At 43.4% G+C, this 144,179-nt stretch overlaps 3 protein-coding genes and 3 pseudogenes across 3 annotated transcripts; all 6 read left to right on the forward strand.

Annotated features, from left to right (window-relative positions):
- The first annotated feature begins 5,739 nt into the window (after positions 1-5,739).
- Positions 5,740-22,399, forward strand: LOC121540654 (annotated as a pseudogene).
- A 9,910-nt stretch (positions 22,400-32,309) lies between these two features.
- LOC123483233 (tripartite motif-containing protein 16-like) lies at positions 32,310-61,476 on the forward strand. Its single transcript, XM_045212758.1, has 7 exons — positions 32,310-32,939; positions 33,344-33,439; positions 50,062-50,295; positions 50,400-50,559; positions 50,886-50,945; positions 51,182-51,681; positions 61,450-61,476. The coding sequence occupies exons 1-7, from the start codon at positions 32,358-32,360 to the stop codon at positions 61,474-61,476; spliced, it is 1,659 nt and encodes a 552-aa protein (XP_045068693.1). The 5' UTR covers positions 32,310-32,357.
- A 1,362-nt stretch (positions 61,477-62,838) lies between these two features.
- Positions 62,839-78,771, forward strand: LOC123483222 (annotated as a pseudogene).
- A 14,441-nt stretch (positions 78,772-93,212) lies between these two features.
- LOC123483223 (E3 ubiquitin-protein ligase TRIM47-like) lies at positions 93,213-95,713 on the forward strand. The gene is made up of 2 exons (XM_045212747.1): positions 93,213-93,809; positions 95,531-95,713. Exons 1-2 carry the CDS (start codon positions 93,213-93,215, stop codon positions 95,711-95,713), a joined length of 780 nt encoding a protein of 259 aa, XP_045068682.1.
- A 22,948-nt stretch (positions 95,714-118,661) lies between these two features.
- LOC123483234 (tripartite motif-containing protein 16-like) lies at positions 118,662-137,702 on the forward strand. Its single transcript, XM_045212759.1, has 7 exons — positions 118,662-119,331; positions 119,753-119,848; positions 129,230-129,463; positions 129,579-129,738; positions 129,864-129,923; positions 130,160-130,561; positions 137,692-137,702. The coding sequence occupies exons 1-7, from the start codon at positions 118,735-118,737 to the stop codon at positions 137,700-137,702; spliced, it is 1,560 nt and encodes a 519-aa protein (XP_045068694.1). The 5' UTR covers positions 118,662-118,734.
- Positions 137,703-141,638: 3,936 nt separating this feature from the next.
- Positions 141,639-144,179, forward strand: part of LOC121540629 — a 17,034-nt pseudogene continuing 14,493 nt past the window's right edge.

Genomic DNA, 144,179 nt, shown 5'->3' on the forward strand with positions numbered 1-144,179 from the left:
AGGGCTTCAGCACTCCAAGTTGGTGATCTGGAACAAAACTGAGCACCTAGAAATCGAAGTACCCTACGACCAAGGCTTTGTCCAGGGGCATATCATAAGGCTGCGCACATTCTACTTTGCCCACATGCTCCCGAAAATTGTTGATGATTTTGTTGAGGGGAAGGTTACAGTTCTGCAGTGAATATCTCAGCATTTTAAAACCAAAATAAACTGCCTTATTTAGGTCATGCCCACAGGAGCCAACAGATGTCCATTGTTTACATGATCTCTTTATGCTGTGCAATATATCAGTGTGCCTACTGTTTGAGTGAAAATAAAGTTTGATGTAATTTCAATCCTTAGAGTGCTACAATTTATTTTAACACAGTTCATAATTCATAGTAAGCTCATACTGTACATAAATAACACTGGATTAATTAATTGTTTTGAGGAAACTAAACAAATGGCTTCAACAAGAAAGATTACGTGTTTAATCTTAACAGGTATTAAAAAGTAAAATACAAAAGCAGCCCACACAATTACATCACTATGAAAATATTCATATATAATATAAAAAATACAATGCACACAGTATTTGTTGTGTTTATCTGTATTTAATGAACAACATGGCTGGGGTGTTGGTAGACAGGGACACAGGGCAAGATTCTAAACCTCACTGATCAGTGGACTCTTCAGGTTAACTAGGCCAGCACAGATGGTTAAGATGTTGTCCAGTTTCGGTGCCATGCTGATGGGAACATTCTGGGATAAAATCTTAAACACCTTCAGTCTCTGGATTGCTCTTTCCACATGTATCAGACATTGGCTACTCGCCTGGTGCGTGTCGTCTCCTCATTGGTCAACTGATTGCGCCTGTAGGTGAAAGCAGGGATGTTCAAACTGACCTTCTCTCATCAAGCAAGTCTCGAATGGTGAACCCACGGTCCGCCATGACCTCATCACCAGCCCTCAGATAGTCTAGGAACCCACTGTCCGTGGTGATAAACTTATCGCTGCTTCTGCCAGCATAGCCATCAGATATAAACATGATTAGCCCATTAGGGGCCACAGCGACGAGATATTTCACAGTGTTGCGTGATTCATACTGGCTGAAAGTGTCACTCCTTGAGTCGTGGTTTGTGGCTCTCTGCATGGCACTTTCGGCACAGTCAATGATGCAGGTGGTTCGAGGGTGGTTCCTCTGAAACGATAAGGGCATGGTGGCACGAATGGTATCTCTTGGAAGCCAGGGGATCAGGACTTTGAACTGTTCACCCATCACGTCAATCCAGTGTCTAATCACAATGCTTGCCATGGATGTAGACACATTGAAGCGGTGAGCAATATCTCCTAATATTAGGTTTAGTTTTAGTTTCATCATCGTCATAAGTATTTGGTCAACAACAGGAAGGGTAATTGATGGCTTACTGAAAGGCAACAACACCGTCACCAGGGTGAAGAATTGAACCATAAGCACTCCTGTATACAGCCGGGACCTAGCATCATCAATGACCGTGGTGCTGGTCACAGTAGGACCCATTTCTGCCTCGCACTGTGTGGCCTTGTCTACTTTAACAGACTGTGTTGTTGAACAGTAAATGTGATCAATATGTGACGGATCCTCCCATTGGGTCTGGGCATCTCGAAATTTTGGTGTAGCAGGCTCGGCCTCACAGACAGGCTGACAGGTTTCTGGAGCATCTAAAAAGGGGAAGAGAAAACATGGATGGAGCAAAATTAATGCAGGCATACAGTCCTCTCACTACAAACATCACAATGGAAAAATGTGTACTACAACATTGCACTCACACGCACACACACAATCATCATCACAACAGCCTGCCACCTTGCATTGTATTTATGATGTAGACTAAGGCACACGCAGGCAGGCACACACACACACACACACACACACACACACACAATTAATGATGTAGCTATCGTGGGCATTGTTTGTCCCATCTCCAAAACAATCAACTGCCTTAGCAAAATACCGGTAGCAATGTTAATGATGACAACTTCTTCATAATTAACAGTATTGTCAGCTTCATAGCTAAAGTTGCTGAACTTACCCTCAGATTCAAGTTGCGTTTCTTTATCTGGGGGAGGCAGTGGTCCGCTGGTGAGTTGACGCCTTTGGCTGGGGAGGGCGATTGTATCCCAACCACAACTCTGGGAAAGGATTATCCTTGGTAGGTTTTTTGGTCAACAAAGTGATAGGAACAAACAAAAATGTTGAGGGGTGGTTTCTTTAGATTCAATGCCTTCAGCCAGGTCCTTGATTCCGAGTCGGTATCAGGCTTGCGAAAAAAATGTAAACAATGGAGCGCATGGACATTGCCTCTTCGTAGCTGGTTTGTGGTCGTAGCACTCTCTATCTAACCACTCGTTCAGGTGCTTTCTCTAGTTTTTGCAACCAACTACGCGCACACGCCGTTCCCAAACCACTTTTCTTCATGTTGTAATTGTAATTTTTATATCCTCTTTGTCACTGCGATATCAGTGCTTTGTCGGCTACAACGGAGCTAGCTAGCAAAAACAAACCCAGCCCGGCAGAACGGAAGTGGATTGCATCGACGGGAGGAGTTCAGGAAGTAGAGCGAAACGGCTCAAAAACTTGTCTATAAGTTTCTCGTTTTGTTAGTCATGTGTTGTGTGTTATTGTTCCGCCTGTCACTGGTGCGGTCGTCATTCGTGCTTTTTGTATTTCCAGTCATCGCACTGTATTTTTTTCGTGCGCTTTGATGATTGTGTTTTGCGCATTGTTGCGCATCGTCCGCCCTCCTGCTTTGTCGAGGCAGAGTCTGTTTATTTGTTTGTATTCAGTAAAGTCGGTTGGACTTAGCTTCTGTGTCCTGCGTGTGACTCCTCCACCACATCCACATCAGCCGGTCTCCTGACAACATGGGTCTAGAGGTCTCTAGTGGTTGAGTCTTGGTCTGGGTCTCACTGGTTCTGTTCCAATCAGTCTTGTCTCCATCTATGGTATATTCAGTACCAATACACCAACGTCATACACTCCAGACCTGGGTTCCAGTGCTTAATTTGAGCCGGATCTGGCACATCTCAGATTTGACCTCATTTGTTCCAGCACCTATTTGCCCGGCTCCGGTACCTCACGCATTATTTATACAATTTGTTTACTGTTTGCACTGTAAACATTTAAAAAAGCAATCAGAGTTAAATCAAGTTGCCTCCTGGTTATTTCTCCAGCCTCCCAGAAAAACCATCATGTAAAAGCGCGGTGATCCTTCTGTGCAATCATCCTAATCCTTCCCCACTGATTACAGACCTGCTCTATTATTTCTACATATGTCCATCCACCGACGAAGTGCACGGGGGGGCAGTGCCCGGAGCAGGTGCAATTTGGACGGAGGCTCAGTTCAAGACCAAACAAACGTATAACCCCTGGCTTGTCAAGCAACATTCAAAGCTTATAATTGTAATAGCCAGTTATAATTGTAATGGCTTAGCAGATAATAACAAAAGAAGAACAATATTTACATGGCTCAAAGAGAAGGAATATAATATCCATTGTTTACAGGAAACCCATTCAACAATTCTAGATGAAGTTGGGTGGAAAAAAGGACTGGGGGGGCGAAAATGTACTTCTCCCATGGGCTAAGAAACTCAAAAGGGGTGATGATATTAATTAACAGTAATTTCGATCTGAATGTGCAAATTGTCCAAACAGATACGCAAGGTAGATAGATTATTTTAAATATGTTATTGGACCATAAACAAATATGTCTCATTAACCTTTACGGACAAAATAATGATGATCTGAGGATGCCTCCCGCGACGGCGTGACCCGTCAGAGCTATAGTGGCCTTGCCATGCGGATATCCTCGCATGCGTTTGTTAACAATCTAGGTCTTAGTTGTTGAAGTGCATCACACATATCTGAATTGTCACTCGAGCTCCAAAAGAGAGACACACAGGGCAGTCACCAGGGAAGTGATGGTGTTATTACTGCACACAGGGCAGTCACCAGGGAAGTGATGGTGTTATTACTGCACACAGGGCAGTCACCAGGGAAGTGATGGTGTTATTACTGCACACAGGGCAGTCACCAGGGACGTGAGGGTGTTATTACTGCACACAGGGCAGTCACCAGGGAAGTGAGGGTGTTCAGTGCCATGGCAGAGCAGCCAGGCCGACACACAACTCAGCCAGAGAGGGATTCAGGAGAGCTCTTTCCAAGGAGTCAAACTGAATGGTGGAAGACCCAGCGACAGAGTTCTAGCCCAGCTTGTGACAGAAAAACCAAGTCTTCTGTCACAAGCTGGGCTAGAACTCCTGTCTCAGATGTGGAGAGCTAGGGGGTTCTACCCCTTAGCCACAGAGGAGGTATAGTTGGACCCAAATGAAACACCCAAGGCAATACTCCAGGCAAGTAGATTTAATGTAAAACAAAGGTTCTTCGCACTTCAAAAATAGTCAAACAAAAGTTCTTCTCCGAAGGAGGTATATTAACAGAGGTAGAGTAACAAAACAGGAGGCAAAACAAAATAACTCCACGAGGGGAGAAAAACAACCTAAAGATAACTTAGAAAAGCTTACTTGGAATGACACGGTGGGACAAAGCAGGAGACACATAGCCAGGACTCAAAAACCAAGTGAGAAACAAGGGGAAAACACACAGCTAAAATACTCAAGGGGAAACAAGGCACAGGTGACCTGGATCAAGCTAATAAGGACACACGAGGAAGAACTAAGGCAGAGGGGAACACGGATGACCTCTAGAGGCCCGGAGACAAACAGGAGGCAGGAAGCTGACACTTCCAAATATTGTTTTACAAAAGAGAGAGAGAGAGAGTTAGGCTTTTGGCACGAGTGCATCGGCCATCACCAGTGAGGGAGCTGTGCATCATTGGGTGAGTCAGTGAAACTGGAAAGCATTTTTAGGACTATAATTTCCTCCTCATATTGTAGCCTACAATATGTGTCTCCACACACCTAGGCCTCGGCTATTGATGGATTCAAGACAAGGTCGTTTTTATTGATCTCGGATTCTCAGTTTGTCAGTGTCAAAGTAGCATTTCGATCCCAGGGTTAGAGTTAGTTAGGGTTAGAGTTAGGGTTAGGGTTACTGCTGCTAGTACAGTGTAAGAATGAGGCATCACAGTACTTTTACACCACTGTACTAACATGAATAATTACACACCAATAAATACACTGTAATGTAAAGTGTTACATCATTCTCAATGATCAGTCAATATATACAGTATTAATTTCACCTACAGTACATTGTATCCCCCATTGTAGATAATTATCTATAACACATTGTAGAGTTTTACAACCACATATTAGTTATTTTGGATGGTTATAGTTAGTGTAATAGCACATAAGTTTAAGGCATTACAAAATTCATTAAAAGCATTATACATATGTACTTCATAGAAACTGTTACCCCTTATATATTCTAACCACTCTATTTAATGTATTCCATATTGAGGGCCCTAACCTAGGAACACAAATCTTTGTCTCTATTAACATTGCGTACAGTTCTCTCTCTCTCTCTCTCTCTCTCTCTCTGTCTCTCTCTCTCTCTCTCTCCCTCTCTCTCTCTCTCTCTCTCTCTCTCTCTCTCTCTCTCTCTCTCTCTCTCTCTCTCTCTCTCTCTCTCACTCTCTCCTCCCTACCTCTAACCCCACCCCTCTGGCAGAACCAGGAAGTCCCACAAACTTTCGTCTGAGGAAACGAAACTGATCTGAGTCTCTGTGTCGTCTGTCTGTGTGAGAGTGAACAACCGTCCAAATGGCTCAGCAGGGAGTTCTGCTGGACCAGTTCTGTTGTTCTGTCTGTCTGGATCTACTGAAGGAGCCGGTCACTACTGCCTGTGGACACAGTTACTGTAGGAGCTGTATTGAGGGCTGCTGGGATCAGGATGTTCTGAAAGGGGTCTATAGCTGTCCTCAATGCAGAGAGACTTTCACTCCAAGGCCTAATCTGAGGAAAAATAACATGTTGGCTGAAATGGTGGAGAAACTGAAGAAGACAGGACTCCAGGCTGCTCCCCCTCCTGCTCTGTGCTATGCTGGACCTGGAGATGTGGCGTGTGATGTCTGCACTGGGACCAGAAAGCAGAAAGCCCTCATGTCCTGTCTGGTGTGTCTGGCCTCTTACTGCGAGATTCACCTCAATCTCACTATGAATCTCCTGCTTTGAAGAAGCACAAGCTGGTCAAAGCCACCGCACAACTACAGGAGAAGATCTGCTCTCATCATGACAAACTGCTGGAGGTTTTCTGTCGTACCGATCAGCAGTGTATCTGTTATCTGTGTACAATGGATGAACATAAAGGCCATGATACAGTGTCAGCTGCAGCAGAGAGGACTGAGAAACAGGTAAGACCAGAACAACTTGTTGGTGACTGTCTGATAAACAAATAATAATTACAGTAGGAACTAAGGCTGTTTGAATATGAGATCATTCAAGTGATATCGATCCACGGCAGAACAAATATGAACACAAACCTTGATTATATAGATGTGTTAACCCAGAGTCTCCAAATGTATCACCATTTTCTAAAGTCAAACACCATTGTAATTTGTTATCAAACACCCAATCAGCTCCCCTGTTTTGTGCACTGTTAAAACTATAATCATTCACATAACAACATAATAATATAATTTCACACAGACTCTTCCTCAACATTTTAATCCCTATCTTCTATGGGCCCTATGTCCCATTACTATACTATTGATCTACTGGACAAATAAACCTTGATAGCTCATTGAAGAGTGATTCTCCACAGAGGCAGCTGGGGATGAGTCAGCAGAAGGTCCAGCAGAGATTCCAGGAGAGAGAGAAGGACCTGAAGGAGCTCCAACAGGCTGTGGAATCTCTCAAGGTGAGTATTGTTGACCAGAGGAGACACACCATTTCACATCTCTCCTCCAGTCAGAGAGAGAGAGAGATGCCCCTATCCAATCACACTGACCCCACTGTTGGGAACAGGCTGTCTGGTCCCCTTTCAGAGAATAGACTGCTTAATGTAACCGGTGGGATATGAACCCGGGTCTACTGAGGGAGAAAACAACATCTTGACCGTTTCACCAAGAGGACATTCCCTATTGGGCTGAGGGCCGACACTGATTTTGAAGTCGAATGCGGGGCTACCTCATCACATAACCATGAGTAACCATGACCGACTCATGTCCCCTATACATTAACATGGAGCTCTCTCTCTCTCTCTCAATTCATTTGAATTCAAAGGGCTTTATTGGCATGGGAAACATATGTTTACATTGCCACAGCAAGTGAAATAGATACTAAACAAAAGTGAAATAAACCACCAGAAATTAACAGTAAACATTACACTCACAAAAGTTTCAAAGGAATAGAGACTTTCAAATGTTATAACTCAAGTGCAAACAGAGTGAGCCGTGCGCCAGACCGAGTTCTGGAGGTGAAATGGAAATGAATGAGGGAGAGTTAAGTGAGGTAGAAGGTGTGGTGAAGAGCTCAGAACCAGAGCCTGGTATCAATGGACATGATAAAGAAGAATTTGGTGCAGTAGGAATTACATTTTTTGAGAAAGTGGATCCATACCTTTTGGCAGATCCATTTGTGGTTTCATGTTGGGTGGGAAAAGAGTTGGGTGCAGTTGAATCAGTGAAGGTAACCTGTAGTGGACTTGTGATATTTGTTTGTGTTTCTTCTGACCAGAGGGAGTGGGCGCTCCGTGTCACGCAACTTGGGTCAAGATCTGTTTCTTGCTTTGCTCTTAGGAACAGGGCACCATTGAAAGGAGTGATTTCTGGGGTAGCGTTAAGTGTGGAGGTGGAGAAATTGAAGATGAAGATTCCTGGTGTTTGTGATTCCCGCCGTTTGGTGGGACGCAGACCCGGTGGTGAGTGTGGTGAAACATAGGAGTCAGTCCTTTTGAGTTTTGAGTCTTTACCAGAGAAAGTCATTTTATGATATATCAGTTATCTTGATTCAAGCTTTTGTGGCAAATCCATAAATTCAGGTGCAACGTTTATGGTCATTTCGCAGCAGTTTGTGGGAGGGAAATTCCAAGATGTTTTATGTGTGCGGAAGAGAATGGGATAAAGGATTGTTCTGGTGAATAAAGTGTGTGTCAACTGTTGGGATACCCATGTTGCTGGGGATCGGAAGTGTCCGGTGCGAGAGAGGCAGGTTGAGGTGGCTAGAGTCAGAGTAGTGCAGAAGGTGTCGGATGCTGAGACAGTGAAGAAAGTAGAGGAGAATGGGTCAAGGGTGAGAGATCCTGAGAGGATCCCTGTGAGTAGTAGATCTGTGCCAGCACAGAGAGATAGGCCAACGAGTGATATATGCTTCGGTAAAGATAGCTTCTTAGCGTTCATAGCAATGGTTATCAACTGTACCGCACAAATGGAACGTAAATCAAATAAAAAAGATGTTGTGGTGGCAGCTGCAGAGAAGTATTTGGGCATACAAGATTAGACTTCAGAAGAGTTACAGGGTGTGTTGAGTGGTGGTGTCCCGTCCTCCCAGGCCGTTGGCATGGTGCAGGAGCAGATAGGGTCAAAGTAGTGGAATGGGGTAGTGGGTATTTAATGAGTGTAGGGTTAGTTGGAAGGTTTTTAATTAAACGTTCCTTTCCCCTTTTCCCATTTTGTATCACAAAGTATAATAGATTTATATTATAGTCCAGTTGGGGGCGTTAATGCAACATATTGGATGCCAACCGCCGTTAAACTCCAAAGAAGAAGAAACTTTATATTATGGCAATGTACAGTGTTGTAACGATGTCTCTGCCTCTCTCATTCCATCACTTTTGCAGTAGTTGGTTGTGTGGGTCTCTGTCTGTCAGCACCCCATTCATAACCAATCGTTGATGGATATTTATAGAGCTCTGATCAGGACGACAATTGATTACTGGTGTACAGTTTATGGAACAGAGGTAAAGACTTGGCTTCAGAAGCTGGACAGAATCCAGTATATAGCTTTAAAGATATGTATTGGTGCATTTAAATCAACATCTGTATGTGCCTTACTGGTGGAGGCAGGAGAGATGCCTTTGGATATACAGCGTAAAAAATGGTCATTATCTTATTGGGTTGAAAGTCTGTGAGGTTGAGCATCCCACTGCTACTGTTCTAGATGACTGTTGGGAATATACTAGTAGACAAGGCAGTGGTTTTGGTTGGACAGTTGGAAAGCTTGCTGATGAGAGTGGTTTGAGGGAGTTGGAGGTTGGCCCTTCTGTGGTGATAGGGGATGTTCCTCCATGGTTACTCCCAGACCCTGTTGTTGATCTAACCTTGGTAGAGAAAAGGAAAGATTGGTTTGAAGTCAGTGATATAGTGAAACTGGTTGACAATTACATTTTAAAAGTTTTTATGCTTTTTTAATGCTTTTCACAGACTGATCCAAGGACCCAGATAGTGGGCTCACAGGAGCACGCGTTTACGTTCATGAATTTGATGTGCAGATATGTAAAAGACTAACAGATGAACTGTCAGTATACTCAGTTGAACTGTTGGTGATAATAGTTGCCCTCCAGTGGGTGGAGGACGTACAACCTGTTAGAATTATAGTATACTCAGATTCTTTGTCTGTATTGAATAGTTTATCATCTGGTAAATCTAATAGGAGTGACCTACTATTGGAGTTATTAATGTTATTATGGAAAATTGAGAGAATGGGGGTAGTAGTGACATTCTGCTCGGTCCCAGCACATTCTGGTGTGGAAGGGAATGAAATTGTAGACCAGTTAGCTAAAAGAGCTTTGAAACGAGATATAATTTATATTAATGTTCCACTGGGTAGAGGTGAGGCCAAATGTAAGATCAGAGCCATTTTGATAGATGTGTGGCAGAAGAGATGGTACTCTGAGCACAAGGGCCGGCATTTATATGAATAGGTTACAGTTTTACAGAAAGGTCGATGGACCAAGATTCAAAAGTCAGATTAGGAAGGAAGAGGTGGTGTTTACTCGATTGCGCTTAGTACATTGAACTCGTCATTACATCTGGTTGGCAAGCATGGAAATGGTTTGTGTCTGGGGGGTATGGTCGATGAAACGGTGGAGCATGTGTTGTTATATTGTTGTAAGTATGTTGAAGAGAGGGAAAGATTGAAGTGTATGGTCATTGAGGTTGGGGGGGTTTGGAAGGGATTTTGGGGATGGGGGAGGGTCTATTAGAAGTTAGTAGGGCTCTTCTTTATTTTCTCAGAAGTACTGAGTTAGGTAGGAGGATTTAGAAATGTTGGAAACCGTGATTGACCACACACTCCAGCACAGTAGGTGGCGGCATGCACCTTTAACGTTGGTTTGTGGACCGCCATTAAATCATAGAAGAAGAAGTTGGTTGTATGAGAGATTTGTGGTTCGTGAGGAGGGCTACTCTTCTTTTTTCTTTTGGTTCTTGCGTATTTTCTGAATTTATTTTCTGATGGTGGAGGGTTTGTTTATTGGTTTCCACTGTTTATTGTTTAGAGTTGAGGGGGAGGAGGGGTAGTTTGTTAGGGCCGCGTGATGGCCTCAACCGAGTGGAGAAGAAACGCTGTCGCTTCCGGGTGCGTTCCGGAGAAAGGTGTGGAGGAAGTTTTGCTCATGGTCGACGAACAGGTTGGAGCGGAACATCTGCACTCTGCATCCAGAATGAACAAGGCGGTGGTTGTGTTAATGAAAAAGGTTTGTCTTGTTGCGAGTGGGATTTTTGTAAGGGGTGTGTTGGAGCAGATTTCGCCTCTTTCGACAAGAGTTGTGGTGGCTAATCTGCCTCCGTTTATTACTTACGAACAGACCGGAAGTAGTTGGTTCGTTTTGGTAAATTTGAAAGTGGTTTTCGTGTGCTCTCGGCTGGGTGCCAAGCGGAAGCCGTTAAACATGTCTCTTTTCGTAGACAAGTGTTTGTTTCTTAACAAACTTCAAGGTTATGCAGGGGAGGGGTGGAACGCAGGGTTTGCTAGCACAGATAGTTTTGGGTGTTTCTACTGTGGGGATGTAGGGCATAATGCTTGTGCAGACAAGCGCGACCAACCGGCAGCGGGGGCTAGGACTAGGCTGGACACAATACATTTTTAACGCATTTTTCTGATAAACTACTTAATTACATCCGCCATGGAGCCCAGTTTCATAATATTACCATATGTCCCAGATGCTTGCAGTAGTTTAGAAATAATAGGGCATGTTTCACCCTGCCAGCTCCTATTACTTGTATTGAGCTCTGTGGCACCAACTCGCCTAATGAAAGTTCTATTCCCAGCCCATTGTTCTGCGTCACAATGCCAGCTTCACTATTGTTGGTAATGAGACCAGCCCGTATTAACATTGTAGCTTTACCTCAGGTAACTTTTTATTAACAAGGTTATGACTACTAGGTGAGCAAACTCACTGTTCACCTGGTTACACCTTGTAGTGACCCACAGTGCTACGTATGGTTGGCGCATAGCAATCAAACATTAAACATTTTCTGGTCACAGTTAATCATATTTTCTTTCAGAAAAAGGTGTATAACCTAAACAAAACGCATATCCGTCAACTTTTTCAAGATGTGGCCAATTTTAAACAGCCAGAATAAATGTTTTCAATTAAGAAATAACCTTTTAAAAAATGTTTTTACATTTATTGTTTCTATATTACTGCTGGGTAATTTGATATGCGTCGAAATCTGTAAGTTCGTAGGCATTGAATTGAGCGAATGCTGCGCAGGTTCACTGAGTTGTAAACTAAATGGATAGGTGTAGCTCATTGATTTATAGATCTGACACAGTTGCTACCTCAGATAATGAGCCTAGCAGGTGTCGTGAATGAGGTATGTAGTACCCACAGAAGGCCACAGGGAGGAGCAAGAGAGCTATAAACCTATTCATTTTTTGTTGTTGCTTTAAATACCCTAAATCAAATCAAATCAAATTTATTGTGCTACATGCGCGAGATACAACAGGTGCAGACATTACAGTGAAATGCTTACTTACAGCCCTTAACCAACAGTGCATTTATTTTTAACAAAAAAGTAAAAATAAAACAACAACAAAAAAAGTGTTGAGAAAAATAGAGCAGAAATAAAATAAAATAACAGTAGGGAGGCTATATATACAGGGGGTACCGGTGCAGAGTCAATGTGGGGGGCACCGGCTAGTTGAGGTAGTTGAAGTAATATGTACATGTGGGTAGAGTTAAAGTGACTATGCATAAATAATTAACAGAGTAGCAGCAGCGTAAAAAGGATGGGGTGGGGGGCAGTGCAAATAGTCCGGGTAGCCATGATTAGCTGTTCAGGAGTCTTATGGCTTGGGGGTAGAAGCTGTTGAGAAGTCTTTTGGACATAGACTTGGCACTCCGGTACCGCTTGCGTGCGGTAGCAGAGAGAACAGTCTATGACTAGGGTGGCTGGAGTCTTTGACAATTTTGAGGGCCTTCCTCTGACACCGCCTGGTATAGAGGTCCTGGATGGCAGGAAGCTTGGCCCCAGTGATGTACTGGGCCGTACGCACTACCCTCTGTAGTGCCTTGCGGTCGGTGGCCAAGCAGTTGCCATACCAGGCGGTGATGCAACCAGTCAGGATGCACTCGATGGTGCAGCTGTAGAATTTTTTGAGGATCTGAGGACCCATGCCAAATCTTTTCAGTCTCCTGAGGGGGAACCTAACAATCAATCAATCAAATGTGTTTATAAACTCCTTTTTACATCAGCAGATGTCACAAAGTGCTATACAGAAACTCTAACCCTACTGTTAGAAATTGCGTAATTCAAATCTGGTATTGGAATAAGAATCAAGAGATCTTCAATCCAAGCTAAATTTATTATATGCAAAATGTATGTATGATAAGTATGTTGGTTCGTATACGGGCTCACTGAAAAACCTCGCAGGGCAGACAGAGAACTAAATCCATTGTTTACATGTTCTTCCTCAAATACTCTGACAGAGAGTTTCCCACCTCTCTGCTGGCCAATTAGAGTAGAGACTTGAGCGTGGTTTAGACTTACTCAGCCAATCCGTTGATGCACCCCTGTTGCCAGGCATAAGTCCATATCATAACAACCTGTCATAGTGAGAAGAGCCAGCTCCCTTAGACACCATTCCTACGTCCAAGGAAGGTTCACAGATCACAAAGAACCAGTATATTCCAGTATCTGGAGACACAAATCCCTATCTCACTTTACCCCCTAAAACAGCTCTTCACATTAATCACAGCTTGCCAGGTGTCACAACCTACATTAGCACAGTCCAGAATGTATTCTTTCTAAATTAGTCATCCCATCAATTTAGGAGAATAATAAATCCCCAATACTACTTATAACCTATTTTAGCCTTAACTCTAACCCCTAACCCTAATTCTAGGGTAGGGTAGCCTAGAACACGTTTAGAAACTATTTTAGTAATAATTTTATGTTAGTAAATACCATTATAGTACTAAATAGCATTTATTGTTATTTTTTAAATAAAACCTATGTAACCTTTATTAGTCATTTTATTATATGTAGTATTGCAAGGCAGAACACTTGATAAACAACACATTTGTTTTATTTTTTAAATGTGGTTTGAACTGGGTGTGACCTAGTAACCTCTATGTCAGTGGTCACCAAACTACGGCCCGCGGGCCGGATACGGCCCGTCAGCACATTTGGCCCGGCCCTCTGAACAATACCAGAGACGCTATCGGATTTTTTTCCTATTTGGCCTCCAGAAAAAAAATCCTAGGCCCGGCCCTGTCAAAGAGAGAACGGAATAATGGCGAAAAGGTTAGGTAAGAGAAAAATTGATTCAGAATGCAGGGTATTTAACCTGCAGTGGACAAACAATTATTTTTTTGTTCAATGCAAAGAAAAGGCTGTTTGTCTCATCTGTCAAGAGACGGTGGCGGTATTCAAAGAATACAATCTTCGCCGACACTATGAATCCCGTCGAAAAAGACAAGTACGATAGCTTGCAAGGCCAAATACGAGCAGACAAACTCTCAAAGCTAAAAAGTGGACTACTATCTCAGCAGAATACATTTGTACGCCAAGCTCAGCTGAACCAGGCATCCGTTCGGGCCAGCTTTCGGGTTGCTAAACTGATAGCAAGCAGCGGTAAGCCTTTCACTGACGGAGAGTTTGTTAAGAAATGTTGGATGCTGTCGCGGAGGAGGTGTGTCCCGAGAAGAAAGATGCATTTAATGCCGTAAGTCTGTCGGCGAGTACAATCACCAGACGCGTTGAAGAAATCAGGAGTAATGTATATGCCCAGCTGCAGCAGAAGACGAAAGAATTTGACTTTTTTCATTAGCACTGGATGAGAGCACGGACGTGCAAGACACAGCGCAACTGCTCATTTTTATTCGTGGAGTTAGCGCAAACTTTGAGATATGCGAGGAGCTGGCAGCCCTCCAAAGTCTCAAAGGGACTCAACGGGAGAGGATATTTTTGACAAAGTGTGCCAAACCATGGAGAAGTTGGACCTGGACTGGTCAAAGCTAGCTAGCATCACGACCGACGGGGCTCCTAGCATGGTGGGCGAAACTCGGCGGTCTAATAGGACGCATGAACCGGGGAGTTGGAAAAAAGGGGTCTCACCGCCCCGCTACGAGTCCACTGCCTAATTCACCAGCAAGCACTGTGCTGCAAAAGTGTTGACGTGGGATTCTGTAATGAAGGTTGTGGTGTCGTGCATAAACTTCATCAGAGCAAAGGGACTTAAACACAGGCAGTTCCAAGAATTCCTGTCTGAACTGGAGTCTACGCACGGAGATGTGCTGTACTACACAGAGGTCCGATGGCTGAGCCGGGGCAGAGTTTTGAGGCGTTTTTTACGAGCTGCTACCCGAAATTAACGCATTTCTTCATTTAAAAGACAAAACGGTCCCAGAGCTGATCGACCCAGAATGGAAATGGCACCTCGCATTTTTAACAGACGTGACAGAAATACTTAACAGCCTTAACTTGCAGCTACAAGGCGGGAAACTCATTTGCGACATGTATTCACACATAAAAGCATTTGAGGTGAAATTAGCGCTGCTTTTGGAACAAGTGAAAAAGCGCAACTTCGTCCATCTTCCTGCTACCCAAAACCTGTCGACAGAGAACCCAGCGGTCCCGTTCCCAGCTGAAAAGTGCGTGGAAGCACTGGAAATGCTGAAGGCGGAGTTCGGTGTGCGATTCAGTGAACTACATGTTCATGCAAAAGAAATCTGTCTTTTTCAGAACCCCTTTGTTGCCGACATTGATGAAGCCCAGCCTTCATATCAGTTTGAGTTGGCTGAGTTACAGAACTGTGATGTTCTGAAAGACGCATTCAAGCCCAACAGTCTCATTGACTTCTATGCCGCCCTCCCAAACGACACATATCCAAACATCAAAAAAACACGCAATGAAAATGTCCACAGTTTTTGGCAGCACGTATATCTGCGGAAAACCTTTTCTCGCATGAAACTGCTGAAAACTCAGATGAGATCAAGATTGACAGATGAACATTTGCATCAGTGCTTGAGACTGGCTGTAACTAGAATGGAACCTGATATTCAACTTCTCACCAGCCAGATGCAGGCCCACAGTTCACACTGATGAACATACATAGGTAAGCTCACTTTTCTGACTTGAATGAGTCATTCTGAGCATAAACAAATATAATCATAATAAAATCTACTGGGATAAAATCCATCTTTACAACCATACTGGTAGTGAAATGTATTGTGCTGTGTAGGTGCTGTATCACTTAGTTCAGTTTCTCAACCTGCTTCCTTTGTGGTTTTCACAGGGAAGTTGATGAGAGAGAGCTGCAAACAGCGGTGTCTACAAGCCTACTGGAACCTACAAAAGGATTATAAGGAAGGAACACAAGAACTTTAAGAGACTGCTCATATGTGTCAGAGAGATTCTGCTCTGACAACTGAGCTGAACTTTTATCTGTTAAGATTGTGCATGGCACAACAGAAAGTTAATGTTCCATGGCTTTTTTTCTATGAAGAACCCAGAGAGAGTTATTTAGTTATTATTTATTTCATAAATAGTGTTATTTATTTCCTGTTTTTTCTGTGAAGAACTCAGAGAGGGTTATTTAGTTATTATTTATTTCATTAATAGTGTTATTATTTGTTTCCTGACTTTTTTTCTGTAAATAACCTGGAAAGGGTTATTTGGTTATGTGTGGCTTTCTGGAAAACAATAAATTTTTTAAGCTCCCCTACGATCGTCACACTTTTTCTGTTACAAACTGACACCGGCCCCCCATCAGAGAAGGGAAAAGTTATGTGGCCCTCACAGGAAAAAGTTTGGGGACCCCTGCTCTATGTGAAAGTCCAGCAATTGGCATGTCATAGGTGGGGCAGGTTTGAGACTGATCTCCAGAATTAATAAGAAAAATACACTTTATTTCTCAGCTGCCTCACCAATGTCTTTACGTGAATTAATAACTTTTAATTGCTAAATGTTTCCAATAGATGGCTGCATAAAACCACAAAGCATCAGTTATAGGCTACAAGCATAAAATAGCATGCAACCAAAGACTATGTCCTATGATTTTCTAAAAAGGTCACTCATTACTTTACAGTTAGCTATATACCTCGTATTAGGCCTGTGTTGCTTTTGGGAGAGCAACAAAATATTAACTCTAGCAGGTATTGAACACCGGCCAAATAATCACTAGTCAGATGCGCTAACCTCAACCCTAGTAAACATGCATTATGACATCATCTTAATATCTCATATATTCCAGCCCACCAATAAATCATGCAACCATCGCGGTTAGAACATTTACCTCAACATGCCCCTTGCTTGTGCTAGACGGCAGAGTGCTCGCTGCCGCTGACGGCACAAGCTTTTTGCGGGGCTTGTTGAGTTGGCTACTTGTTCGAGAAGGCAGAGTGGCTCTGTGCTGGTTGATGAATTTGACAATGAATGTACTAGAAAAATGCATTTTTGTCGACCAGAGGTGACTGAATTAATTTTCACGCTTTTTGATAATCGTTATAGTAATGAGGTATAATTTTAAAACATGAGCATAAAAACAGGTAATAATAAACATGAATCATCATTATATTACTTCACAGTAATGTGTTTTCAGTCCTTCCTCTTGCGTTAGCAGTGTGGAAAGGGACAGTAAAAAGCTCAGGCAGGAGGAGTTTTCCTGTGAGGTGGAGTGGTGGTGTATCCAGGGAGAGAACTAAACTAATCTTCTGAAATGTCATTCGTGGTCTTATGCTGCCATCTATTGGAATTATTTAGCAAGCAGTAGTAATAAAGTGTATATCCTTACTAAGTGTATATCCTTACTAAAGTAGTAATTACTTAGAGTTGCAGAATATATGGAGGGGGTACCAGGAGGGAGGAGAGTAGAGCAGGGTCAAGTGGTGGTGGTACCAGGAAGGAGGAGAGTAGAGCAGGGTCAAGTGGTGGTGGTACCAGGAAGGAGGAGAGTAGAGCAGGGTCAAGTGGTGGTGGTACCAGGAAGGAGGAGAGTAGAGCAGGGTCAAGTGGTGGTGGTACCAGGAAGGAGGAGAGTAGAGCAGGGTCAAGTGGTGGTGGTACCAGGAAGGAGGAGAGTAGAGCAGGGTCAAGTGGTGGTGGTACCAGGAGGGAGGAGAGTAGAGCAGGGTCAAGTGGTGGTGGTACCAGGAGGGAGGAGAGTAGAGCAGGGTCAAGTGGTGGTGGTACCAGGAAGGAGGAGAGTAGAGCAGGGTCAAGTGGTGTTGGTACCAGGAGGGAAGAGAGTAGAGCAGGGTCAAGTGGTGGTGGTACCAGGAAGGAGGAGAGTAGAGCAGGGTCAAGTGGTGGTGGTACCAGGAGGGAGCAGAGTAGAGCAGGGTCAAGTGGTGGTGGTACCAGGAAGGAGGAGAGTAGAGCAGGGTCAAGTAGTGGTGGTACCAGGAGGGTGGAGAGTAGAGCAGGGTCAAGTGGTGGTGGTACCAGGAGGGAGGAGAGTAGAGCAGGGTCAAGTGGTGGTGGTACCAGGAAGGAGGAGAGTAGAGCAGGGTCAAGTGGTGGTGGTACCAGGAGGGAGGAGAGTAGAGCAGGGTCAAGTGGTTGTGGTAACAGGAAGGAGGACTGTAGAGCAGGGTCAAGTGGTGGTGGTACCAGGAAGGAGGAGAGTAGAGCAGGGTCAAGTGGTGGTGCGCAGGCCGTGGAGAAAGCGGTGGTGGGGAGGGTTGCAGCTGGGCTACATGAGCTGAGGCAGGTTTCTGTAGTAACGGAGACTCCGTTGGGCGAAGGCTTGGTGGGCTCATCCCAGGAAATATTGCCTGTCATTGGGGAAGAGGCACTGATCATGGGGGAAGTGCAGGGGTGCAGAGACTGGGGAGGAGGAGGACGGTACCGTGCCAATGGTGGAGGAGGAGGAAGAGGGGGGAGGTGAGTCTGCGGGAGCGGAGGACAAGGCGGTCTCGTTTTCAGACGGCTCATTGGATCCATAGCTGACAGCCAGTCAGGCTGAGGGCCCAGTATATACGGTGAGAGAACTTTCTAGGTTCCTGATGGAGACTAAAGGGGAAAAAGAAGGTTCTGCTGGAGTCTTATTTGATTGATCCTGGAAGGTTTGTAAGGTCAGTACAACACGTGATGAAGAATGAGGGGGTTTAGTGTCCTCTCACCCAGGAAGCGGTATAGGCTGAGAAAATGGGTCATGGGTTCTTGGGCATGTCTTCAGAATCTGCTTAAATGGATGATTTTTTCTGGCATGGCGGCTTTATGGGCTTCTCTACTGGTTTCTGATTGTGGTGATTTTCGGCCAAAAACATTTAAAAGTGATTTTTTTGCAAGAGACACACAGTGATGTGATTAATGAAGTGTATTGGGGGTCTGGTGGAAAGGGGGCGCAGGTGCTGAGCCATGGCACAAATCTTAGTGCAGGGGTAGCAAAAGAGGTGTGTAAGGGTAGGTTGTTAGTGGTTAGAGCCAAAATCAATGACCTTGTCTTTGCTTTCCAAAATGTGTCTGCGCCTAGTACAGGGCTCAGTTCTCTGTTTAACCAGGGCCCAGGCAGGTGTCCTATTGGAAATTCAATGTAAAGCTCTTACAAGATGTCACTTTTTGCTCAAGCTTCCAAGGCTTTTGGGAGAGATGGGGACAGCAGAAGGGGGAGTAACTTCTGTTGTGGGGGAGAGGAGGGAGCCTGATAGGTGGGTAACTTCTGTTGTGGGGAGATGAGGGAGCCTGATGGGTGGTTAACTTCTGTTGTGGGGAGATGAGGGAGCCTGATGGGTGGGTAACTTCTGTTGTGGGGAGATGAGGGAGCCTGACGGGTGGGTAACTTCTGTTGTGGGGGAGAGGAGGGAGCCTGATGGGTGGTTAACTTCTGTTGTGGGGAGATGAGGGAGCCTGATGGGTGGGTAACTTCTGTTGTGGGGAGATGAGGGAGCCTGATGGGTGGGTAACTTCTGTTGTGGGGAGATGAGGGAGCCTGATGGGTGGGTAACTTCTGTTGTGGGGGAGAGGAGGGAGCCTGATGGGTGGGTAACTTCTGTTGTGGGGAGATGAGGGAGCCTGATGGGTGGATAACTTATGTTGTGGGGGAGAGGAGGGAGCCTGATGGGTGGGTAACTTCTGTTGTGGGGAGATGAGGGAGCCTGATGGTTGTTTAACTTCTGTTGTGGGGAGATGAGGGAGCCTGATGGGTGGGTAACTTCTGTTGTGGGGAGATGAGGGAGCCTGATGGGTGGGTAACTTCTGTTGTGGGGAGATGAGGGAGCCTGATGGGTGGGTAACTTCTGTTGTGGGGAGATGAGGGAGCCTGATGGGTGGGTAACTTCTGTTGTGGGGGAGATGAGGGATCATGATGGGTTGGTAACTTCTGTTGTGGGGAGATGAGGGAGCCTGATGGGTGGGTAACTTCTGTTGTGGAGTAGATAAGGGAGCCTGATGGGTGGGTAACTTCTGTTGTGGGGAGATGAGGGAACCTGCTGGGTGGGTAAGGAGGGACAGGGCACCTCTGCAGCTTCCAGGGGGGTTGTAGTGGGGCTGTGAGTGGCTCAAGATGCTTGGGGTGTATCTGGGCTCGGAGGGTTGGGATAGGAAGAACTGGGAAGGAGTGTCACAAGCGGTGGTGTCGAGGCTGACGAAGTGGAGGTGGCTCATCTCCCTAGTGTCATACAGAGGGACGGTGCTGATCAGCAACAACTTGGTGGCATCCTCTCTATGGCTTAAATTGGCCATTCTCAACGCCCCCCCCCCCCTGCGTTCTGCTTGTAGACCTGCAGCGCAAGTTAGTAAACATTTTCTGGTCAGGGTGGCAGCGTTCTGACTCAGCAGCACAGAGGCTACTGTACCGTACGGAGGTGGGCTGGAGGGAACCAGCATGTGCTCTGTTGAGGAGGGCTGGTGGTTTGGGGCTGGATCAGCAGCTCTTCATCATGCGGCAGGAGAGACTCAATACAGCAGGGGTCTCTGATTTCTATGCTGCAGTACTGAGGGCTGGAGCAGCCTGAGGAGGGGCCACCAACGTTTCCACCACTGCAAGTGACAGCAGAGACTGGGGACTGGCAGGAGAGTACGGAGGACTTACTGACTTTTAACACTCTGAGCTTAGTGGGAGTGAAGGGGCATCAGTGGCAGGGGGTTGTGGGGGCTGAGAGCATGGCAGGGTATAGGTGGAGGGGCTCTATAAGCTCCCAGTGCTGGAAAGGTCAGGGGTCATCCAGTGGAGGGTATTACATGGAGCCCTGGACACCAATAGCTGGTTGGCTCGGGTTGACCTGGGAGTTGGGGAGGGGTGTCCGTTTTCTGCAATGACAGACTGTTCATCATGTTTTTTTCTGTGTTGCCAGGGTAATGCCATTACTGTTGACGCCTTAGGGTTGAGTTTGAGTTGTACAAAATGATCAACAGTGTGGAGATGTTTCAGGAGGTATGGGGGCTCAGGGGGGCTGTCTGTACGGCTGGAGAGGAGGGGTTGGATGGACGGTTGGAATGTGGTGCTGGATGGTGTATTGTACTGTGGTGTTGGGTACTGGATAATGTGATTGTGTGGAGGTTGTGGTGTCACGCAATGTGCTTTTAGGAGGGGGGGGTGTTAGTGTAATGAGGATGGCTCATTAAAGTAAGACAAGTCAGTCTCTCTCTCTCTCTCTCTCTTAACAGCGCTCTGCACAGGCAGCAGTGGAGGACAGTGATAAGATCTTTACTGAGCTGATCCGCTCCATTGAGAGAAGGCGCTCTGAGGTGAAGGAGCTGATCAGAGCCCAAGAGAAGGCTCAAGTGAGTCAAGCTGAAGGACTCCTGGAGCAACTGGAGCAGGAGATAGCTGAGCTGAGGAAGAGAAGCACTGAGCTGGAGCAGCTCTCACACACAGAGGATCACATCCATTTCCTCCAGGTAACTCAACTGCCTTGATACATGTGATATGAAATTAAAACTCAATGTGAAACTCTCAATCATTTGGTTCTGTTCTCTCTCTTTCTCTCTGTCCCCAGAGTTATCAGTCTCTCTCCGGTACCAGTGTATCTTCAGACTTACCCAGCATCGTTGTCCGTCCTCTTCAGTACTTTGGAGATGTGAGTAAGACTGTGTCTGAACTGAGAGAGAAACTAGAAGACGTCCTTAAAGGAGAAGGGACCAAGATCTCCACTACAGGTGTGTTGAAAATAATAAGAACATCAACTTTAGACCATTGAAAGTTCCCTACTAATCATATACATGTGGAATATGGTATGATGATAACATTCCCTCTCTCTGTGAATGTGTTTGTGTGTCTGTAGTGAATATAGTGGATGTTGTACTGCCTCCAGAGCCCAAGACCAGATAACAGTTCTTACAATGTGAGTCTCTTTATTCTGAAGTAACTAACAGTCTCTTTTTACTGACACTCCTAACAATCCCTGTAGAAATATATATCAATAGTAGATCTAATCAAAGACTGGGTATCTATCTGACTCCTCATATTTCTCTGATTTGATCTCTGCTGTGCTCTAATCAAAGACAGGGTAGATACAGTATCTGACTTAACTTATTGTTCTAACTCCTCTCATTGGTCTCTGCTCTGCTCTTCTCCCAGATTCCTGTCAGCTCACACTGGACCCAAACACAGCACACACACACCTCTCTCTGTCTAAAGGGAACAGAAAGGTGACACGTACAGGCCAAGTCCAACCATATCCTGTTCATCCAGACAGATTCACAAACTACTTGATGGTTCTGTGTAGAGAGGGTCTGTCTGGACGCTGTTACTGGGAGGTGGAGTGGAGTGGAGTGGTGTGTGTGTTACAGCAGTCTCATATAAAGACATCAGCAGAACAGAGAAAGATGGTGCATTTGGATACAATAACAAGTCCTGGAGTTTAGAGTGCTCTAGTGGTGGTTATTGGTTCAGACACAATAATGTTGGGACTAAAGTATCAGGCCCTCAATCCTCCAGAGTAGGAGTGTACCTGGATCACAAGGCAGGTTCTCTGTCCTTCTACAGTGTCTCTGACACAATGACCCTCCTCCACAGAGTCCAGACCACATTCACTCAGCCCCTCTATTCTGGGTTTTATCTCTATGGTACTGCTGAGCTGGTTAAACTGTAGTAGGGTCCACATAGATACTAGTCATGCTGGTGTAGTCTATAGCTGAGCTGGTTAAACTGTAGTAGGGTCTACATAGATACTAGTCATGCTGGTGTAGTCTATAGCTGAGCTGGTTAAACTGTAGTAGGGTCCACATAGATACTAGTCATGCTGGTGTAGTCTATAGCTGAGCTGGTTAAACTGTAGTAGGGTCCACATAGATACTAGTCATGCTGGTGTAGTCTATAGCTGAGCTGGTTAAACTGTAGTATGGTCCACATAGATACTAGTCATGCTGGTGTAGTCTATAGCTGAGCTGGTTAAACTGTAGTAGGGTCCACATAGATACTAGTCATGCTGGTGTAGTCTTTAGCTGAGCTGGTTAAACTGTAGTAGGGTCCACATAGATACTAGTCATGCTGGTGTAGTCTATAGCTGAGCTGGTTAAACTGTAGTAGGGTCCACATAGATACTAGTCATGCTGGTGTAGTCTATAGCTGAGCTGGTTAAACTGTAGTAGGGTCCACATAGATACTAGTCATGCTGGTGGTGATGGTCCCCAGATGTGATGATTCATTCTGCTCTGTTTTCATGTACAATGATTTGATTGATTTGATCTTCAGAAGATGTTGTGAATTACAATTCAATGCATTCATATTTTTTTAAGTGCAATGTTTTAATCTTATATATTCACATTAATCATGATGTATGCTGTTAATGTATTTTGGTTGTCATTCAGAACCATTGAAATGTTTTCTCAATTGGTTCTCTGTCTCAATGTAATTTTCCTCAGTATCATGGAACAGGTAGTGTTACTTACTTGCTAATTGAACTATATGGGCCGGTTTCCCGGACACAGATGAAGCCTAGTCCTAGACTAAAAAGCATGTTCAATGGAGATGTCCGGGAAACCGGCCCTAAATTTGGCATCTTTTATTCTCCCGTACTGCTCAGTCAAGCAACATTAAAGCTGTCCAGCAGGTGGTGCTATTAACCAAACAATAAAACCAGCAGATATCTTGACTTGTCACTCAGTATATCAGTAATGTTCAGAATTGTACTTTAATATCATTGGAGATTGATGGTCTTTTTAATCCACTACCAAGAGTCAGGAACAGATGAAGTTAGGTCTGCTGCTGTTCAGTTATTAAATATGATTCATGGTGATGGGAAATAAAAAATCCATCTAGTTGTAGTTTTCCTTTGCTATTTATTCCAAGGTGTGTCTTTAACTTGTAAATGGATTGTGTTGAAGCTGGCATGTGGTGTGGATGATAGAATAGAGTGAATAGAGGGGAGAAGAGAGGAGGAGAGGAGAACATCATATAGAAGACAGATAAGATAGAGAGACAATTCATACCCAGGGGAGTTACTGACTCTGGCCCAAATGACACCCTGTTCCCTACGTAGTGCACTAGGCTACTCCTGACCAGATCAAAAGTAGTGCACTACATAGGGAATAGGGTGGAGATTGGAGATTGGAGATTTGCTCACTGCCATTAGAATATTAGAATATCATACTGGAATGTTAGTGGTTGCCTCGTTAGAATATCATTGTAATGTTAGTGGTTGCCTCGTTAAAATATTAGAATATCATACTGGAGTATTATTGGTTGCCTCAGTAGAATATCATACTGTAATGTTATTGGTTGCCTCGTTAGAATATCATACTGTAATGTTAGTGGTTGCCTCATTAGAATATCATACTGTAATGTTAGTGGTTGCCTCATTAGAATATCATACTGTAATGTTAGTGGATGCCTCGTTAGAATATCATACTGTAATGTTAGTGGTTGCCTCATTAGAATATCATACTGTAATGTTAGTGGTTGCCTCATTAGAATATCATACTGTAATGTTAGTGGTTGCCTCATTAGAATATCATACTGTAATGTTAGTGGATGCCTCGTTAGAATATTATACTGTAATGTTAGTGGTTGCCTCATTAGAATATCATACTGTAATGTTATTGGTTGCCTCGTTAGAATATTATACTGTAATGTTAGTGGTTGCCTCATTAGAATATCATACTGTAATGTTAGTGGTTGCCTCATTAGAATATCATACTGTAATGTTAGTGGTTGCCTCATTAGAATATCATACTGTAATGTTAGTGGTTGCCTCATTAGAATATCATACTGTTATGTTAGTGGTTGCCTCATTAGAACATCATACTGTAAAGTTAGTGGTTGCCTCATTAGAATATCATACTGTAATGTTAGTGGTTGCCTCATTAGAATATCATACTGTAACATTAGTGGTTGCCTCATTAGAATATCATACTGTAATGTTACAGTGAGGGGAAAAATATTTGATCCCCTGCTGATTTTGTACGTTTGCAAACTGACAAAGAAATGATCAGTCTATAATTTTTATGGTAGGTTTATTTGAACAGTGAGAGACAGAATAACAACAAAAAAATCCAGAAAAACGCATTTCAAAAATGTTATAAATTGATTTGCATTTTAATGAGGGAAATAAGTATTTGACCCCTCTGCAAAACATGACTTAGTACTTGGTGGCAAAACCCTTGTTGGCAATCACAGAGGTCAGACGTTTCTTGTAGTTGGCCACCAGGTTTGTACACATCTCAGGAGGGATTTTGTCCCACTCCTTTTTGCAGATCTTCTCCAAGTCATTAAGGTTTCGAGGCTGACGTTTGGCAACTCGAACCTTCAGCTCCCTCCACAGATTTTCTATGGGATTAAGGTCTGGAGACTGGGTAGGCCACTCCAGGACCTTAATGTGCTTCTTCTTGAGCCACTCCTTTGTTGCCCGGGCGGTGTGTTTGGGATCATTGTCATGCAGAAAGACCCAGCCACGTTTCATCTTCAATGCCCTTGATGATGGAAGGAGGTTGTCACTCAAAATCTCACGATACATGGCCCCATTCATTCTTTCCTTTACACGGATCAGTCGTCCTGGTCCCTTTGCAGAAAAACGGCCCCAAAGCATGATGTTTCCACCCCCATGCTTCACAGTAGGTATGGTGTTCTTTGGATGCAACTCAGCATTCTTTGTCCTCCAAGCACGACGAGTTGAGTTTTTACCAAAAAGTTATATTTTGGTTTCATCTGACCATATGACATTCTCCCAATCCTCTTCTGGATCATCCAAATGCACTCTAGCAAACTTCAGACGGGCCTGGACATGTACTGGCTTAAGCAGGGGGACACGTCTGGCACTGCAGGATTTGAGTCCCTGGCAGCGTAGTGTGTTACTGATGGTAGGCTTTGTTACTTTGGTCCCAGCTCTCTGCAGGTCATTCACTAGGTCCCCCGTGTGGTTCTGGGATTTTTGCTCACCGTTCTTGTGATCATTTTGACCCCACGGGGTGAGATCTTGCGTGGAGCCCCAGATCGAGGGAGATTATCAGTGGTCTTGTATGTCTTCCATTTCCTAATAATTGCTCCCACAGTTGATTTCTTCAAACCAAGCTGCTTACCTATTGCAGATTCAGTCTTCCCAGCCTGGTGCAGGTCTACAATTTTTTTTCTGGTGTCCTTTGACAGCTCTTTGGTCTTGGCCATAGTGGAGTTTGGAGTGTGACTGTTTGAGGTTGTGGACAGGTGTCTTTTATACTGATAACAAGTTCAAACAGGTGCCATTAATACAGGTAACGAGTGGAGGACAGAGGAGCCTCTTAAAGAAGAAGTTACAGGTCTGTGAGAGCTAGAAATCTTGCTTGTTTGTAGGTGACCAAATACTTATTTTCCACCATAATTTGCAAATAAATTCATAAAAAATCCTACAATGTGATTTTCTGGATTTTTTTATTCTCAATTTGTCTGTCATAGTTGACGTGTAACTATGATGAAAATTACAGGCCTCTCATCTTTTTAAGTGGGAGAACTTGCACAATTGGTGGCTGACTAAATACTTTTTTTCCCCACTGTATATGTGGATTCTTGAGCAGGGGGACCTTGCAGGCGCTGCAGAATTTCAATACTTCACGGCGTAGTGTGTTACCAATAGTTTTCTTGGTGATTATGGTCCCAGCTGCCTTGAGATCATTGACAAGATCCTCCCGTGTAGTTCAGGGCTGATTCCTCACCGTTCTCATGATCATTGCAACTCCACGAGGTGAGATCTTGCATGGAGCCCCAGGCCGAGGGAGACTGACAGTTCTTTTGTGTTTCTTCCATTTGCGAATAATCACACCAACTGTTGTCACCTTCTCACCAAGCTGCTTGGCGATGGTCTTGTAGCCCATTCCAGCCTCGTGTAGGTCTACAATCTTGTCCCTGACATCCTTGGAGAGCTCTTTGGTCTTGGCCATGGTGGAGAGTTTGGAATCTGATTGATTGTTTGCTTCTGTGGACAGGTGTCTTTTATACAGGTAACAAACTGAGATTAGGAGAACTCCCTTTAAGAGTGTGCTCCTAATCTCAGCTCGTTACCTGTATAAAAGACACCTGGGAGCCAGAAATCCTTCTGATTTGAGAGGGGATCAAATACTTTTTTTCCCTCACTGTAGTGGTTGCGTCCCCCCTTTTTCTTCTGTTGTTTTCCCTCAGTGTTCCTTATTGAAAATCAATTAACAATTCACCCCCCAAAAAAAAAATCTTATTACGGTTTTGTTTTAATCACTTTGGTACTATTTTCACAAGCAGGTGGTACATTTTCACAACTCTTAGTATAAAATTCCTAGCTGGTCACGCTTGTTACGCAGCCAGTCTTTCATTCAAAACCTGTCATTGTGCATTCATTTGGATTGGAAACATCTCTCACCACACAACCATTGATTCAAAATATAAATGTAATGAGAGCATTGGTTTAATCACCAAAACAACTTAATACTACTCAATTGAAAATATATCATTAACTACCAGTTAATCCAGTAGCAATCACTGCAAGATAATTGTTTCAAATAACCCTTAGAAGTGCTGAAATTAATATGCTACAGTACTGTACATTACAGTTTACATTAGGTAATACACTTACATTACCCAACAACATTGACAAACTATCATTTCCATGATTTCTATCCAATGTGTAATCAAAGGTGTGATCAATGATGACATCCTCTACAATCATTCATGGGGATTTTTATTTTATTTTTCTGATATAATTGCAACATACAGTACTGTCTGTAATTAGATGTAAGACATTTAAATGAAACATTACATGAATGAAAATAAAATAATGTTTAGCACGCATTAATTTGCATCAAGCCTATCTAGAGCATTTGGCCATAAATTCTCATCCACATCAGTAAATGTCCTCATTGTTCAGGCACCGCTGGAGAAACCTTTCGGCATGTTAAATCAAAGCTTGACATTGGTCTGCATTGATGTCATCACATGCCTCTTCTATGGCCAGAAGGAGGGTGGCACGCTCATGGGGATGGCGATCGTACACCTTCCACCTCCATGATGAAAAAAATAATTTAATAAGGTTGAGGAAGGAGAGTACCGGGGCTGGTATAGGGTCACGAATCAGGGAGGGACCTGAAACCATGCCTGAACCACCTCTGAATGGTGGAACCTGACATTGTCCCACACAATGACATAGGTGACCCCTTCACCTTGACAGGCCTGCTCAATTTCATTGAGAAACACAATGAGGTGTGCAGCGTGGTAGGATCCAAGTAATGGTCTACGTCCTACCACACCATCTTCAGAGATAGCTGCTGCACTTGGAAATGTTTCCCTCGCGTTGTCCAGGCACTTGGACGGACGCCCGTTGGCAGATGAGGTTCCGCCCACGGCGCCAAGTTTTGGCCAGGTTGAAGCCCGCTTCATCAACAAAGATATACTAGTGATGGTTCACAGCAGCATCACGCACCATCACCCTCTAAAAATATATTTTGGTTAGTTCTTTTTACAGTATAGTTCCATTATGATATTGTGAAGTAGCATGTTCATTAATAGCAACAGTAATACAGTATATAGTGCTGTACCTGAACATACTCGACCCACAGTTGTTTCTCTCAGAAGGCTCCAGGTAAATGTGTTTCATAGATACCTGGTGCCTCTTCCAAAAGGCTGGTGATTGTTGGTAGGCTGATGGATGCCACATTGGCAAAGGTGTCATCATTCTCCTCAATGGCCTGCTTTATTTCAGACAGACGTATGTCATTCCTGGCCCTCACCATTTCCACCACTGCCCACTCCTGCTGGTCGGTCAGCACACGACCACCACCATGGGGTCTTCTGTCAATTCTGAGGGTAGAACAGAGTATACTGTAAATAGATCATACTGGAAGAATACTGGAACAAGTTATGTGAATTTACATGCATTACAACATGTAATTTATTGTAAATGTAATGGTAAAGCATAGTGCATATCCTTCAGACTTACCGGTTTTCTTGGAGAAAATGTTCTCATGATCTTATTGACAGTTGATCTTTTCAGATTGGGGTGAACTAATCTGGCAGCCTCTGCCATGGTAAGGCCTCTGTTTACCACATGGTCAACGACGATGGCCCTGACTTCATTAGACACAACAGTTCCCTGCCGTCTGTCTCCCTCTCTCTGATGTCCACATCTTTGACCTCTTTAATGGGGCCCATGCCCTCCTCTCTGATTGGCCCCTTGTCCACGAGCTCTTTGATTTCTTCCTCTCCCTTGCTGTCTATCCTGCTCCATGTTGAAAGAAATGTTCATAAACATCCTTTTATATGGTGACCAATTGTGGTTCCCACTATGTGGAATCAATTAGCAATAATGAGCAGTCATTATGTATGGTTATCATGTATCATACATGTAATCTAGATGTTTATACTTTACAAACACATTTTATTTCTGTAGTTCTCAAAATACTTATATAGTAGACAAACCAGTTTAAAATCTATAGTTTTACCAAACGGTTACGTGATTAACCATTAAGCGCAGTTAGATTAAGTGATGGTCAAATGTATTTAAACAAATGAGAAGAGAATCATATGAAAAGTATTGTGAGCATTGCATTGTGAAAGGCATTTACTTTATATGAAAGGTATTTCTAGATGAAACATTGATTAGGTTTGGTGAAAATGTTTCTGTGTGGTTTTGTGTTTTGTACTTAGTCAATTGAAAATGTGCTTCAAGTTTTGAAGAAAAAAGTAACATCCTTTTTAACGATCTGTGATGAGTTTTGTTCTAAGAGTTGTGAAATTTTACCACACACTTGTGAAAATAGTACCAAGACAACACTGGGGAACAGGTTGTCTGGAATCCAGTAACAGTGGAAATTGACCCCCTCCTCTCTCTCTGTGAGTTATCAGTGCTCTGTACAGGCAGAAGTTAGTAAATATGAGACAATCTTTACTGAACTGATCGGGTACATTGAGAGAATACTCACTGAGGTGAAAAGGTTGATTAGAGGCCAGGAGAAGACTGCAGTGAGACAGGTTAAAGGACTCCTGGAGCAACTGGAGCAGGAGATAGCTGAGCTGAGGAAGAGAAGCACTGAGCTGGAGCAGCTCTCACACACAGAGGATCACATCCATTTCCTCCAGGTAACTAAACTGCCTTGTTACATGTGATATGAAGTTGCATTTTTAATAATGACAGAATTCCTAATGTCTCCTTAGCTGAAGACCAAAGAATAGTTGTCCCTCTGTAAGTGATATTCAAACACCCTCTCAAAGACAACATACATGTTCTTTCTTTTACTTATTGGGTTTTGTTGTTCATCAGTCAGACATCCTCCAGCTGACATTGGATCTGAATACAGCTTATCCAGAACTCAGCCTGTCTGAGGGAAACAGGAAGGTGACAGCCACTGATAAAGCTCAGCCCTATCCTGACTACTGGAGACAGGTGCTGTGTAGAGAGGGCCTGTCTGGAGTCTGCTACTGGGAGGTAGAGTGGAGCGGTGGATGGGTTGAAATAGTAGTGTCATATAAAGGGATCATCAGGAAAGGAAAGGTCCCAGAGTCTACATTTCTAGGTAACAGTCAGTCCTGGACTTTGGAGTGCTATCCCCCCATTGTAGGTTTTGGCACAATTCTAATAAAACAGAAATATCTGTCCCCTGCTCCTCCAGAGTAGGAGTGTACCTGGATCACAAGGCAGGTACTCTGTCCTTCTACAGTGTCTCTGATACAATGACCCTCCTCCACAGAGTTCAGACCACATTCACTCAGCCCCTCTATCCTGGGTTTTGGATTGGTACAAAATCATATCTCAATAATTACCAGTAGACACAAATGATTTCAACCATTTCAGACATATTGATGGAGAGCTTCTGGGTTATTAACAGTCTTCCAGTAGGCCTATGATCTGGTTCAATTCCCCTTTTTTAACATTATTGTAAGAAAATACATCTTTAGACATAGCACATTGTTTGTAGCCTGGTCCCAGATCTGTTAGTGGTCTTGCTAAACAGATGGCATGATAGCACATACAGACTGACACTCAGGCTTCAGACTTTTACTGTCTACCTGATCACCTCTTGGCTGTTGCAATCCTCTGTAAATGTGTCTCTTTTTCTCTTGATGTAAACTGTAGTAGTGGCAAACCAGTCAAATCATAAACTGGGATCATTGTTGATCCATTTATGATCAGATGAGAATATTTAAATCACCCATGTCCATGTATGAATCCAAACAATTCTGTATTCTGAATCAATTACTGAATCAATGTGATCTTTCAATATAAAAGTCAAAATCATGACATTGGAATTGCTCTGTTATTGAATTGATTGACACAATGAATCAGCTATTTCCAGTCATCTATGTAGCAGTATATCCACAGGGGGAGGAAGTGCAGGGAGATGCCTCTGATATGACTGGGTGTCAGGTGGAAGGAGATCACAGAGCCTGGAACAGAGAAGAGAGGAAGACTGGGAAGAGAAAGAAGCATTCATTTGGTTCAAACGTCTCTTGTCTGTCACTAATACACCAGTAGGGGGCAGGTACACCAGAAGGGTGTGTGTGTGTGTGTGTGTGTGTGTGTGTGTCTTTCTCTGTGTGTGTTTGTGTGTGTATCTGTGCTGTGTGTGTGTGTGTGTGTGCTTACTGATGACTCTGGCGGAGGAGAAGGGTGTTTTCTCCATGGACAGGTAGCAGGAGGTGACACACTCCATGAGAGGGGCCAGCAGCAGCAGAGGTAGGATGCTGATGACGTTCATGGCACCGATGGGCAGGAGGAAGCTGTTCAGGTGCAGGTTAGAGTTCATGGTCTGAATGTAGTAACCTGATGGAATCTGTGGGAGAGGTCAGGGTAACAACAGATTCTAGGACAACTTTATTGAGCATAAATAAACATGATAGATTTGCCAGTTTTACCCCCAACATCTGAAAAATAATGTATTTGGACTTTCCACTGAAAACAAACAATGACCTGAAAATGTTCTAAAAATCAATGAATGAATGGAACCATTTATTTGTCTCTACAGTTTGAAGGAAGTTTCTAACTAGCATTAGCGCTATGAAGTCTATAGTACCTGCTAGCATGCCATAGACTTCCAGTCATTGCGCTAACGCTAGTTGGCATTGGCTCCCAAAACGACCTCTAACTTCCTTCATACAGGATGCAGAGACATTAAAATGGTGTCCATGAGTTCATCTGACTCTGGGGAAATAGATAAAGGGCTTCATTGACTAAATCCCGAAGAATCCCTTTCAATTGAGTTTTTCAGTGATTGCAATTATTAATTGTTGCATTTACATTTACATTGTAATCATTTAGCAGACACTCTTATCCAGAGCGACTTTCAATTATTGCAAAATGTGAATCACAATAAAAAAAATGGTATAGAAAAGTATTTAGTATTTTGAAAAGTTTAGTTCAGCCCAGTGTGATTCAAATGACTAAATACTCAGAAGTCATTAAAATACGTATTTCAAATAGATGTAAGAGAAATACTGAACATCTCTGGCTACTACCCAACACTCTGTTACACTTCCTTATCAAAGAAAACACACCCCCTCTACATACAGAGTACACAGTCAAGTAGGAAGCCCCTCCCTGTCCTCTGGTGTAGAGTTCCATGAAACACAAAGTCATCTTTGACACTGCCATTGCTTAACCTACGGGAGAGAGCACCAAAATGGCAGAGAATCAGGAACTGTTCTGTTGCTCCATCTGTCTGGATCTACTGAAGGATCCAGTGACTACTGCCTGTGGACACAGCTACTGTATGGGCTGTATTAAAGAAAGCTGGGATCAGGATGATCTGAAAGGTGTCTACAGCTGTCCACAGTGCAGACAGACCTTTACCCCAAGGCCTGTTCTGAACAGAAGCACTGTGTTGGCTGAAGTGGTGGAGAAACTGAAGAAGACAAGACTCCAGGCTGCTCCCCCTCCTGCTCTGTGCTATGCTGGACCTGGAGATGTGGCGTGTGATTTCTGCACTGGGACCAGAAAGCAGAAAGCTCTCATGTCCTGTCTGGTGTGTCTTGCCTCTTACTGTGAGACTCACCTCCAACCTCACTATGAATTTCCTGCTTTCAAGAAGCACAAGCTGGTCAAAGCCACCGCACAACTACAGGAGAAGATCTGCTCTCATCATGACAAACTGCTGGAGATTTACTGTCGTACCGATCAGCAGTGTATCTGTTATCTGTGTACAATGGATGAACATAAAGGCCATGATACAGTGTCAGCTGCAGCAGAGAGGACTGAGAAACAGGTAAGACCAGAACTTCTTGTTGGTGACTGTCTGATAAACAAATAATTAAAGATACAGTAGGAACTAAGTCTGTTTGAATATGAGATCATTCAAATGAAATCGATCCTACAAACCTGGAGTATATTGAGTTTGCTCCAAATGTTTCACCATTTTCTAAAGTCAAACAACATTATCATTCTGAATGACCTTTTATGAGTCCAAAGTTCAGCCTCAACCCCTTGATACATGCACGCCTACCATAAAAACTATAATCATTCACATAACAACATAATAATATAATGTCACACAGACAGTTCCTCAACATTTTAATCCCTATCTTCTATGGGCCCTATGTCACATTACTATACTATTGATCTACTGGACAAATAAAGCTTGATAGCTCATTGAAGAGTGATTCTCCACAGAGGCAGCTGGGGATGAGTCAGCAGAAGGTCCAGCAGAGATTCCAGGAGAGAGAGAAGGAGCTGAAGGAGCTCCAACAGGCTGTGGAGTCTCTCAAGGTGAGTATTGTTGACCAGAGGAGACACACAATTTCACTTCTCTCTTCCAGTCAGAGAGAGAGAGATGCCCCTATCCAATCCCACTGGCACCACTGTTGGGAACAGGCTGTCTTAAAGTCACAAGTGGGGCTACCTCATCACATAACCATGAGTAACCATGAGTGACTCATGTCCGCTATATATTAACAGAGCTCTCTCTCTCTCACTCTCTCTCAATTCAATTAAATGGGCTTTATTGACATGGGAAATATGTTACATTACCAAAGCAGGTTAAATAAATAATAAACAAAAGTGAAATCAATGATCAGAAATTAACAGTAAACGTTACACTCACAAACGTTTCAAAGGAATAAAAACTTTCAAATGTTATAACTCAAGTGCAAACAGAGTGAGCCATTCGCCAGACTGAGTTCTGGAGGTGAAATGGAAATGAATGAGGGAGAGTTAAGTGAGGTAGAAGGTGTGGTGAAGAGCTCAGAACCAGAGCCTGGCATCAATTGACATGATAAAGAAGAATCTGGTGCAGTAGGAGTTACATTTTTGGAGAAAGTGGATCCATACCTTTTGGCAGATTCATTTGTGGTTTCAGGGTGGGTGGGAAAGGAGTTGGGTGCAGTTGAATCAGTGAAGGTAACCTGTAGTGGACTTGTGATATTTGTTTGTGTTTCTTCTGACCAGAGGGAGTGGGCGCTCTGTGTCACGCAACTTGGGTCAAGATCTGTTTCTTGCTTTGCTCTTAGGAACAGGACACCATTGAAAGGAGTGATTTCTGGGGTAGCGTTAAGTGTAGAAGTGGAGCAATTAAGGTTGAAGACTGCTGGTGTTTGTGATTCCCGCCGTTTGGTGCAACACAGACCCGGTGTTGAGCGTGGTGAAACAGAGGAGTCACTGTCAGTCCTTTTGAGTTTTGAGTCTTTACCCGACAAAGTCATGGTAGGATATATCAGTTATTCTGTTAGAGCTTTTGTGTGCTGATTCAGGTGCAACGTTTATGGTCATGTTGCAGCAGTTTGTAGGAAGGAGATTCCAAGATGTGGGAAGTGTGCAGGAGGGCATGGGTTAGAGGATTGTGTAGTTTCGGTGGATACAAATGTATGTCAACTTTTGGGATGCCCATGTTGCTGGGGATTTGAAGTGTCCGGTGCGAGAGAGGCAGGTTGAGGTGGCTAGAGTCAGAGTAGTGCAGAAGGTGTCGTATGCTGAGACAGTGAAGAAAGTAGAGGAGGATGGGTCAAGGGTGAGAGATCCTGAGAGGATCCCTGTGAGTAGTAGATCTGTGCCAGCACAGAGGGATAGGCCAATGAGTGATATATGCTTCAGTAAAGTTAGCTTCTTAGAGTTCATAGCAATGGTTATCAACTGTACCGCAGAAATGGAACGTAAAAAAAAGAAAAAATATGTTGTGGTGGCAGCTGCAGATAAGTATTTGGGCATACAAGATTAGACTTCAGAAGAGTTACAGGGTGTGTTGAGTGGTGGTGTCCCGTCTTCCCAGGCCGTTGGCATGGTGCAGGAGCAGATAGGGTCAAAGTAGTGGAATGGGGTAGTGGGTATTTAATGAGTAGGGTTAGTTGAAAGGGTGTTTTTCTGTATTATTATAATTTCCCCTTTTCCCATTTTGTGTCACAAAGTATAATGGATTTATATTATAGTCCATCCTCCGTTTATTACTTACGAACAGACCGCAAGTAGTTGGTTAGTTTTGGTAAATATAAAAATAAAGTGGTTTTCGTGTGCTCTCGGCTGGGTGCCAAGCGGAATCCATTAAAAATTTAACTTTTCGTAGACAAGTGTTTGTTTCTTAACAAACTTCAAGGTTAAGCAGGGTTTGCTAGGGGTGGAACGCAGGGTTTGCTAGCACAGATAGTTTTGGGTGTTTCTAGTGTAGGGATGTAGGACATAATGCTAATGCAGACAAGCGCGACCAGCCGGCAGCGGGGGCTAGGACTAGGCTGGACACAATACATTTTGAACGCCTTTTTCTGATAAAACTACTTCATTGCATCCGCCATGGAGCCCAGTTTCATAATATTACCATATGTCCCAGATGCTTGCCGTAGTTTAGAAATGATAGGGCATGTTTCACCCTCCCAGCTCCTATTAGTTGTATTGAGCTCTGTGGCACCAACTCGCCTAATGAAAGTTCTATTCCCAGCCCATTGTTCTGCGTCACAATGCCAGCTTCACTATTATGGGCTGGTAATGAGACTAGCCCGTATTAACATTGTAGCTTTACCTCAGGTAACTTATTAGGTAGGTTATGACTACTTGGTGAGCAAACTCACTGTTCACCTGGGTACACCTTGTGGTGACCCACAGTGCTAGCGATGGTTAACCATATTATTTTCATAAAAAGGTGTAAAACCTAAACAGAACGCATGTCCCTGTCCTCCTTTTTTCAAGATGTGGCCGATTTAAACAGCCAGACATTTTTTAAATAAATAAATAAATAAATACATTTTTACAAAATAATTGTACGATTTATTGTTTCTAAATTGTTGCTGGGTAATTTGTTTGTTAGTAGGCATCAAATTGAGCGAATGCTGCGCAGGTTCACTGAGTTGTAAACTAAATGGATAGGTGTAGCTTATTCATTTATAGATCTGACACAGTTGCTACCTCAGATTATGAGCCTAGCAAGTGTTGTGAATGAGGTATGTAGTACCCACAGAAGGCCACAGGGAGGAGCAAGAGAGCTATAACCCATACAGTTTTTTGCTTTAAACACCCTAAACCTAACAATCAATCAAATGTGTTTATAAAGTCCTTTTTACATCAGCAGATGTCACAAAGTGCTAAACAGAAACTCTAACCCTACTTATAATCTATTTTAGCCTTAACTCTAACCCCTAACCCTAATTCTAGGGTAGGGTAGCCTAGAACACGTTTAGAAACTATTTTAGTAATAATTTTATGTTATTAAATACCATTATAGTACTAAATAGCATTTATTGTTATTTTTTAAATAAAACCTATGTAACCTTTATTAGTCATTTTATTATATGTATTATTGCAAGGCAGAACACTTGTTAAACAACATATTTGTTTTATTTTTTAAATGTGGTTTGAACTGGGTGTGACCTAGTAACCTCTATGTGAAAGTCCAGCAATTGGCATGTCATAGGTGGGGCAGGTTTGAGACTGATCTCCAGAATTAATACGAAAAATACACTTTATTTCTCAGCTGCCTCACCAATGTCTTTACGTGAATTAATAACTTTTAATTGCTAAATATTTCCAATAGATGGCTGCATAAAACCACAAAGCATCAGTTATAGGCTACAAGCATAAAATAGCATGCAACCAAAGACTATGTCCTATGATTTTCTAAAAAGGTCACTCATTACTTTACAGTTAGCTATATATCTCGTATTAGGCCTGTGTTGCTTTTGGGAGAGCAACAAAATATTAACTCTAGCAGGTATTGAACACCGGCCAAATAATCACTAGTCAAATGCGCTAACCTCAACCCTAGTAAACATGCATTATATAAAAACGTTCTTAATATCTGATATTGGGAGTAAACAGTCTCGGAATAGAAAAGACAAAACACTGCATCTTCCAGCCCGCCAATCAATTACGTCATGCAACCCTCGTGGTTAGCAAATCTACCTCAACATACCCCTCGCTTGTGCGAGAAGGCTTATTGATAATCGTTATAGTACAGAGTGCTCGCTGTCTGTCATGTGAATTTCTATCTCTAATTCAACCTAAGCTTGAATCATTACCAGAGGTTGTAAAGCTCTGGTTTTAATCATCAATGATTCAAGGTCCACAATCCACAAGTAATTATCGGTATATTTATTCATGGAGAGCGCTCTGCCGCCAAAAACACAAACATACTGGTTTTATACTTCTTGACAAACAAAGGCACTATGCTCCTCCCACCTTTAGGTGGCTTTCTTAAACAGTTCCGGCCTTCTCCTTTACCCTTGAATGTTTAGTACCCCATCTGTTAGTGGGTTGACACTACATGATAATTCTAACATTTATACTGTATTTGGGGTGAAATCCTTTAGTCATTATTCTTAAAATACAAATTAATCTAACAATCCACCCCTTTGACTAAATATTCCCGCATTCAGGATAAATGTATTTTACAAGCATGATTAATCTCAGAGATCACATCAGAACTAATAAACATTTCATCCAATTGTGGTCTTTCAGGGTCCAAATCCTCGTCATCCACCAAGCCTGGAGGATCGTTTTTCACATTCCCCTGGTCAGAGTCAGTCCATCTCTCATCATTGTTTAGATACTGCATTTCACCAACGCCTGACTCACCAATCCTCGGACACAGGGAACAAGACAACAACCACATAATACAAGAATACCCATACAAACACTGATCGCTCCTAAGATGGTGGCTGCTAGGGTTTTCCATTTACCAAATATTTCATCAAACCACCCTATCCACAATGTACTAACTTCTGAGTTCAGTTCATCCTTTACTTAGTGCAGTTAATTCTGTAAGAGCTCTGGTGACTGTCCCATCCAGTGTGGTGTTGTTAGGGATAAATATGCAACAATGGCTTATCTTTCTATAGACACCGGCCCTTTCTGCCTGATCTAGAACCAACCTCTACTAAGTTATGAGCGGGATGGCGGATAATCGCTCAGAGATCCCCTTTACTGCATCTCTAGTCTGGTCAATAAATCGTTGTTGGTTGTAATAGATATAATTAATCCAATCCACGTTTTTGTTTATTGTCACCCACCAGAAAAATGTTGTAGTAAAACTCTCCCATATTTGATTCATAGCTTTGTATTCGTCTGGAACACCCCTGGGGATGCCTATACCATCTATCCAAATTGGGCTATTTCCTTCCTGACTTATTTCTTTTTCTCCTAATTATTCTTCCTGTCACTGGTCTTTGATGACTAATTCTTACAGGCTGGACCAACAATACTGGTGCACAAGTACCCACCCATCCCTCTGGTAATGTCTGTTGAATGCTCCCTTTGTTAGTGCATGCCCACCACACATCAGTCAGAGGGATGGTTAGGTTCTTAATTTTTTTTATTTCCTTCCTTATCTAAATCAGTCACATTAATTATCTCCTTACAGCCATCAAAATCACCCAAGTTACGGGTGCCATTTCTATGTCTGTAACACTGGTATTCGCCAGGAGTTAAAGTGAATCTAGGTGGGCTGGCCGAGTATGTCAATTTTGCCAGCCCAATCCCTGTGCAATTTGGCTCTTTTTGATTGGACCCCAGGTCTAATACACAGGGAAACATTGCCTTTGGCATTGGGGCGGTCAACATTGTTGGTCGCCCAATGGAGCATGCATAACAATTGGTCTCCCCCAAGGCCCTAGCGGTGTATTTCATCCACTTTAACCAGAGATTCTCATCAGGGACCCCCTCCACTTCCCCATTGTTCCATTCTTGGAGGAGAAAATCTTTCATAGTGGATGGGTTAGTTGAATTGACTCCGTCATCCCTTGACTGATTTACTCGGTCTATTGCTGTTAGTGGATTAATGACAGTACCTGCTCCCTCTATATCTTTTGACTCCATCAAATATAATCTTAGACAAGTATCCCGTCCGTATACGTCTGCGCAAGCCCAGTAAGTTCTTTTCATGTCCTCTTTAGTGACTTTTACTATTGTTACTACCATTTCCGTGGGGATGTCGTTATACCTTCTTATCCTCCATCTGGACGTCCAGCCCCCCCCGTCTCATATCTCCGTCCCCCAGTATGTCTAAATACCTGAGCCCAGGAACAATCTGCCGAGGGAGCTGAACATAAATACAACGTGATCTTATAATCCCATGTTGCTTGCTTATCCGCTCTGATAAGATCCCTAATCCTAATTTTGAATCTTACTCCCCACCCCTCTCTGACTCCTATTTTGTAGATCACTCGCCCTTGACGGTCAGTATGTCGGGTCGCTTCCCTTTTATTTCTTAATAATGGTAAGGCCATAGCGTAATTGGTGCGAGGTGGTGGTGGATCTTGACATACCACGACTATTGCCGAGACTATGATGCAGCTCAGGGTCACCCATATTCCCAAAAACCGCCAACCCTCTCCTGTCTTGAGTCCTTCTGCTCGGTACCACCCCATACTCACACCCTAGGAACACACTACAGTGATGATAGGTCTGGGTAGGAGATCTTCGTTGACAGAGGTGACCCCCGGACCCTGTGGCCCAGTTCTGCTCGTCAACTCTGCGTGTGCTAAGCGGTGCTTGTATGTGGTCTTACCTTCTTGCAGTGGGTAACATGGACCCAGGTTCCTCTCTCTGCTATTCTAATGGCCAAGGTGGTGACCAACATAACCTGATAGGGCCCTTCCCAACAGGCCTGCTTCCAGTTTTCCTTCTAGTGACTGGATGCTCACCAGTCACCTGGTTAGATAGTGGGTCACCTTCTCCTTTAGTTCACCTGTGGGGCACAAAACCTCTGACATACGGGTGTGGTTAATAAACTATCTTCACACATGTTCAGATTAATCTAACAATTTCTGACTGCATTCTCTTTTTAGACTGTATCTAAAAAAATGTTATTTTTTTTAAAAAGTATTTTGTCCTCTCCTTCGTATATTATTTAATACAATTAGCCTCTTCCCCACTCTTGACACATAGTTCTGCTTATGTGTCAATTTTTTCCACCTTCCTAAACATTCCCTTAGGTTATTTATCAACCAAATTGCCATGCCTTTCATTTTTGAGATTGTCTTTTGCTTCTTTATTGCTCCTCCCACTTCCTTTGTCTTTATGGCGGCTAAATTCGACTTTCATTCAGTTCAGAATCAATTAGTAATCCAATCAAACAATCTCTTATCTTGTAAAAACACGTATGTTTAGTTCAACCTCTGTTCTATCCCGGCTCTCCCGGGCTTGACCTGAAGACTGATTGTTGGACATGACAATCCATATTTAGGTCACCTAAGTGTTCTGCCTAGCAACAAAGAATAAAAACCTCTATGTTCGTGATTAACCCAGTTATCTCTAATAGCCCACCAAAAAAAAAACTCATCTTTAAATCACGACCAATGTCATATCCCTCCATCTACCATTTTGGGTAACATCCCTGATATATGTATGAAAAGCTAAGACTGTTTGGGAAGAGAGCAACAACATAAACTGTTCTTCCTCCTCAGAGTTCCAAATGATTTTATCATGGGCTGCCATTGCCTTCCCATAGATAAGATCACTTAACTTCCCAGTATGTAGTGCATAATACGGTACCCAAGCTCTACAGTAGTTTATCATCTCCAAAAAGCTCATAATTTGTTTTTTTTTCAATGGTTTTTGCGCTTCAAGTATAGCAGTTTTCCTGGATGAGTTTATCATTCGCCCTTCCTGAGTTATAGCGTGTCCTAGGTAAATCACCTCGCTCTGCCAAAGTTGAAGTTTCTTTTTGCTCACTTTGTGTCCCTGTTCTGCCAGGAAGGTTAACAATTGGATTGTATCCCTCTTACATCCCTCCTGAGTGGGATTAGCCAATAGAATATCATCTACATAAACTAACATTTGGCTTCCCTCCTGAGGTTCAAACTTTCCCAAATTCCTAGTTATAGCCTGGGCAAAGATTGTAGGACTTTCCGAGTAGCCTTGAGGCATCCTAGCGTATGTCCATTTCCTTCCCTGAAAAGTAAAGCCAAACCACCCCTCACTATCCGGATGAACTGGGATACTAAAGACAGCATTAGCTACATCTATCACTGTAAAATCTGAGTTTTCTGGTTTCAATTGGTTCAGCAATGTATGTGGATCTGGTACACATGGAGCTCTGGGAATTATATTTCTATTAACCCCCTGCAAGTCCATTACCATCCTCCAGTCGGGCGCTAGGTGCCGCTTTTTAACAGGAAATACTGGAGAGTTGCATTGTGCCTCATCTCCAGGAATTATCACCCCTCCCTTAAGTAAATGCTCAAATGTAGGTGTTATCCCTTTATTGCTTCTGGTTTCATAGGGTATTGCTTTTGGTATGGTCTATGATCGGATCGAGGAATCACTTGTACTGGAGCTACCCCCTTAATTAGTCGCACATCGGCTGGTCCCTGTGACCATAATTTGAACGGAATTGCTGCCAACTCATCCTCCTGTTCCTGAGTTAAGAAAATCTCTTCCTGTCATCCGTTAAAATTTTTCTCCAGGTGGACCCCGGGCTGGGTTTTTTGCTCTCCAATTCAATTTTCTTCTATATCTCCCCGTGGAGTGGCTATACTGATCCCCATTTGGTGTATTTTGCCAGTCAGTGATGTTTTTCCCCTGTTTTATCCATTTACCTAGTGATAACCATTCCTCTTAAGGTTCTTTCACTAGGGAAACATGGGGGCTCCACCTTTCTCTGTACAGTCTCTGGCTTTGTGGTCCTAACTTCACCTCTACAGCTGCCCGTTTTTATCATAGTGAACCCATTTTAACCCAATTGTTTTTTTCTGTGGTTTTTAACAATTCTTCCTCATAATCTGGGTTAGGACCTGGGTGCTCATTACACCATAATGTACAGTGTAAGTCATCTACCGTCATCTTGGTTGATCCAATCACTAACTCATTACTTAGGTCCATTAGTGATTTCGGTATGTCTGTGAGTCCCCCTCTTAGCAGATCCTGGCTATACCAATGGCATGGTTTTCCCTCCCCACTCAATACCATATTATCCCTTACGACATATGCCTTCATACCCCTCAGCGTTGGCTTTACAGCTACAGTGGGGAAAAAAAGTATTTAGTCAGCCACCAATTGTGCATGTTCTCCCACTTAAAAAGATGAGAGAGGCCTGTAATTTTCATCATAGGTACACGTCAACTATGACAGACAAAAATAGAAAAAAAAATCCAGAAAATCACATTGTAGGATTTTTAATGAATTTATTGGCATATGATGGTGGAAAATAAGTATTTGGTCAATAACAAAAGTTTCTCAATACTTTGTTATATACCCTTTGTTGGCAATGACACAGGTCAAACGTTTTCTGTAAGTCTTCACAAGGTTTTCACACACTGTTGCTGGTATTTTGGCCCATTCCTCCATGCAGATCTCCTCTAGAGCAGTGATGTTTTGGGGCTGTCGCTGGGCAAACACAGACTTTCAACTCCCTCCAAATATTTTCTATGGGGTTGAGATCTGGAGACTGGCTAGGCCACTCCAGGACCTTGAAATGCTTCTTACGAAGCCACTCCTTCGTTGCCGGCGGTGTGTTTGGGATCATTGTCATACTGAAAGACCCAGCCACGTTTCATCTTCAATGCCCTTGCTGATGGAAGGAGGGTTTCACTCAAAATCTCACGATACATGGCCCCATTCATTCTTTCCTTTACACGGATCAGTCGTCCTGGTCCCTTTGCAGAAAAAACAGCCCCAAAGCATGATGTTTCCAACCCCATGCTTCACAGTAGGTATGGTGTTCTTTGGATGCAACTCAGCATTCTTTGTCCTCCAAACATGACGAGTTGAGTTTTTACCAAAAAAGTTATATTTTGGTTTCATCTGACCATATGACATTCTCCCAATCCTCTTCTGGATCATCCAAATGCACTTCAGACGGGCCTGGACATGTACTGGCTTAAGCAGGGGGACACGTCTCGCACTGCAGGATTTGAGTCCCTGGCGGCGTAGTGTGTTACTGATGGTTGGCTTTGTTACTTTGGTCCCAGCTCTCAGCAGGTCATTCACTAGGTCCCCCCGTGTGGTTCTGGGATTTTTGCTCACCGTTCTTGTGATCATTTTGACCCCACGGGGTGAGATCTTGCATGAAGCCCCAGATCGAGGGAGATTATCAGTGGTCTTGTATGTCTTCCATTTCCTAATAATTGCTCCCACAGTTGATTTCTTCAAACCAAGCTGCTTACCTGTTGCAGATTCAGTCTTCCCAGCCTGGTGCAGGTCTACAATTTTGTTTTTGGTGTCCTTTGACAGCTCTTTGGTCTTGGCCATTGTGAAGTTTGGAGTGTGACTGTTTGATGTTGTGGACAGGTGTCTTTTATACTGATAACAAGTTCTAACAGGTGCCATTAATACAGGTAACGAGTGGAGGACAGAGGAGCCTCTTAAAGAAGAAGTTACAGGTCTGTGAGAGCCAGAAATCTTGCTTGTTTGTAGGTGACCAAATACTTATTTTCCACCATAATTTGCAAATAAATTCATTAAAAATCCTACAATGGGATTTTCTGGATTTTTTTTTCTCAATTTGTCTGTCATAGTTGACGTGTACCTATGATGAAAATTACAGGCCTCTCTCATCTTTTTAAGTGGGAGAACTTGCACAATTGGTGGCTGACTAAATACTTTTTTGCCCCACTGTACGTTCAACTGAGTCATGGCATCCCTTCCTAGCAAATTGACCGGACACAGGCTTGATACAAGTACAGGTATGCATACCTCTCCCCCTGAATCTTCATGTTTTAAAGTCACCGGGGCCGATAATCGCTCTATAAATTGATGGCCCGAGGCCGAGCGTACCATGATTTTTCCCCATTAATTCTAATTCCTTTGGGTATGTCGGCTACACAGATCGCTGTCCAACATGCCCCTGTGTCACACAATAATTTAATATTTTTCCCCAATATTGTTAAGGTGAGGTATGGTTTCTGTTCTTGCTGCAGAGCCAATTCAATTGTTTCCAATTCAAACACTTCACACCCCGTATCAATGGTATCCTCTGACCCCTCTCCTTCACTATCTGTCTTACTATCTTCCCCTTGCTCTAGTCATGCCTCATCTTCCTCTTCCTCCCTACCGGAACTGGGTGGTGGGTGTTTGTAGGCCCTTTCTCTTTTCCCCCCCCGATTATTTTGTTTGCCTCTTCTTTTATTGCCGCAGCCGCGATAGTTATGACCTGGCTCGTTACAGTATTTACACGGCCCCTCACACTCCCTTACAAAGTGTCCTTCTTTGTCACAGTTAAAGCACCTACTTCCTTTCCCATAGGGCAGGAAAGAGCGAAGCCTCGCTCACCCCTCTTCTGGAGTTCTACCTCTACCAGCTATCTCCCCTAGAGTAGCCATTAAATACTCTGCTCCCTTTTGTTCCTTTCTTACTCTATCCTGTCTACTATTCTGCTCATGATGGATTGCATATCTCCTGACCTCGGTTAACGATGTAGTTCCCCATCCCACTAAAGTTCTCTTAATATTCCTGCTTATTTCTGGTGTCATTCCACTAAGGAATGCTATTTTTAACTGCTGATGGTACGGAGTATCATTACCCTGCCCTTGGGGAGGCTCAGGTATCCCACTATTTGCATTAAATACATTTATCAGTCTCTCTAAGTATTGGCTGATGGTCTCACTGTCTTCCTGTTTACATTCATGTACTTTGGAGAAGTCAGCATGTCGATGGTAATGTTCCCTTAAATTATTACACAATTCAGTTATTTTCCCAACATATTGCCCATCATCTGCCCATGGTAGGACTGTTCCATTGGCATCCCCTGCAACCCACTGCCCCCGAACAGCTGCCCAATCTTTCCCAACTAGGGTTCTGACTGCCCTCTCAATTTCCCCTGTGTTTAACTTAAAGCTTGCTGCTAGACTCTCCAAATCCCTCCTGAACCCCTCTATTCCTGTCTTAGGGTGCACTACACCCTCTACAGCTCTCACTACATCTCGCTGTGTCCATGCCCTATATGCATCCAGTGTGTCTGGTGCATGCTCCTCCCCAGCCCTTGGGTTCGGCAAGGCTATCAAAGGGTACTGGTCACCCCCTTCCTCATCATCTACCCACTCTTTCTTCCCTGGCTTATTGTAGTTTTCTAATCTTTTTAACTCCCTGTTCTTAAACTCTCTGTGTTTACTCTCTCTAGCTTTTCCTGCCTCTTTCTCTCTATCCAATTTTACCCTTAACCTGACTACCTCCTGTTGTAAACCTTCCCCCTCTTTGTTCTCTTCACTGGCCTCTTTACTCTGCCCTTCTATCATTACTGAATCAATGATAATACATTTACATTCTAGTCACCCATTAGACGCTCCTATCCAGAGCGACCTACAGTTAGTGAATACATTTTAATTTTATTTTTTTATCTGGCCCCCCCCCCCCCGTGTGAATTGAACCCATAACCCTGGCGTTGCAAACACCATGCTCTATCAACTGAGCTACATTACTGCCGGCCATTTTCCCCCCAACCCTGGATGACGCTGGGCCAATTGTGCGCCGCCCATGAGTCTCCCGGTCGATGCCGGCTGCAACAGAGCCTGGATCCGAACCTGGATCTCTAGTGGCACAGTTAGCCCTGCGATGCAGTGCCTTAGACCACTGCACCACTCAGGATAATAATAACTGCAGTAACTATCAATAATAATTATAATAACTATTACGAATTATATTGTCATTTTTCTGATGTTATAATTGTAGTCTATTCCATCACTTTAGTTTAAAATATAAAGTTTTTTATATCAAATCCGAACCCACCACAGGCTGGCGCTATTTCCCCAGCACAACAGCCAATGCAACTCGCTTCCCTGTAACGAAAATAAATTATTGTTTTTTTAATTTTCCAACTATTTGTATTTTCCCGCTAACCCATTTCAGTTCGCTATTCAATATCTTTAACAGTTCTCTCTGATTCGGCCCCAATCAATAAAACAAATGCTTGATATCGTTAATCAGCATACATGACATTCCTACCATCTGAATTTATTTACTGTCTCTCACCCCCCCTCTCCTGCTCCTTCCTACATTATGGGGGAGGCGCGGGAAACTTCCCTACAATCTTCCTTCTTAGGAAATAATGCCATTCGTACTTGTAACATATTTTCATAGACCTATCTCATGCAACTTTTAATACACGTAAAAAAAACTCTCTCTCCACCCATTCTCTATTGAATAAGTGCGTCTTCCTAGTTACCCCATAACCACGCCTCAAATCTTTTATTCAGCATTTAACCAACCAAATACTAAGTAGTATCCGGTTATCATTTATACCCGCCGTTGAATTCCCTCATACACACATATTTCACCTTATGCCATTCAAATGCCCAACACGACAGAATAGTTCAATGCAACTCTCTATTGGTTTTTCAAGTCGCTCCGGACCAGAGCGTCTGCCAAATGACCAAAAATGCAAATATTCTCTACTTTCTCACTCATTACGTACGTCTACGTTTGAGTGCGAAAGTTCATACACATGCACTTACATTTAGTTATATTTTAGTGATTTTGCAGACGCTCCAGAGCGACTTACATGAGCAATTAGGGTTAAGTGCCTTGCTAAAGGAAACATCGACAGATTTTTTCACCTAGTCGGTTCGGGGATTAGAACCAGCAACCTTTCGGTTCCTGGCACAACGCTCTTACCCACTAAGCTACCTGCCGCCTACCGTTGGATTTTATAGGTACCTCTCAAATAATCAAGTCAAGGTTAGACGTCTCCTGAGTGGCGCAGTGGTCTAAGGCACTGCATTGCAGTGCAAACTGTGCCACTAGAGATCCTGGTTCGAATCCAGGCTCTGTCGCAGCCGGCCGCGACTGGGAGACTCATGGGCGGCGCACAATTCGTCCAGGGTAGGGGAGGGAATGGCCGTCAGGGATGTAGCTCAGTTGATAGAGCATTGCGTTTGCAACGCCAGGGTTGTGGGTTTGATTCCCACGGGGGGCCAGTATAAAAAAAAAAAGATGTATTCACTAACTGTAAGTCGCTCTGGATAAGAGCGTCTGCTAAATGACTTAAATGTTAATCGCTTTGTGGTGTTTTCAGCCAATTCTTCATTGACACAAATTATTTTTTCAACCATTTTACCCGTTGAACCAAAAAAATTGACTGTCCTCCTCCTTTTCTTTACCCATGCAGTCACGATGGTTAAATATTCCTTTGTTCCCGTTAAAGCATTTTCGCGCTTAAAAAAACACACTCGCTGTCTCCAGCCCCTCCTTTCGCTGTTTTTAAAAAATTTGCTCCACAGTTGATATGGATTTGCGTAATCATATTTTCTAACTTTGCAACATCGAGATGCCCAATAAATCCATACCTCTTCTCCCAAATGGATCCATAAAACATATTTCTTCGATCTCTTTAGAAGATGTCTTTCCCATGGTGGAACAATAAGAAATCCCCCCCTTTTTGTTTTTTAAATAATTCACTCCCAAATTATTTTAGTAGGAGCTAATATCTTAGTGCGCCTCTTGCTTTTGTAATTAACCATTTACAATTATTTAACCCCTAACCCAGAGTTTCTATTTAAAACTCCGGTTTCATGAAAAGAGTAAGTTACCCAATTTTTCTCACGCGACCTATTTTTTTCTCCTTCCTTGAAATAATGATCACGTCTCCCGATGGATTAAGTCTCACAGATATATGACCTTATCATCTGCCAAACTTGTTTGCAAAGTTCTAGCAAATGCCCAGTCGCACATGTTACTCCCGACACATCCATCTCACACGATGATAATTATTTCCCTGTTTATACTGAACATTGCAATTCGTACAATGACAATATTAACTAGTTTACATTTGTGATTGCAATTCACTCCTTGTCATTTCGGACTAGTTTATTTTTGTAATAGCTATTTACCTAGGATCAATTGCGGACCCTCCCTGATATTAACTAGTTTACATTTGTGATTGCAATTCACTTAATGTCATTTTGGACTAGTTTATTTTTGTAATAGCTATTTACCTAGGATCAATTGCGGACCCTCCCTGATATTAACTAGTTTACATTTGTGATTGCAATTCACTTCATGTCATTTCGGACTAGTTTATTTTTGTAATAGCTATTTACCTAGGATCAATTGCGGACCCTCCCTGTCGTAATAATTATTACCTTCTTTGAGATTTTGGTAACCTGTCTGCCCTTCACAATAATTCCTATTCTTATACAAGTTCAAATCATTTCACCAAAATCCATGAATAAAACCACTGACCTTTTCCTTGTAGTTTGGATTCAAATAATTTTTCAAACTCGTTAACGTCTTTATCGTTCATAAAGAGTAATCACCGGCCTGTTTATAACCTTAACGACGAAGGCCAGGACTATTCTCCACGAATGCAATCACCCGGCCGTGCACGGATTCGGTGTCCTTAGAACGATAAAGACGTACTTAAGCTCCGCTCAGAAGGACCAATCTGTCATGTGAATTTCTATCTCTAATTCAACCTAAGCTTGAATCATTACCAGAGGTTGTAAAGCTCTGGTTTTAATCATCAATGATTCAAGGTCCACAATCACCAAGTAATTATCGGTATATTTATTCATGGAGAGCGCTCTGCCGCCAAATACACAAACATACTGGTTTTATACTTCTTGACAAACAAAGGCACTATGCTCCTCCCACCTTTAAGTGGCTTTCTTAAACAGTTCCCGCCTTCTCCTTTACCCTTGAATGTTTAGTACCCCATCCATTAGTGGGTTGACACTACATGATCATTCTAACATTTATACTGTATTTGGGGTGAAATCCTTTAGTCATTATTCTTAAAATCCAAATTAATCTAACACTGTCGCTGACGGCTCAAGCTTTTGTCGGGGCTTGTTGATTTGACTACTTGTTTGAGAAGGCAGAGTGCTCGATGCTGGTTGATGAATTTGACAATGAATGTACTAGGAAAATACGTTTTTGTCGACCAGAGGTGACTGAATTAATGTTCAGGCATATTGATAATCATTATAGTAATGAAGTATAATTTCAAAACATGACCATAAAAACAGGTAATAATAAACATGACTCATCATTATATTACTTCACAGTAATGTGTTTTCAGTCCTTCCTCTTGCGTTAGCAGTGTGGAAAGGGACAGTAAAAAGCTCAGGCAGGAGTTTTCCTGTGAGGGGGAGTAATGATGTAAATTTGGGCAACGTATTGCTTGTAGTTAAAACGTCAAAAAAAAAAAAACATGTACTCCTGGAACTCTGAGGTTGTCCCATTGTTTCCTTTAGGGGAAATATAGGTATGTCTCTTTATTTATATGATTTCTACGCTGAAGTACTGAGGGCTGGAGCTGCCTGAGGAGGGGCCACCACCGTTTCCACCACTGCAAGTGACAGCAGAGACTGGGGACTGGCAGGAGAGTCTGGAGGACTCACTGACTTTTAACACTCTGAGCCTGGGGGAGTTTGAGGAGGTGGGGGGTAAGGTGCTGTACTCCCTCAGTGTCAAGGTTAGACACATCAGGAGCTTAGCGGGAGTGAAGGGGCATCAGTGGCAGGGGGTTGTGGGGGCTGAGAGCATGGCAGGGTATAGGTGGAGGGGCTCTATAAGCTCCCAGTGCTGGAAAGGTCAGGGGTCCTCCAGTGGAGGGTATTACATGGAGCCCTGGACACCAATAGCTGGTTGGCTCGGGTTGACCTGGGAGTTGGGGAGGGGTGTCCGTTTTCTGCAATGACAGACTGTTCATCATGTTTTTCTGTGTTGCCAGGGTAATGCCATTACTGTTGACGCCTTAGGGTTGAGTTTGAGTTGTACAAAATGATCAACAGTGTGGAGATGTTTCAGGAGGTATGGGGGCTCAGGGGGGCTGTCTGTACGGCTGGAGAGGAGGGGTTGGATGGACGGTTGGAATGTGGTGCTGGATGGTGTATTGTACTGTGGTGTTGGGTACTGGATAATGTGATTGTGTGGAGGTTGTGGTGGCACGCAATGTGCTTTTAGGAGTGGGGGTGTTAGTGTAATGAGGATGGCTCATTAAAGTAAGACAATTCTCTCTCTCTCTCTCTCTCTCTTAACAGAGCTCTGCACAGGCAGCAGTGGTGGACAGTGATAAGATCTTTACTGAGCTGATCCGCTCCATTGAGAGAAGGCGCTCTGAGGTGAAGGAGCTGATCAGAGCCCAAGAGAAGGCTCAAGTGAGTCAAGCTGAAGGACTCCTGGAGCAACTGGAGCAGGAGATAGCTGAGCTGAGGAAGAGAAGCACTGAGCTGGAGCAGCTCTCACACACAGAGGATCACATCAATTTCCTCCAGGTAACTCAACTGCCTTGATACATGTGATATGAAATTAAAACTCTCAATCATTTGGTTCTGCTCCCTCTCACTCTCTCTCTCTCTCCCTCTCTCTCTCTCTCCAGAGTTATCAGTCTCTCTCCAGTACCAGTGTATCTTCAGACTTACCCAGCATCGTTGTCCGTCCTCTTCAGTACTTTGGAGATGTGAGTAAGACTGTGTCTGAACTGAGAGAGAAACTAGAAGACGTCCTTAAAGGAGAATGGACCAAGATCTCCACTACAGGTGTGTTGAAAATAATAAGAACATCAACTTTAGACCATTGAAAGTTCCCTACTAGTCATATTTATTTATTTATTTATTTTTTATTTTTGGTCATTTAGCAGACGCTCTTATCCAGAGCGACTTACAGGAGCAATTAGGGTTAAGTGCCTTGCTCAAGGGCACATCGACAGATTTTTCACCTAGTCGGCTCAGGGATTAGAACCAGCGACCTTTCGGTTACTGGCACAACGCTCTTACCCACTAAGCTACCTGCCGCCCATATACATGTGGAATATGGTGTGATGATAACATTCCCTCTCTCTGTGAATGTGTTTGTGTGTCTGTAGTGAATATAGTGGATGTTGTACTGCCTCCAGAGCCCAAGACCCGAGAACAGTTCTTACAATGTGAGTCTCTTTATTCTGAAGTAACTAACAGTCTCTTTTTACTGACACTCCTAACAATCCCTCTAGAAATATATAGCAATAGTAGATCTAATCAAAGAATGGGTATCTATCTGACTCCTCATATTTCTCTGATTTGATCTCTGCTGTGCTCTAATGAAAGACAGGGTAGATACAGAATCTGACTGAACTTATTGTTCTAACTCCCCTCATTGGTCTCTGCTCTGCTCTTCTCCCAGATTACTGTCAGCTCACACTGGACCCAAACACAGCAGGCACACGCCTCTCTCTGTCTGAAGGGAACAGAAAGGTGACACGTACAGGCCAAGTCCAACCATATCCTGTTCATCCAGACAGATTCACAAACTACTTGATGGTTCTGTGTAGAGAGGGTCTGTCTGGACGCTGTTACTGGGAGGTGGAGTGGAGTGGGCTTTGTGTTTATACAGCAGTCTCATATAAAGACATCAGCAGAACAGAGACAGATGGTGGATTTGGAGAGAATAACAAGTCCTGGAGTTTAGAGTGTTATAGTGGTGGTTATTGGTTCAGACACAATGATGTTGGGACTAAAGTATCAGGCCCTCAGTCCTCCAGAGTAGGAGTGGACCTGGATCACAAGGCAGGTACTCTGTCCTTCTACAGTGTCTCTGACACAATGACCCTCCTCCACAGAGTCCAGACAACATTCACTCAGCCCCTCTATCCTGGGTTTTATCTCTATGGTACTGCTGAGCTGGTTAAACAGTAGTAGGGTCCACATAGATACTAGTCATGCTGCTGTAGTCTATAGCTGAGCTGGTTAAACTGTAGTAGGGTCCACATAGATACTAGTCATGCTGGTGTAATCTATAGCTGAGCTGGTTAAACTGTAGTAGGGTCCACATAGATACTAGTCATGCTGGTGTAGTCTATAGCTGAGCTGGTTAAACTGTAGTAGGGTCCACATAGATACTAGTCATGCTGGTGGTGATGGTCCCCAGATGTGATGATTCATTCTGCTCTGTTTTTATGTACAATGATTTGATTGATTTGATCTTCAGAAGATGTTATGAATTACAATTCAATGCATTCATATTATTTGTAAGTGCAACGTTTTAATCTTATACATTTACATTAATCATGATGTATGCTGTTAATGTATGTTGGTTGTCATTCAGAACCATTGAAATGTTTTCTCAATTGGTTCTCTGTCTCAATGTCATTTTCCTCAGTATCATGGAACAGGTAGTGTTACTTACTTGCTAATTGAACTATATGGGCCGGTTTCCAGGACACAGATGAAGCCTAGTCCTAGACTAAAAAGCATGTTTAATGGAGATGTCCGGGAAACTGGCCCTAAATTTGGCATCTTTTTTTCTCCCATACTGCTCAGTCAAGCAACATTAAACCTGTCCAGCAGGTGGTGCTATTAACCAAACAATAAAAACATCAGCTATCTTGACTTGCCACTCAGTATATCAGTAATGTTCAGAATTGTACTTTAATATCATTGGAGATTGATGGACTTTTTAATCCACTACCCAGAGTCAGGAACAGATTAAGTTAGGTCTGCTACTGTTCAGTTATTAAATATGATTCATGGTGATGGGAAATAAGAAATACATCTAGTAGTAGTTTTCCTTTGCTATTTATTCCAAGGTGTGTCTTTAACTTGTAAATGGATTGTGTTGAAGCTGGCATGTGGTGTGGATGATAGAATAGAGTGAATAGAGGAGAGAAGAGAGGAGGAGAGTAGAACATAATATAGAAGACAGATAAGATAGAGAGAGAATTCATACCCAGGGGAGTTACTGACTCTGGCCCAAATGACACCCTGTTCCCTACGTAGTGCACTAGGCTACTTCTGACCAGATCTAAAGTAGTGCACTACATAGGGAATAGGGTGGAGATTTGCTCACTGTCAATAGAATGAAGATTTCCATACAGGAGTTACTGTCTCTGTCCCAAATCTCTCCCCTGTTCCCTCCATAGTGCACTAGGCTTCTTTTGACCAGATCTAAAGTAGTCTTCTAGATTTTACATGTTTTCTCCCTGTCGTTAGAAAATGACAATATGGTAATGCTTTAGTGGTTTGCTTCCCCTTTGTTTTTATTGGTTGTGTGTTATGTGTGTTGTTGTGTTAGGTTTTCCCCCTGTGTTCCTAATGGAAAATCCATTAACAATGAATCACAAACAAATTATATTCCAGTTGTGTTTAGACAACTTCATGGCTGACATCCCCCAGTTCTGTTAAGACCCATTGAACTGGGTCACATTCTAAATGGTCACTTGTATTGATAGTCCATACTGGGCCTAACTGGGGTTAACCATACTGGAGGGTTTCTTTCTGCACACATATTCCCTCATCTCCAGAACTTTACCTGATCTCCTCTGTCTCTCTCGCTCTCTCTCTCTCTCTCTCTCTCTGTCTCTCTCTCTCTCTCTCTCTCTCTCTCTCTCTCTCTCTCTCTCTCTCTCTCTCCCCTCAAACCGTATAGAAAGCAGACAACCTCAATATGGTTCCATTCCTGTAGTTATCAGGACACATGGGGGGTGGAACTATTATCTCCTTTCTAAGTTTGAACTTATCCACTTCCCTTCATGGATTTAAAAGGAAATGACTGGTATATGTAAACTCCCTCTACCCCATGCCAACACCAATCCAATGCTTTTACATTTGAGAGGAGTAGTGAAGGAATGCTACACTTCAGGAGGAAGGAGAGATTATTGGGACACACCCATGGAGTGATAATAGAGGGATGTGAAAGAGGAGAGAGGTAATGGTTGGACAAGACTTATTTATTCTCTCATTAGACTTATTCAGTGGCGGCTCCTGAAAAAATTCTCAGGAGGGGCAATTTTTCTGATGATTTAGGTGACCTACACACATTTAAAAAAAGATATGTCCAGCAACAACATGAAGACAGGGGCAGCATATAAGTCAATACCAGAAGCATTTATTGACTGATCTCAAAAGTGTTGGCTTACCAGGGTTGGTGGAGCCCTCAGTTTCATCTTTGCCTCGCAAAGCTAACTCAAACACTCCGCAAAACTTCACACACTGGATTAGCCGGCTGAGGATGTGGCGGTTCTTGCTAATGTCGTAGTAAATATATTTGTTATACTGAATATGGAATATGATATGTTGAGTAAAATGTTGTGCTAAGATCTATTTAGGTCAGGAGCTGGTTATAAGTTCTGTTCCTATCCAACAACAATGGACAAAAGGGTCCTATCTTGTCAGCCTTGTCAGCAGGTGGCCAAGGACAACACCCACGCCATAGGCCTCTCAGTTCTTCCAACTCACGAGTTCTTGCTCTGAGGACACACACACACACAAACACACACACACACACACATCATCACTGTTAAACACACACACACACACACACACAAAATCCCTCTCTTAGGCTGAACATTTGAAGACAGAGAACCCGACTCAGAGCCAATGCAACAGTGACAGTAGCCTGGAGGGGACCTCGCCCAACTCATCAGGACCAATCAGAAGATCAGAACTACTAGATTGAACCTACTTCATTTATTGCATAAAATGTCTGCACACAATGTTTGGGGCACTCTTCAGATAATAATAATAAAATAATATGCCATTTAGCAGACGCTTTTATCCAAAGCGACTTACAGTCATGCGTGCATACATTTTTGTGTATGGGTGGTCCGGGATCGAACCCAATACCTTGGCGTTACAAGCACCATGCTCTACCAGCTGAGCTACAGAAAGTGGATACTCATGGATGCGCATTGCAATTGTAAAATGTCAACACAATTGGAGACACCACGTCATTTTTGGAGACATGTTATTGACAGTAAACTATTGTAGATGCGACTGCTAACTAAATAAAACATTTTAGCTGGCTAGCTAATCATCTTAGCTAAATGTGGGGCAAACAATTCAGTTATTTACCGTTAATTTGAGGGATTGGGGTGAAAGAAATCGAAGTTACATAGTGATACTTTACGATATACTGTATTGACAATATCGCAATATTTTAGCGCTAGTTGGCTGTACCTGCACCAAAACACCATTATTGTTCCTTCATAGCTTGTTCTCAATCTTTTCACATTGGGAGCCAATTTGTTTTCAGCACTTTTATTTCCATGACTGATCAAAACTCGTTCTCATGGCTTGATCCCTCTGCAACAGACATATGGTGCGCAATAAAATCACAGTATCGAATCGCAATCACGTATAGAATCATGAGACTCGCAATGCTGATGCATATATCTTATCGTGAGGTTCCTGGCAATTCCCAGCCCAAGTTCGTTTGCCACAACAAATCTCTTCAAGCAAACGCGATGTCTTCTCCAAAACGGCAATGTGTCTCCAGCAATGTTTACTTTTTTGACGTTGTATGGCATCTCCACTTTCCAAGCATATATGACCACATGTAATATTTTGGTAAGTGATGCAAATAGTGAACTATGTAGGGCCAGGATGTAAAATATATGTAGCTGCAGCAATTTCTCTTATCTGATATGGTAAGTAATAGGGGCTTAATTTATAGCTCCCTAAGAGTTTGACGAACGGGTCCGTGAACGCGATTCCAGATATATTTACCTCTGAATAAACTGCCTTTATTACACCATATCCACCCTGTCCAAAGTCTCTACTTGGTCTCAGTTGGTTCTCCAGTAAACTTGTGATTATCAACACTAACCTCATCGTTGTGGCGCGGACAGCTAGCCTGTATCCCTCGTCATCCAGTTGAGTGAGTGGCAATGTCTTTTTCGTTCAGTACCAATTTTTGGAAAATCCTCGGGTGTAGGACTTTCCGCCTTTAGTAGAAACCTGTTGAATTATTAAATTTGGTCTGGGAGGTCCTAATTGTTTCGTTGCCAATTTATCTTAATTTGTTCGCGACAAAAGGAACTTCTTTCAAACAATCCACTCTTTTCTCAGTTACGTTCATGGTTACGTAACGTATGACGAAAGCGGCGTAAGTGCAAGCCCACAGACACCCATTGAGGATTGTATTGAAGGCTCTGAAATTTGAAAAAAATAGATTTTACATGGGAGTCTATGACAGACTTCTGGGCGATTTTCAACCTGACTGAAATCGCCCCAAAAGGGGGGGGAGCCATTTGAAGCACGACTTTAGCCTGATTCGACATTTAGTGGCAGTGTGGCACTGTGGCAGATCAGACGTATAGATTACAACACTGATAACTACTGTTGCCGTGATATAATTGATTAGAAAAAAAATCCCTTCCTTTTCCCGTTTGGCAGTGCGTCGCCCATATCGCCCTATTGAACAGGCCGCCCCTGGACTTATTCTGTTTCAATAACATAATTGCATAACACAAAATAAGTACATTTAAGGAAGTATCCATGTATTATAGATTTTATAATCACTTTTGTACTATTTTCACAAGTATGTGGTAAAATTTCACAACTCTTAATACAAAACTCAAAACAGATCATCAAAAAGGCTGTTTTTTCAAAACTTTAAGCACATTTTCAATTGACTAAGTGCAACACACAAAGGAAGTATCCTTGTATTATATCTTAATATGTGAAATGCACACTTCCTCCCATAAGTCATTAGTAGTTGATGTAGCGTTTCATCTGTCAAAAGGTAAATCACACCTGGTGACTTATGAGTTATATATGTTATTACTGTGGAGTCACCATGATCAGATTACTGTGGTGTGTGTGTGTGTGTTAGTCTTTGATTAGTTTAGTCATCAAGGCTGAGAGGATGTATCTATTTGAAAGGGTGTCCTGGTCTTTGATCAGACCAAATGGTTGTAAAGTCCTCAAGACAATAGAATGGTTGTCAGGCAGTGGAGTCTGGTGGGAGGAGCTATAGGAGGACGGGCTCATTGTAATGGCTGGAATGGAATCAATGGAACGTATCAATGAGCCCGTCCTCCTATAGCTCCTTCCACCAGCCTCCTCTGGTGTCAGCCCTGCATGGTGCCTCAGGGTCTGTGTAGGAACTGTGAGGTGGGTGTGTTGGGAATATTATTCCCTATTTTTCATTGTTCCACAATCTATTAATAGCCAGAGATGTGAATTAAACATTCTGCCAATCATGGTTATTTTATTTATAACTAGAGAATTGGGCTGATTCAAACAAGACCAAACATGCTTCTTTCTAAAGTTAGGACATGTCCAAGAAACTAAAATAACCAACACCCTTTCTTGTGATTGTAATATATAAAAATATAATAATATATTTCCATTCACATTGTGTGTGTGTGGCCCCAGGTGTGAGGGGCTTGTTGTGATCCTGGGGGTAGTGCATTGGGCTGTACACTGACTGTATGCCTTCTTTAATATTGAGTTGCATCGGGTGGGGGGCTGTTGAAACTGTTTTGAATGGGGTGTGTTTTGGGGTCTGGGGGTGAAATCAAACATTGTATTCAAACTGGTTAGGGGTAGACTTAGACCCCCCAGAACATTCACACCTGGTCCTTTGTTGCAGGATTTGTTTTATAAATGTTTGTACATTAATTTCTTATATTTCCATTCCAAGGTTGAATGTCAATAAGAAGTAATATAACTGTGTGTATGACTTGACAATGTCCAGCTACATTATACTCCACATAGCTTTATAGGAAGCAGACTTTACAATGTCCAGCTACATTATACTCCACATAGCTTTATAGGAAGCAGACTTTACAATGTCCAGCTACATTATACACCACATAGCTTTATAGGAAGCAGACTTTACAATGTCCAGCTACATTAAATTCCACATAGCTTTATAGGAAGCAGACTTTACAATGTCCATCTACATTATACTCCACATAACTTTATAGGAAGCAGACTTTACAATGTCCAGCTACATTATACTCCACATAGCTTTATAGGAAGCAGTTCCTAATCTACTGAAACTTCTTCATGGCCAAGTTGTTTTATTGAATAATTTTGACCCACCCTTGGTTTTTGAATTTATTCAACTATGAATTTGGCTCTATACTCCATCATTTTAGATGTGATATTAAATGTTCTATATGAGGCGACAGTACAGAATGTCACCTTTTATTTGAAGCTATTTTCGTTCATGTCTGTTTTATTGTTTAGAAATAAATATACTGTATTTATCTAGGCCCTCCATTTGTAGGTGTCATAAGTATTTGGACAAATTCACTTATAGTGTATTACACTTTGTCAAAATTTTAGTATTTGGTCCCATATTCCTAGCAGACTATGACTACATCAAGCTTGGGACTCTTGTTGGATGCATTTGCAGTGTGTTTCGGTTGTGTTTCAGATGATATTGTGCCCAATAGAATTGAATGGTAAATAATGTATTGTGTAATTTTGGAGCCACTTAAACATATTATGTTCTTATTTACAATACAAGTGCATACATTTTTTTTGTGTATGGGTGGTCCCGGGGATCGAACCCACTACCTTGGCATTACAAGCGTCGTGCTCTACCAGCCGAGCTACAGAGGACCACGTGATGACGTAATGCACATACAAATATATATTTTAGAAAATACTAATATATTTTTGCAGTTAAATTCCCATGTACCGGTTAAAAACGTTCTGTTAAATGGGTTTCCATCCCATTTCCAACTCTACCGATGGTTTTGTCAGATGTTTTGGGGGCATTATATAGTGAACGTGCCCACTCTGGAAAGGCTACCTACATGATGACATTATTATGGACAAAAATACCCTCGATATTTATTGGAAAGGAGCATCAAGCTCTTCACTGTGAACTTTCACCACCCTGTGAAGTTCAGCACAACTTATTTCATCTGTAGCATAATAAACTGCATGGTTTCCTGAGTCGTAGTGGGAGGACCACACCACATATCATCGTGTGACTCCCAAGTTTACTTCAATATGATGGTTATTTTATCAATATTTGTGCATAAAGCCGTTTCCACCTCCATTTCTCGCTTAATTAATTTTACAGAGGTATTTGCACCCCACTGCATCCACATGTTTCTTTACAATTTATGATCATTTTACATGACTGAAAATGAAATAAAACTTTTGATTTTACATTTTCATCATTCACCACTGTGGCTTCTGAATAGGTCACTGTACATTTATGGAACCTTTAAAACGTTGTAATGTTTTACCACAACCTTATATTTGGTTACACGTCACTATGGCTTCCATCCCTATATACCTCAGTGCATCCATCCAGGACTAACGTCTCCAAACAGATCTAAAAGGCCTCCCCCACCACTCAGACTTTCAAATAAATTAAAGTTATCTCTGATACTCTGCTGTGCAGTTTGTTGTATGGACATTGCAGAGGCCCTTTTAAAAATATCCACTCTGCTGTCTGGATTTACCAAAGGATCTAGTTACTATTCCCTGTGGACACAGCTGTATGCAACGTCATCTTCTTAGCTTTACTTCCATCCCCCAAAAACCTGTAGATACAGAGTACACAGTCAAGAGGAAGCCACTCCCTGTCCTCTGGTGTAGAGTTCCATGAAACAGAAAGTCATCTTTGACACCCTGTTGCTCAACCTTCAGGTGAAAGCACTAAAATGGCTGACAATCTAGAACTGTTCTGCTGCTCCGTCTGTCTGGATCCACTGAAGGATCCGGTGACTACTGCCTGTGGACACAGCTACTGTATGGGCTGTATTAAAGAAAGCTGGGATCAGGATGATCTGAAAGGTGTCTACACCTTTCCCCACACTCTAAAAAATACTGGGTTGTTTGGTTGACCCAAATGTTGGGTTGCAGGCGTTGGGTAACTTAGTTGGGTTGTTTTCTTAAAAAACTGCTGGGTTATGGATGCTGGGTGTTGAGTTATTGTTGCTTGGTTATTGAGATATGACCCAGCAGGTCAGATCAGAAGACTGTAGGCATAGTTTAGTAGGGGTGTGGCTTTCAGATAGTTATTTTTAGCCACCCATGAGAGTAAATATAATTCCTGTTCATCTGGTCTGTTGCGTAGTTAGCACATGTTAAGGTTGAACATTGACATTTCTGTAGCTTCAATTATGCCTATAGAGTTCCTAAAAGTCCACGTATGTCTCATTGTTGGGCTATGATACAGTGGTATACCTTATTATAATATGTAATAAATACTCTACATATTATAGAAGAATTTAATAAGGAAACATTGAGTTTACAGTATGTAAACGCCTTAAAATAACCTACAGTAAGGATGACATTAAAACAGACCCAGTTGCTAGGGCAACCAAGCATGACATTAAAACAGACCCAGTTGCTAGGTCAACCAAGCATGACATTAAAACAGACCCAGTTGCTAGGTCAACCAAGCATGACATTAGAACAGACCCAGTTGCTAGGTCAACCAAGCATGACATTAAAACAGACCCAGTTGCTAGGTCAACCAAGCATGACATTAAAACAGACCCAGTTGCTAGGTCAACCAAGCATGACATTAAAACAGACCCAGTTGCTAGGTCAACCAAGCATGACATTAAAACAGACCCAGTTGCTAGGTCAACCAAGCATGAGAGTAAAAAATACCCAACTGATGGTTAAATTAACCCGTGTTCTGTTAATACTAACAACCCAACATATTGGGTTATTCATGCAACCAAACTGTCTGGGGCCTTGGTCAGGGAAGTGACCAAGAACCTGATGGTAACTCTGACAGAGCTCCAGAGTTCCTCTGTGGAGATGGGAGAAACTTCCAGAAGGACAACCACCTCTGCAGCACTCCACCAATTAGGCCTTTATGGTAGAGTGGCCAGACGGAAGCCACTCCTCAGTAAAAGACAAATGACAGCCCGCTTGGAGTTTGCCAAAAGGATCCTAAAGTACTCTCAGACCATGAGAAATAAGATTCTCTGGTCTGATGAAACCAAGATTGAACTCTTTGGCCTGAATGCCAAGCGTCACGTCTGTAGAAAACATGGCACCATCCCTATGGTGAAGCATGGTGTTGGCAGCATCAGGCTGTGGGGATGTTTTTCAGAGGCACGGACTGGGAGAATAGCCAGGATCGAGGGAAAAATGAACAGAGCAAAGTACAGAGTGATCCTTGATGAAAACCTGCTTCAGAGCGCTCAGGATCTCAGACTGGGGCGAAGGTTCAACTTCCAACAAGACAACAACCCTAAGCACACAGCCAAGACGCAACAGTGGCTTCGGGACAAGTCTCTGAATGTCCTTGAGTGGTCCAGCCAGATCCTGGAGTTGAACCCGATCGACCATCTCTGGAGAGACCTGAAAATAGCTGTGCAGCACTGATAGCAACAACAACCACCGCAGAAAAGTTGGCTGTGTTTACAGACAGACAGACATACAGACAGACAGACAGACAGAGGTTGTTTACTATGACTGGATGAAGGGATACAATGTTGAAGGCTTCCTTTAGGTCTCCTGGTCTCTTGGGATTTAAACAGTGAATACAGTGAGATAGTCCTAACCATTCAATCAATGTACAGAACAAACAGTCATCATTAACACTATACAGAGTGGAGCCTATGGATAGAATATGTTATCAAAGAATATAATACAATACTTTTATGAATAGAAAATAATAAATGTTTTGACATGAAAGCACAGCCAGATGATTTGACTTGACAGTGTGTCTCTATACCTCAGTCTCTGAAGACACCCAGCAATGGTTAGGATTATTAGAGAAGCTTTTCCTGCTGAAAGGCAGTTTCATTTCATCTGGTTGCAGAAACAATTCATTGGATATGTTCATAACCCCGTCCACCTATAAGATGTGGGGGGTTTCTGTCTGACTAAGAAGAGATACAAAGAACTCTGATTATAAAACATCTTCTCTTTTTAGTCCTAGATATGGCTAGGGTTAGGGTTACTGCTGAATGTAGTAACTCTAACAGTTCTGGCCTATTGAAATCACTGGCCACTTTAAGAAATGGAACACTAGTCACTTTAATAATGTTTACATATCTTGCACTACTCATCTCATATGTATAAACTGTATTCTATTCTGTAATATTCTACTGTATTTTAGTCCATGCCGCTCTGTCATTGCTTGTCCATATATGTATATATTCTTAAATTCCATTCCTTACTAGATTTGTGTGTATAGGGTATATGTTGTGAAATTGTTAGATATTACTTGTTAGATATTACTACACTGTCGGAGCTAGAAGCACAAGCATTTCGCTACACCCGCAATAACATCTGCTAAACACGTGTATGTGACAAATAAAATTTGATTTGATTTGATTTAGAGACGTTTTTCCTGCTGAAAGGCAGTTTCATTTCGTCTGGAACGAGAAACAATTAATTGGATATGTTCATAACCTCGTCGACCTATAAGATGTGGGGGGTTTCTGTCTGACTAAGAAGAGATACAAAGAACTCTGATTATAAAACATCTTCTCTTTTTAGTCCTAGATATGGCTAGGGTTAGGGTTACTGCTGAATGTAGTAACTCTAACCCTGACCCTAGGCCTAACAGTAATAACCACATTGTAATGTAAAGTATTACCTCATTCTCAATGATCAGTCAATACATACAGTATTCATTTAAACTACAGTATATTGTATCAATATCAAGCCCCCCCATTACAACCACTTATGAATTATTATAGACACTAATAATCAGTGTTATAACACATAGGTGTATAATAAGGCAGTATAAAGGTCATTATAATAATTATAATATGTACTTCATAGGAATTGTTACCCTTTATATATTCTAACAACTCATATTTGTTAGATTTATTCCAAATTAAGGGCCCTAACCTAGAAACTAAAATATTTGTCTCCCTCACCACGTTGCACGCAGTTCTCTTTCTCTCCCTCCATTCCTCTAACTTCTCCCTCCCTCTATCCCTCCCTCCTTCCTTCCTTCCTTCCCTCCCTCCCTCCCTCCCTCCCTCCCTCCCTCTAACCTCACCTATCTGGAAGATCCTGAAAGTCCTCGCCCTCCCAAAAACTCACTTCTGTGGAAATGAAGCTGATCTGAGTCTCTTGTGTCGTCTGTCTGTGTGAGAGTGAACAACCAACCAAATGGCTCAGCAGGGAGTTCTGCTGGACGAGGACGAGTTCTGTTGTTCTGTCTGTCTGGATCTACTGAAGGAGCCGGTCACTATCCCCTGTGGACACAGTTACTGTAGGAGCTGTATTGAGGGCTGCTGGGATCAGGATGTTCTGAAAGGGGTCTATAGCTGTCTTCAGTGCAGACAGACCTTCACTCCAAGGCCTAATCTGAGGAAAAATAACATGTTGGCTGAAGTGGTGGAGAAACTGAAGAAGACAGGACTCCAGGCTGCTCCTCCTCCTGCTCTGTGCTATGCTGGACCTGGAGATGTGGCGTGTGATTTCTGCACTGGGACCAGAAAGCAGAAAGCCCTCATGTCCTGTCTGGTGTGTCTGGCTTCTTACTGTGAGAATCACCTCCAACCTCACTATGAATCTCCTGCTTTCAAGAAGCACAAGCTGGTCAAAGCCACCACACAACTACAGGAGAAGATCTGCTCTCATCATGACAAACTGCTGGAGGTTTACTGTCATACCGATAAGCAGTGTATCTGTTATCAGTGTACAATGGATGAACATAAAGGCCATGATACAGTGTCAGCTGCAGCAGAGAGGACTGAGAAACAGGTAAGACCAGAACTACTTGTTGGTGACTTTCTGATAAACAAAGAATTAAAGATACAGTAGGAACTAAAGCTCTTTCAAATAATAATTACAGTAGGAACTAAGGCTGTTTGAATATGAGATCATTCAAATGAAGTCGATCCACGGCAAATGGAATCAATCCTCTGCAGAATAAATATGAACACAAACCTAGAGTATATTAAGTTTATTCCAAATGTATTACCATTTTCTAAAGTCAAACACTATTATCATTCTGAATGCCCTTGATACACTTACTCCTACCATAAAAACTATAGTTATTCACATAGCAACATATAAAATACTGTATAATATTGGAAAGAGACATTTCCTCAAGATTTTAGACCTTCCTTTATGTCACATTTGTAACGATCCCGGCTGTCTGAGTCGGGTCCTGTCTGGTGACTAGTGTACCTGTTCGTAATCTCCAGTTTCCCGAGGTTTCGGGAACGCTCCGGGAGCGCTCTTGTTTTCCGCACCTGCATCCCATCAGCAATCTGAACACCTGGTCCTGATCATCACTCCTTCTTAGGCTCTGGCGAACATCCAGTTCCTGCCGGATCGTTAGCTATGAACATCTCTCACCCGGAACCTTCACCCAACCTCTGCCTGATGGTCGGCGGCTGCCGAGCCAGTACCGGACCAACCACTGCACCCTCCACAACCCATCCACGCCACCCGCTCTGTTCCCTGGATTATTCAGCCTCACTCGGAATCTATTGAATAAACACTCACCTTTCTCTCAACGTACCTTGTCCTGGTCTGCTTCTGGGTTCTGGCATAGTAAACCGTGACAACATTATTATATTATTGTTCTACTGGACAAATAAAGCTTGATAGCTCATTGAAGAGTGATTCTCCACAGAGGCAGCTGGGGATGAGTCAGCAGAAGGTCCAGCAGAGATTCCAGGAGAGAGAGAAGGAGCTGAAGGAGCTCCAACAGGCTGTGGAGTCTCTCAAGGTGAGTATTGTTGACCAGAGGAGACACACCATTTCACTTCTCTCCTCCAGTCAGAGAGAGAGAGAGAGAGAGAGGGAGAGAGAGAGAGGGGGAGAGAGGCCCCTATCCAATCCCACTGTTGGGAACAGGCTGTCTGGACCCCTTTCATAGAATAGACTGCTAAATGTAACCGACGGGTTATGAACCCAGGTCTACTGTGGGAGAAACCATCATCTTGACCAAAAGGACATTCCCTATTGTGCTGACATGATTTAAAGTCGCAACCTCTTCATATAACCATGAGTAACCATGAACGACTCATTTCCGCTATACATTAAAAGGGAGCTCTCGCTCTCTCTCTCAATTCAATTAAATGGGCTTTATTGGCATTGGAAACATATGTTACATTACCAAAGCAAGTGAAATAAATAATAAACAAATCAGAAATGAACAGTAAACATTACACTCACAAACATTTCAAAGGAATAGAGACATTTCAAATGTTATAACTCAAGTGCAAACAGAGTGAGCGTGCACCTGACTGAGTTCTGGAGGTGAAATGGAAATGAATGAGGGAGAGTTAAGTGAGGTAGAAGGTGTGGTGATGAGCTCAGAACCAGAGCCTGGCATCAATGGACATGATAAAGAAGAATCTGGTGCAGTAGGAGTTACATTGTTATAGAAAGTGGATCCATACCTTTTGGCAGATCCATTTGTGGTTTCAGGGTGGGTGGGAAAGGAGTTGGGTGCAGTTGAATCAGTGAAGGTAACCTGTAGTGGACTTGTGATATTTGATTGTGTTTCTTCTGACCAGAGGGAGTGGGCGCTCCGTGTCACGCAACTTGGGTCAAGATCTGTTTCTTGCTTTGCTCTTAGGAACAGGGCACCATTGAAAGGAGTGATTTCTGGGGTAATGTTAAGTGTGGAGGTGGAGAAATTCAAGTTGAAGCTTCTTGGTGTTTGTGATTCCCGCCGTTTGGTGGGACGCAGACCCGGTGGTGAGCGTGGTGAAACATAGGAGTCACTGTCAGTCCTTTTGAGTTTTGAGTCTTTACCCGACAAAGTCATGGTAGGATATATCAGTTATCCTGTTAGAGCTTTTGTGGTGAATCCACTGCACTGATTCAGGTGCAACGTTTATGGTCATGTTGCAGCAGTTTGTAGGAGGGAGATTCCAAGATGTGGGAAGTGTGCAGGAGGGCATGGGATAGAGGATTGTGTAGTTTCGGTCGATAAAGTTGTGTGTCAACTGTTGGGATGCCCATGTTGAAGGGATCGGAAGTGTCCGGTGCGAGAGAGGCAGGTTGAGGTGGCTAGAGTCAGAGTAGTGCAGAAGGTGTCGTATGCTGAGGCAGTGAAGAAAGTAGAGGAGGATGGGTCAAGGGTGAGAGATCCTGAGAGGATCCCTGTGAGTAGTAGATCTGTGCCAGCACAGAGGGATAGGCCAACGAGTGATATATGCTTCAGTAAAGTTAGCTTCTTAGCGTTCATAGCAATGGTTATCAACTGTACCGCAGAAATAGAACGTAAATCACAGAAAATAGATGTTGTGGTGGCAGCTGCAGAGAAGTATTTAGGCATACAAGATTTGACTTCAGAAGAGTTACAGGGTGTGTTGAGTGGTGGTGTCCCGTCCTCCCAGGCCATTGGCATGGTGCAGGAGCAGATAGGGTCAAAGTAGTGGAATGGGGTAGTGGGTTTTTAATGAGTGTTTGGTTAGTTGGAAGGTTTTTAATTAAATGTTCCTTTCCCCTTTTCCCATTCTGTATCACAAAGTAAAATAGATGTATATTATATTCCAGTTGGGGACATATTGGATGCCAACTGCCGTTAAACTCCAAAGAAGAAGAATCGTTATATTATGGCGATGTACAGTGTTGTAAAGATGTCTCTGTCTCTCTCATTCCATCACTTTTGCGGTAGTTGGTTGTGTGGGTCTCTGGTTATGAATGGGGTGCTGACAGACAATCGTTGATGGATATTTATAGAGCTCTGATCAGGACGACAATTGATTACGGGTGTATAGTTTATGGAACAGCGGCAAGGACAGAATCCAGTATATAGCTTTAAGGATATGTATTGGTGCATTTAAATCAACATCTGTATGTGCCTTACTAGTGGAGGCAGGTGAGATGCCTTTGGATATACAGCGTAAAAAATGGTCATTATCTTATTGGGTTGAAAGGCTGTGAGGTTGAGCATCCCACTGCTACTGTTCTAGATGACTGTTGGGAATATACTAGTAGACAAGGCAGTGGTTTTGGTTGGACAGTTGGAAAACTTGCTGATGAGAGTGGTTTGAGGGAGTTGGAGGTTGGCCCTTCTGTGGTGATAGGGGATGTTCCTCCATGGTTACTCCCAGACCCTGTTGTTGATCTAACCTTGGTAGAGAAAAGGAAAGATTGGTCAGAAGTCAGTGATATAGGGAAACTGGTTGACAATTACATTGGTAGAAGTTTTTATGCTTTTTTACCGCTTTTCACAGTTGGATCCAAGGACCCAGATAGTGGGCGCACAGGAGCAGGCGTTTACGTTCCTGAATTTGATGTGCAGATATGTAGAAGACTAACAGATGAACTGTCAGTATACTCAGTTGAACTGTTAGCGATAATAGTTGCCCTCCAGTGGGTGGAGGACGTACAACCTCTTAGAATTATAGTATGCTCAGATTCTCTGTCTGTATTGAATAGTTTATCATCTGGTAAATCTAATAGGAGTGACCTGCTATTGGAGGTATTCATGTTATTATGGAGAATTGAGAGAATGGGTGTAGTAGTGAGATTCTGCTGGGTCCCAGCACACTCGGGTGTGGAAGGGAATGAAATTGTAGACCAGTTAGCTAACAGAGCTTTGAAACAAGATATAATTGATATTAATGTTCCACTGGATAGAGGTGAGGCTCTTCTTTATTTTCTCAGAAGTACTGAGTTGGGTAGGAGGATTTAGAAATGTTGGAAACCGTGATTGACCACACTCTCCAGCACAGTAGGTGGCGGCATGCACCTTTAACGTTGGTTTGTGGACCGCCATTTTATCATAGAAGAAGAAGTTGTTGGTTGTTTGAGAGTTTTATGGTTTGTGAGGAGGGCTACTATTCTTTTTTCTTTTGGTTCTTGCGTATTTTCAGAATGTATTTTCTCATGGTGGAGGGGTTGTTTATTGGTTTCCACTATTTATCGTTTAGAGTTGAGGGGGGAGTAGGGGTAGTTTGTTAGGGTTGCGTGATGGCCTTAACCGAGTGGAGAAGAAATGCTGTCGCTTCAGGTGCGTTCCGGAAAAAGGTGTGGAGGAAGTTTTGCTCATGGTCGGCGAACAGGTTGGAGCAGAACATCTGCACTCTGCATCCAGAATGAACAAGACGGTGGTTGTGTTAATGAAAAAGGTTTGTCTTGTTGCGAGTGGGATTTTTGTTAGGGGTGTGTTGGTGCAGATTTCGCCTCTTTCGACAAGAGTTGTGGTGTCTAGTCTGCCTCCGTTTATTACATACGAACAGACCGCAAGTAGTTGGTTAGTTTTGGTAAATTTGCAAGTGGTTTTCGTGTGCTCTCGGCTGGGTGCCAAGCGGAATCCGTTAAACATGTTGTCTCTTTTCGTAGACAAGTGTAATGCTAGTGCAGACAAGCGCGACCAGCCGGCAGCGGGGGCTAGGACTAGGCTGGACACAATACATTTTGAATGACTGTATCTGATAAAACTAGTTAATTGAAACCGCCATGGAGCCCAGTTTCATAATATTACCATATGTCCCAGATGCTTGCCGTAGTTTAGAAATAATAGGGCATGTTTCTCCCTGCCAGCTCCTATTAGTTGTATTGAGCTCTGTGGCACCAACTCGCCTAATGAAAGTTCTATTCCCAGCCCATTGTTCTGCGTCACAATGCCAGCTTCCCTATTGTTGGTAATGAGACCAGCCCGTATTAACATTGTAGCTTTACCTCAGGTAACTTATTATTAACAAGGTTATGACTACTTGGTGAGCAAACTCACTGTTCACCTGGGTACACCTTGTGGTGACCCACAGTGCTAGCGATGGTTAACCATATTTTTTTCTGAAAAAGGTGTAAAACCTAAAGAGAACGCATGTCCCTGTCCTCCTTTTCAAGATGTGGCCAATTTTAAAAAGCCAGAATTGAGCTACTTACAGTTAGTGAGTGCATACATTATTTATATATTTTTATTTTGTATTTTTTTCATACTGGCCCCCCGTGGGAATCGAACCCACAGGATCTCTAGTGGCACAGCTAGCACTGCGATGCAGTGCCTTAGACCACTGCGCCACTCGGGAGACAATTCTAGGGTAGGGTAGCCTAGAACACGTTTAGAAACTTTTAGTAATAATATTGTGTTAGTAAATACCATTATAGTACTAAATAGCATTTATTGTTATTTTTTAAATGAAACCTATGTAAGCATTTGCTTTTTATTTATTTGTTATTTTATTATATGTATTATTGCAAGGCAGAACACTTGATAAACAACACATTTGTTTTATTTTTTAAAGGTGGTTTGAACTGGGTTTGACCTAGTAACCTCTATGTGAAAGTCCAGCAATTGGCATGTCATAGGTGGGGCAGGTTTGAGACTGATCTCCAGAATTAATAAGAAAAATACACTTTATTTCTCAGCTGCCTCACCAATGTCTTTACGTGAATTAATAATTTTTAATTGCTAAATATTTCCAATAGATGGCAGCATAAGACCACGAAGCATCAGTTATAGGCTACAAGCAGCAATATGATTGACCATAAAATAGCATGCAACCAAACACTATGTCCCATGATTTTCTAAAATTGTCACTCATTACTTCAGAGTTAGCTATATATCTCGTATTAGGCCTGTGTTGCTTTTGGGAGAGCAACAAAATATTAACTATAGCAGGTATTGAACCCCGGCCAAATTATCACTAGTCAGATGAGCTAACCTCAACACTAGTTAACATGCATTATAAAAACCTTCATAATATCTCATATTGGGAGTAAACAGTCTCGGAATGGAAAAGACAAAACACTGCATCTTCCAGCCCGCCAATCATTTACATCATGCAACCCTCGTGGTTAGCAAATTTACCTCAACATACCCCTCGCTTGTGCGAGAAAGCAGAGCGGCTCGATGCTGGTTGATAAATTTGACAATGAATGTACTAGGAAAATACATTTTTGTCGACCAGAGGTGACTGAAATAATGTTCAGGTTTATTGATAATCATTATAGTAATGAAGTATAATTTCAAAACATGACCATAAAAACAGGTAATAATAAACATGAATCATCATTATATTACTTCACAGTAATGTGTTTTCAGTCCTTCCCCCTGCGTTAGCAGTGTGGAAAGGGACAGTAAAAAGCTCAGGCAGGAGTTTTCCTGTGAGGTGGAGTGGTGGTGTATCCAGGGAGAGAACTAAACTAATCTTCTGAAATGTCATTCATGGTCTTATGCTGCCATCTATTGGAATTATTAAGCAACTGCAGTAGTACTGAATAAAGTGTATATCCTTACTAAATGTATATTCTTACTAAAGTAGTAATTACTAAGAATTGCAGAATATATGGAGGGGGTACCAGGAGGGAGGAGAGTAGAGCAGGGTCAAGTGGTGGTGCGCAGGCCGTGGAGAAAGCGGTGGTGGGGAGGGTTGCAGCTGGGCTACATGAGCTGAGGCAGGTTGCTGTGAGCACGGAGACTCCGGTGGGCAAAGGCTTGGTGGGCTCATCCCAGGAAATATTGCCTGTCATTGGGGAAGAGGCACTGATCAGGGGGGAAGTGCAGGGGGGCAGAATGGGGAGGAAGAGGACGGTACCGTGCCAATGGAGGAGGAGGAAGAGGGGGGAGGTGAGTCTGCGGGAGTGGAGGACAAGGCGGTCTCGTTTTCAGACGGCTCATTGGATCCAGAGTTGACAGCCAGTCAGGCTGAGGGCCCAGTATATACGGTGAGATAACTTTCTAGGTTCCTGATGCAGACTAAAGGGGAAAAATAAGGTTCTGCTGGAGTCTTATTTTATGGATCCTGGAAGGTTTGTAAGGTCAGTACAACACGTGATGAAGAATGAGGGGTTTAGTGTCCTCTCACCCAGGAAGCGGTATAGGCTGAGAAAATGGGTCATGGGTTCTTAAGGGCATGTCTTCAGAATCTGCTTAAATGGATGTTTTTTTCTGGCATGGTGGCTTTATGGGCTTCTCTACTGGCTTCTGATTGTGGTGATTTCCCTCCCACCTCTTATGGAGATTTCACAGTTAGACTTCCTTAACATGAACGGCGGCAGAGACTGGGGGAATAAACAAAAACATTAACATTTCAAAATAGGTGTGTAAGGGTAGGTTATTAGCGGTTAGAGCCAAAATTATTGACCTTGTCTTTGCTTTCCAAAATGTGTCTGCACCTAGTACAGGGCTCAGTTCTCTGTTTCACCAGGGCCCAGGCAGGTGTCCTATTGGAAATTCAATGTAAAGCTCTTACAAGATGCCACTTTTTGCTCAAGCTTCCAAGGCTTTTGGGAGAGGTGGGGTCAGCAGAAGGGGGAGTTTGAGTCTCTTTGTCAGTGATGGGATGTAAGGAAAGCCCAGAGCTAGATTTAACATTGAGAGAGATGGATGCTCCCAGCTCTTTCTTTTTGGGTTGGAAAAACAGAGTGGGGAAACCAAGAAAATCCCTTGTTTTATGTTCGTCTGATGGGTGTGTAACTTCTGTTGTGGGGGAGATGAGGGAGCCTGATGGGTGAGTAACTTGAGGCTGTTGAGTTGTACATTAGCGGTGCCGGAGAAGATGGCAGCCGTTTTACAGCCCTCTAACCAATTATACTATTTTGTGTGTTTTTCCACATTATTTGTAATTTATTTTGTACATAATGTTTCTGCCATCGTCTCTTAAAACCAAAAAGAGCTTCTGGATATCAGGACAGCGATTACTCACCTCGTATTGGACGAAGATTTTTTCTTCAACGAGGCGGCCACAAAGGATATCCTACAGACACCCGACAAGGTCAAAATCCCCATCATTCGCATGAGGAAGAGACAGAGATATCGTGGACGTAGGTCGCGGTGCCTTGTAAGGATCTGACGGTGAGCGAGTAAACTGCCTCTGCTATCAATCCTATTAGCCAATCTTCAATCATTAGAGAATAAATTGGATGATTTAAGATTACGGTTATCCTACCAACTGGACATAAAAAACTGTAACATCTTATGTTTCACTGAGTCGTGGCTGAACGACGACATGGACAACATGCAGCTGGCGGGATATATACGCTACATCGGCAGGATAGAGCGGCTGACTCCGGTAAGACGAGGGGTGGCGGTCTGTGTATATTTGTAAACAACAGCTAGTGCACAAAATCAAATACTAAGGAAGTCTCGAGGTTTTGCTCGCCTGAGGTAGAGTATCTTATGAGATAAGCTGTAGACCACACTATTTACCAAGAGAGTTTTCATCTATATTTTTCATAGCTGTCTATTTACCACCACAAACCAATGCTGGCAATAAGATTGCACTGAATGAGCTGTAAAAGGCCATAAGTCAACAGGAAAACGCTCATCCAGAGGCAGCGTTCCGTACCACTTCTATGCTCGCTTCGAGGCAAGCAACACTGAAGCATGCATGAGAGCACCAGCTGTTCCGGACGACTATGTGATCACGCTCTCCGTAGCCGATGTGAGTAAGACTTTTAAGCAAGTCAACATTCACAAGGCCGCTGGGCCAGACGGATTACCAGGGCGTGTACTCCGAGCATGTGCTGACCAACTGGCAAGTGTCTTCACTGACATTTTCAACATGTCCCTGACCGAGTCTGTAATACCAACATGTTTCAAGCAGACCACCATAGTCCCCGTGCCCAAGAACTCTAAGATAACCTGCCTAAATGACTACCGACCCGTGGCACTGACGTCTGTAGCCATGAAGTGCTTTGAAAGACTGGTCGTGGCTCACATCAACAGCATAATCCCAGAAACCCTAGACCCACTCCAATTTGCATACCGCCCCAACAGATCCACAGATGATGCAATCTCTATCGCACTCCACACTGCCCTTTCCCACCTGGACAAGAGGAACACCTACGTGAGAATGCTATTCATTGACTACAGCTCAGCATTCAACACCATAGTGCCCTCTAAGCTCATCACTAAGCTAAGGATCCTGGGACTAAACACCTCCCTCTGCAACTGGATCCTGGACTTCCTGACGGGCCGCCCCCAGGTGGTAAGGGTAGGTAACAACACATCTGCCACACTGATCCTCAACACGGGGCCCCTCAGGGGTGCGTGCTCAGTCCCCTCCTGTACTCTCTGTTCACCCATGACTGCATGGCCAGGCACGACTCAACACCATCATTAAGTTTGCCGACCGACACAACAGTGGTAGGCCTGATCACCGACAACGATGAGACAGCCTATAGGGAGGAGGTCAGAGATCTGGCCGTGTGGTGCCAGGACAACAACCTCTCCCTCAACGTGACCAAGACAAAGGAGATGATTGTGGACTACAGGAAAAAAAAAGAGGACTGAGCACGCCCCATTCTCATCGACGGGGCTGTAGTGGAACAGGTTGAGAGCTTCAAGTTCCTTGGTGTCCACATCACCAACGAACTATCATGGTCCAAGCACACCAAGACAGTCGTGAAGAGGGCACGACAAAGCCTATTCCCCCTCAGGAGACTAAAAAGATTTGGCATGGGTCCTCAGATCCTCAAAAAATTCTACAGCTGCACCATCGAGAGCATCCTGACTGGTTGCATCACCGCCTGGTATGGCAACTGCTTGGCCTCTGACCGCAAGGCACTACAGAGGGTAGTGCGTACGGCCCAGTACATCACTGGGGCAAAGCTCCCTGCCATCCAAGACCTCTATACCAGGCGGTGTCAGAGGAAGGCCCTCAAAATTGTCAAAGACTCCAGCCACCCTAGTCATAGACTGTTCTCTCTCTGCTACCGCACGGCAAGCGGTACCGGAGTGCCAAGTCTAGGTCCAAAAGACTTCTCAACAGCTTCTACCCACAAGCCATAAGACTCCTGAACAGCTACCCGGACTATTTGCACTGCCCCCACCCCATCCTTTTTACGCTGCTGCTACTCTGTTAAGTATTTATGCATAGTCACTTTAACTCTACCCACATGTACATATTACCTCAACTACCTCAACTAGCCGGTGCCCCCGCACATTGACTCTGCACCGTTACCCCCTGTATATATAGCCTCCCTACTGTCACTTTATTTTACTTCTGCTCTTTGTTTTTCTCAACACTTTTTTTTTTTTTTGTTTTATTCTTACTTTTTTTGTTTAAAATAAACGCACTGTTGGTTAAGGGGCTGTAAGTAAGCATTTCACTGTAATGTCTGCACTTGTTGTATTCGGCGCATGTGACCAATAAAATTTGATTTGATTTGATTTGATTTGATTTAGTGGCCGGGGACTTTAATGCAGGGAAACTTAAATCCGTTCTACCTAATTTCTACCAGCATGTTAAATGTGCAACCAGAGGAAAAAAAACTCTAGACCACCTTTACTCCACACACAGAGACGCATACAAAGCTCTCCCTCGCCCTCCATTTGGTAAATCTGACCATAACTCTATCCTCCTGATTCCTGCTTATAAGCAAAAACTAAAGCAGGAAGCACCAGTGACTCAGTTAATAAAAAAGTGGTCAGATGACGCAGATGCTAAGCTACAGTACTGTTTTGCTAGCACAGACTGGAACATGTTCCGGGATTCTTCAGATAGCATTGAGGAGTACACCACATCAGTCACTGGCTTCATCAATAAGTGCATCGATGATGTCATCCCCACAGTGACCGTACGTACATACCCCAATCAGAAGCCATGGATTACAGGAAACATCCGCACTGAGCTAAAGGGTAGAGCTGCCGCTTTCAAGGAGCGTGACTCTATCCCTGACGCTTATAAGAAATCCCGCTATGCCCTCCGACGAACCATCAAACAGGCAAAGAGTCAATACAGGGCTAAGATTGAATCGTACTACACCGGCTCTGACGCTCGTCGGATGTGGCAGGGCTTGAAAACTATTACAGACTACAAAGGGAAGCACAGCCGCGAGCTGCCCAGTGACACAAGACTTCCAGACGAGCTAAACCACTTCTATGCTCGCTTTGAGGCAAGCAACACTGAAGCATGCATGAGAGCACCAGCTGTTCCGGAGGACTATGTGATCACGCTCTCCGTAGCCGATGTGAGTAAGACTTTTAAGCAGGTCAACATTCACAAGGCCGCAGGGCCAGACGGCTTACCAGGACGTGTACTCCGAGCATGTGCTGACAAACTGGCAAGTGTCTTCACTGACATTTTCAACATGTCCCTGACTGAGTCTGTAATACCAACATGTTTCAAGCAGACCACCATAGTCCCCGTGCCCAAGGAAACTAAGATAACCTGCCTAAATGACTACCGACCCGTAGCACTGACGTCTGTAGCCATGAAGTGCTTTGAAAGGCTGGTCATGGCTCACATCCATTATCCCAGAAACCCTAGACCCACTCCAATTTGCATACCGCCCCAACAGATCCATAGATGATGCAATCTCTATTGCACTCCACACTGCCCTTTCCCACCTGGACAAGAGGAACACCTACGTGAGAATGCTATTCATTGACTACAGCTCAGCATTCAACACCATAGTGCCCTCAAAGCTCATCACTTAGCTAAGGATCCTGGGACTAAACACCTCCCTCTGCAACTGGATCCTGGACTTCCTGATGGGCCGCCCCCAGGTGGTAAGGGTAGGTAACAACACATCTGCCACACTGATCCTCAACACGGCGGCCCCTCAGGGGTGCGTGCTCAGTCCCCTCCTGTACTCACTGTTCACCCATGACTGCATGGCCAGGCACGACTCCAACACCATCATTAAGTTTGCCAACGACACAACAGTGGTAGGCCTGATCACCGACAACGATGAGACAGCCTATAGGGAGGAGGTCAGAGACCTGGCGTGTGGTGCCAGGATAACAACCTCTCCCTCAACGTGACCAAGACAAAGGAGATGATTGTGGACTACAGGAAAAAAAAGAGGACTGAGCAAAAAAAGAGGACTACTGCCCCATTCTCATCGACGGGGCAGTAGTGGAACAGGTTGAGAGCTTCAAGTTCCTTGGTGTCCACATCACCAACGAACTATCATGGTCCAAACACACCAAGACAGTTGTGAAGAGGGCACGACAAAGCCTATTCCCCCTCAGGAGACTGAAAAGATTTGGCATGGGTCCTCAGATCCTAAAAAAATCTACAGCTGCACCATCGAGAGCATCCTGACTGGTTGCATCACCGCCTGGTATGGCAACTGCTTGGCCTCCGACCGCAAGGCACTACAGAGGGTAGTGCGTACGGCCCAGTACATCACTGGGGCCAAGCTTCCTGCCATCCAGGACCTCTATACCAGGCGGTGTCAGAGGAAGGCCCTCAAAATTGTCAAAGATTCCAGCCACCCTAGTCATAGACTCTTCTCTCTGCTACCGCACGGCAAGCGGTACCGGAGTGCCAAGTCTAGGTCCAAAAGACTTCTCAACAGCTTCTACCCCCAAGCCATAAGACTCCTGAACAGCTAATCATGGCTACCCGGACTATTTGCACTGCCCCCCCACCCCATCCTTTTTACACTGCTGCTGCTCTGTTAATTATTTATGCATAGTCACTTTAACTCTACCCACATGTACATATTACTTCAACTACCACAACTAGCCGGTGCCCCCGCAAATTGACTCTGCACCGGTACCCCCCTGTATATATAGCCTCCCTACTGTTATTTTATTTTACTTCTGCTCTTTTTTTCTCAACACTTTTTTGTTGTTGTTTTATTTTACTTTTTTATTAAAAATAAATGCACTGTTGGTTAGGGGCTGTAAGTAAGCATTTCACTGTAATGTCTGCACCTGTTGTATTTGGCGCATGTGGCCAATAAAATTTGATTTGATTTACTCTGATTTATAGAGGGCAGAACTCTGTGATCCTGGGTGTTCTCAGGTTCTGCTCACAGACCTTTCCAAACTCTCTGTCACATAGAAATCAAATTTCCTTGGCATTCACAAACTATCAGCAGCTGTCTCTCAAACGGTCTACCTGTGGATTTTTATAAAACGTTCTTGGGAATTATTGGACAGGACGTGTTTTGCATGTTGTGTGAGTGCATCGGGGTGGAGGAGCTTCTGCTAAGCTGTAGACGGGCGGCTTTGACTCCTGCCTATAAAATGTGTTTTGAACGACTTAAAGAACTGGAGGCCTGTGGCATTGCTCTGTTTGGACTATAAGGTCTTTACCAAGGTCCTCGTTAACAGACTCAAGTCCCACCTGGACTCTATTGTACACAAGGACCAAACGTACTGTGTACCAGGACACGCTGTACACCCTCAGTGTCAAGGTTAGACACATCAGGAGCTTAGCGGGAGTGAAGGGGCATCAGTGGCAGGGGGTTGTGGGGGCTGAGAGCATGGCAGGGTATAGGTGGAGGGTGCTCTATAAGCTCCCATTGCTGGAAAGGTCAGGGGTCCTCCAGTGGAGGGTATTACATGGAGCCCTGGACACCAATAGCTGGTTGGCTCGGGTTGACCTGGGAGTTGAGGAGGGGTGTCCGTTTTCTGCAATGACAGACTGTTCATCATGTTTTTTTCTGTGTTGCCAGGGTAATGCCATTACTGTTGACGCCTTAGGGTTGAGTTTGAGTTGTACAAAATGATCAACAGTGTGGAGATGTTTCAGGAGGTATGGGGGGCTCAGGGGGCTGTCTGTACGGCTGGAGAGGAGGGGTTGGATGGACGGTTGGAATGTGGTGCTGGATGGTGTATTGTACTGTGGTGTTGGGTACTGTATAATGTGATTGTGTGGAGGTTGTGGTGTCATGCAATGTGTTTTTAGGAGTGGGGGGTGTTAGTGTAATGAGGATGGCTCATTAAAGTAAGACAAGTCAGTCTCTCTCTTTCTCTCTCTCTCTCTCTCTCTCTTTCTCTCTTAACAGCACTCTGCACAGGCAGCAGTGGAGGACAGTGATAAGATCTTTACTGAGCTGATCCGCTCCATTGAGAGAAGGCGCTCTGAGGTGAAGGAGCTGATCAGAGCCCAAGAGAAGGCTCAAGTGAGTCAAGCTGAAGGACTCCTGGAGCAACTGGAGCAGGAGATAGCTGAGCTGAGGAAGAGAAGCACTGAGCTGGAGCAGCTCTCACACACAGAGGATCACATCCATTTCCTCCAGGTAAATAAACTGCCTTGATACATGTGATATGAAACTAAAACTCAATGTGAAACTCTCAATCATTTGGTTCTGTTCTCACGCTCTCTCTCTCTCTCTCTCTCTCTCCAGAGTTATCAGTCTCTCTCCAGTACCAGTGTATCTTCAGACTTACCCAGCATCGTTGTCCGTCCTCTTCAGTACTTTGGAGATGTGAGTAAGACTGTGTCTGAACTGACAGAGAAACTAGAAGACGTCCTTAAAGGAGAATGGACCAAGATGTCCACTACAGGTGTGTTGAAAATAATAAGAACATCAACTTTAGACCATTGAAAGTTCCCTACTAGTCATATACATGTGGAATATGGTGTGATGATAACATTCCCTCTCTCTGTAAATGTGTTTGTGTGTCTGTAGTGAATATAGTGGATGTTGTACTGCCTCCAGAGCCCAAGACCAGAGAACAGTTCTTACAATGTGAGTCTCTTTATTCTGAAGTAACTAACAGTCTCTTTTTACTGACACTCCTAACAATCCCTGTAGAAATATATATCAATAGTAGATCTAATCAAAGACTGGGTATCTATCTGACTCCTCATATTTCTCTGATTTGATCTCTGCTGTGCTCTAATCAAAGACAGGGTAGATACAGTATCTGACTTAACTTATTGTTCTAACTCCCCTCATTGGTCTCTGCTCTGCTCTTCTCCCAGATTCCTGTCAGCTCACACTGGACCCAAACACAGCACACACACACCTCTCTCTGTCTGAAGGAAACAGAAAGGTGACCTATACAGGCCAGTCCAACCATATCCTGATCATCCAGACAGATTCACCAACTACTTGATGGTTCTGTGTAGAGAGGGTCTGTCTGGATGCTGTTACTGGGAGGTGGAGTGGAGTGGGGAGTGGGTTATTACAGCAGTCTCATATAAAGACATCAGCAGAACAGGGACAGATGGTGCATTTGGAGAGAATGACAAGTCCTGGAGTTTAGAGCGCTCTAATGGTGGTTATTATTTCAGACACAATAGTGTTGTGACTACAGTATCAGGCCCTCAGTCCTCCAGAGTAGGAGTGGACATGGATCACAAGGCAGGTACTCTGTCCTTCTACAGTGTCTCTGACACAATGACCCTCCTCCACAGAGTCCAGACCACATTCACTCAGCCCCTCTATCCTGGGTTTTGTCTCTCTGGTACTGCTGAGCTGGTTAAACTGTAGTAGGGTCCACATAGATACTAGTCATGCTGGTGTAGTCTATAGCTGAGCTAGTTAAACTGTAGTAGGGTCCACATAGATACTAGTCATGCTGGTGTAGTCTATAGCTGAGCTGGTTAAACTGTAGTAGGGTCCACATAGATACTAGTCATGCTGGTGGTGATGGTCCCCAGATATAATGCTCTGTTTTTCTGTACAATTATTGTTGTCTGACTGATTTAATCTTCAGAGTTTAATTAAAACTTAACAATGTATTTTTATCAATTGCAATGTTTTAATTGGCTACATTTACATTATTCATGATGTATGCTGTTAATGTATGTTGGTTGTCATTCAGAACCATTGATATGTTTTCTCAATTGTTTCTCTGTCTCAATGTCATTTTCCTCAGTATCATGGAACAGGTAGTATTACTTACTTGCTAATTGAACTATATGGGCCGGTTTCCCGGACACAGATGAAGCCTAGTCCTAGACTAAAAAGCATGTTCAATGGAGATGTCCGGGAAACCGACCCAAGTTTGGCATCTTTTATTCTCCCATACTCCTCAGTCAAGCAACATTAAACCTGTCCAGCAGGTGGTGGTATTAACCAAACAATAAAAACAGCAGATATCTTGACTTGCCACTCAGTATATCAGTAATGTTCAGAATTTTACTTTAATATCATTGGAGATTGATGGTCTTTTTAATCCACTATCTAGAGTCAGGAACAGATGAAGTTAGGTCTGCTACTGTTCAGTTATTAAATATGATTCATGGTGATGGGAAATAAAAAATACATCTAGTAGTAGTTTTCCTTTGCTATTTATTCCAAGGTGTGTCTTTAACTTGTAAATGGATTGTGTTGAAGCTGGCATGTGGTGTGGATGATAGAATAGAGTGAATAGAGGAGAGAAGAGAGGAGGAGAGGAGAACATAATATAGAAGACAGATAAGATAGAGATAGAATTCATACCCAGGGGAGTTACTGACTCTGGCCCAAATGACACCCTGTTCCCTACGTAGTGCACTAGGCTACTTCTGACCAGATCTAAAGTAGTGCACTACATAGGGAATAGGGTGGAGATTGGAGATTTGCTCACTGTCATTAGAATTAAGATTTCCATACAGGAGTTACTGTCTCTGTCCCAAATCTCTCCCTGTTCCCTGCATAGTGCACTAGGCTTATTTTGACCAGATCTAAAGTAGTCTTCTAGATTTTACATGTGTTCTCCCTGTCGTTAGAAAATGACAATATGGTAATGACTTTAGTGGTTTCCTCCCCCTTTGTGTTTTTATTGGTTGTGTGTTATGTGTGTTGTTGTGTTAGGTTTTCCCCCTGTGTTCCTAATGGAAAATCCATTAACAATGAATCACAAACAAATTATATTCCAGTTGTGTTTAGACAACTTCATGGCTGATATCCCCAGTTCTGTTAAGACCCATTAAACTGGGTCACATTCTAAATGGTCACTTGTATTGATAGTCCATACTGGGCCTAACTGGGGTTAACCATACTGGAGGGTTTCTTTCTGCACACATATTCCCTCATCTCCAGAACTTTACCTGTATGTCCCTCTCTCTCTCTCTCTCTCTCTCTCTCTCTCTCTCTCTCTCTCTCTCTCTCTCTCTCTCTCTCTCTCTCTCTCTCTCTCTCTCTCTCTCTACTCAACACCTTTCAGTGCCTGTATTGGTAGTCCATACTGGGCTTTACTGTGGTTCTACAAACAGTACCTGTATTGATAGTCCTTACTGGGCTTTACTATGGTTCTACATACAGTACCTGTATTGGTAGTCCATACTGGGCTTTACTATGGTTCTACATACAGTACCTGTATTGATAGTCCATACTGGGCTTTACTATGGTTCTACAAACAGTACCTGTATTGATAGTCCTTACTGGGCTTTACTATGGTTCTACATACAGTACCTGTATTGATAGTCCATACTGGGCTTTACTATGGTTCTACATACAGTACCTGTATTGATAGTCCATACTGGGCTGTACTATGGTTCTACATACAGTACCTGTATTGATAGTCCATACTGGGCTTTACTATGGTTCTACATACAGTACCTGTATTGGTAGTCCATACTGGGCTGTACTATGGTTCTACATACAGTACCTGTATTGATAGTCCATACTGGGCTTTACTATGGTTCTACATACAGTACCTGTATTGGTAGTCCATACTGGGCTTTACTATGGTTCTACATACAGTACCTGTATTGATAGTCCATACTGGGCTTTACTATGGTTCTACATTTTTGTTAGTTTTTCTTCCTCTATAAACTCCAACCCAAAAGGTACTGTTTACTTGATTTTTCATCATGTCAGTATGATGTAACAGCATCTGTTGTTAGTCTTTCTTCCTCTCCCCCAGTCCACTTCAACTTTTCTTCTTTATTCCCCATGGGCTGCCACCTAGTGTCTGGAACACAACTGCATTAAGCCCCTTACAGATGTACTGCTATCCACAACATGTTTCAGATATATCAAGTTATTATAATGCGTTCATTTGATCAAATGTTCACAGTCAAACAACCAATAATATTGTACGCTTGGATCTTTTCCTGTGTTTGGTCCGGACTGCGTTGACACCTGCAGCAAATCGCACCACGGTACTACTGCACCAAGGGGTATGAATGGAAACGGAACGAGACCACTCTTTTTGAGCCAACCTAGGTGCATTGTTTGATGCTCTCCCGAGTGCGGATAGTGTTCACACCAGTCCAAACAAGTTCGAAAAAACCCCGCTCCAAACCAATTTAGTGTGAAAGCCCCCTTAGTGAGTCATTATTTAAGATGCAAGGGGATTTGTAGATTAGTGAGTCTGTGCAGTTGACTTCAATGGATTTGATCTAAAACATGCACAATGTCATGAAGACCACTGCTACTCCATAGAATGAAACCATCCCCCATGAGGACTAATGACCAACTCTGAAACTCACCACACTATGCTGTACTGACAGCATCATCATCACACTAACTGTCATGATCGTTTATAGACGGGACGGACCAAGGCGCAGCGTGATATGCATACATGTTTATTAACGAATAAACACAACGACAAAACAATAAACAAACGATACGTGAAGTCCAAGGCAGCACAACACAACATACGTTAACACGGAACAAGATCCCACAACTAACTAGTGCCAAATGGCTGCCTAAGTATGGTCCCCAATCAGAGACAACGAGAGACAGCTGCCTCTGATTGGGAACCACACCGGCCAACATAGAAATAGACATATACAACATAGAACATACACACCCTGACTCAACATATACGAGTCCCCTGAGTCAGGACGTGACAGTACCCCCCCCAAAGGTGCGGACTCCGACCGCGCCACATAAACATAACAGGGTAGGGGCCGGGTGGGCATTCCGCCTCGGAGGCGGATCCGGCTCCGGGCGTAACCACCACTTACTCTCCGCCTCCCTGTTGCGCCCCTGGTCTGGTCTGGACATCGGCACGCTGCTTCCCCTCTCCTTCCTCCCACGAAGTACCAAGCCCTGTCTGGACCCTGGTGTGGGAGACCCCGAACCTGGAGAGGGGCTGACCTCTGGGTCTGGACTGGAACCGCTGACTGGAGCTGGACCCGACGACGGTGGATCGAACTGCTCTGGCTCCGGAGTGGAGCCGCTGACCGGAGCTGGATCAGGCACCGGTGGAGCGGACTGCTCTGGCTCCGGGGTGGAGCCGCTGACCGGAGCTGGACTGGACCCCGGTGGAGCGGATTGCTCTGGCTCCGGAGTGGAGCAGCTGACCGGAGCTGAACTGGGCACCGGTGGAGCGGACTGCTCTGGCTCCGGACGCGCACCACTGGTTTGTTGCGAGGTACAGGAACAGGCCGGGCTGGCGACGCGCACCTCTGGTTTGGTGCGAGGGGCAGGAACAGGCCGGCCCGGGCTGGCGACGCGCATCACTGGTTTGGTGCGAGGGGCAGGAACAGGCCGGGCCGGGCTGGCGACACGCACCACTGGCTTGGTGCGAGGGACAGGAACAGGCCGGACCGGGCTGGAGACGCGCACCACTGGTTTGGTGCGAGGGACAGGAACAGGCCGGGCCGGGCTGGTGACGCGCACCACTGGTTTGGTGCGAGGAGCAGGAACAGGCCGGGCCGGGCTGGGAACACGCACCACTGGTTTGGTGCGAGTAGCAGGAACGGGCCGGACCGGACTGCGAAGGCAGACTGGAGGTCTGGAGCAGAGAGCTGGCACAACCCGTCCTGGCTGGCTGCCCACTTTCGCACTACACATGCGGGGCGCTGGCACAGGACGCACTGGGCTGTGCACGCGCACTGGCGATACAGCTCGTAGAACAGGCGCAGGATATGCGGGACCGAGGAGGCGTACTGGAGACCAAGAGCGTTGAGCCGGCACACCCCGTCCTGGCTAAATGCCCATCTTCGCATGACACGTGCGTGGTGCTAGCACAGGACGTACAGGACTGTGCCGGAACACTAGCGACACAGTACGTAGCTCCGCATAACATGGAGCCTGCCCAGTCACACGCTTCCTCGCGTGAGTACGGGGAGTTGGCTCTGCTCTAACACTAGGCTCCGCCAACCACCCTTTTAGCCCCCCCCCCAAGTTTTCTTGGGGCTGTCTCTCGGGCTTCTTCCTCGGCCGGCTCTCTATACCGCGCCTCCACTGTCTCCTCCCAAGGACGGCGATCCATCCCGGCCTGAATCTCCTCCCATGTCCAGGAACCCTTTCCTTCCAGGATCTCCTCCCATGTCCAGGTTGTCTGCTCCTGGACACGCTGCTTGGTCCTCGTTTGGTGGGATCTTCTGTCACGTTCGTTTATAGACGGGACGGACCAAGGCGCAGCGTGATATGCATACATGTTTATTAACGAACAAACACAACGACAAAACAATAAACAAACGATACGTGAAGTCCAAGGCAGCACAACACAACATACGTTAACACGGAACAAGATCCCACAACTAACTAGTGCCAAATGGCTGCCTAAGTATGGTCCCCAATCAGAGACAACGAGAGACAGCTGCCTCTGATTGGGAACCACACCGGCCAACATAGAAATAGACATATACAACATAGAACATACACACCCTGACTCCAACATATCTCGAGTCCCCTGAGTCAGGGCGTGACACTAACATTAATGTTCACACTCTGGGGCTCATTTGTCCACATTTAAACTGGTCTAGGTCTCCTTACAGGTGAGACACATTTAAACTGGTCTAGGTCTCCTTACAGGTTAGACACATTTAAACTGGTCTAGGTCTCCTTACAGGTGAGACACATTTAAACTGGTCTAGGTCTCCTTACAGGTTGGACACTTGGGTCTAGAGGTCTCTAGTGGTTGAGTCTTGGTCTGGGTCTCACTGGTTCTGTTCCAATCAGTCTTGTCTCCATCTATGGTATATTCAGTACCAATACACCAACATCATACACTCCAGACCTGGGTTCCAGTGCTTAATTTGAGCCGGATCCGGCACCTCTCAGATTTGACCTCATTTGTTCCAGCACCTATTTGCCCGGCTCCGGTACCTCACGCATTATTTATACAATTTGTTTACTGTTTGCACTGTAAACATTTAAAAAAGCGATCAGAGTTAAATCAAGTTGCCTCCTGGTTATTTCTCCAGCCTCCCAGAAACACCATCATGTAAAAGCGCGGTGATCCTTCTGTGCAATCATCCTAATCCTTCCCCACTGATTACAGACCTGCTCTCTTATTTGTACATATGTCCATCAACCTACGAAGTGCACGGGGGGACAGTGCCCGGAGCAGGTGCAATTTGGACGGAGGCTCAGTTCAAGACCAAACAAACGTATAACCCCTGGCTTGTCAAGCAACATTCAAAGCTTATAATTGTAATAGCCAGTTATAATTGTAATGGCTTAGCAGATACTAACAAAAGAAGAACAATATTTACATGGCTCAAAGAGAAGGAATATAATATCTATTGTTTACAGGAAACCCATTCAACAATTCTAGATGAAGTTGGGTGGAAAAAGGACTGGGGGGGGCGAAATATACTTCTCCCATGGGCTAAGAAACTCAAAAGGGGTGATGATATTAATTAACAGTAATTTCAATCCGAATGTGCAAATTGTCCAAACAGATACGCAAGGTAGATAGATTATTTTAAATATGTTATTGGACCATAAACAAATATGGCTCATTAACCTTTACGGACAAAATAATGGTGATCTGAGGATGCCTCCCGTGACGGCGTGACCCGTCAGAGCTATAGTGGCCTTGCCATGCGGATATCCTCGCATGCGTTTGTTAACAATCTAGGTCTTAGTTGTTGAAGTGCATCACACATATCTGAATTGTCACTTGAGCTCCAAAAGAGAGACACACAGGGCAGTCACCAGGGAAGTGAGGGTGTTATTACTGCACACAGGGCAGTCACCAGGGAAGTGAGGGTGTTATTACTGCACACAGGGCAGTCACCAGGGAAGTGATGGTGTTATTACTGCACACAGGGCAGTCACCAGGGAAGTGATGGTGTTATTACTGCACACAGGGCAGTCACCAGGGAAGTGAGGGTGTTATTACTGCACACAGGGCAGTCACCAGGGAAGTGAGGGTGTTTTTAATGCACACAGGGCAGTCACCAGGGAAGTGAGGGTGTTATTACTGCACACAGGGCAGTCACCAGGGAAGTGAGGGTGTTATTACTGCACACAGGGCAGTCACCAGGGAAGTGAGGGTGTTATTACTGCACACAGGGCAGTCACCAGTGGACAATACAGGATACAGCCAGTTCATAGAGGAGCTGAAGGTGCTTTATGCTCAATACAGGCCAGAGGATGCAGGAGCACTGTATGGAGAAACAGTGATAGAATCTCTCTGCCAGAGGTTTGGCATTGGCAGTCCACGTACGGTCATACGGGCCTACAGGCAGTAGAGGGACACTGATGGTAATGATAAAGGAGACTTTCCAGATGGACTTAAAGAGATGTTGATGGTGGTCAGCACCATCCTCATCTCCAGTGCAGAAGGCCAGCAGGGATTTTCTCAAATGAATCTGATTTGCACCTCAACCCGCACCTCTCTGCATACCTCCACCATATCAGGGCTACTCTTTCTGAACCTTGTTGGCCCACCCCTGACCAAATTCAACCCAGTCCCCTATGTGAGGTCATGGATTGCTAAAGGACCCAGATGTGTCACAGACACCAGGAGCAAAACAAGAGATGGGGAGGAGAAGACGCACCAGGAAATGGCCGTGTTGTGGGAGGTTCTGGAAAACTTTACAAACTTGTTCTGTACTGTGAAGTTAATCTGAATATGCTCTTCATATTATCAGATAGGCAGGAGGCCTATATATGAAATGTGAGTATTGTAAGCCCCACCTCTGAGTATATGAAATGTGAGTATTGTAAGCCCCACCTCTGAGTATATGAAATGTGAGTCTTGTAAGCCCCACCTCTGAGTATATGAAATGTGAGTCTTGTAAGCCCCACCTCTGAGTATATGAAATGTGAGTCTTGTAAGCCCCACCTCTGAGTATGTGTTCATATGCATATGGAGGGTGTTCTGCAGTGACGCCTAAAAATGTTGCTGTACATTGATGTCTTGAAAATTAGGCTGTAAGAAATTCAGACTTGTAAGCCCCACAGCTACACTAGAGTATGTGGGCATAGTATATGTTGGAGACCAACGCGTGGCCGACGCGTGACGGTGGCTGTGTGAGAAGCACGCCTGTATCTCTCACATAACTAGAATGACTGTGATGAGTGTGGTGGAAGGAGTCAGGCGCAGGAGGGTAATCACCGAATACAGAGTTTATTCCTACGTTGACACACAAATGCGCTCCAATAGCGATCAACGAAACAGGCACAGGGCAAACTAACATCCCTGGCAAATACACTGTAACGGAATCCAATAATACATAGGCACAGGGGGGAAATCTACCCTGGCAACACAATGTTATGAGTAGCTCCACCGAGCTACACTACTCTCACAATTAACAATCCCCCACAAGGACAAGGGGGTAGAGGGAACACTTATACACTGACTAATTAGGGGATAGGAACCAGGTGTGTGTGATTGACAAGACAAGACAATTGTGATGATGATTGGGGCAGCAGTGGTTAGTAAGCCGGTGACGACGAACGCCGAAGCCTGCCCGAACAAGGAGGAGAGGCAGCATCGGCCGAAGTCGTGACAATGACATTCACTTTCTACGATCTCTCTCCCTCTCTGCTCTGATAAACTGAGTTGAAATGTATTTGGCTAAGGTGTATGTAAACTTCCGACTTCAAATGTAACTAGAATGAGATTCACTTTCTATGATCTCTCTCTCTGCTCTGATAGACAGGAGCCTGAACTCTCTTCTCTCAAGCGATGCACTTCATCATTTATTTAGACTCTATGCTGGAGGCCACCAAAATATTGGATCAACTTATTGTTTTACAAAAGAGAGAGAGAGAGAGGCTTTTGGCACGAGTGCATTGGCCATCACCAGTGAGGGAGCTGTGCATCATTGGGCGAGTCAGTGAAACTGGAAAGCATTTTTAGGACTATAATTTCCTCCTCATATTGTAGCCTACAATAAGTGTCTCCACACACCTAGGCCTCGGCTATTGATGGATTCAAGACAAGGTGTTTTTTATTGATCTCTGATTCTCAGTTTGTCAGTGTAGCCTGCCATTTCCATCATTTGTGTGGTATTAACAAATACTCTACCAAAGTCTCGTCATGTAAAATGACATAGAATTGCATGATATGCGTTTCTAAAAGGCCAACATTTTCTCGGCCATTATGCTACTAAAAATGTCCCCCATGTGTCCAACTTCTGGAAGTGCCTCTACTCTACTGCTCTATGCCACTACCCAAATGTGATGATATGAATGCAATGCTTTATCATAAAGGATATATATATTTTTATGCATTCCAGTACCTCAGATCCCCCAGGTCACCACCCTCTCCTGCTCACTGTTTGTAAAATAAGGTGCAGGACGGCAGATTAATTCCCTTCAGTGATATTACTTGCTGACACGTTTTGGAGAAAGCTTCTTTGTCAAACCACTATTGTAAACAGGGTTAGAATGTTACAAATACACATTGACATTGAAAGGGAAGCATGATTATAGATTCATATTTTAAATCCTCAGAATTCATACAGTATAGAACACCATCTAGAAGACATAGACATATCATTACATACAGTATAGAACACCATATAGAAGACATAGACATATCATTACATACAGTATAGAACACCATCTAGAAGACATAGACATATCATTACATACAGTATAGAACTCCATCTAGAAGACATAGACATATCATTACATACAGTATAGAACACCATATAGAAGACATAGACATATCATTACATACAGTATAGAACACCATCTAGAAGACATAGACATATCATTACATACAGTATAGAACTCCATCTAGAAGACATAGACATATCATTACATACAGTATAGAACACCATCTAGAAGACATAGACATATCATTACATACAGTATAGAACACCATCTAGAAGACATAGACATATCATTACATACAGTATAGAACACCATCTAGAAGACATAGACATATCATTACATACAGTATAGAACACCATCTAGAAGACATAGACATATCATTACATACAGTATAGAACACCATCTAGAAGACATAGACATATCATTACATACAGTATAGAACACCATCTAGAAGACATAGACATATCATTACATACAGTATAGAACACCATATAGAAGACATAGACATATCATTACATACAGTATAGAACACCATATAGAAGACATAGACATATCATTACATACAGTATAGAACACCATATAGAAGACATAGACATATCATTACATAGAGTATAGAACACCATATAGAAGACATAGACATATCATTACATACAGTATAGAACACCATCTAGAAGACATAGACATATCATTACATAGAGTATAGAACACCATATAGAAGACATAGACATATCATTACAAACAGTATAGAACACCATCTAGAAGACATAGACATATCATTACATAGAGTATAGAACACCATCTAGAAGACATAGACATATCATTACATACAGTATAGAACACCATATAGAAGACATAGACATATCATTACATACAGTATAGAACACCATATAGAAGACATAGACATATCATTACATACAGTATAGAACACCATCTAGAAGACATAGACATATCATTACATACAGTATAGAACACCATATAGAAGACATAGACATATCATTACATATAGTATAGAACACCATATAGAAGACATAGACATATCATTACATACAGTATAGAACACCATAGAGAAGACATAGACATATCATTACATACAGTATAGAACACCATATAGAAGACATAGACATATCATTACATACAGTATATCATAGATGGCATGTATAAATCCTTCCTTTATATTTCCTGTAACACTTTCCATTACAGTAGCCTTATTACTGGCTAGGGTTACTGCTGCTAGTACAGTGTAAGAATGAGGCATCACAGTACTTTTACACCACTGTACTAACAGGAATAATTACACACCAATAAACACACTGTAATGTAAAGTGTTACATCATTCTCAATGATCAGTCAATACATACAGTATTCATTTCACATACAGTACATTGCATTCATTTCATGCCCGGAGCAGGTGCAATTTGGACAGAGGCTCAGTTCAAGACCAAGCAAATTTATGCAAAATTCAAAGCTGGGCTGTACAACATGCAAAAAGGTAGGGAGCTTGGGCCCGGAAAAGACTGGAGGGTTGAAACTAGCAAAGGAGTGGGTGGAATGTACAGTAACATGTTCTGCCTCAGAGGTAAAAAAGCAACAAACAGCCCTCAGAATAAAGGGTTTTGAACATGCCCAAACAATGGCCCAAAAAATTAGAAATTACCCGGCTCTTCACAAGCACTTTGTAGTGTATGATGAATTATGACTTTGCTAATGTTTTCAAGTGGAACCTGAGAGGATGTTTATTCAGTTTCAGAGGGAGCCGTTTTAGAGGGACACCCCATAGAACAGAGGTAGTCTGTGTGTTGTAGACAGGGGATTGGTCAGTATGGGGAACCCCCCATATTTTGGGAAAGATTATAAGTACTGGGTTTGAACAAAGAAGATCAGAACAGACTTATTCTTTTGGGACTCTGTTCTCCGGATGCTATATACATCTGTAAACTTATGCTGAAATCTTGTGATATAAATAAAACTTATGATCAAAGCTCAGTATAAGCGGACTCCTTTGTTTCAGAGCAATAATTAGCAACATTGACTCGACACTACAACTTCAAGTGAGGGTGTTATTACTGCACACAGGGCAGTCACCAGGGAAGTGATGGTGTTATTACTGCACACAGGGCAGTCACCAGGGAAGTGAGGGTGTTATTACTGCACACAGGGCAGTCACCAGGGAAGTGAGGGTGTTATTACTGCACACAGGGCAGTCACCAAGGAAGTGAGGGTATAATTACTGCACACAGGGCAGTCACCAGGGAAGTGATGGTGTTATTACTGCACACAGGGCAGTCACCAGTGGACAATACAGGATACAGCCAGTTCATAGAGGAGCTGAAGGTGCTTTATGCTCAATACTGGCCAGAGGATGCAGGAGCACTGTATGGAGAAACAGTGATAGAATCTCTCTGCCAGAGGTTTGGCATTGACAGTCCACGTACGGTCATACGGGCCTACAGGCAGTACAGGGACACTGATGGTAATGATAAAGGAGACTTTCCAGATGGACTTAAAGAGATGTTGATGGACTTAAAGATGGACTTAAAGAGATGTTGATGGTGGTCAGCACCATCCCCATCTCCAGATGGACTTAAAGAGATGTTGATGGTGGTCAGCACCATCCCCATCTCTAGATGGACTTAAAGAGATGTTGATGGTGGTCAGCACCATCCCCATCTCCAGTGCAGAAGGCCAGCTGGGATTTTCTCAAATGAATCTGATTTGCACCTCAACCCGCGCCTCTCTGCATACCTCCACCATATCAGGGCTACTCTTTCTGAACCTTGTTGGCCCACCCCTGACCAAATTCAACCCAGTCCCCTATGTGAGGTCATGGATTGCTAAAGGACCCAGATGTGACACAGACACCAGGAGCAAAACAAGAGATAGGGAGGAGAAGACGCACCAGGAAATGGCCGTGTTGTGGAAGGTTCTGGAAAACTTTACAAACTTGTTTTGTCCTGTGAAGTTAATCTGAATTTGCGCTTCATATTATCAGATAGGCAGGAGGCCTATATACTATAATATGTGTTCTGCTGTAGCATACATTGATTTATTTTATTTGAAGTATATTCTGAAATCAAATCAAATGTTTGTCCTACAGTGATGTCTTGAAAAGTATATGAAATGTGAGTATTGTAAGCCCCACCTCTGAGTATATGAAATGTGAGTATTGTAAGCCCCACCTCTGAGTATATGAAATGTGAGTATTGTAAGCCCCACCTCTGAGTATATGAAATGTGAGTATTGGAAGCCCCACCTCTGAGTATATGAAATGTGAGTATTGGAAGCCCCACCTCTGAGTATATGAAATGTGAGTATTGGAAGCCCCACCTCTGAGTGTATGAAATGTGAGTCTTGTAAGCCCCACCTCTGAGTATGTGTTCATATGCATATGGAGGGTGTTCTGCAGTGACACCTAAAAATGTTGCTGTACATTGATGTCTTGAAAATTAGGCTGTGAGAAATTCAGACTTGTAAGCCCCACAGCTACACTAGAGTATGTGGGCATAGTATATGTTGGAGCCAAACGCGTGGCCGTGGCGTGACGGTGGCTGTGTGAGAAGCACGCCTGGATCTCTCACATAACTAGAATGACTGTGATGAGTGTGGTGGAAGGAGTCAGGCGCAGGAGGGTAATCACCGAATACAGAGTTTATTCCTACTTTGACACACAAATGCGCTCCAATAGCGATCAACGAAACAGGCACAGGGCAAACTAACATCCCTGGCAAATACACTGTAACGGAATCCAATAATACATAGGCACAGGGGGGAAATCTACCCTGGCAACACAATGTTATGAGTAGCTCCACCGAGCTCCACTACTCTCACCATTAACAATCCCCCACAAGGACAAGGGGGTAGAGGGAACACTTATACACTGACTAATTAGGGGATAGGAACCAGGTGTGTGTGATTGACAAGACAAGACAATTGTGATGATGATTGGGGCGGCAGTGGTTAGTACGCCGGTGACGACAAACAACGAAGCCTGCCCGAACAAGGAGGAGAGGCAGCATCGGCCGAAGTCGTGACAATGACATTCACTTTCTACGATCTCTCTCTCTCCCTCTCTGCTCTGATCAACTGAGTTGAAATGTATTTGGCTAAGGTGTATGTAAACTTCCGACTTCAAATGTAACTAGAATGAGATTCACTTTCTATGATCTCTCTCTCTGCTCTGATAGACAGGAGCCTGAACTCTCATTTCTCAAGCGTTGCACTTCATCATTTATTTAGACTCTATGCTGGAGGCCACCAAAATATTTGATCAACTTCCAAATATTGTTTTACAAAGAAGAGAGAGAGAGATAGGCTTTTGGCACGAGTGCATCGGCCATCACCAGTGAGGGAGCTGTGCATCATTGGGTGAGTCAGTGAAACTGGAAAGCATTTTTAGGACTATAATTTCCTCCTCATATTGTAGCCTACAATATGTGTCTCCACACACCTAGGCCTCGGCTATTGATGGATTCAAGACAAGGTCGTTTTTATTGATCTCTGATTCTCAGTTTGTCAGTGTCAAAGTAGCATTTCGATCCCAGGGTTAGAGTTAGTTAGAGTTAGAGTTAGGGTTAGGGTTACTGCTGCTAGTACAGTGTAAGAATGAGGCATCACAGTACTTTTACACCACTGTACTAACAGAAATAATTACACACCAATAAACACACTGTAATGTAAAGTGTTACATCATTCTCAATGATCAGTCAATACATACGGTATTCATTTCAGCTACAGTACATTGTATCCATTTCAAGTCCTCCCTCCCCCATTGTAGCTAATTATCTATAACACATTGTACAGTTTTACAACCACGTATTTGTTATTATGGATGCTTATAGTTAGTGTCATAGCACATAAGTTTAAGGCATTACACAATTCATTAAAAGCATTATACATATGTACTTCATAGAAACTGTTACCCTTTATATATTCTAACCACTCTACTTAATGTTTTCCATATTAAGGGCCCTAACCTATTAACATTGTGTACAGTTCTCTCTCTCTCTCTCTCTCTCTCTCTCTCTCTCTCTCTCTCTCTCTCTCTCTCTCTCTCTCTCTCTCTCTCTCTCTCTCTCTCTCTCTCTCTCTCTCTCTCTCTCTCTCTCTCTCTCTCCCTATCCCTCTAACCCCTCCCTCCCTCTAACCCCACCCTTCTGGCAGAACCAGGAAGTCCCACAAACTTTCTTCTGAGGAAACGAAACTGATCTGAGTCTCTGTGTCATCTGTCTGTGTGAGAGTGAACAACCGTCCAAATGGCTCAGCACAGAGATCTGCTGGACCAGGACCAGTTCTGTTGTTCTGTCTGTCTGGATCTACTGAAGGAGCCGGTCACCATCCCCTGTGGACACAGTTACTGTAGAAGCTGTATTGAGGGCTGCTGGGATCAGGATGTTCTGAAAGGGGTCTATAGCTGTCCTCAGTGCAGAGAGACCTTCACTCCAAGGCCTACTCTGAGGAAAAATAACATGTTGGCTGAGATGGTGGAGAAACTGAAGAAGACTGGACTCCAGGCTGCTCCCCCTCCTGCTCTGTGCTATGCTGGACCTGGAGATGTGGCGTGTGATGTCTGCACTGGGACCAGAAAGCGGAAAGCCCTCATGTCCTGTCTGACGTGTTTGGCTTCTTACTGTGAGACTCACCACCAATCTCACTATGAATCTCCTGCTTTGAAGAAGCACAAGCTGGTTAAAGCCACCGCACAACTACAGGAGAAGATCTGCTCTCATCATGACAAACTGCTGGAGGTTTACTGTCGTACCGATCAGCAGTGTATCTGTATGCTGTGTACAATGGATGAACATAAAGGCCATGATACAGTGTCAGCAGCAGCAGAGAGGACTGAAAAACAGGTAAGACCAGAACTACTTGTTGGTGACTGTCTGATAAACAAAGAATTAAAGATACAGTGCCTTGCAAAAGTTTTCATCCCCCTTGGCATTTATCCTATTTTGTTGCATTACAACCTGTAATTTAAATGGATTTTTATTTGGATTTCATGTAACGGACATACACAAAATAGTCCAAATTGGTGAAGTGGAATGAAAAAAAAATAACTTGTTTCAAATCATTCTAAAAAATATATAACGGAAAAGTGGTACGTGCATATGAATATGGCACCACATTAAACCTGCCAAGAGAGGGCCGCCCATCAAAACTCACGGACCAGGCAAGGAGGGCATTAATCAGAGAAGCAACAGAGACCAAATATAACCCTGAAGGAGCTGCAAAGTTCCACAGCGTAGATTGGGGTATCTGTCCATAGGACCACTTTAAGCCGTACACTCCACAGAGCTGTGCTTTACGGAAGAGCGGCCAGAAAAAAGGCATTACCACACGTTTGGTGTTCGCTAAAAGGCATGTGGGAGACTCCCCAAACATATGAAAGAAGGAACTCTGGTCAGATGAGACTCAAATTGAGCTTTTTGGCCATCAAGAAAAACGCTATGTCTGGCGCAAACCCAACACCTCTCATCACCCCGAGAACCCCATCCCCACAGTGAAGCATGGTGGTGGCAGCATCATGCTGTGGGGATGTTTTTCATCAGCAGGGACTGGGAAACTGGTCAGAATTGAAGGAATGATGAATGGCGCTAAATACAGGGAAATTGTTGAGGGAAACCTGTTTCAGTCTTCCAGAGATTTGAGACTGGGACAGAGGTTCACCTTCCAGCAGGACAATGACCCTACGCATACTGCTAAAGCAACACTCAAGTGATTTAAGGGGAAACATTTAAATGTCTTGGAATGGCCTAGTCAAAGCCAAGACCTCAATCCAATTGAGAATCTGCGGTATGACTTAAAGATTGCTGTACACCAGAGGAACCCATCCAACTTGAAGGAGCTGGAGCAGTTTTGCCAGTGGCTAGATGTGCCAAGCTTATAGAGACATACCCCAAGAGACTTGCAGCTATAATTGCTGCAAAAGGTGGCTCTACAAAGTATTGACTTTGGGGGGGTGAATAGTTATGCACGCTCAAGTTTTCTTTTTTTTGGTCTTATTTCTTGTTTGTTTCACACACAAAAATATTTTGCATCTTCAAAGTGTTAGGCATGTTGTGTAAATCAAATGATACAAACCCACAAAAAAAACATTTTAATTCCAGGTTGTAAGGCAACAAAATAGGAAAAATGCCAAGGGGGGTGAATACTTTCACAAGGCACTGTACAGTAGGAACTAAGGCTGTTTGAATATGAGATCATTCAAGTGAAATCAATCCACGGCAGAACAAATATGAACACAAACCTTGAGTATATAGATATGTTAACCCAGAGTCTCCAAATGTATCACCATTTTCTAAAGTCAAACACCATTATCATTCATTATCAAACATCATTATCATTCGTTATCAAACACCATTATCATTCGTTATCAAACACCCAATCAGCTCCCCTGTTTTGTGCACTGTTTAAACTATAATCATTCACATAACAATATAATAATATAATTTCACACAGACACTTCCTCAACATATTAATCCCTAACTTCTATGGGCCCTATGTCCCATTACTATACTATTGATCTACTGGACAAATAAAGCTTGATAGCTCATTGAAGAGTGATTCTCCACAGAGACAGCTGGGGATGAGTCAGCAGAAGGTCCAGCAGAGATTCCAGGAGAGAGAGAAGGAGCTGAAGGAGCTCCAACAGGCTGTAAAGTCTCTCAAGGTGAGTATTGTTGACCAGAGGAGACACACCATTTCACTTCTCTACTCCAGTCAGAGAGAGAGAGATGCCCCTATCCAATCCCACTGACCCCACTGTTGGGAACAGGCTGTCTGGACCCCTTTCAGAGAATAGACTGCTTAATGTAACCGGTGGGATATGAACCCAGGTCTACTGAGGGAGAAACCAACATCTTGACCGTTACACCAAGAGGTCATTCCCCATTAGGCTGACACTGATTTTGAAGTCGAAGGCGGGGCTACCTCATCACATAACCATGAGTAACCTTGACTGACTCATGTCCCCTAAACATTAACATGGAGCCCTCTCTCTCTCTCAATTCAATTGAATTCAAAGGGCTTTATTGGCATGGGAAACATATGTTTACATTGCCACAGCAAGTGAAATAGATAATAAACAAAAGTGAAATAAACCACCAGAAATGAACAGTAAACATTACACTCACAAAAGTTTCAAAGGAATAGAGACTTTCAAATGTAATAACTCAAGTGCAAACAGAGTGAGCCGTGCGCCAGACCGAGTTCTGGAGGTGAAATGGAAATGAATGAGGGAGAGTTAAGTGAGGTAGAATTTGTGGTGAAGAGCTCAGAACCAGAGCCTGGTATCAATGTACATGATAAAGAAGAATTTGGTGCAGTAGGAATTACATTTTTGGAGAAAGTGGATCCATACCTTTTGGCAGATCCATTTGTGGTTTCATGTTGGGTGGGAAAATAGTTGGGTGCAGTTGAATCAGTGAAGGTAACCTGTAGTGGACTTGTGATATTTGTTTGTGTTTCTTCTGACCAGAGGGAGTGGGCGCTCCGTGTCACGCAACTTGGGTCAAGATCTGTTTCTTGCTTTGCTCTTAGGAACAGGGCACCATTGAAAGGAGTGATTTCTGGGGTAGCGTTAAGTGTGGAGGTGGAGAAATTGAAGATGAAGATTCCTGGTGTTTGTGATTCCGCCGTTTGGTGGGACGAGACCCGGTGGTGAGCGTGGTGAAACATAGGAGTCAGTCCTTTTGAGTTTTGAGTCTTTACCAGAGAAAGTCATGTTATGATATATCAGTTATCTTGATTCAAGCTTTTGTGGCAAATCCATAAATTCAGGTGCAACGTTTATGGTCATTTCGCAGCAGTTTGTGGGAGGGAAATTACAAGATGTTTTATGTGTGCGGAAGAAATGGGATAAAGGATTGTTCTGGTGAATAAAGTGTGTGTCAACTGTTGGGATACCATTGTTGCTGGGGATCGGAAGTGTCCGGTGCGAGAGAGGCAGGTTGAGGTGGCTAGAGTCAGAGTAGTGCAGAAGGTGTCGTATGCTGAGACAGTGAAGAAAGTAGAGGAGGATGGGTCAAGGGTGAGAGATCCTGAGAGGATCCCTGTGAGTAGTAGATCTGTGCCAGCACAGAGGGATAGGCCAACGAGTGATACATGCTTTAGTAAAGTTAGCTTCTTAGCATTCATAGCAATGGTTATCAACTGTACCGCACAAATGGAACGTAAATCAAAGAAAAAATATGTAGTGGTGGCAGCTGCAGAGAAGTATTTGGGCATTTGGGTTCTTATTATACAATTTCAATGTAGAATCCCTAGTCCCTCTCAAAAGGCCTCATATAGTCCCTTTGTTCCACCCCCTATACACGCCGAGACCAGCTCAATCGATGCCTCCAATGACGCTATCTCTTTCATTGTTACCCAACGCTTAGGGTTACCTGAACTGTACTCATATCCTTCCTTATCCTTTTCTGTACATAATGCCCTGAATCTTTTCTACAACGCCCGAAGAACTGCCCCCTTTATTCTATGTACCCAACGCACTAGAAGACCAGTTCTTAAAGCCTTTAGTCGTATCCTTATTCTAGTCCTCCTCTGTTCCTCTGGTGATGTAGAGGCTAACCCAGGCCCTGCAGCCCCCAGTATCACTCCGACTCCCCAGGAGCTATCATTTGTTGACTTCTGTAACCGTAAAAGTCTTGGTTTTCTGCACATAAATATCAGAAGCCTCCTTCCTAAGTTTGAGTTATTCACTGCGTTAGCACACTCCGCCAACCCTGATGTTCTAGCAGTGTCTGAATCCTGGCTTAGGAAGGCCACCAAAAATTCTGAAATTTCCATCCCCAACTATAACATTTTCCGTCTAGATAGAACTGCCAAAGGGGGTGGAGTTGCAATCTACTGTAGAGATAGCCTGCAGAGCTCCATCATACTATCCAGGTCTGTGCCCAAACAGTTTGAGCTTCTACTTCTAAAAATCCACCTTTCCAGAAATAAATCTCTCACTGTTGCCGCTTGCTACAGACCCCCCTCAGCCCCCAGCTGTGCCCTGGACACCATATGTGAATTGATTGCCCCCATCTATCCTCAGAGTTCGTACTGCTTGGTGACCTAAATTGGGATATGCTTAACACCCCGGCCATCCTACAATCTAAACTAGATGCCCTCAATCTCACACAAATTATCAACGAACCTACCAGGTACAACCCTAAATCCGTAAACATGGGTACCCTCACAGATATCATCCTGACTAACTTACCCTCTAAATACACCTCCGCTGTCTTCAACCAGGATCTCAGCGATCACTGCCTTATTGCCTGCGTCCGTAACGGGTCCGCGGTCAAACGACCACCCCTCATCACTGTCAAACGCTCCCAAAAACACTTCAGCGAGCAGGCCTTCCTAATTGACCTGGCCCAGGTATCCTGGATGGATATAGATCTCATTCCGTCAGTAGAGGATGCCTGGTTGTTCTTTAAAAGTAATTTCCTCTCAATCTTAAATAGACATGCCCCATTCAAAAATACAGAACTAAGAACAGATATAGCCCCTGGTTCTCCTCAGACTTGACTGCCCTTGACCAGCACAAAAACATCCTGTGGCGTACTGCATTAGCATCAAATAGCCCCCGCGATATGCAACTTTTCAGGGAAGTTAGGAACCAATATACACAAGCAGTTAGGAAAGCAAAGGCTAACTTTTTCAAACAGAAATTTGCATCCTGTAGCACTAACTCCAAAAAGTTTTGGGACACTGTAAAGTCCATGGAAAATAAGAGCACTTCCTCCCAGCTGCCCACTGCACTGAGGCTAGGAAACACTATCACCACCGATAAATCTACAATAATCGAGAATTTCAACAAGCATTTTGCTACGGCTGGCCATGCTTTCCACCTGGCTACCTCTACCCCGGCCACCAGCTCTGCACCCTCCGCTGCAACTTGCCCATGCCCCCCCCGCTTCTCCTTCATACAAATCCAGACAGCTGATGTTCTAAAAGAGCTGCAAAATCTGGACCCCTACAAATCATCTGGGCTAGACAATCTGGACCCTTTCTTTCTAAAACTAGCCGCTGAAATTGTCGCAACCCCTATTACTAGCCTGTTCAACCTCTCTTTCGTAACGTCTGATATCCCCAGAGATTGGAAAGCTGCCGCGGTCATCCCCCCTTTTCAAAGGGGGTGACACTCTAGATCCAAACTGTTACAGACCCATATCCATCCTGCCCTGCCTTTCAAAAGTTTTTGAAAGCCAAGTCAACAAACAGATCACCGACCATTTCGAATCCCACCGTACCTTCTCCGCTATGCAATCCGGTTTCCGAGCTGGTCATGGGTGCACTTCAGCCACGCTCAAGGTCCTAAACGATATTATAACCGCGATCGATAATAGACAGTACGTTTTCATTGACCTGGCCAAGGCTTTCGACTCTGTCAACCACCGCATTCTTATTGGCAGACTAAATAGCCTTTGTTTCTCAAATGACTGCCTCGCCTGGTTCACCAACTACTTCTCAGATAGAGTTCAATGTGTCAAATCGGAGGGCTTGTTGTCTGGACCTATGACAGTCTCTATGGGGGTGCCACAGGGTTCAATTCTTGGGCCGACTCTTTTCTCTGTGTATATCAATGACGTCGCTCTTGCTGCTGGTGACTCTCAGATCCACCTCTACGCAGACGACACCATTTTGTATACATCTGGCCCTTCATTGGACACTGTGTTAACAAACCTCCAAACGAGCTTCAATTCCATACAACACTCCTTCAGTAGCCTCCAACTGCTCTTAAACACTAGTAAAACTAAATGCATGCTCTTCAACCGAACGCTGCTTGCACCCGCCCACCCGACTAGAATCACTACTCTCGAAGGGTCTGACCTAGAGTATGTGGACAACTACAAATATCTAGGTGTCTGGTTAGACTGTAAACTCTCCTTCCAGACTCACATTAAGAATCTCCAATCCAAAGTTAAGTCTAGAATCGGTTTCTATTTCGCAACAAAGCCTCCTTCACTCATGCTGCCAAACATGCCCTCGTAAAACTGACTATCCTACCGATCCTTGACTTCGGCGATGTCATTTACAAAATTGCCTCCAACACTCTACTCAGCAAATTGGATGTAGTCTATCACAGTGCCATCCGTTTTGTCTCCAAAGCCCCATATACTACCCACCACTGTGACCTGTACGCTCTTGTTGGCTGGTCCTTACTACATATTCGTCGCCAAACCCACTGGCTCCAGGCCATCTATAAATCACTGCTAGGCAAATCCCCGCCTTATCTTAGCTCATTGGTCACCATAGCAACACCCACCCGTAGTCTGCGCTCCAGCGGGTATATCTCACTGGTCATCCCCAAAGCCAACACCTCCTTTGGCCGCAATTCCTTCCAGTTCTCTGCTGCAAATGACTGGAACAAATTGCAAAAATCTCTGAAGCTGGAGACACTTATCTCCCTCACTAACTTTAAGCATCAGTTGTCAGAGCACCTTACCGATCACTGCACCTGTACACAGCCCATCTGAAATTAGCCCCGCCCAACTACCTCATTCCTATATTGTTATTTATTTTGCTCATTTGTACCCCAGTATCTCTATTTGCACATCATCTCTTGCACATCTATCAGTCCAGTGTTAATACTAATTGTAATTTTTTTGCACTATAGCCTATTTTATTGCCTTACCTCCATAACTTGCTAAATTTGCACACACTGTATATTATATGTATTTCTGTTGTATTTTTTGACTTTGTTTGTTTTGCCCCATATGTAACTCTGTATTGTTGTTTTTATCGCACTGCTTTGCTTTATCTTGGCCAGGTCGCAGTTGTAAATGAGAACTTGTTCTCAACTGGTTTACCTGGTTAAATAAAGGTGAAATAAATAAATAAAATAAAATAAAATAGAAGATTAGACTTCAGAAGAGTTACAGGGTGTGTTGCGTGGTGGTGTCCCGTCCTCCCAGGCCGTTGGCATGGTGCAGGAGCAGATAGGGTCAAAGTAGTGGAATGGGGTAGTGGGTATTTAATGAGTGTTGGGTTAGTTGGAAGGTTTTTAATTAAATGTTCCTTTCCCCTTTTCCCATTTTGTATAACAAAGTATAATGGATTTATATTATAGTCCAGTTGTGGGCGGTAATGCAACATATTGGATGCCAACCGCCGTTAAACACCAAAGAAGAAGAAACGTTACATTATGGCTATGTACAGTGTCTCTGCCTCTCTCATTCCATCACTTTTGCAGTAGTTGGTTGTATGGGTCTCTGTCTGTCAGCACCCCATTCATAACCAATCGTTGATGGATATTTATAGAGCTCTGATCAGGACGACAATTGATTATGGGTGTATAGTTTATCGAACAAGGCAAAACTTGGCTTCAGAAGCTGGACAGAATCCAGTATATAGCTTTAAGGATATGTATTGGTGCATTTCAATCAACATCTGTATGTGCCTTACTGGTGAAGGCAGGAGAGATGCCTTTGGATATACAGCGTAAAAAATGGTCATTATCTTATTGGGTTGAAAGGCTGTGAGGTTGAGCATCCCACTGCTACTGTTCTAGATGACTGTTGGGAATATACTAGTAGACAAGGCAGTGGTTTTGGTTGGACAGTTGGAAAGCTTGCTGATGAGAGTGGTTTGAGGGAGTTGGAGGTTGGCCCTTCTGTGGTGATAGGGGATGTTCCTCCATGGTTACTCCCAGACCCTGTTGTTGATCTAACCTTGGTAGAGAAAAGGAAAGATTGGTCAGAAGTCAGTGATATAGAGAAACTGGTTGACAATTACATTGGTAGAGGTTTTTATGCTTTTTTAATGCTTTTCACAGACGGATCCAAGGACCCAGATAGTGGGCTCACAGGAGCAGGCGTTTACATTCCTGAATTTGATGTGCAGATATGTAGAAGACTAACAGATGAACTGTCAGTATACTCAGTTGAACTGAAGGTATTAATGTTATTATGGAGAATTGAGAGAATGGGTTTAATAGTGAGATTCTGCTGGGTCCCAGCACATTCGGGTGTGGAAGGGAATGAAATTGTAGACCAGTTAGCTAAAAGAGCTTTGAAACGAGATATAATTGATATTAATGTTCCACTGGGTAGAGGTGAGGCCAAATGTAAGATCAGAGCCATTTTGATAGATGTGTGGCAGAAGAGATGGTACTCTGAGCACAAGGGCCGGCATTTATATGAATAGTTTACAGTTTTACAGAAAGGTCGATGGACCAAGATTCAAAAGTCAGATTAGGAAGGAAGATGTGGTGTTTACTAGATTGCACTTAGGACATTGTACATTGAACTCGTCATTACATCTGGTTGGCAAGCATGTGAATAGTTTGTGTCTGGAGTGTATGGTCGATGAAACGGTGGAGCATGTGTTGTTATATTGTTGTTAGTATGTTGAAGAGAGGGTAAGATTGAAGTTTAGGGTCATTGAGGTTGGACGGGGTTGGGGGGGTTTGGAAGGGATTTTGGGGATGGGGGAGGGTCTATTAGAAGTTAGTAGGGCTCTTCTTTATTTTCTCAGAAGTACTGAGTTAGGTAGGAGGATTTAGAAATGTTGGCACCGTGATTGACCACACACTCCAGCACAGTAGGTGGCGGCATGCACCTTTAACGTTGGTTTGTGGACCGCCATTATATCATAGAAGAAGAAGTTGGTTGTGTGGAGAGATTTGTGGTTCGTGAGGGAGGGCTACTATTCTTTTTTCTTTTGGTTCTTGCTTATTTTCTGAATGTATTTTCTGATGGTGGAGGGTTTGTTTATTGGTTTCCACTGTTTATCGTTTAGAGTTGAGGGGGAGTAGGGTAGTTTGTTAGGGCGGCGTGATGGCCTCAACTGAGTGGGAGAAGAAACGCTGTCGCTTCGGGTGCGTTCCGGAGAAAGGTGTGGAGGAAGTTTTGCTCATGGTCGGCGAACAGGTTGGAGCGGAACATCTGCACTCTGCATCCAGAATGAACAAGGCGGTGGTTGTGTTAATGAAAAAGGTTTGTCTTGTTGCGAGTGGGATTTTTGTGAGGGGTGTGTTGGTGCAGATTTCGCCTCTTTCGATAAGAGTTGTGGTGGCTAATCTGCCTCCGTTTATTGCTTACGAACAGACCGCAAGTAGTTGGTTCATTTTGGTAAATTTGCAAGTGGTTTTCGTGTGCTATCGGCTGGGTGGCAAGCGGAATCCGTTAAACATGTTGTCTCTTTTCGTAGACAAGTGTTTGTTTCTTAACAAACTTCAAGGTTACACAGTGGAGGGGTGGAACACAGGGTTTGCTAGCACAGATAGTTTTCAGTGTTTCTAGTGTGGGGATCATCAGTTATAGGCTACAAGCAGCAATATGATTGATATGTTGGACAGGTATTGAACCCCGGCCAAATAATCCCTACTCAGATGCGATAACCTCAACCCTAGTAAACATGCATTATAAAAACCTTCTATATAAAATTATCTCATATTGGGAGTAAATAGCCTCTGAATAGAAAATAAAAAACACTGCATCTTCCAGCCCACCAATAAATTACATAATGCAACCGTTGCGGTTAGCATATTTACCTCAACATGCCCCTCGCTTGCGTGAGAAGGCAGAGTGCTCGATGCTGGTTGATGAATTTGACAATTAATGTACTAGGAAAATACGTTTTGTCGACCAGAGGTGACTGAATTAATGTTTAGGCTTTTTGATAATCATTATAGTAATGAAGTATAATTTCAAAACATGACCATAAAAACAGGTAATAATAAACATGAATCATCATTATATTACTTCACAGTAATGTTTTTTCAGTCCTTCCTCTTGCGTTAGCAGTGTGGAAAGGGACAGAAAAAAGGGCTGGCAGGAGTTTTCCTGTGAGGGGGAGTGGTGGTGTATCCAGGGAGAGAACTAAACTAATCTTCTGAAATGTCATTCATGGTCTTATGCTGCCATCTATTGGAATTATTAAGCAACTGCAGTAGTACTGAATAAAGTGTTTTTCCTTACTAATCCTTACTAAAGTAGTGATTACTCAGAATTGCAAAATAAATGCCGGGGGTACCAGGAGGGAGGAGAGTAAATTTTTTACATTTTAGTCATTTAGCAGATGCTCTTATCCAGAGCGACTTACAGTTAGTGAGTGCATACATTTTCATACTGTCCCGCCATGGGAAACGAACCCACAACCCTGGCGTTGCAAGCGCCATGCTCTACCAACTGAGCTACACGGTAGTAGTGCATGGCCAAGTGGTGGTGCGCAGGCCGCGGAGAAAGCGGTGGTGGGGAGGGTTGCAGCTGGGCTACATGAGCTGAGGCAGGTTTCTGTAGTAACAGAGACTCCGGTGGGCAAAGGCTTGGTGGGCTCATCCCAGGAAATATTACCTGTCATTGTGGAAGAGGTTCTGATCAGGGGGGAAGTGCAGGGGGGCAGAGACTGGGGAGGAGGAGGACGGTACCGTGCCAATGGAGGAGGAGGAAGAGGGGGGAGGTGAGTCTGCGGGAGCGGAGGACAAGGCGGTCTCTTTTTCAGACGGCTCATTGGATCCAGAGCTGACAGACAGTCAGGCTGAGGGCCCAGTATATACGGTGAGAGAACTTTCTAGGTTCCTGATGGAGACTAAAGGGGAAAAAGAAGGTTCTGCTGGAGTCTTATTTTATTGATCCTGGAAGGTTTGTAAGGTCAGTACAACACGTGATGAAGAATGAGGGGTTTAGTGTCCTCTCACCCAGGAAGCGGTATAGGCTGAGAAAATGGGTCATGGGTTCTTAAGGGCATGTCTTCAGAATCTGCTTAAATTGATGTTTTTTTCTGGCATGGCGGCTTTATGGGCTTCTCTACTGGTTTCTGATTGTGGTGATTTCCCTCCCACCTCTTATGGAGATTTCACGGTTAGACTTCCTTAACATGAACGGCAGCAGAGATTTGGGGAATAAGTCAAACAAAAACATTTAAACGTGATTTTTTAGCAAGAGACACACAGTGATGTGATTAATGAAGTGTATTGGGGGTCTGGTGGAAGGGGGCGCAGGTGCTGAGCCATGGCACAAATCTTAGTGCAGGGGTAGCAAAAGAGGTGTGTAAGGGTAGGTTGTTAGTGGTTAGAGCCAAAATCAATTTCCTTGTCTTTGCTTTCCAAAATGTGTCTGCACCTGGTACAGGGCTCAGTTCTCTGTTTCACCAGGGCCCAGGCAGGTGTCCTATTGGAAATTCCATGTAAAGCTCTTCCAAGATGTCACTTTTTGCTCAAGCTTCAAAGGCTTTTGGGAGAGGTGGGGACAGCAGAAGGGGGAGTAACTTCTGTTGTGGGGGAGAGGAGGGAGCCTGATGGGTGGGTAACTTCTGTTGTGGGGAGATGAGGGAGCCTGATGGGTGGGTAACTTCTGTTGTGGGGAGATGAGGGAGCCTGATGGGTGGGTAACTTCTGTTGTGGGGAGATGAGGGAGCCTGATGGGTGGGTAACTTCTGTTGTGGGGAGATGAAGGAGCCTGATGGGTGGGTAACTTCTGTTGTGGGGAGATGAGGGAGCCTGATGGGTGGGTAACTTCTGTTGTGGGGAGATGAGGGAGCCTGATGGGTGGGTAACTTCTGTTGTGGGGAGATGAGGGAGCCTGATGGGTGGGTAACTTCTGTTGTGAGCAGATGAGGCTGTGGAGTTGTACTCTGATTTATAGAGGGCAGAACTCTGTGGTCCTCTGTAGCTCAATTGGCAGAGCATGGCACTTGTAATGCCAGGGTAGTGGGTTCGATCCCCGGGACCACCCATATGTAAAAATGTATGCACATTACTGTAAGTCGCTTTGGATAAAAGCGTCTGCTAAATGGCATATTATTATTATTATTATTATCCTGGGTGTTCTCAGGTTCTGCTCACAGACCTTTCCAAACTCTCTCTGTCACAGATAAATCAAATAGACATTTCCCTGGCCTTTCACAAACTCTCAGCTGCTGTCTCTCAGACGGTCTGCCTGTGGATTTTTATAAAAAGTTCTGGGGAATTATTTTACAGGACGTGTGTTGTGTGAGTGCGTCGGGGTGGGGGAGCTGTCGCTAAGCTGTAGACGGGAGGCTTTGACTCTCCTGCCCAAACAAGTAGACTGGGAAGGAGTGTCACAAGCGGTGGTGTCGAGGCTGACGAAGTGGAGGTGGCTCATCTCCCAAGTGGCATACAGAGGGACGGTGCTGATCATCAACAACTTGGTGGCATCCTCTCTATGGCTTAATTTGGCCATTCTCAACGCCCCCGGTGGTCTGCTTGTAGACCTGCAGCGCAAGTTAGTGAATTTTTTCTGGTCAGGGTGGCAGCGTTCTGACTCAGCAGCACAGAGGCTACTGTACCGTACGGAGGTGGGCTGGAGGGAACCAGCATGTGCTCTGTTGAGGAGGGCTGGTGGTTTGGGGCTGGATCAATACAGAGAGACTCAATACAGCAGGGGTCTCTGATTTCTATGCTGCAGTACTGAGGGCTGGAGCAGCCTGAGGAGGGCCACCACCGTTTCCACCACTGCAAGGGACAGCAGAGACTGGGGACTGGCAGGAGAGTCTGGAGGACTTACTGACTTTTAACACTCTGAGCTTAGTGGGAGTGAAGGGGCATCAGTGGCAGGGGGTTGTGGGGGCTGAGAGCATGGCAGGGTATAGGTGGAGGGGCTCTATAAGCTCCCAGTGCTGGAAAGGTCAGGGGTCGTCCAGTGGAGGGTATTACATGGAGCCCTGGACACCAATAGCTGGTTGGCTCGGGTTGACCTGGGAGTTGGGGAGAGGGTGTCCGTTTTCTGCAATGACAGACTGTTCATCATGTTTTTTCTGTGTTGCCAGGGTAATGCCATTACTGTTGACGCCTTTAGGGTTGAGTTTGAGTTGTACAAAATGATCAACAGTGTGGAGATGTTTCAGGAGGTATGGGGGCTCAGGGGGGCTGTCTGTACGGCTGGAGAGGAGGGGTTGGATGGACGGTTGGAATGTGGTGCTGGATGGTGTATTGTACTGAGATGTTGGGTACTGGATAATGTGATTGTGTGGAGGTTGTGGTGGCACGCAATGTGCTTTTAGGAGGGGGGGTGGGGGTGTTAGTGTAATGAGGATGGCTCATTAAAGTAAGACAAGTCAGTCTCTCTCTTTCTTTCTCTCTCTCTCTCTCTCTCTCTCTCTCTCTCTTAACAACGCTCTGCACAGGCAGCAGTGGAGAACAGTGATAAGATCTTTACTGAGCTGATCCGCTCCATTGAGAGAAAGCGCTCTGAGGTGAAGGAGCTGATCAGAGCCCAAGAGAAGGCTCAAGTGAGTCAAGCTGAATGACTCCTGGAACAACTGGAGCAGGAGATAGCTGAGCTGAGGAAGAGAAGCACTGAGCTGGAGCAGCTCTCACACAAAGAGGATCACATCCATTTCCTCCAGGTAACTCAACTGCCTTGTTACATGTGATATGAAATTAAAACTCAATGTGAAACTCTCAATCATTTGGTTCTGCTCTCTCTCCCTCTCTCTCTCTCTCTCCAGAGTTATCAGTGTCTCTCCAGTACCAGTGTATCTTCAGACTTACCCAGCATCGTTGTCCGTCCTCTTCAGTACTTTGGAGATGTGAGTAAGACTGTGTCTGAACTGAGAGAGAAACTAGAAGACGTCCTTAAAGGAGAATGGACCAAGATCTCCACTACAGGTGTGTTGAAAATAATAAGAACATCAACTTTAGACCATTGAAAGTTCCCTACTAGTCATATACATGTGGAATATGGTATGATGATAACATTCCCTCTCTCTGTGAATGTGTTTGTGTGTCTGTAGTGAATATAGTGGATGTTGTACTGCCTCCAGAGCCCAAGACCAGAGAACAGTTCTTACAATGTGAGTCTCTTTATTCTGAAGTAACTAACAGTCTCTTTTTACTGACACTCCTAACAATCCCTCTAGAAATATATAGCAATCAGGGACGGCTTGTTCAATAGGGCGATATGGGCGACGCACTGCCAAACGGGAAAAGGAAGGGATTTTTTTTCTAATCAATTATAAAAAAAAAAAAAAAAAAATATATATTTTTTTTTATAAATTTATAAAAAATTATATCACGGCAACAGCAGTTATCAGTGTTCACGTCTGATCTGCCAGCCACTAAATGTCAAATCAGGCTAAAGTCGTGCTTCAAATGGCCCCGCCCGCTTTTTTGGGCGATTTCAGTCAGGTTGAAAATCGCCCAGAAGTCTCTCATAGCCTGTCATGTAAAATCTATTTTTTCACATTTCAAAGCTTTCAATACATTCTCTATGGGTGTCTGTGTGCACGCACTTACGCGTTCCATACGTGACGTAACGTTGAACGAACTCAAGACAATGGCGGCTATCAGCGCTCTATGTTGCGACCTGCAGTGTGGCGTTATTTTATGTTTTTAATTTGTAGACTTAGTTTACAAACATTCTGCAAACATTCTGCTTTGGACTGATCTTCGGTTTTGGACTGATCTTGTTGATCGGTGTACATACCCGCTACTGAACGGACTAAATAATGAAAACGCTGCTGGCAGAGAGGTGGAGCCGCCACCTTCACCCTGGTCAGAGCGGACCGCGATCCTGGTAAGAGAGCGACTGTACCCGACATTGAACTGCTTTCTGTGTCATTGAACCTTACTATTGTTGATAAAACAAGTTTACTGGAGAACGGAGAAAAAGTAGAGACTTTTGGACAAGGTGGATAATTGTATAATATAAGGCAGTTTATTCAGAGGTAAAGATATCTGCAATCGCGTTCACGGACCCGTTCGTCAAACTCTTAGGGAGCTATAAATCAAGCCCCATTACTTACCATATCAGATAAGAGAAATTGCTGCAGCTACATATATTTTACATCCTGGCCCTACATAGTTCACTATTTGCATCACTTACCAAAATATTACATGTGGTCATATATGCTTGGAAAGTGGAGATGCTATAGAACGTCAAAAAAGTAAACATTGCTGGAGACACATTGCGTTTGCTAAGCGGAAGAGATTTGTTGTGGCAAATGAACTTGGGCTGGGAATTGCCAGGAACCTCACGATAAGATATATGCATCAGCATTGCGAGTCTCATGATTCTATACGTATTGCGATTCGATACTGTGATTTTATTGCGCACCATATGTCTGTTGCAGAGGGATCGGAAGCCAGAGAACGAGTTTTGATCAGTCATGGAAATAAAAGTGCTGAAAACAAATTGGCTCCCAATGTGAAAAGATTGAGAACAAGCTATGAAGGAACAATAATGGTGTTTTGGTGCAGGTACAGCCAACTAGGCGCTAAAATATTGCGATATTGTCAATACAGTATATCGTAAAGTATCACTATGTAACTCGATTTCTTTCACCCCAATCCCTCAAATTAACGGTAAATAACTGAATTGTTTGCCCCACATTTAGCTAAGATGATTAGCTAGCCAGCTAAAATGTTTTATTTAGTTAGCAGTCACATCTACAATAGTTTACTGTCAATAACATGTCTCCAAAAATGACGTGGTGTCTCCAATTGTGTTGACATTTACAATTGCAATGCGCATCCATGAGTATCCACTTTCTGTAGCTCAGCTGGTAGAGCATGGTGCTTGTAACGCCAAGGTAGTGGGTTCGATCCCCGGGACCACCCATACACAAAAATGTATGCACGCATGACTGTAAGTCGCTTTGGATAAAAGCGTCTACTAAATGGCATATTATTATTATTATTATTATCTGAAGAGAGCCCGAAACATTGTGTGCAGACATTTTATGCAATAAATGAAGTAGGTTCAATCTAGTAGTTCTGATCTTCTGATTGGTCCTGATGAGTTGGGCGAGGTCCCCCCAGGCTACTGTCACTGTTGCATTGGCTCTGAGTCGGGTTCTCTGTCTTCAAATGTTCAGCCTAAGAGAGGGATTTTTGTGTGTGTGTGTGTGTGTGTGTGTTTAACAGTGATGATGTGTGTGTGTGTGTGTGTGTTTAACAGTGATGATGTGTGTGTGTGTGTGTTTGTGTGTGTGTGTGTGTCCTCAGAGCAAGAACTCGTGAGTTGGAAGAACTGAGAGGCCTATGGCGTGGGTGTTGTCCTTGGCCACCTGCTGACAAGGCTGACAAGATAGGACCCTTTGTCCATTGTTATTGGATAGGAACATAACTTATAACCAGCTCCTGACCTAAATAGATCTTAGCACAACATTTTACTCAACATATCATATTCCATATTCACTATAACAAATATATTTACTACTGACATTAGCAAGAACCGCCACATCCTCAGCCGGCTAATCCAGTGTGTGAAGTTTTGCGGAGTGTTTGAGTTAGCTTTGCGAGGCAAAGATGAAACTGAGGGCTCCACCAACCCTGGTAAGCCAACACTTTTGAGATCAGTCAATAAATGCTTCTGGTATTGACTTATATGCTGCCCCTGTCTTCATGTTGTTGCTGGACATATCTTTTTTTAAATGTGTGTAGGTCACCTAAATCATCAGAAAAATTGCCCCTCCTGAGAATTTTTTCAGGAGCCGCCACTGATAGCAATAATAGATCTAATCAAAGACTGGGTATCTATCTGACTCCTCATATTTCTCTGATTTGATATCTGCTGTGCTCTAATCAAAGACAGGGTAGATACAGTATCTGACTTAACTTATTGTTCTAACTCCCCTCATTGGTCTCTGCTCTGCTCTTCTCCCAGATTCCTGTCAGCTCACACTGGACCCAAACACAGCACACACACTCCTCTCTCTGTCTAAAGGGAACAGAAAGGTGACACGTACAGGCCAAGTCCAACCATATCCTGTTCATCCAGACAGATTCACAAACACCTACCAGGTTCTGTGTAGAGAGGGTCTGTCTGGACGCTGTTACTGGGAGGTGGAGTGGAGTGGGTGGGGTGTTAATACATCAGTCTCATATAAAGACATCAGCAGAACAGGGACAGGTGGTGGATTTGGAGACAATAACAAGTCCTGGTGTTTACAGTGTAATAGTGGTGGTTATTTGTTCAGACACAATAGTGTTGTGACTAAAGTATCAGGCCCTCAGTCCTCCAGAGTAGGAGTGGACCTGGATCACAAGGCAGGTACTCTGTCCTTCTACAGTGTCTCTGACACAATGACCCTCCTCCACAGAGTCCAGACCACATTCACTCAGCCCCTCTATCCTGGGGTTTCTATCAGTGGGACTGCTGAGCTGGTTAAACTGTAGTAGGGTCCACATAGATACTAGTCATGCTGGTGTAGTCTATAGCTGAGCTGGTTAAACTGTAGTAGGGTCCACATAGATACTAGTCATGCTGGTGTAGTCTATAGCTGAGCTGGTTAAACTGTAGTAGGGTCCACATAGATACTAGTCATGCTGGTGTAGTCTATAGCTGAGCTGGTTAAACTGTAGTAGGGTCCACATAGATACTAGTCATGCTGGTGTAGTCTATAGCTGAGCTGGTTAAACTGTAGTAGGGTCCACATAGATACTAGTCATGCTGGTGTAGTCTATAGCTGAGCTGGTTAAACTATAGTAGGGTCCACATAGATACTAGTCATGCTGGTGGTGATGGTCCCCAGATGTGATGATTCATTCTGCTCTGTTTTTATGTACAATGATTTGATTGATTTGATCTTCAGAATATGTTATGAATTACAATTCAATGCATTCATATTTTTTTAAGTGCAATGTTTTAATCTTATATATTCACATTAATCATGATGTATGCTGTTAATGTATGTTGAGTTGTCATTCAGAACCATTGAAATGTTTTCTCAATTGGTTCTCTGTCTCAATGTAATTTTCCTCAGTATCATGGAACAGGTAGTGTTACTTACTTGCTAATTGAACTATATGGGGCGGTTTTCCGGACACAGATGAAGCCTAGTCCTAGACTAAAAGCATGTTCAATGGAGATGTCCGGGAAACCGGCCCTAAGTTTGGCATCTTTTATTCTCCCATACTGCTCAGTCAAGCAACATTAAACCTGTCCAGCAGGTGGTGCTATTAACCAAACAATAAAAACATCAGCTATCTTGACTTGTCACTCAGTATATCAGTAATGTTCAGAATTGTACTTTAATATCATTGGAGATTGATGGTCTTTTTAATCCACTACCCAGAGTCAGGAACAGATGAAGTTAGGTCTGCTACTGTTCAGTTATTAAATATGATTCATGGTGATGGGAAATAAAAAATCCATCTAGTAGTAGTTTTCCTTTGCTATTTATTCCAAGGTGTGTCTTTAACTTGTAAATGGATTTTGTTGAAGCTGGCATGTGGTGTGGATGATAGAATAGAGTGAATAGAGGAGAGAAGAGAGGAGGAGAGGAGAACATCATATAGAAGACAGATAAGATAGAGAGAGAATTCATACCCAGGGGAGTTACTGACTCTGGCCCAAATGACACCCTGTTCCCTACGTTGTGCACTAGGCTACTTCTGACCAGATCTAAAGTAGTGCACTACATAGGGAATAGGATGGAGATTTGCTCACTGTCATTAGAATGAAGATTTCCATACATGAGTTACTGTCTCTGTCCCAAATCTCTCCCTGTTCCTACGTAGTACTAGGCTTCTTCTGACCTGATCTAAAGTAGTCTTCTAGATTTTACATGTTTTCTCCTGTCATTAGAAAATGACAATATGGTAATGACTTTAGTGGTTTCCTCCCCCTTTGTTTTTATTGGTTGTGTGTTATGTGTGTTGTTGTGTTAGGTTTTCCTTGTGTTCCTAATGGAAAATCCATTAACAATGAATCACAAACAAATTATATTCCAGTTGTGTTTAGACAACTTCATGGCTGACATCCCCAGTTCTGTTAAGACCCATTGAACTGGGTCACATTCTAAATGGTCACTTGTATTGATAGTCCATACTGGGCCTAACTGGGGTTAACCATACTGGAGGGTTTCTTTCTGCACACATATTCCCTCATCTCCAGAACTTTACCTGATGCTCCTCTCTCTCTCTCTCTCTCTCTCTCTCTCTCTCTCTCTCTCTCTCTCTCTCTCTCTCTCTCTCTCTCTCTCTCTCTCTCTCTCTCTCTCCTCTCTCTCTCTCTCTCTCTCTCTCTTCTCTCTCTCTCTCTCTCCTCTCTCATCTCTCTCTCTCTCTCTCTCTCTCCCCTCAAACCGTATAGAAAGCAGACAACCTCAATATGGTTCCATTCCTGTAGTTATCAGGACACATGGGGTGTGGAACTATTATCTCCTTTCTAATTGTGAACTTGTCCACTTCCTTCATGGATTTAAAAGGAAATGACTGGTATATGTAAACTCCCTCTACCCCATGCCAACACCAATCCAATGCTTTTACATTTGAGAGGAGTAGTGAAGGAATGCTACACTTCAGGAGGAAGGATAGATTATTGGGACACACCCATGGAGTGATGATAGAGGGATGTGAAAGAGGAGAGAGGTAATGGTTGGACTTGACTTATTTATTCTCTCATTAGACTTATTCTGTTTCAATAACACAATTGCATAACACAAAATAAGTACATTTAAGGAAGTATCCATGTATTATAGATTTTATAATCACTTTTGTACTATTTTTACAAGTATGTGGTAAAATCTCACAACTCTTAATACAAAACTCAAAAACAGATCATCAAAAAGGCAGTTTTTTCAAAACTTTAAGCACATTTTCAATTGACTAAGTACAACACACAAAGGAAGTATCCTTGTATTATATCTTAATATGTGAAATGCTCACTTCCTCCCATAAGAGGCATCAGTAGTTGATGTAGGGTTTCATCTGTCAAAAGGTAAATCACACCTGGTGACTTATGAGTTATAAATGTTATTATTGTGGAGTCACCATGATCAGGTTACTGTGGTGTGTGTGTGTGTGTGTGTTAGTCTTTGATTAGTTTAGTCATCAAGGCTGAGAGGATGTATCTATTTGAAAGGGTGTCCTGCTCTTTGATCAGACCAAATGGTTGTAAAGTCCTCAAGACAATAGAATGGTTGTCAGGCAGTGGAGTCTGGTGGGAGGAGCTATAGTAGGACAGGCTCATTGTGATGTCTGGAATGGAATAAATGGAACTCAGTCAAACATGTGGTTTCAAATGTTTTGTGTTTGATACGTTCCATTGATTCCATTCCAGCCATTACAATGAGCCCGTCCTCCTATAGCTCCTCCCACCAGCCTCCTCTGGTGTCAGACCTGCATGGTGCCTCAGGGTCTGTGTAGGAACTGTGAGGTGGGTGTGTTGGGAACATTATTCCCTATTTTTCATAGTTCCACAATCTATTAATAGCCAGAGATGTGAATTAAACATTCTGCCAATCATGGTTATTTTATTAATAACCAGAGAATTGGGCTGATTCAAACAAGACCAAACATGCTTATTTTTAAAGTAAGGACATGTCCAAGAAATGTTACTTGGAAAACTAAAATAACCAACACCCTTTCTTGTGATTGTAATATATAAAAATATAATAATATATTTCCATTCACATTGTGTGTGTGTGGTCCAATGTGTGAGGGGCTTGTTGTGATCCTGGGGGTAGTGCATTGGTCTGGACTGTATGCCTTCTTAATATTGAGTTGCCTCGGGTGGGGGGCTGTTAAAACTGTTTTGAATGGGGTGTGTTTTGGGGTCTGGGGGTGAAATCAAACAGTGTATTCAAACTGGTTAAGGGTAGACTTAGACCCCCCAGAACATTCACACCTGATCGTTTGTTGCAGGATTTGTTTTAGACATGTTTGTACATTAATTTCTTACATTTCCATTCCCAGGTTGAATGTCAATAAGAAGTAATATAATTGTGTGTATGACTTGACAATGTCCAGCTACATTATACTCCACATAGCTTTATAGGAAGCAGACTTTACAATGTCCAGCTACATTATACTCCACATAGCTTTATAGGAAGCAGACTTGACAATGTCCAGCTACATTATACTCCACGTAGCTTTATAGGAAGCAGACTTTACAATCTCCAGCTACATTATACACCACATAACTTTATAGGAAGCAGACTTGACAATGTCCAGCTACATTATACTCCACATAAGTTTATAGGAAGCAGACTTTACAATGTCCAGCTACATTATACTCCACATAACTTTTATAGGAAGCAGACTTGACAATGTCCAGCTACATTATACTCCACATAGCTTTATAGGAAGCAGACTTGACAATGTCCAGCTACATTATACTCCACGTAGCTTTATAGGAAGCAGACTTGACAATGTCCAGCTACATTATACTCCACATAGCTTTATAGGAAGCAGACTTTTTACAATGTCCAGCTACATTATAATCCACATAGCTTTTATAGGAAGCAGTTCCTAATCTACTGAAACTTCTTCATGGCCAAATTTGTTTTATTGAATAATTTTGACCCACCCTTGGTTTTTGAATTTATTCAACTATGAATTTGGCTCTATACTCCAGCATTTTAGATTTGATATTAAATGTTTTATATGAGGCGACAGTACAGAATGTCACCTTTTATTTGAGGCTATTTTCATTAATGTCTGTTTTACTGTTTAGAAATAAATATACTGTATTTATCTAGGCCCTCCATATGTAGGTGTCATAAGTATTTGGACAAATTCACTTATAGTGTATTACACTTTGTCAAAAGTTTAGTATTTGGTCCCATATTCCTAGCAGGCTATGACTACACAGCTTGGGACTCTTGTTGGATGCATTTGCAGTGTGTTTCGGTTGTGTTTCAGATGATGTTGTGCCCAATAGAATTGAATGGTAAATAATGTATTGTGTTATTTTGGAGCCACTTAAACATATTATGTTCTTATTTACAATACAAGTGACTCCAAAATGATTCAATACGTATTTTACCATTCAATTCTATTGGGATATTGTTTATAGATGAGGATATTGTTTTTATGCAGATTTTTGAATATTCGCATGAAAATCGGTTTCCATTCGACTGGCGACAGATTTTCATGTGAACATTGTAAAATCTTCATAAAAACATGGTCATTTTACCAGCAGAGATGTTTCCATCAAATTGACGTGTTGAAGATAAATGGCTGTGCGTGATGACGTAATGCACATACAAATATATATTTTAGAAAATACTAATATATTTTTGCAGTTAAATTCCCATGTACCGGTTAAAAACGTTCTGTTAAATGGGTTTCCATCACATTTTCAACTCTACCGATGGTTTTGTCAGATGTTTTGGGGGCATTATATAGTGAACACTCCCACTCTGGATAGGCTGCCTACATGATGACATTATTATGGACAAAAAGACCCTCGATATTTATTGGAAAGGAGCATCAAGCTCATCACCGTGCACTTTCACCACCCTGTGAAGTTCAGCATAACTTATTTCATCTGTAGCTTAATAAACTGCATGGTTTCCTGAGTCGTAGTGGGAGGACCACACCACATATCATCGTGTGACTCCAAGTTTACTTCAATATGATGGTTATTATATTAATATTTGTGCATAAAGCCGTTTCCACCGCCATTTCTCGCTTAATTAATTCTACAGAGGTATTTGCACCCCACTGCATCCACATGTTTCTTTACAATTTATGATCATTTTACATGACTGAAAATGAAAGAAAACTTTTGATTTGACATATTCATCATTCACCACTGTGGCTTCTGAATAGGTCACTGTACATTTATGGAACCTTTAAAACGTTGTAATGTTTTACCACAACCTTATATTTGGTTACACGTCACTATGGCTTCCATCCCCATATACCTCAGTGCATCCATCCAGGACTAACGTCTCCAAACAGATCTAAAAGGCCTTCCCCACCACTCAGACTTTCAAAGAAATTAAAGTTATCTCTGATTCTCTGCTGTGCAGTTTGTTGTATGGACATTGCAAAGGCCCTTTTAAAATATCCACTCTGCTGTCTGGATCTACCAAAGGATCCAGTTACTATTCCCTGTGGACACAGCTGTATGCAAAGTCGTCATCTTAGCTTGACTTCCATCCCCCAAAAACCTGTAGATACAGAGTACACAGTCAAGAGGAAGCCCCTCCCTGTCCTCTGGTGTAGAGTTCCATGAAACAGAAAGTCATTTTTGACACCCTGTTGCTCAACCTTCAGGTGAAAGCACTAAAATGGCTGATAATCTAGAACTGTTCTGTTGCTCCGTCTGTCTGGATCCACTGAAGGATCCGGTGACTACTGCCTGTGGACACAGCTACTGTATGGGCTGTATTAAAGAAAGCTGGGATCAGGATGATCTGAAAGGTGTCTACACCTGTCCCCACACTCTAAACAATACTGGGTTGTTTGGTTGACCCAAATGTTGGGTTGCAGGCGTTGGGTCACTTAGATGGGTTGTTTTCTTTAAAAACTGCTGGGTTATGGATGCTGGGTGTTGGGTTATTGTTGCTTGGTTATTGAGATATGACCCAGCAGGTCAGATCAGAAGACTGTAGGCATAGTTTAGTAGGGGTGTGGCTTTCAGATAGTTATTTTTAGCCACCCATGAGAGTAAATATAATTCCTGTTCATCTGGTCTGTTGCGTAGTTAGCACATGTTAAGGTTGAACATTGACATTTTGTAGCTTCAATTATGCTTATAGAGTTTCCTAAAAGTCCACGTATGTCTCATTGTTGGGCTATGATACAGTGGTATACCTTATTATAATATGTAATAAATACTCTACATATTATAGAATAATTTAATAAGGAAAAATTGAGTTTACAGTATGTAAACACCTTAAAATAACCTACAGTAAGGATGACATTAAAACAGACCCAGTTGCTAGGTCAACCAAGCATGACATTAAAACAGACCCAGTTGCTAGGTCAACCGAGCATGACATTAAAACAGACCCAGTTGCTAGGTCAACCAAGCATGACATTAAAACAGACCCAGTTGCTAGGTCAACCGAGCATGACATTAGAACAGACCCAGTTACTAGGTCAACCAAGCATGACATTAAAACAGACCCAGTTGCTAGGTCAACCAAGCATGACATTAAAACAGACCCAGTTGCTAGGTAAACCAAGCATGACATTAAAACAGACCCAGTTGCTAGGTCAACCAAGCATGACATTAAAACAGACCCAGTTGCTAGGTCAACCAAGCATGACATTAAAACAGACCCAGTTGCTAGGTCAACCAAGCATGAGAGTAAAAAATACCCAACTGATGGTTAAATTAACCTATGTCTCTATACAATACCACATAATGACAGTGTGTCTCTATACCTCAGTCTCTGAAGACACCCAGCAATGGTTAGGATTATTAGAGGAGCTTTTCCTGCTGAAAGGCAGTTTCATTTCATCTGGTTGCAGAAACAATTCATTGGATATGTTCATAACCCCGTCCACCTATAAGATGTGGGGGGTTTCTGTCTGACTAAGAAGAGATACAAAGAACTCTGATTATAAAACGCTCTCTCTTTTAGTCCTAGATATGGCTAGGGTTAGGGTTACTGCTGAATGTGGTAACTCTAACCCTGACCCTAGGCCTAACAGTAATACCCACACTGTAATGTAAAGTATTACCTCATTCTCAATGATCAGTCAATACATACAATTTTCATTTAAACTACAGTATATTGTATCAATATCAAACCCCCCCATTACAACCACTTATGAATTATTATAGACACTTATAATCAGTGTTATAACACATAAGTGTATTATAAGGCATTATGAAGCTTATTAAAATAATTATAATATGTACTTCATAGGAACTGTTACCCTTTATATATTCTAACAACTCATATTTGTTAGATTTATTCCAAATGAAGGGCCCTAACCTAGAAACTAAAATATTTGTCTCCCTCTCTACGTTGAACGCAGTTCTCTCTCTGTCCCTCCCTCTCTCCCTCCCTCCCTCTAACCTCACCTATCTGGCAGATCCAGAATGTCCACGCCCTCCCAAAAACTCACTTCTGTGGAAACGAAACTGATCTGAGTCTCTGTGTCGTCTGTCTGTGTGAGAGTGAACAACCATCCAAATGGCTTTGCAGGGAGTTCTGCTGAACCAGGACCAGTTCTGTTGTTCTGTCTGTCTGGATCTACTGAAGGAGCCGGTGGCTATTCCCTGTGGACACAGTTACTGTAGGAGCTGTATTGAGGGCTGCTGGGATCAGGATGTTCTGAAAGGGGTCTATAGCTGTCCTCAGTGCAGAGAGACCTTCACTCCAAGGCCTAATCTGAGGAAAAATAACATGTTGGCTGAGTTGGTTGAGAAACTGAAGAAGACAGGACTCCAGGCTGCTCCCCCTCCTGCTCTGTGCTATGCTGGACCTGGAGATGTGGCGTGTGATTTCTGCACTGGGACCAGAAAGCAGAAAGCCCTCATGTCCTGTCTGGCATGTCTGGCCTCTTACTGTGAGACTCACCTCCAACCTCACTATGAATATCCTGCTTTCAAGAAGCACAAGCTGGTCAGAGCCACCGCACAACTACAGGAGAAGATCTGCTCTCATCATGACAAACTGCTGGAGGTTTACTGTCGTACCGATCAGCAGTGTATCTGTTATCAGTGTACAATGGATGAACATAAAGGCCATGATACAGTGTCAGCTGCAGCAGAGAGGACTGAGAAACAGGTAAGACCAGAACTACTTGTTGGTGACTGTCTGATAAACAAATAATAATTACAGTAGGAACTAAGGCTGTTTGAATATGAGATCATACAAATGAAATCAATCCACGGCAGAACAAATATGAACACAAACCTTGAGTATATTGGATTTGCTCCCAATGTATCACCATTTTCTGAAGTCAAACACTATTATCATTCCGAATGCCCTTTTAGGAGTTCAAAGTTCAGTCTCAACCCCTTGATACATGTACGTCTACCATAAAAACTATAATCATTAACATAGCAACATAGAAAATGTCATATGGTAAAGGGTCTTCCTCAAGATTATATACCTTCCTCTCTATGGGCCCTATGTCACATTACTATACTATTGATCTACTGTACAAATAAAGCTTGATAGCTCATTGAAGAGTGATTCTCCACAGAGGCAGCTGGGGATGAGTCAGCAGAACGTCCAGCAGAGATTCCAGGAGAGAGAGAAGGAGCTGAAGGAGCTCCAACAGGCTGTGGAGTCTCTCAAGGTGAGTATTGTTGACCAGAGGAGACACACCATTTCACTTCTCTCCTCCAGTCAGAGAGAGAGAGAGGGAGAGAGGCCCCTATCTAATCCCACTGACCCCACTGTTGGGAACACGACCCCTTTCAGAGAACACATGGCTTAATGTAACTGACGGGATATGAACCCGTGTCTACTGCGGGAGAAACCAACATCTTGGGGGTTCGATCCCCGGGACCACCCATACGTAAAAATGTGTGCACACATGACTGTAAGTCGCTTTGGATAAAAGCGTCTGCTAAATGGCATATTATATATTATTATGTTACACCAAGAGGAGATTCCCTACTGGGCCGACACTGATTTTAAAGTCACAAGTGGGGCTACCTCATCACATAACCATGAGTAACCATGAGTGACTCATGTCCGCTATACATTAACACAGAGCTCTCTCTCTCTCTCTCTCTCAATTCAATTAAATGGGCTTTATTGACATGGGAAACATGTTACATTACCAAAGCAGGTTAAATAAATAATAAACGAAAGTGAAATCAATGATCAGAAATTAACAGTAAACATTACACTCACAAAAGTTTCAAAGTAATAGAGACATTTCAAATGTTATAATTCAAGTGCAAACAGAGTGAGCCATTTGCCAGACTGAGTTCTGGAGGTGAAATGGAAATGAATCAGGGAGAGTTAAGTGAGGTAGAAGGTGTGGTGAAGAGCTCAGAACCAGAGCCTGGCATCAATGGACATGATAAAGAAGAATCTGGTCCAGTAGGAGTTACATTTTTGGAGAAAGTGGATCCATACCTTTTGGAAGATCCATTTGTAGTTTCAGGGTGGGTGGGAAAGGAGGTGGGTGCAGTTGAATCAGTGAAGGTAACCTGTAGTGGACTTGTGATATTTCTTTGTGTTTCTTCTGACCAGAGGGAGCGGGCGCTCCGTGTCACGCAACTTGGGTCAAGATCTGTTTCTTGCTTTGCTCTTAGGAACAGGACACCATTGAAAGGAGTGATTTCTGGGGTAGCGTTAAGTGTAGACGTGGAGCAATTGAAGTTTAAGCTTCCTGGTGTTTGTGATGCCCGCCGTTTGGTGCAACGCAGACCTGGTGGTGAGCGTGGTGAAACAGAGGAGTCAGTCCTTTTGAGTTATGAGTCTTTAACAGAGAAAGTCATGTTATGATATATCAGTTATCTTGATTCGAGCTTTTGTGCCAAATCCATAAATTCAGGTGCAACGTTTATGGTCATTTCGCAGCAGTTTGTGGGAGAGAAATTCCAAGATGTTTTATGTGTGTGGAAGAGAATGGGATAAAGGATTGTTCTGGTGAATAAAGTTTGTGCCGAATCCACTGTGCTGTTTCAGGTGCAACATTTATGGTCATGTTGCAGCAGTTTGTAGGAGGGAGATTCCAAGATGTGGGAAGTGTGCAGGAGGGCATGGGATAGAGGATTGTGTAGTTTCGGTGGATAAAGTTGTGTGTGTCAACTGTTGGGATGCCCATGTTGCTGGGGATCGGAAGTGTCCGGTGCGAGAGAGGCAGGTTGAGGTGGCTAGAGTCAGAGTAGTGCAGAAGGTGTCGTATGCTGAGGCAGTGAAGAAAGTAGAGGAGGATGGGTCAAGGGTGAGAGATCCTGAGAGGATCCCTGTGAGTAGTAGATCTGTGCCAGCACAGAGGGATAGGCCAACGAGTGATATATGCTTTAGTAAAGTTAGCTTCTTAGCGTTCATAGCAATGGTTATCAACTGTACAGCAGAAATTGAATGAAATTGAATGTAAATCACAGAAAATAGATGTTGTGGTGGCAGCTGCAGAGAACTATTTGGGCATACAAGATTAGACTTCAGAAGAGTTACAGGGTGTGTTGAGTTGTGGTTTCCTGTCCTCCCAGGCCGTTGGCATGGTGCAGGAGCAGATAGGGTCAAAGTAGTGGAATGGGGTAGTGGGTATTTAGTGAGTGTAGGGTTAGTTGGAAGGGTATTTTTTGTATTATTATAATTTCCCCTTTTCCCATTTTGTGTCACAAAGTATAATAGATTGATATTATAGTCCAGTTGGGGGCGGTAATGCAACATATTGGATGCCAACCGCCGTTAAACTCCAAAGAAGAAGAACCGTTACATTATGTCTATGTACAGTATTGTAACGATGTTCATGTCTCTCTCATTCATTAACTTTCGCGGTAGTTGGTTGTGTGGGTCTCTGGTTATGAATAGGGTGCTGACAGACAATTGTTGATGGATATTTATAGAGCTCTGATCAGGACGACAATTGATTACTGGTGTACAGTTTATGGAACAGAGGTAAAGACTTGGCTTCAGAAGCTGGACAGAATCCAGTATATAGCTTTAAGGATATGTATTGGTGCATTTAAATCAACATCTGTTTGTGCCTTACTGGTGGAGGCAGGTGAGATGCCTTTGTATGTACGGCGTAAAAAATGGTCATTATCTTATTGGGTTGAAAGGCTGTGAGGTTGAGCATCCCACTGCTACTGTTCTAGATGACTGTTGGGAATATCCTAGTAGACAAGGCAGTGGTTTTGGTTGGACAGTTGGAAAGCTTGCTGATGAGAGTGGTTTGAGGGAGTTGGAGGTTGGCCCTTCTGTGGTGATAGGGGATGTTCCTCCATGGTTACTCCCAGACCCTGTTGTTGATCTAACCTTGGTAGAGAAAAGGAAAGATTGGTCAGAAGTCAGTGATATTGAGAAACTGGTTGACAATTACATTGGTAGAAGTTTTTATGCTTTTTTACCGCTTTTCACAGATGGATCCAAGGACCCAGATAGTGGGCTCACAGGAGCAGGCGTTTACGTTCCTGAATTTGATGTGCAGATATGTAGAAGACTAACAGATGAACTGTCAGTATACTCAGTTGAACTGTTGGCGATAACAGTTGCCCTCCAGTGGGTGGAGGACGACAACCTGTTAGAATTATAGTATGCTCAGATTCTCTGTCTGTATTGAATAGTTTATCATCTGGTAAATCTAATAGGAGTGACCTGCTATTGGAGGTATTAATGTTATTATGGAGAATTGAGAGAATGGGTGTAGTAATGAGATTCTGCTGGGTCCCAGCACATTCGGGTGTGGAAGGGAATGAAATTGTAGACCAGTTAGCTAAAAGAGCTTTGAAACTAGATATCATTGATATTAATGTTCCACTGGGTAGAGGTGAGGCCAAATGTAAGATCAGAGCCATTTTGATAGATGTGTGGCAGAAGAGATGGTACTCTGAGCACAAGGGCCGGCATTTATATGAATAGTTTACAGTTTTACAGAAAGGTCGATGGACCAAGATTCAAAGGTCAGATTAGGAAGGAAGAGGTAGTGTTTACTCGAATGCGCTTAGGACATTGTACATTGAACTCGTCATTACATCTGGTTGGCAAGCATGGGAATGGTTTGTGTCTGGGGGGTACGGTCGATGAAACGGTGGAGCATGTGTTGTTATATTGTTGTAAGTATGTTGAAGAGACGGAAAGATTGAAGTGTAGGGTCATTGAGGTTGGACGGGGTTGGGGGGGTTTGGAAGGGATTTTGGGGATGGGGGAGGGTCTATTAGAAGTTAGTAGGGCTCTTCTTTATTTTCTCAGAAGTACTGAGTTAGGTAGGAGGATTTAGAAATGTTGGAAACCGTGATTGACTACACACTCCAGCACAGTAGGTGGTGGCATGCACCTTTAAAGTTGGTTTGTGGACCGCCATTATATCATAGAAGAAGAAGTTGTTTGTGTGAGAGATTTGTGGTTCGTGAGGAGGGCTACTATATTTTTTTCTTTTGGTTCTTGCGTATTTTCTGGATTTATTTTCTCATGGTGGAGGGTTTGTTTATTGTTTTCCACTGTTTATCGTTTAGAGTTGAGGGGGGAGTAGGGGTAGTTTGTTAGGGCGGCGTGATGGCCTCAACCGAGTGGAGAAGAAACGCTGTCGCCGGGTGCGTCCGGAGAAAGGTGTGGAGGAAGTTTTGCTCATGGTCGGCGAACAGGTTGGAGCAGAACATCTGCACTCTGCATCCAGAATGAACAAGGGGTGGTTGTGTTAATGAAAAAGGTTTGTCTTGTTGTGAGTGGGATTTTTGTGAGGGGTGTGTTGGTGCAGATTTCGCGCTCTTTCGATAAGAGTTGTGGTGGCTAATCTGCCTCCGTTTATTACGTATCGAACAGACCGCAAGTAGTTGGTTAGTTTTGGTAAATTTGCAAGTGGTTTTCGTGTGCTCTCGGCTGGGTGCCAAGCGGAACCGCTTAAAACATGTCTCTTTTCGTAGACAAGTGTTTGTTTCTTAACAAACTTCAAGGTTACACAGGGAGGGGTGGAACACAGGGGTTTGCTAGCACAGATAGTTTTCGGTGTTTCTAGTGTGGGGATCATCAGTTATAGGCTACAAGCAGCAATATGATTGATAGGTAGGACAGGTATTGAACCCAAATAATCCCTACTCAGATGCGCTAACCTCAACCCTAGTAAACATGCATTATAAAAACCTTCTACATAAAATTATCTCATTTTGGGAGTAAATAGCCTCTGAATAGAAAAGAAAAAACACTGCATCTTCCAGCCCACCAATAAATTACATAATGCAACCGTCGCGGTTAGCATGTTTACCTCAACATGCCCCTCGCTTGCGTGAGAATGCAGAGTGCTCGATGCTGGTTGATGAATTTGACAATTAATGTACTAGGAAAATACGTTTTTGTCGACCAGAGGTGACTGAATTAATGTTTAAGCTTATTGATAATCATTATAGTAATTAAGTATAATTTCAAAACATGACCATAAAAACAGGTAATAATAAACATGAATCATCATTATATTACTTCACAGTAATGTGTTTTCAGTCCTTCCTCTTGCGTTAGCAGTGTGGAAAGGGACAGTAAAAAGCTCAGGCAGGAGGAGTTTTCATATGAGGGGGAGTGGTGGTGTATCCAGGGAGAGAACTAAACTAATCTTCTGAAATGTCATTCATGGTCTTATGCTGCCATCTATTGGAATTATTAAGCAACTGCAGTAGTACTGAATAAAGTGTTTTTCCTTACTAAACCTTACTAAATTAGTGATTACTCAGAATTGCAAAATAAATGGCAGGGGTACCAGGAGGGAGGAGAGTACATTTTTTACATTTTAGTCATTTAGCAGATGCTCTTATCCAGAGCGACTTACAGTTAGTGAGTGCATACATTTTCATACTGTCCCCCATGGGAAACGAACCCACAACCCTGGTGTTGCAAAGCGCCATGCTCTACCAACTGATCTACACGGTAGTAGTGCATGGCCAAGCTGGTGGTGCGCAGGCCGTGGAGAAAGCAGTGGTGGGGGAGGGTTGCAGCTGGGCTACATGAGCTGAGGCAGGTTTCTGTAGTAACAGAGACTCCGGTGGGCGAAGGCTTGGTGGGCTCATCCCAGGAAATATTGCCTGTCATTGGGGAAGAGGCACTGATCAGGGGGGAAGTGCAGGGGGGCAGAGACTGGGGAGGAGGAGGATGGTACCGTGCCAATGGAGGAGGAGGAAGAGGAAGAGGGGGGAGGTGAGTCTGCGGGAGCGGAGGACAAGGCGTCTTGTTTTCAGACGGCTCATTGGATCCAGAGCTGACAGCCAGTCAGGCTGAGGGCCCAGTATATACGGTGAGAGAACTTTCTAGGTTCCTGATGGAGACTAAAGGGGAAAAGAAGGTTCTGCTGGAGTCTTATTTGATTGATCCTGGAAGGTTTGTAAGGTCAGTACAACACGTGATGAAGAATGAGGGGTTTAGTGTCCTCTCACCCAGGAAGCGGTATAGGCTGAGAAAATGGGTCATTGGTTCTTAAGGGCATGTCTTCAGAATCTGCTTAAATTGATGTTTTTTTCTGACATGGCGGCTTTATGGGCTTCTCTACTGGTTTCTGATTGTGGTGATTTCCCTCCGACCTCTTATGGAGATTTCACGGTTAGACTTCCTTAACATGAACGGCGGCAAAGACTGGGGGAATATGTAAACCAAAAACATTTAAATGCCATGGCAGAAATCTTAGTGCAAGGGTAGCAAAATAGGTGTGTAAGGGTAGGTTGTTAGTGTTTAGAGCCCAAATAATGACCTTGTCTTTGCTTTCATAAATGTGTCTGCACCTGGTCCTCTGTAGCTCAGCTGGTAGAGCACGGCGCTTGTAACGCCAGGGTAGTGGGTTCGATCCCCGGGACCACCCATACACAAAAAATATATATATATATATGCATGCATGACTGTAAGTCGCTTTGGATAAAAGCGTCTGCAAAATGGCACATTATATTATATTATAGTACAGGTCTCAGTTCTCTGTTTCACCAGAGGGGTTGGAAAAACAGAGTGGGGAAACCAAAAAAATCCATTTTTTTACTTTTGTCTAATGGGCGGTTTCTGGGCTTCTGTTGTGGGGGAGATGAGGGAGCCTGATGGGTGGGTAACTTCTGTTGTGGGGAGATGAGGGAGCCTGATGGGTGGGTAACTTCTGTTGTGGGGAGATGAGGGAGCCTGATGGGTGGGTAACTTCTGTTGTGGGGAGATGAGGGAGCCTGATGGGTGGGTAACTTCTGTTGTGGGGGAGATGAGGGAGCCTGATGGGTGGGTAACTTCTGTTGTGGGGAGATGAGGGAGCCTGATGGGTGGGTAACTTCTGTTGTGGGGAGATGAGGGAGCCTGATGGGTGGGTAACTTCTGTTGTGGGGAGATGAGGGAGCCTGATGGGTGGGTAACTTCTGTTGTGGGGGAGATGAGGGAGCCTGATGGGTGGGTAACTTCTGTTGTGGGGAGATGAGGGATCTTGATGGGTGGGTAACTTCTGTTGTGAGGAGATGAGGCTGTGGAGTTGTACTCTGATTTATAGAGGGCATAACTCTGTGGTCCTCTGTAGCCCAATTGGTAGAGCATGGCGCTTGTAATGCCAGGGTAGTGGGTTCGATCCCCGGGACCACCCATATGTAAAAATGTATGTACATGACTGTAAGTCGCTTTGGATAAAAGCGTCTGCTAAATGGCATATTATTATTATTATTATCCTGGGTTTTCTCAGGTTCTGCTCACAGACCTTTCCAAACTCTCTCTGTCACAGATAAATCAAATAGACATTTCCCTGGCCTTACACAAACTCTCAGCTGCTGTCTCTCAGACGGTCTTCTTGTGGATTATTATAAAAAGTTCTGGGAAATTATTGGACAGGACGTGTGTTGTGTGAGTGCATCGGGGTGGGAGAGCTGCTGCTAAACTGTAGACGGGAGGCTTTGACTCTCCTGCCCAAAAAAGGGGATTTGAGCGACTTAAAGAACTGGAGGCCTGTGGCATTGCTCTGTTTGGACTATAAGGTCTTTACCAAGGTCCTCGTTAACAGACTGAAGTCCCACATGGACTCTATTGTACACAAGGACCAAACGTACTGTGGACCAGGACGCTCAAACAGACAATCTGTTCATAATCAGGTGAAAGCCTTTGATAGGGTGGACCATGAATATCTGTTCAATGTGTAGTTTTGGTTGTGGGGAGAATTTTGTGGCCTGTGTTCAAATGTTGTACGCTGGGGCTTCATGTATGGTCAAGGTGTGGGGAGGGCTCAGTAGGCCAGTCTGGGTAGGGAGGGGCATTCACCAGGGACAGTTCCATCGTTCTGACTCAAAGCGGTGCAGAGGCTACTGTACCCTACGGAGGTGGGCTGGAGGGAACCAGCATGTGCTCTGTTGAGGAGGGATGGTGGTTTGGGGCTGGATCAGCAGCTCTTCATGAACATTTAACATTTAAGTAATTTAGCAGACGCTATTATCCAGAGCGACTTACAAATTGGTGCATTCAACTTAGGATAGCCAGTGGGACAACTACATCTCGATCACAATAAGTACATTTCTTTAAACAAGTCAGTGCTAGCAGGTGAAATAAGTCAGGTGTTAGTTTAGACAAAAGACAGTGGTAGTAAAGGGGGGGTAGAAGGATAACTATTATACTATTGCAGGTATTCCTTAAAGAGGTGGGGTTTCAAGTGTCTCCGGAAGGTGGTCATTGACTCCGCTGTCCTGGCGTCGTGGGGGAGCTTGTTCCACCATTGGGGTGCCAGAGCAGCGAATAGCTTTGACTGGGCTGAGCGGGTACTGTGCTTCCGTAGAGGTAGGGGGGCTAGCAGGCCAGAGGTGGATGAACGTAGTGCCCTCGTTTGGGTGTAGGGTCTGATCAGAGCCTGAAGGTAAGGAGGTGCCGTTCCCCTCACAGCTCCGTAGGCAAGCACCATGGTTTTGTAGTAGATGCGAGCTTAAACTGGAAGCCAGTGGAGTGTGCGGAGGAGCGGAGTGACATGAGAGAACTTGGGAAGGTTGAACACCAGACGGGCTGCGGCATTCTGGATAAGTTGTAGGGGTTTAATGGCACAGGCAGGGAGCCAAGCCAACAGCGAGTTGCAGTAATCCAGACGGGAGATGACAAGTGCCTGGATTAGGACCTGTGCCGCTTTCTGTGTAAGGTAGGGTCGTACTCTGCGAATGTTGTAAAGCATGAACCTGCAGGATCGGGTCACCGCTTTGATGTTAGCAGAGAATGACAGGGTGTTGTCCAGGGTCACGCCAAGGTTCTTTGCACTCTGGGAGGAGGACACAATGGAGTTGTCAACCGTGATGGCGAGATCATGGAGCGGGCAGTCCTTCCCTGGGAGGAAGAGCAGCTCCGTCTTGCCGAGGTTCAGCTTGAGGTGGTGATCCGACATCCACACTGATATGTCTGCCAGACATGCAGAGATGTGATTCGCCACCTGGTTATCAGAAGGGGGAAAACTGAAAATTAATTGTGTGTCGTCTGCGTAGCAATGATAGGAGAGACCATGCGGCCGGAGAGACTCAATACAGCAGGGGTCTCTGATTTCTATGCTGCAGTACTGAGGGCTGGAGCAGCCTGAGGAGGGGCCACCACCGTTTCCACCACTGCAAATGACAGCAGAGACTGGGGACTGGCAGGAGAGTCTGGAGGACTTACTGACTTTTAACACTCTGAGCTTAGTGGGAGTGAAGGGGCATCAGTGGCAGGGGGTTGTGGGGGCTGAGAGCATGGTGTCCGTTTTCTGCAATGACAGACTGTTCATCATGTTTTTTCTGTGATGCCAGGGTAATGCCATTACTGTTGACGCCTTAGGGTTGAGTTTGAGTTGTACAAAATTATCAACAGTGTGGAGATGTTTCAGGAGGTATGGGGGCTCAGGGGGGCTGTCTGTACGGCTGGAGAAGAGGGGTTGGATGGACGGTTGGAATGTGGTGCTGGTTGGTGTATTGTACTGTGGTGTTGGGTACTGGATAATGTGATTGTGTGGAGGTTGTGGTGGCACGCAATGTGCTTTTAGGGGTGGGGGTGTTAGTGTAATGAGGATGGCTCATTAAAGTAAGACAAGGCTCTCTCTCTCTCTCTCTCTCTCTCTTAACAGCGCTCTGCACAGGCAGCAGTGGAGGACAGTGATAAGATCTTTACTGAGCTGATCCGCTCCATTGAGAGAAGGCGCTCTGAGGTGAAGGAGCTGATCAGAGCCCAAGAGAAGGCTCAAGTGAGTCAAGCTGAAGGACTCCTGGAGCAACTGGAGCAGGAGATAGCTGAGCTAAGGAAGAGAAGCACTGAGCTGGAGCAGCTCTCACACACAGAGGATCACATCCATTTCCTCCGGGTAACTCAACTGCCTTGATACATGTGATATGAAATTAAAACTGCTCCCTCTCACTCTCTCTCTCTCTCTCTCTCTCTCTCTCTCTCTCTCCCTCTCTCTCTCTCTCTCCCTCCAGAGTTATCAGTCTCTCTCCAGTACCAGTGTATCTTCAGACTTACCCAGCATCGTTGTCCGTCCTCTTCAGTACTTTGGAGATGTGAGTAAGACAGTGTCTGAACTGAGAGAGAAACTAGAAGACGTCCTTAAAGGAGAATGGACCAAGATCTCCACTACAGGTGTGTTGAAAATAATAAGAACATCAACTTTAGACCATTGAAAGTTCCCTACTAGTCATATACATGTGGAATATGGTATGATGATAACATTCCCTCTCTCTGTGAATGTGTTTGTGTGTCTGTAGTGAATATAGTGGATGTTGTACTGCCTCCAGAGCCCAAGACCAGAGAACAGTTCTTACAATGTGAGTCTCTTTATTCTGAAGTAACTAACAGTCTCTTTTTACTGACACTCCTAACAATCCCTCTAGAAATATATAGCTATAGTAGATCTAATCAAAGACTGGGTATCTATCTGACTCCTCATATTTCTCTGATTTGATCTCTGCTGTGCTCTAATCAAAGACAGGGTAGATACAGTATATGACTTCACTTATTGTTCTAACTCCCCTCATTGGTCTCTGCTCTGCTCTTCTCCCAGATTCCTGTCACCTCACACTGGACCCAAACACAGCAGGCACACTCCTCTCTCTGTCTGAAGGGAACAGAAAGGTGACCTATACAGACCAAGTCCAACCAAATCCTGATCATCCAGACAGATTCACCAAATACAGTATGGTTCTGTGTAGAGAGGGTCTGTCTGGACGCTGTTACTGGGAGGTGGAGTGGAGTGGGTGGTGTGTTACAGCAGTCTCATATAAAGACATCAGCAGAACAGGGACAGATGGTAGATTTGGACACAGTGACAAGTCCTGGAGTTTACAGTACTATAGAGGTGGTTATTGGTTCAGACACAATAGTGTTGTGACTAAAGTATCAGGCCCTCTGTCCTCCAGAGTAGGAGTGGACCTGGATCACAAGGCAGGTACTCTGTCCTTCTACAGTGTCTCTGACACAATGACCCTCCTCCACAGAGTCCAGACCACATTCACTCAGCCCCTCTATCCTGGGATTAATCTCTATGGTACTGCTGAGCTGGTTAAACTGTAGTAGGGTCCACATAGATATTTGTCATGCTGGAGTAGTCTATAGCTGAGCTGGTTAAACTGTAGTAGGGTCTACATAGATACTAGTCATGCTGGTGTAGTCTATAGCTGAGCTGGTTAAACTGTAGTAGGGTCCACATAGATACTAGTCATGCTGGTGTAGTCTATAGCTGAGCTGGTTAAACTGTAGTAGGGTCCACATAGATACTATTCATACTGGTGTAGTCTATAGCTGAGCTGGTTAAACTGTAGTAGGGTCCACATAGATACTAGTCATGCTGGTGTAGTCTATAGCTGAGCTGGTTAAACTGTAGTAGGGTCCACATAGATACTAGTCATGCTGATGGTGACGGTCCCCAGATGTGATGATTCATTCTGCTCTGTTTTTATGTACAATGATTTGACTGATTTGATCTTCAGAAGATGTTGTGAATTACAATTCAATGCATTCATATTATTTGTAAGTGCAACGTTTTAATCTTATACATTTACATTAATCATGATGTATGCTGTTAATGTATGTTGGTTGTCATTCAGAACCATTGAAATGTTTTCTCAATTGGTTCTCTGTCTCAATGTAATTTTCCTCAGTATCATGGAACAGGTAGTGTTACTTACTTGCTAATTGAACTATATGGGCCGGTTTCCCGGACACAGATGAAGCCTAGTCCTAGACTAAAAAGCATGTTCAATGGAGATGTCCGGGAAACCGGCCCTAAATTTGGCATCTTTTATTCTCACATCCTGCTCCGTCAAGCAACATTAAACCTGTCCAGCAGGTGGTGCTATTAACCAAACAATAAAAACCCAGCAGATATCTTGACTTGCAACTCAGTATATCAGTAATGTTCAGAATTGTACTTTAATATCATTGGAGATTGATGGTCTTTTTAATCCACTACCCAGAGTCAGGAACAGATGAAGTTAGGTCTGCTACTGTTCAGTTATTAAATATGATTCATGGTGATGGGTAATAAAAAATCCATCTAGTAGTAGTTTTCCTTTGCTATTTATTCCAAGGTGTGTCTTTAACTTGTAAATGGATTGTGTTGAAGCTGGCATGTGGTGTGGATGATAGAATAGAGTGAATAGAGGAGAGAAGAGAGGAGGAGAGGAGAACCTCATATAGAAGACAGATAAGATAGAGAGACAATTCATACCCAGGGAGTTACTGACTCTGGCCCAAATGACACCCTGTCCCTACGTAGTGCACTAGGCTACTTCTGACCAGATCTAAAGTAGTGCACTACATAGGAATAGGGTGGAGATTGGAGATTTGCTCACTGTCATTAGAATGAAGATTTCCATACAGGAGTTACTGTCTCTGTCCCAAATCTCTCCCTGTTCCCTACGTAGTGCACTAGGCTTCTTTTGACCAGATCTAAAGTAGTCTTCTAGATTTTACATGTTTTCTCCCTGTCGTTAGAAAATGACAATATGGTAATGACTTTAGTGGCTTCCTCCCCCTTTGTTTTTATTGGTTGTGTGTTGTTGTGTTAAGTTTTCCCCCTGTGTTCCTAATGGAAAATCCATTAACAATGAATCAGAAACAAATTATATTCCAGTTGTGTTTAGACAACTTCATGGCTGACATCCCCCAGTTCTGTTAAGACCCATTGAACTGGGTCACATTCTAAATGGTCACTTGTATTGATAGTCCATACTGGGTTTTAACAGGGTTTCTTTCTGCACACATATTCCCTCATCTCCAGAACTTTACCTGATGTCCCGTCTCTCTCTCTCTCTCTCTCTCTCTCTCTCTCTCTCTCTCTCTCTCTCTCTCTCTCCTCTCGCTCTCGCTCTCTCGCTCTCTCTACTCAACACCTTTCAGTGCCTGTATTGGTAGTCCATACTGGGCTTTACTATGGTTCTTCATACAGTACCTGTATTGATAGTCCATACTGGGCTTTACTATGGCTCTACATACAGTACCTGTATTGATAGTCCATACTGGGCTTTACTATGGTTCTACATACAGTACCTGTATTGATAGTCCATACTGGGCTTTACTATTGTTCTACATACAGTACCTGTATTGATAGTCCATACTGGGCTTTACTATGGTTCTACATACAGTACCTGTATTGATTGTCCATACTGGGCTTTACTATGGTTCTACATACAGTACCTGTATTGATAGTCCATACTGGGCTTTACTATGGTTCTACAAACAGTACCTGTATTGATGGTCCATACTGGGCTTTACTATGGTTCTACATACAGTAGCTGTATTGGTAGTCCATACTGGGCTTTACTATGGTTCTACATACAGTACCTGTATTGATAGTCCATACTGGGCTTTACTATGGTTCTACATAGAGTACCTGTATTGATAGTCCATACTGGGCTTTACTATGGTTCTACATACAGTACCTGTATTGATAGTCCATACTGGGCTTTACTATGGTTCTACATACAGTACCTGTATTGATAGTCCATACTGGGCTTTACTATGGTTCTACATACAGTACCTGTATTGATAGTCCATACTGGGCTTTACTATGGTTCTACATACAGTACCTGTATTGACAGTCCATACTGGGCTTTACTATGGTTCTACATACAGTACCTGTATTGATAGTCCATACTGGGCTTTACTATGGTTCTACATACAGTACCTGTATTGATGGTCCATACTGGGCTTTACTATGGTTCTACATACAGTACCTGTATTGATAGTCCATACTGGGCTTTACAATGGTTCTACATACAGTACCTGTATTGATAGTCCATATTGGACTTTACTATGGTTCTACATACAGTACCTGTATTGATAGTCCATACTGGGCTTTACTATGGCTCTACATACAGTACCTGTATTGATAGTCCATACTGGGCTTTACTATGGTTCTACATACAGTACCTGTATTGATAGTCCATACTGGGCTTTACTATGGTTCTACATACAGTACCTGTATTGATAGTCCATACTGGGCTTTACTATGGTTCTACATACAGTACCTGTATTGATAGTCCATATTGGGCTTTACTATGGCTCTACATTTTTGTTAGTTTTTCTTTCTCTATAAACTCCAACGCGAAAGGTACTGTTTACTTTAATTTTCATAATGTCAGTACGATGTACAGTATCTCACAAAAGTGAGTACACCCCTCACATTTTTGTAAATATTTTAGTACATCTTTTCATGTGACAACACTGAAGAAATGACACTTTGCTACAATGTAAAGTATTGAGTGTACAGCTTGTATAACAGTGTACATTTGCTGTCCCCTCAAAATAACACAACACACAGCCATTAATGTCTAAACCGCTGGCAACAAAAGTGAGTACACCGCTAAGTGAAAATGTCCAAATTGGGCCCAAAGTGTCAATATTTTGTGTGGCCACCATCATTTTCCAGCACTGCCTTAACCCTCTTGGGCATGTAGTTCACCAGAGCTTCACAGGTTGCCACTGGAGTCCTCTTCCACTCCTCCATGATGACATCACGGAGCTGGTGGATGTTAGAGACCTTGCACTCCTCCACCTTCCGTTTGAGGATGCCCCACAGATGCTCAATAGGGTTTAGGTCTGGAGACATGCTTGGCCAGTCCATCACCTTTACCCTCAGCTTCTTTAGCAAGGCAGTGGTCGTCTTGGAGGTGTGTTTGGGGTAGTTATCATGTTGGAATACTGCCCTGCGGCCCAGTCTCCGAAGGGAGGGGATCATGCTCTGCTTCAGTATGTCATAGTACATGTTGGCATTCATGGTTCCCTCAATGAACTGTAGCTGCCCAGTGCCGGCAGCACTCATGCAGCCCCAGACCATGACACTCCCACCACCATGCTTGACTGTAGGCTAGACACACTTGTCTTTGTACTCCTCACCTGGTTGCCGCCACACATGCTTGACACCATCTGAACCAAATAAGTTTATCTTGGTCTCATCAGACCACAGGACATGGTTCCAGTAATCCATGTCCTTAGTCTGCTGGTCTTCAGCAAACTGTTTGTGGGCTTTCTTTTGCATCATCTTTAGAAGAGGCTTCCTTCTGGGACGACAGCCATGCAGACCAATTTGATGCAGTGTGCGGCGTATGGTCTGAGCATTGACAGGCTGCCCCCACCCCTTCAATCTGCAGCAATGCTGGCAGCACTCTTTGTCTATTTCCCAAAGAAAACCTATGGATATGATGCTGAGCACGTGCACTCAACTTCTTTGGTCGACCATGGCGAGGCCTGTTCTGAGTGGAACCTGTCCTGTTAAACCGCTGTATGGTCTTGGCCACCGTGCTGCAGCTCAGTTTCAGGGTCTTGGCAATCTTCTTATAGCCCAGGCCATCTTTATGTAGAGCAACAATTCTTTTTTTCAGATCCTCTGAGAGTTCTTTGCCATGAGGTGCCACGTTGAACTTCCAGTGACCAGTATGAGGGAGTGTGAGAGCGATGACACCAAATATAACACACCTGCTCCCCATTCACACCTGAGACCTTGTAACACTAACGAGTCACATGACACCGGGGAGGGAAAATGGCTAATTGGGCCCAATTTTGACATTTTCACATAGGGGTGTACTCACTTTTGTTGCCAGCGGTTTAGACATTAATGGCTGTGTGTTGTGTTATTTTGAGGGGACAGCAAATGTACATTGTTATACAAGCTGTACACTCAATACTTTACATTGTAGCAAAGTGTCGTTTCTTCAGTGTTGTCACATGAAAAGATATACTCAAATATTTACAAAAATGTGATGGGTGTACTCACTTTTGTGAGATACTGTAACAGCATTTGTTGTTAGTCTTTCTTCCTCTCCCCCAGTCCACTTAAACTTTTCTTCTTTATTCCCCGTGGGCTGCCACCTAGTGTCTGGAATACAACTGTATTAAGCCCCTTACAGATGCGCTCATAAATGTACTGCTATTCACAACATGTTTCAGAGATATCAAGATATTATAATGCGTGCATTTGATCAAATGCTCACATTTCAAACAACCAATAATACTGTATGCTTGGATCTTTTCCTGTGTTTGGTCCGGACTGCGTTGACACCTGCAGCAAATCACACCACGGTACTACAGCACCAAGGGGTATGAATGGAAACGGAATGAGACCACTCCTTTTGAGCCAACCTAGGTGCATTGTTTGGTGTGCTCCCGAGTGCGTATAGTGTTCACACCAGTCCAAACTAGTTCGAAACCCCCCAGCTCCAAACCAATTTAGTGTGAAAGCCCCCATAGTGAGTCATTATTTAAGATGCAAATGGATTTGTAGATTAGTGAGTCTGTGCAGTTGACTGCAATGGATTTGATCTAAAACATGCACAATGTCATGAAGACCACTGCTACTCCATAGAATGAAACCATCCCCTATGAGGACTAATGACCAACTCTGAAACTCACCACACTATGCTGTACTGACAGCATCATCATCACACTAGCATTTATGTTCACACTCTGGGGCTCATTTGTCCACATTTAAACTGGTCTTGGTCTCCTTACAGGTGAGACACATTTAAACTGGTCTAGGTCTCCTTACAGGTTGGACACATTTAAACTGGTCTTGGTCTCCTTACAGGTGAGACACATTTAAACTGGTCTAGGTCTCCTTACAGGTGAGACACATTTAAACTGGTCTTGGTCTCCTTACAGGTGAGACACATTTAAACTGGTCTAGGTCTCCTTACAGGTTGGACACATGGGTCTAGAGGTCTCTAGTGGTTGAGTCTTGGTCTGGGTCTCACTGGTTCTGTTCCAATCAGTCTTGTCTCCATCTCTGGTATATTCAGTACCAATACACCAACGTCATACACTCCAGACCTGGGTTCCAGTGCCGGATCTGGCACCTCTCAGATTTGACCTCATTTGTTCCAGCACCTATTTGCCCGGCTCCGGTACCTCACGCATTATTTATACAATTTGTTTACTGTTTGCACTGTAAACATTTAAAAAAGCGATCAGAGTTAAATCAAGTTGCCTCCTTGTTATTTCTCCAGGCTCCCAGAAAAACCATCATGTAAAAGTGCGGAGATCCTTCTGTGCAATCATCCTAATCCTTCCCCACTGATTTCAGACCTGCTCTCTTATTTCTACATATGTCCATCCACCGACGAAGTGCACGGGGGGTGCAATTTGGACGGAGGCTCAGTTCAAGACCAAGCAAAAAGGGAAGTGAGGGTGTTATTACTGCACACAGGGCAGTCACCAGTGGACAATACAGGATACAGCCAGTTCATAGAGGAGCTGAAGGTGCTTTATGCTCAATACTGGCCAGAGGATGCAGGAGCACTGTATGGAGAAACAGTGATAGAATCTCTCTGCCAGAGGTTTGGCATTGGCAGTCCACATACGGTCATACGGGCCTACAGGCAGTACAGGGACACTGATGGTAATGATAAAGGAGACTTTCCAGATGGACTTAAAGAGATGTTGATGGAGGTCAGCACCATCCCCATCTCCAGATGGACTTAAAGAGATGTTGATGGAGGTCAGCACCACCCCCATCTGCAGATGGACTTAAAGAGATGTTGATGGTGGTCAGCACCATCCTCATCTCCAGATGGACTTAAAGAGATGTTGATGGAGGTCAGCACCATCCCCATCTCCAGATGGACTTAAAGAGATGTTGATGGAGGTCAGCACCATCCCCATCTCCAGTGCAGAAGGCCAGCAGGGATTTTCTCAAATGAATCTGATTTGCACCTCAAACCGCGCCTCTCTGCATACTTCCACCATATCAGGGCTACTCTTTCTGAACCTTGTTGGCCCACCCCTGACCAAATTCAACCCAGTCCCCTATGTGAGGTCATGGATTGCTAAAGGACCCAGACGTGTCACAGACACCAGGAGCAAAACAAGAGATAGGGAGGAGAAGATGCACCAGGAAATGGCCGTGTTGTGGAAGGTTCTGGAAAACTTTACAAACTTGTTCTGTACTGTGAAGTTAATCTGAATATGCTCTTCATATTATCAGATAGGCAGGAGGCCTATATACTATAATATGTGTTCTGCTGTAGCCTACATTGATTTATTTTATTTGAAGTATATTCTGATATCAAATCAAATGATTGTGATATGTTTGTCCTACAGTGATGTCTTAAAGTATATGAAATGTGAGTCTTGTAAGCCCCACCGCTGAAATGTGAGTCTTGTAAGCCCCACCTCTGAGTATATGAAATGTGAGTCTTGTAAGCCCCACCTCTGAGTATGTGTTCATATGCATATGGAGGGTGTTCTGCAGTGACACCTAAAAATGTTGCTGTACATTGATGTCTTGAAAATTAGGCTGTAAGAAATTCAGACTTGTAAGCCCCACAGCTACACTAGAGTATGTGGGCATAGTATATGTTGGAGACAAACGCGTGGCCGACGCGTGACGGTGGCTGTGTGAGAAGCACGCCTGTATCTCTCACATAACTAGAATGACTGTGATGAGTGTGGTGGAAGGAGTCAGGCGCAGGAGGGTAATCACAGAATACAGAATTTATTCCTTTGTTGACACACAAATGCGCTCCAATAGCGATCAACGAAACAGGCACAGGGCAAACTAACATCCCTGGCAAATACACTGTAACGGAATCCAATAATACATAGGCACAGGGGGGAAATCTACCCTGGCAACACAATGTTATGAGTAGCTCCACCGAGCTACACTACTCTCACCATTAACAATCCGTCCACAAGGACAAGGGGGTAGAGGGAACACTTATACACTGACTAATTAGGGGATAGGAACCAAGTGTGTGTGATTGACAAGACAAGACAATTGTGATGATGATTGGGGCAGCAGTGGTTAGTAAGCCGGTGACGACGAACGCCGAAGCCTGACCGAACAAGGAGGAGAGGCAGCATCGGCCGAAGTCGTGACAATGACATTCACTCTCTATGATCTCTCTCCCTCTCTGCTCTGATAAACTGAGTTTAAATGTATTTGGCTAAGGTGTATGTAAACTTCCGACTTCAAATGTAACTAGAATGAGATTCACTTTCTATGATCTCTCTCCCTCTCTGCTCTGATAGACAGGAGCCTGAACTCTCATCTCTCAAGCGTTGCACTTCATCATTTATTTAGACTCTATGCTGTAGGCCACCAGAATATTTGATCAACTTCCAAATATTGTTTTACAAAAGAGAGAGAGAGATAGGCTTTTGGCACAAGTGCATTGGCCATCACCAGTGAGGGAGCTGTGCATCATTGGGTGAGTCAGTGAAACTGGAAAGCATTTTTAGGACTATAATTTCCTCCTCATATTGTAGCCTACAATATGTGTCTCCACACACCTAGGCCTAGGCTATTGATGGATTCAAGACAAGGTCGTTTTTATTGATCTCTGATTCTCAGTTTGTCAGTGTAGCCTGCCATTTCGATCATTTGTGTGGTATTAACAAATACTCTACCAAAGTCTCGTCATGTAAAATGACATAGAATTGCATAAAATGCGTTTCTAAAAGGCCAACATTTTCTCTGCCATTATGCTACTAAAAATGTCCCCCATGTGTCCAACTTCTGGAAGTGCCTCTACTCTACTGCTCTATGCCACTACGCAAATGTGATGATATGAATGCAATGCTTTATTATAAAGGATATGTATATATTTTTATGCATTCCAGTACCTCAGATCCCCCAGGTCACCACCCTCTCGTGCTCACTGTTTGTAAAATAAGGTGCAGGACGGCAGATTAATTCCCTTCAGTGATATTACTTGCTGACACGTTTTGGAGAAAGCTTCTTCATCAAAGCACTATTGTAAACAGGGTTAGAATGTTACAAATACACATTGACATTGAAAGGGAAGCATGATTATAGATTCATATTTTAAATCCTCAGAATTCATACAGTATAGAACACCATATAGAAGACATAGACATATCAATACATACAGTATAGAACACCATCTAGAAGACATAGACATATCATTACTTACAGTATAGAATACCATCTAGAAGACATTGACATATCATTACATACAGTATAGAATACCATCTAGAAGACATAGACATATCATTACATACAGTATAGAACACCATATAGAAGACATAGACATATCATTACATACAGTATAGAACACCATCTAGAAGACATAGACATATCATTACATACAGTATAGAACACCATATAGAAGACATAGACGTATCATTACATACAGTATAGAACACCATATAGAAGACATAGACATATCATTACATACAGTATAGATACCATATAGAAGACATAGACGTATCATTACATACAGTATAGAACACCATCTAGAAGACATAGACATATCATTACATACAGTATAGAACACCATCTAGAAGACATAGACATATCATTACATACAGTATAGATCACCATCTAGAAGACATAGACATATCATTACATACAGTATAGAACACCATGTAGAAGACATAGACATATCATTACATAGAGTATAGAACACCACCTAGAAGACATAGACATATCATTACATACAGTATAGAACACCACCTAGAAGACATAGACATATCATTACACACAGTATAGAACACCATCTAGAAGACATAGACATATCATTACATACAGTATAGAACACCATATAGAAGACATAGACATATCATTACATACAGTATAGAACACTATCTAGAAGACATAGACATATCATTACATAGAGTATAGAACACCACCTAGAAGACATAGACATATCATTACATACAGTATAGAACACCACCTAGAAGACATAGACATATCATTACATACAGTATAGAACACCATCTAGAAGACATAGACATATCATTACATACAGTATAGAACACCATCTAGAAGACATATACATATCATTACATACAGTATAGAACACCATGTAGAAGACAGACATATCATTACATAGAGTATAGAACACCATCTAGAAGACATAGACATATCATTACATACAGTATAGAACACCATGTAGAAGACAGACATATCATTACATACAGTATAGAACACCATATAGAAGACATAGACATATCATTACATACAGTATAGAACACCATATAGAAGACATAGACATATCATTACATACAGTATAGAACACCATCTAGAAGACATAGACATATCATTACATACAGTATAGAACACCATATAGAAGACATAGACATATCATTACATAGAGTATAGAACACCATCTAGAAGACATAGACATATCATTACATACAGTATAGAACACCATATAGAAGACATATACATATCATTACATACAGTATAGAACACCATATAGAAGACATAGACATATCATTACATACAGTATAGAACACCATCTAGAAGACATAGACATATCATTACATAGAGTATATCATAGATGACATGTATAAATCCTTCCTTTATATTTCCTGTAACACTTTCCATTACAGTAGCCTTATTACTGGCTAGGGTTACTGCTGCTAGTACAGTGTAAGAATGAGGCATCACAGTACTTTTACACCACTGTACTAACAGGAATAATTACACACCAATAAACACACTGTAATGTAAAGTGTTACATCATTCTCAATGATCAGTCAATACATACGGTATTCATTTCAGCTACAGTACATTGTATCCATTTCAAGTCCCCCCTCCCCCATTGTAGCTAATTATCTATAAGACATTGTACAGTTTTACAACAACATATTAGTTATTATGGACGCTGTCATAGCACGTAAGTTTAAGGCATTACACAATTCATTAAGAGCATTATACATATGTACTTCATAGAAACTGTTACCCTTCATATATTCTAACCACTCTATTTAATGTATTCCATATTAAGGGCCCTAACCTAGGAACACAAATCTTTGTCTCTATTAACATTGTGTACAGTTCTCTCTCTCTCTCTCTCTCTCTCTCTCTCTCTCTCTCTCTCTCTCTCTCTCTCTCTCTCTCTCTCTCTCTCTCTCTCGCTCTCTATCTCTCTCTCTCCCTCTCTCCCTCTCTCTCCCTCTAACCCCACCCCTCTGGCAGAACCAGGAAGTCCCTCCCCTCCACAAACTCTCTTCTGTGGAAACGAAACTTATCTGATTCTCTGTGTCGTCTGTCTGTGTGAGAGTGAACAACCGTCCAAATGGCTCAGCAGGGAGTTCTGCTGGACCAGGACCAGTTCTGTTGTTCTGTCTGTCTGGATCTACTGAAGGAACCAATCACCATCCCCTGTGGACACAGTTACTGTAGAAGCTGTATTGAGGGCTGCTGGGATCAGGATGTTCTGAACGGGGTCTATAGCTGTCCTCAGTGCAGACAGAATTTCACTCCAAGGCCTAATCTGAGGAAAAATAACATGTTGGCTGAAGTGGTGGAAAAACTGAAGAAGACAGGACTCCAGGCTGCTCCCCCTCCTGCTCTGTGCTATGCTGGACCTGGAGATGTGGCGTGTGATGTCTGCACTGGGACCAGAAAGCAGAAAGCCCTTATGTCCTGTCTGGTGTGTCTGGCCTCTTACTGTGAGACTCACCTCCAATCTCACTATGAATCTCCTGCTTTGAAGAAGCACAAGCTGGTCAAAGCCACCGCACAACTACAGGAGAAGATCTGCTCTCATCATGACAAACTACTGGAGGTTTTCTGTCGTACCGATCAGCAGTGTATCTGTTATCAGTGTGTGATGGATGAACATAAAGGCCATGATACAGTGTCAGCTGCAGCAGAGAGGACTGAGAAACAGGTAAGACCAGAACTACTTGTTGGTGACTGTCTGATAAACAAATAATTAAAGATACAGTAGGAACTAAGTCTGTTTGAATATGAGAGAAATCAAATGAAATTGATCCTCATCAGAACAAATATGAACACAAACCTTGAGTATATTGAGTTTGATCCAAATGTATCACCATTTTCTAAAGTCAAACACTATTATCATTCTGAATGCCCTTTTATAAGTCCAAAGTTCAGCCTTAACCCTTTGACACGTGTACGCCTACCATAAAAACTATAATCTTTCACATAGCAAGATAAACAAATATAATATTGGAAAGGGACTTCCTCAATATTATATACCTTCCTCTCTATGTGCCCTATGTCACATTACTATACTATTGATCTAGTGGACAAATAAAGCTTGATAGCTCATTGAAGAGTGATTATCCACAGAGGCAGCTGGGGATGAGTCAGCAGAAGGTCCAGCAGAGATTCCAGGAGAGAGAGAAGGAGCTGAAGGAGCTCCAACAGGCTGTGGAGTCTCTCAAGGTGAGTATTGTTGACCAGAGGAGAGGCATCATTTCACTTCTCTACTCCAGTCAGAGAGAGAGAGATGCCCCTATCCAATCCCACTGGCTCCACTGTTGGGAACAGGCTGTCTGGACCCCTTTCAGAGAATATACTGCTTAATGTAACCGGCGGGATATGAACCCGGGTCTACTGAGGAGAGAAACCAACATCTTGACTGTTTCACCAAGAGGTCATTCCCCATTAGGCTGACACTGATTTTGAAGTCGCAAGAGGGGTTACCTCATCACATAACAAGCACGGCGCTTGTAACGCCAAGGTAGTGTGTTCGAACCCCGGGACCACCCATACACAAAAAAAATTATGCACGCATGACTGTAAGTCGCTTTGGATAAAAGCGTCTGCTAAATGGCATATTATTATTATTATGAATACTCAAGTCCCCTATACATTAAAATGGAGCTCTCTCTCAATTTAATTCAAAGGGCTTTATTGGCTTGGGAAACATATATGTTTACATTGCGAAAGCAAGTGAAATAGATAATAAACAATCAGAAATAAAACATTACACTCACAAAAGTTTCAAAGTAATAGAGACATTTCAAATGTTATAATTCAAGTGCAAACAGAGTGAGCCATTCGCAAGACTGAGTTCTGGAGGTGAAATGGAAATGAATTAGCCACCACAACTCTTTCGACAAGATTAATGTTCCACTGGGTAGAGGTGAGGCCAAATGTAAGATCAGAGCCATTTTGATAGATGTGTGGCAGAAGAGATGGTACTCTGAGCACAAGGGCCGGCATTTATATGAATAGTTTACAGTTTTACAGAAAGGTCGATGGACCAAGATTAAAAAGTCAGATTAGGAAGGAAGAGGTGGTGTTTACTCGATTGCGCTTAGAAAATGGTACATTGAGCTCGTCATTACATCTGGTTGGCAAGCACGTGAATGGTTTGAGTCTGGGGGGTATGGTCGATGAAACGGTGGAGCATGTGTTGTTATATTGTTGTAAGTATGTTGAAGAGAGGGAAAGATTGAAGTGTAGGGTCATTGGGGTTGGACGGTGTTGGGGGGGTTTGGAAGGGATTTTGGGGATGGGGGAGGGTCTATTAGAAGTTAGTAGGGCTCTTCTTTATTTTCTCAGAAGTACTGAGTTAGGTAGGAGGATTTAGAAATGTTGGAAACCGTGATTGACCACACACTCCAGCACAGTAGGTGGCGGCATGCACCTTTTACGTTGGTTTGTGGATCGCCATTATATCATAGAAGAAGAAGTTGGTTGTGTGAGAGTTTTGTGGTTCGTGAGGAGGGCTACTATTCTTTTTTCTTTTGGTTGTTGCGTATTTTCTGAATTTATTTTCTGATGGTGGAGGGTTTGTTTATTGGTTTCCACTGTTTATCGTTTAGAGTTGAGGGGGGAGTAGGGGTAGTTTGTTAGGGCG

This window comes from Coregonus clupeaformis, unplaced genomic scaffold (assembly GCF_020615455.1).
Source record: "Coregonus clupeaformis isolate EN_2021a unplaced genomic scaffold, ASM2061545v1 scaf0048, whole genome shotgun sequence".
NCBI classification, from domain to species: Eukaryota; Metazoa; Chordata; class Actinopteri; order Salmoniformes; family Salmonidae; genus Coregonus; species Coregonus clupeaformis.

Excerpts from the sequence above, each read along its gene's own strand:
- LOC123483233 (XM_045212758.1), top strand. The coding sequence starts at position 32,358 with ATGGCAGAGAATCAGGAACTGTTCTGTTGCTCCATCTGTCTGGATCTA. Across the intron at positions 33,440-50,061 it reads AGGCTGTGGAGTCTCTCAAG|AGCTCTGCACAGGCAGCAGT; the intron begins GTGAGTATTGTT and ends CTCTCTTAACAG. Across the intron at positions 50,560-50,885 it reads GACCAAGATCTCCACTACAG|TGAATATAGTGGATGTTGTA; the intron begins GTGTGTTGAAAA and ends GTGTGTCTGTAG.
- LOC123483223 (XM_045212747.1), top strand. The coding sequence starts at position 93,213 with ATGGCTCAGCACAGAGATCTGCTGGACCAGGACCAGTTCTGTTGTTCT. Across the intron at positions 93,810-95,530 it reads CAGAGAGGACTGAAAAACAG|AGACAGCTGGGGATGAGTCA; the intron begins GTAAGACCAGAA and ends GATTCTCCACAG.
- LOC123483234 (XM_045212759.1), top strand. The coding sequence starts at position 118,735 with ATGGCTTTGCAGGGAGTTCTGCTGAACCAGGACCAGTTCTGTTGTTCT. Across the intron at positions 119,849-129,229 it reads AGGCTGTGGAGTCTCTCAAG|CGCTCTGCACAGGCAGCAGT; the intron begins GTGAGTATTGTT and ends CTCTCTTAACAG. Across the intron at positions 129,924-130,159 it reads CAGAGAACAGTTCTTACAAT|ATTCCTGTCACCTCACACTG; the intron begins GTGAGTCTCTTT and ends CTCTTCTCCCAG.